We start from the raw sequence: 144,179 nt of genomic DNA, 5'->3' as shown, positions 1-144,179 counted from the left end.
CCTGCAAAAATTACCTCTGCAAAGAACACACAAAAAGTGTAACTTTTTGCCACACATGCATCTAAATACTAATGCATCTAAAAACTAGTACTTGATTTCTGTTGATATGATTTGCTTGATTGATTGTTGTTTGTTTGTTTGTTTGTTTGTTTGACCTAGAAAAGCTACTTTTTATTATTATTGCTATTAATGTTGATATAATTTTCATCTTTTATTTGTATTAAAGTTCTATAAAAAAAATCTGTTTTTTGCATTTTTCATAAAGTAGTTAGATATGGGTCAAAATTGACCCGTAACACCATAGATGTTGCTAGAGTTAATAATATAATATATATATATATATATATATATATATATATATATATATATATATATATATATATGTATGTATATTTTTTTTACATTTAAGAAATGTGTTCTAAAACCCTTCAGTAATAGTCAGGTAATATAATATTTTTATATTGAAAATGAAGGGTATGCTCTCAAATGAAAGGCCCAGGGGGCCACAACAAAAATATTAAAATCAATCCTTCCATGGATGAGAAACCCTAACAAGATAAAAAAAAGTGCACTGTTAATGTATGGGTAATGAAGGGGCATCATTAAAGTTTAGGGGAACTGAAAAGATCTCTTTTGCTGGTGAAGTGCAAAAGGTAGCACTACTTCTTGGTGAATTAAAGGAAAACATATTCATTGGATGGTTCACTATTTTCATTTGAGTAACAATAAAGGCCCTAACCACTTGGTATTATTTTTTGGAGGGACTCAAACTATTGTCTTAAAGAGTGACATCTGTGTGGGACTGTGGGATTATTCATTTAGAAGTACTATTTGGGAGTACTGTGCAATATAGAAGTACAGTAATTGGGGAAGTTGTGGAAATGGAGGGCAACTGGCAAAACACTAGAGGTAACAACAGATGGAGAGATTGGGTAAGTTGGGAAATGGTAGGTAAGGTGTTTTAATAGCGAGGGAACAAAGATGTCTGGGCAGAAAACTTTGCAAATGCAAGTCTTGGCTGTCAGCAGATCACCCTGTTGTAAGGATGGACTTTGTCATAGGGATGTTAGAATACATATATATATATATATATATATATATATATATATATATATATACATATATATATATATATATATATATATATATATATATATATATATATATATATATATATATATATATATATATATATATACACAGTAAAGACCAAAAGTTTGGACATACCTTCTCATTTAAATATTTTTCTAAATTTTCATGGCTATGAAAATTGTACATTCACACTGATGGCATCAAAACTAGGAATTAACACATGTGGAATTATATACTTAACAAAAAGTATGAAACAACTGAAATTATGTCTTATATTCTAGGTTCTTCAAAGTAGCCACCTTTTGCTTTGATGACTGCTTTGCACACACTTGGCATTCTCTTGATGAACTTCAAGAGGTAGTCACCGGGAATGGTTTTCACTTCACAGGTGTGCCCTGTCAGGTTTAATAAGTGGGATTTCTTGCCTTATAAATGGGGTTGGGACCATCAGTTGTGTTGTGCAGAAGTGGATACACAGCTGATAGTCCTACTGCATAGACTGTTTGAATTTGTATTATGGCAAGAAAAAAGCAGCTAAGTAAAGAAAAACGAGTGGCCATCAATACTTTAAGAAATGAAGGTCAGTCAGTCCGAAAAATTGGGAAAACTTTGAAAGTGTCCCCAAGTGCAGTGGCAAAAACCATCAAGCGCTACATAGAAACTGGCTCACATGAGGACCGCCCCAGAAAAGGAAGACCAAGAGTCACCTCTGTTTCTGAGGATAAGTTTATCCAAGTCACCAGCCTCAGAAATCGCAGGTTAACAGCAACTCAGATTAGAGACCAGGTCAATGGCACACAGAGTTCTAGCAGCAAACACATCTCTACAACAACTGTTAAGAGGAGACTTTGTGCAGCAGGCCTTCATGGTAAAATAGCTGCTAGGAAACCACTGCTAAGGCCAGGCAACAAGCAGAAGAGACTTGTTTGGGCTAAAGAGCACAAAGAATGGACATTAGACCAGTGGAAATCTGTCCTTTGGTCTAATGAGTCCAAATTTGAGATCTTTGGTTCCAACCACCGTGTCTTTGTGCGACGCAGAAAAGGTGAACGGATGGACTCTACATGCCTGGTTCCCACCATGAAGCATGGAAGAGGAGGAGGAGGTGTGATGGTGTAGGGGTGCTTTGCTGGTGACACTGTTGGGGATTTATTCAAAATTGAAGGCATACTGAACCAGCATTACTACCACAGCATCTTGCAGCGGCAAGCTATTCCATCCAGTTTGCGTTTAGTTGGACCATCATTTATTTTTCAACAGGACAATGACCCCAAACACACCTCCAGGCTGTGTAAGGGCTATTTGACCAAGAAGGAGAGTGATGGGGTGCTACGCCAGAAGACCTGGCCTCCACAGTCACCAGACCTGAACCCAATCGAGATGTTTTGGGGTGAGCTGGACCGCAGAGTGAAGGCAAAAGGGCCAACAAGTGCTAAGCATCTCTGGGAACTCCTTCAAGATTGTTGGAAGACCATTCCCGGTGACTACCTCTTTAAGCTCATCAAAAGAATGCCAAGAGTGTGCAAAGCAGTGATCAAAGCAAAAGGTGGCTACTTTGAAGAACCTAGAATATAAGACATAATTTCAGTTGTTTCACACTTTTTTGTTAAGTATATAATTCCACATGTTTAAATTCATAGTTTTGATGCCTTCAGTGTGAATGTACAATTTTCATAGTCATGAAATTACAGAAAAATCTTTAAATGAGACGGTGTGTCCAAACTTTTGGTCTGTACTGTATATACATACATCTCTGGCAAAAATGAAGAGACCACTGAAAAATTTTCAGTTTCCTGATTTTTCTCTTTATAAGTATATTTTGGAGTAAAATTTAATTGTTCTTTTATTCTATAAACTACTGACAACATGTCTTCAAATTTCCAAGCAATACATTTTGTATTTATTTTCAGAAAATGAGAAATGTTCAAAATCACAAAAAAATGCATTGCTTGCAGACCTCAAATAATGCAAAAATGAAAACAAGTTAATAATCATTTAGAAACAACAATGCTAATGTTTTAACTCAGGAATAATTCAGAAGTCAATATTTTGTGGAATAACCATGATTTTTAATCACAGCTTTCATGCGTCTTGGCATGCTTTCCACCAGTCTTTCACACTGCTTTTAGGTGACTTTATGCCACTCCTGGAACAAATATTTAAGCAGTTCTTTGTTTGATGGCTTGTGACTATCCATCCTCCTCTTGATTACATTCCAGAGCTTTTCAATGGGGTTCAGGTCTGGAGATTGGGCTGGCTATGACAAGGATTTGATATGGTGGACGTTCAACCACACCTTGATTGACCTAGCTGTGTTGCATCTCGCATTATCCTGCTGGAAAAACAGTCCTCACAGTTGGGGAACAGAGTTGTGGTGGTGTACCATCTTGGGTGTCAGGTCCAAGCATTCCTACATGAACAGTTTCCTGGAAAGTGGATTGGTCATCATGGGCCAGTTGAATGGCCACCAAGGTCTCCTGATCTGACCCCCTTAGACTTTTACCTTTGGGGTCATCTGAAGGCAATTGTCTGTGCTGTGAAAATACCAGATGTACAGCATCTGAAACAATGGATACTTTAAAGGCTGAGTCACACATAACGATATCGTTAACGATATCATTGCAACGTCACGCTTTTGGTGACATAGCAACGATCCCGCTAACGATCTCGTTATGTGTGACAGCGACCAACGATCAGGCCCCTGCCGGGAGATCGTTGGTCGTTGGGGAATGATCAGGACCATTTTTGGTCGCTGATCACCCGCTGTCATCGCTGGATCGGCGTGTGTGACGCCGATCCAGCAATGTGTTCACTTGTAACCAGTGTAAATATCGGGTTACTAAGCGCAGGACTGAGCTTAGTAACCCGATATTTACCCTGGTTACCATTGTAAAAGTAAAAAAAAAACCAGTACATACTCACATTCTGATGTCTGTCACGTCCCCCGGCGTCCACAGGGTTAAAACTGCTTTCGGCTGGAGTGCTGCTAATGCACGCGCTGCTGCCGAGAGCTTCCCTGCACTGACTGTGTCAGCACCGGCCGTAAAGCAGAGCACAGCGGTGACATCACCGCTGTTACTGCTGGCGCTGACACATTCAGTGCACGGAAGCTCTCGGCAGCAGCGCTCTTGCCGAAAGCAGTTTTAACCCTGTGGACACCGGCGGGGGACGTGACAGACATCAGAATGTGAGTATGTAGTGTTTTTTTTTTTTACTTTTACAATGGTAACCAGGGTAAATATCGGGTTACTAAGCGCGGCCCTGCACTTAGTAACCCGATGTTTACCCTGGTTACCCGGGTGCTGCAGGGGGACTTCGGCATCGCTGAAGACAGTTTCAATGATGCTGAAGTCATTCCCCTGATCGCTGGTCGCTGGAGAGAGCTGTCTGTGTGACAGCTCCCTAGCGACCACACAATGACTTACCAACGATCACGGCCAGGTCGTATTGCTGGACGTGATCGTTGGTAAGTCGTTTAGTGTGACTCCAGCTTAAGCCTGTGCTAGCATTTCTTCTGCAGTGTTGCTATTAATGTGTAAAGAGTGGGAGAAAAGGTTTGCATTGACAATGCAACACAATGGGCAGTACTTTTAACACATTTTATAAGTGGTCATAAACTTGTAAATAACCCATGAAAGAATAAAGTTACCTTAAAACCAAGAACACCATTGTTTTTCCTGTGAAATTCTCAATAGGTTTGATGTGTCACATGACCCTTATCCCATTGAAAAAATAAAGTTGGATCCAAAATGCCGCTATGGCCTCCACCCTTCTTGAAAAGTTTTCCCCTTCCCATATACTAATGCGCCACAAACTGGAAGTTGATATCACCAACCATTCCCATTTTATTTAGGTGTACCCACATAAATGGCCCACCCTGTACACAAGTGGTCAAAATTGTTGGTATCCCTCGTTTAATGACAGAAAAATCCACAATGGTCACAGAAATAACTTGAATCTGACAAAAGCAATAATACATAAGAGATCTATGAAAATGAACAAATGAAAATCAGACATTGCTCTACAACCATGCTTCCAAAGAATTAAAAAAAAATAAAACTCATGAAATAGGCCTGGACAGAAATTATTGTACCCTTAACATAATATTTTGCTGCACAACCTTTTGAGGCAATCACTGCAATCAAATGATTCCTGTAGCTGTCAATGAGACTTCTGCACCTCTCATCGGGTATTTTGGCCCATTCCTCAAGAGCAAACTGCTCCAGTTGTCTTGTGTTTGAAGGTTGCCTTTTCCAGATGGCATGTTTCAGCTCCTTCCAAAGATGCTCAATAGGATTTAGGTCAGGGCTCATAGAAGGCCACTTCAGAAAAGTCCAGTGTTTTACTCTTAGCTATTCTTGGGTGTTTTTAGATGTGTGTTTTGGGTCATTATCCTGTTGCAAGACCCATGACCTGTGACTGAGACCAAGCTTTCTGACACTTGGCCACACTTTTCTTTCTAGAATCCCTTGATATTCTTAAGATTTCATTGCACCCTGCACAGATTCAAAACACCCTGTGACAGATTGTCAGGACTCTGAACATTTTTTACCTTTTGTGCATTACTGCCCTTTTTCAAGATGGCGTCTTTGGTCTCATGTGCACTGTGTCTTCCTACTATAAAACTCCACCCCAGCCTTCAGTCTGTGCTAGAGTATTCTGCCTTGCATCCAGCTCCTGACCTCTGATTACTCCCTGGCTATACACCTGCTCCTGTGAACCTGTGTGGTGATCCTGCTACTCTGCTCTGAGTTCCTGCTGCATACACAAGTTTCCAGTAATCCTCCTTCATCTGCTGTTTGTGTTTACTTCCATCTGCATTTGCTGGACATGTAAGCTGTTTCTGCTTTGCAATAACCTGAGACTATTAACCCCTTCCCGACATGCGCCGTACTAGTACTGCGCTGCCGGCATTGCATTACTGACAGCCGCAGTACTAGTACGGCGCCCCGATCACCGCGGTCTCGCGCTGAGCGCCGCGGTGATCGGGTGCGGGTGTCAGCTGTATATGACAGCTGACACCCCGCAGCAATGCCCACGATCGGCGCTATCGCCGATCGCGGGCATTTAACCCCTCTGATGCCGCTGTCAATAGTGACAGCGGCATAGAGGGGGATCGCGCAGGGACGGGGGCTCCCTGCGCTCTCCCACAGGAGCAACGCGATGAGATCGCGCTGCTACGGTGACCTGGAAGGAGTCCCTGGATCCAAGATGGCCGCAGGACTCCTTCCGGGTCATGAGATGACCCTGCTTGCCGGCGTCTGCTGAGAATCCTCATAGCAGGCGCCGGCAAGCCTCTGCAATGTGCCTCTAAGCTCGGTGATCTGACAGAGTGCTGTGTACACTGTCAGATCACCGATCTGTGATGTCCCCTCCTGGGACAAAGTAAAAAAGTAAAAAAAAAAATTTTCCACATGTGTAAAAAAAAAATAAAAAAAAATTCCTAAATAAAGGAAAAAAAAAAAATTCCCATAAATACATTTCTTTATCTAAATAAAAAAAAAATCACACAATAAAAGTACACATATTTAGTATCGCCGCGTCCGTAACGACCCCACCTATAAAACTATATCACTAGTTAACCCCTTCAGTGAACACCGTAAAAAAAAAAAAAAAAAAACGAGGCAAAAAACAACGCTTTATTCTCATACCGCCAAACAAAAAGTGGAATAACACGCGATCAAAAAGACGGATATAAATAAGCATGGTACCGCTGAAAACGTCATCTTGTCCCGCAAAAAAAAAAGCCGCTATACAGCATCATCAGCAGAAAAATAAAAAAGTTATAGCTCTCAGAATAAAGCGATGCAAAAACAATTATTTTTTTATATAAAATAGTTTTTATTGTGTAAAAGCGCCAAAACATAAAAAAATTACATAAATGAGGTATCGCTCTAATCGTACTGACCCGAAGAATAAAACTGCTTTATCCTTTTTACCAAACGCGGAACGGTATAAACGCCCCCCCTAAAAAAATTTCAGGAATTGCTGATTTTTGTTCATTCCGCCTCCAAAAAATCGGAATAAAAAGCGATCAAAAAATGTCATGTACCCGAAAATGGTACCAATAAAAACGTCAACTCGTCCCGCAAAAAACAAGATCTCACATGACTCTGTGGACCAAAATCTGGAAAAATTATAGCTCTCAAAATATGGTGATGCAAAAACTATTTTTTGCAATAAAAAGCGTCTTTTAGTGTGTGACGGCTGCGGGAAAAATAATACAATTTAAAAAAATATATTTATTTCCATTTTCCCGTTAGGCTACTTTCACACTAGCGTCGGTACGGGGCCGTCGCGCTGCGTCGGCCCGACATACCGACCATACTGTGCAAGCGCCGCACAACGGGGGCAGCGGATGCTGTTTTTCCACGCATCCGCTGCCCCATTGTGAGGCGCGGGGAGGTGGGGGTGGAGTTCCAGCCGCGCATGCGCGGTCAGAAATGGTGGACCGTCGGCACATGTTAGTCTATGGGGAAAAAACGCATCCTGCAGATGACTTTGCAGGATGCGTGTTTTCGCCAAAACGACGCATTGCGACGTATGCAAAAAAACGCTAGTGTGAAAGTAGCGCTAGGGTTAGGACTAGGGTTAGGGTTGGGGTTAGGGCTAGGGTTAGGGCTGGGGTTAGGGTTGGGGTTTCAGTTAGAATTGGGGAGTTTTCACTGTTTAGGCACATCAGGGGCTCTCCAAACGCAACATGGCGTCCGATCTCAACGCGTTTGTTTGCGTTAAAAACGCATGCGTTTTTATAGAAAAAACCCAGAACGCACACTGAAAAGTCACCCACCACCATCAAGGTGATAAAGGGATCCAAACCCTAACCCTAACCCTACCCCTAAACTCACCCCTAACCGTTTAATGAACATTTTCTGACAGTCATAGTGCCACGTATTTCAGTGCCACGTATTTCAGTGCCACGTATTTCAGTGCCACGATATTTCAGTGCCACGTGTTTCAGTGCCATGATATTTCAGTGCCACGTATTTAAGTGCCACGATATTTCAGTGCCACATATTTCAGTGCCACGTCTTTCAGTGCCACGATATTTCAGTGCCACGTATTTCAGTGCCACGATATTTCAGTGCCACGATATTTCAGTGCCACGTCTTTCAGTGCCACGATATTTCAGTGCCACGTATTTCAGTGCCACGATATTTCAGTGCCACGATATTTCAGTGCCACGTCTTTCAGTGCCACGATATTTCAGTGCCACGTTTTTCAGTGCCACGATATTTCAGTGCCACGTCTTTCAGTGCCACGTCTTTCAGTGCCACGATATTTCAGTGCCACGTATTTAAGTGCCATGATATTTCAGTGAAATACGTGGCACTGAAATATCGTGGCATTTACGTGAAATACGTGGCACTTATATACGTGGCACTTATATACGTGGCACTTATATACGTGGCACTTAAATACGTGGCCACTGAAATATCGTGGCACTTATATACGTATATACGTATATAAACGTATTTCAGTGCCACGTATTTCAGTGCCACGTATTTCAGGTTAGGGTTAGGGGTAGGGTTAGGGTTTTTTGGTTTTTTTCTCGTTTTCTTGTGTTTTTCTATAAAAACACATGCGTCTAAAAAACGCATGCGTTTTACCGCGTTTACATGCGTTTTTTCACACATGCATTTTTAAAAAAATGCATGCAGATAAAAACCGCAAGTGTGAAACCAGCCTTACCCTTGGGAAAATAAAAACGTGGGGGCTAAAATATCATTTTCGTGGAAAAAAAAATATTTTTTATTTTCGCGGCTCTGCGTTATAAACTGTAGTGAAACACTTGGGGGTTCAAAGTTCTCACAACACATCTAGATAAGTTCCGTGGGGGGTCTAGTTTCCAATATGGGGTCACTTGTGGGGGGTTTCTACTGTTTAGGTACGTCAGGGGCTCTGCAAATGCAACAAGACACCTGCAGACCAATCCATCTAAGTCTGCATTTCAAACGGCGCTCCTTCCCTTCCGAGCTCTGCCGTGCGCACAGTGGTTCCCCCCCATATATGGGGTATCAGCGTACTCAGGACAAATTGGACAACAACTTTTGTTGTCCAATTTCTCCTGTTACCCTTGGGAAAATAAAAACGTGGGGGCTAAAATATAATTTTCGTGGAAAAAAAAATATTTTTTATTTTCACGGCTCTGCGTGATAAACTGTAGTGAAACACTTGTTGGTTCAAAGTTCTCACAACACATCTAGATAAGCTCCATGGGGGGTCTAGTTTCCAATATGGGGTCACTTGTGGGGGGTTTCTACTGCTTAGGTACATCAGGGGCTCTGCAAATGCAACATGACACCTGCAGACCAATCCATCTAAGTCTGCATTTCAAACGGCGCTCCTTCCCTTCCGAGCTCTGCCGTGTGCCCAAACAGTGGTTCCCCCCAATGTATGGGGTATCAGCGTACTCAGGACAAATTGGACAATAACTTTTGTGGTCCAATTTCTCCTGTTACCCTTGGGGAAAAAAATTGCGGGCTAAAACATCATTTAGTGGAAAGAAAAAATTATTTTTTAATTTTCATAGCGCTACATTCTAAACTTTAGTGAAACAATTGGGGGTTAAAAGTGCTCACCACACATCTAGATAAGTTCCTTAGGGGGTCTTCTTTCCAAAATGGTGTCACTTGTGGGGGTTTCCACTGTTTAGGCACGTCAGGGGCTCTCCAAACACGACATGGGTTCCGATCTCAATTCCAGCCAATTTTGCATTGAAAAGTCAAATGGCGCTCCTTCCCTTCCGAGCTCTGCCATACGCCCAAACAGTGGTTTATCCCCATATATGAAGTATCAGCGTACTCAGGACAAATTGCACAACAACTTTTGGGGTCCAATTTATCCTGCTACCCTTGGGAAAATAAAAAATTTGGGGCAAAAAATCATTTTTTGTGAAAATTAATATTAATTTTTTTTACGGCTCCACATTATAAACTTCTGTGAAGCACTTGGAGGTTCAAAGTGCTCACCACACATCTAGATTAGTTCCTTAGAGGGTCTACTTTCCAAAATGGTGTCACTTGTGGGGGTTTCCACTGTTTAGGCACATCAGGGGCTCTCCAAACACGACATGGGTTCCGATCTCAATTCCAGACAATTTTGCATTGAAAAGTCAAATGGCGCTCCTTCCCTTCCGAGCTCTGCCATGCGCCCAAACAGTGGTTTATCCCCATATATGAAGTATCAGCGTACTCAGGACAAATTGCACAACAACTTTTGGGGTCCAATTTATCCTGCTACCCTTGGGAAAATAAAAAAATTTGGGGCAAAAAGATCATTTTTTGTGAAAATTAATATTAATTTTTTTTTACGGCTCTACATTATAAACTTCTGTGAAGCACTTGGAGGTTCAAAGTGCTCACCACACATCTAGATAAGTTCCTTAGGGGGTCTACTTTCCAAAATGGTGTCACTTGTGGTGGTTTCCACTGTTTAGGCACGTCAGGGGCTCTCCAAACACGACATGGGTTCCGATCTCAATTCCAGACAATTTTGCATTGAAAAGTCAAATGGCGCTCCTTCCCTTCCGAGCTCTGCCATGTGCCCAATCAATGGTTTACCCCAACATGTGGGGTATCAGCGTACTCAGGACAAATTGTACAACGACTTTTTTGGTCCAATTTCTCCTGTTACCCTTGGTAAAATAAAACAAATTGGATCTGAAGTAAAAATTTTGTGAAAAAAAAGTTAAATGTTCAATTTTTTTTAAACATTCCAAAAATTCCTGTGAAGCACCTGAAGGGTTAATAAACATTTTATTGTGGTTTTGAGTACCTTGAGGGGTGCAGTTTTTAGAATGCTGTCACTTTTGGGCATTTTCTGTCATATAGACCCTTCAAAGTCACTTCAAGTGTGAGGTGGTCCGTAAAAAAAATGGTTTTGCAAATTTTGTTGCAAAAATGAGAAATCGCTTTTCAACTTTTAACCCTTATAACTCCCTAACAAAAAAAATTATGTTTCCAAAATTGTGCTGATGTAAAGCAGACATGTGGGAAATGTTGTTTATTAACTATATTATGTGATATAACTCTCTAATTTAAGGGCATAAAAACGAAAAATTTGTAAATTGCGAAATTTTCATAATTTTTGACAAATTTCAGTTTTTTCACAAATAAATGCAAGTCATATCGAAGAAGTTTTACCACTATCATAAAGTACAATATGTCACGAGAAAACAATCTCAGAATCACCAAGATCCGTTGAAGCGTTTCAGAGTTATGACCTCATAAATTGACAGTGGTCAGAATTGTAAAAATTGGCTTTGTCAGTTAGGTGAAAACAGGCTTCTGGGTGAAGGGGTTAACCAGGCCTCCCTGGTTGAGCTAAGATATGATTTGAACTGCCTAATAAGCATATCTATCTGTGCCTGGACTAAGACAAGGATTTATTCGTGTCAAGTATCCTCAAGAATAACTGTGCTTCATAGACTTTCTGCTTGATTGCATTTTCCTCTGAAGTTTCCTATAGACTGCTGAGCTGCGTTTATTATTTGCACCAAGTGTTGTGGACTTGAGTTTCTCTCTGCACCTGTTTGAATCACCGTGTGATATTATAGACTTTACCACTTATAAAACTGTGTCCTGTAGTTGTCTTGTTCCACGCAAAGAGTCTCCTGAGTTATCCCCTATAATTATTACACAGATGCAGCAGAGCAGCCCCAGAACATAACAGAGCCTCCTCCATGTTTCACAGTAGGGGCAGTGTTCTTTTCTTGATATGCTTCATTTTTCCATCTGTGAACACGGAGCTGATGTGCCTTGCCAAAAAGTTACATATTTGTCTCATCTGTCTATAGGACATTCTCCCAGAGCTTTTTGGCTTGTCAACATGGCAAATTCCAGTCTGGCTTTTTAATGATTTTTTTAAGCTATGGGGTCCTCCTTGGTCATCTCCCATGAACTCCACTTTGGCTTATCACTTTGGGGTGATCTGACACTGATGTTCTTTGAGCTTGAAGTTCACCTTTAATCTGTTTAGAAGTTTTTCTGGGCTTTTTTGTTACCATTCATATTATCTATCGCTTTGATTTGTCATCAATTTTCCTCCTGCGGCCACGTCCAGGGCGGTTGGCTACAGTCCCATGCACCTTAAATTTCTGAATAATATGTGAACTGTAGGCACAGGAACATCAAGCTGGTTGGAGATGGTCTTATAACTTTTACATTTAACTTGTTTGTCTATAAATTTTGTTTCTAATCTCCTGAGACAACTCTTTCCTTCGATTCTTCTGGTCCATGTTGACTGTGATACACAGCATGTCATCAAACAGCACAGTGAGTATCTGTAGCCCTATATACTAGCCCACTCACTGATTCCAAGATTGTAGACACCTGCGATGCTACTTAGTGGACACACCTTGATTTAAAATGTCCCTTTTGTCATATTATTTTCAGGGGAACCATCATTTCTGTCCAGGCCTATTTCATGAGTTTTATTTTTTAAATTCTGTGGAAGCATGGTTGAAAAGCAATGTCTGTTTTTTTTTGTTTTTTTTTTCATAGATCTTTTATTTATTATTACTTTTGTCAGACTCAAGTTATTTCTGTGACCATTATGGGTTTTTATTTCAGTAAGCGAGGGGTACCATCAATTTTGACCATGTGTGTATCTATACCATATTGTGTCATCCAACCAATGTATAGCACAGCAAAGCGAATAAGTAGATATACAAAAATCATGGCATTATCTAATTTACAAAATGTAATGTGTGACATATCTATATAAATTTGATTGTGTTAATTTGTAAAATGGCTGTATGGAATATGAGTACATTTTATGCAAGACATCTTCCATTGTATACTATAGATTATAAGAGTTCCTGTAGTCATGCTGTGTGCTTATGCGGGGTTAGCGCTTGTGCTCCATAATACTATTTGTTAAAAAAGGACGGAGCACTACAAATGTATATCAGAAGCACATTTTCATTACAATATGCATATTACAGACAAGCACATAAATAACCCCTGCACAGGGAATAAAAACATTCAAACTATTAACTAGAAAATATAACGTAAAATGTCTGACTGAAGATTTCTACTATCAGGAGAGGAAGTTGGCAGGAATGAAAGTCTACGGAGAGCCATTAAAACATGGATGTAATATTTCTTTAGATTGTGATCCAGACAGGAGCAAAACTCATCTCAGGTTTCTAAATAATGATTCTGGATAGTCATTTTTTGTTTTTAATTGTTTATATGTATTGCATGGTATTTTCTCCAACATACCGAGAAGCTAATTTTAGATTTGCATACTGTACTATCTATCTATCTATCTATCTATCTATCTATCTATCTATCTATCTATCTATCTATCTATCTATCTATCTATCTATCTATCTATGTTACGAGATTTCTAATTATTTTTTCCTCCTTTTTTCATTATTTTTTAGTACTTTTTATATTGATCACAACTTAATATTGAATAAATGTCCTATCCGAATATTTTTCCCTAGTGTATCTTTGTGCTTAATGATCACATCTGTTGAGATAGGATCAAGTTAACTAATATAGTCCGGCGTTTTTTGCCTGCGTAGAGCAATAATTTGCCCTTTGTCATTCTGCTTCGGAAACTGTATGAGCGTGTTAATGATCTTCTATCATCTGGCTATCTGTTTAAATCATTGTATTTTGACAGTTCACCTACCTTCATCCTCCATCAGAGCCAAATAGGAAACCATATGTGAAAGCATCTGTGGAAGCCTTCCCTTTATTTATGACAGCATTAAAGAAAGTGTCCAATGTCAGTTTCTTACAATAATAGACATTCTTGCGTACCTAGAGTGCATGGTTTCTTGGGCATATCCCTTTAGTGGTTTTTTATACCTACTACTGTTTGCTTCATTATGTGCAGATGCACAGCAGTGCAGGCAGTAATAGTCTTCCTTAATTAAATAACGTTAAATGTTAATTAGTTAGAAAATTTGATTTATTTCCAGAGCATGAAACTTTTTTTTTCCTCTTGTAGGCTAGATTACATTCAAAGAACAGGTTGTATAATCATTCAAGAACTTTCCATATTTTAAGTCTTTCGCAGAGACTTGTGGTAGTATCTAATCGCCATAGAGAAATGATAGGTCTACAGATGTTTTCAAGATGTTACTCTGTCAGTAGCAGATTATCCCCTGTAGCAAAATCTCATTAAAGTGCAATTTACAGAGCTCTGCTGATGTTACCATCAACCAAAATTAAACGCATTAATTTTTCAAAGTTCACACAAGTCCTTACATAAATGATGTAGCAGTTTGCTAGAACAATTTACAGAAGTGTTATTTGCAGAATTAACCTACATTAACAGAACAAATGTTTTAAGGGTATAGTGAAGGGATGGGCAGTGGAAATGCAGCTGTTAGTACTTGCCGTTGGGTGTCGGGCACAAAGAGGTGTCAAAAATATGCTATGCCTGCCTGCTGGGAGACGACTCGGAAAGGGAATATTGGAATTTGAACATTCGCTCGAAAGAGTTAAGCTTGTAATAAAGCAATCACCAGTTGGGGGCACCTAGTGAGCCCTTAAATCCTGTTTTGGAACATCTGCAGTAAATGCCTTTTAAAGTATTCTCATTTAGGCAATGTGTTTATGTAGCTCATGGTGTGAATATTCTTCTTCAATAAATTGCTAACGTTTTTAGTTCTTTATTGTTGCAGAAAGTCACCACTTGATCCCTTAAACAAACTACACTCAATAGCACTGATATCTTCATCTGACCCACGGCCATGAACACCCTATAAAACAATTACACTACATACAGTACTTGTGATATATTGGTTCCTGCCTTTTAGAATACGCTGGTAGTGATTACGGCACTGCCATGTTTGTATTTTTATTATTATTACATCGGCATGAGCTGCAGATAGTACAAAGGAGTTATTGTGTAGAGTTAGAAATGTAATTGAGGGATACATTTGTGTTCTGCTCCCAATAGTGGACTTTTAAGCATTTATTAATAAGATTTGAAGCATTTTGCTAAGTTTACTAACAATAATGATGTTTCCCCTTCCCATTAGGCCATAAAATGCGTTATGACATGTTATATTTGGGGTTAGATTTAGTAAAATTGTGTTGCACATTTCAGATTTGCAGATCCCTATTTACTTTTGTGTTTTAAATTCTTTCTTGCAGTGGTGACAAAATATAGAATTCCCCAAAAATGTAACAATTGGCACCATTATTAAAAAAATATATGCAACTATAGTTCTCACATGGCCAAACAATATCCATGATAATAATTTGGCAATGGTGAACACTGTATAATCAGCTAGTGCAATGTTCATTGATGTAAATGGGAAGGCTTCTGCAATTTGCATCGTCTAGTGAGATTATTGTTTGCAGAATTATATCAATTAATTCAGAGACTGGATTTAAATCTGGTGAGTTAATTATCACTGGCATAGTACCAGCCTGGAGGAACATACTACATTTGTGTTTTCTAGATTTACTTCATGCTCGATTGAATTAGAAGTTTCCAAATGAGTTTAAGAAATAACCAATTCTCCTAAATCTGTTATAGTAAGGCCTTGTTTCAAAGGGCAACATTTCTTAAGGTGCTAATACTTTCCAATATACTGCTTTTTGTTCTTGATAGGAAGAAAGTAGAAAGAAGAAAGATAGGCAAACAATATAGGATAGGTCATCAATATAGTAAGCCTGGACAAACCCTTTAAAGTGATATGCACACGTGTTTTCTGTGAAATATTTGTTATACTGGGGTTTTAAGGGATAATTTAGAAAGATAGATGAGAGATACATATGGGTGAATATGAGCATAATTTATCCAATGTTCATATCCACAGGCATAGCTATAATGGGTGCAGGGTCTCACCTGGGCCTTGGTGGGACTAAAAAGGTCACTTTGGCCCATATGATAAAATGACAAAATAATTAATATTAAAGACTCTTGATAGTTGGGTGCTCTCCTGGATATTTTGCATTGAGGCCCATGACCTTTATGTTGTGTCATTATTCATATAAAATGTTTGATTCCCTACAGAGCCAAAGAACAAATATAGGAAGAAACTAATGATGGCTTGTGTGATAAGCTGCCATGAACATCTGTAAAAAATGTATACTGTATGTTAGCTAATCACTTTATTAATAATTTTTTCTTTAATATATTTTTTAAAGACATCATATTTTATGAACATACAACAGCAACAAAAAAATCAATAATGAATAACTAATAGTAATATGTCAATACTGAAGAAAACAAGGACTTGTCTGTAAGGATTTGCAATCTATGAGAAAAACGGAATATAAAAAGTGTTATTGATAAAGAGTTATTTCAAACATTTAGGTTGCCTTTAAAATTTTGGATGGATGAAGAGAGTTATGGAGAAAAGGAAAATATAGGAAAATATATGAAAAATCATTGAGAAAATTTTGGGAAGCGCACTCAAGAAATTAAAAAGGACGGTCTACACAAGAACCACAAAAAGATCCACAATTACTGAATTTTTCTTCTCTCATCATAAAATATATTTTTTTTAATCCTGCCCTAATTTTTTCCTTCACAAAGTATTTGTACAATAATGGAAAACAAAAAACAATGGGAGTGAAAAATTGATAAACCTAAAGCTTGCTGTGACACTGGTATGGGCACGCTTTACACTTAATTAGTATGGAAACACATTCTGACTCACCCGTGGTAAACCACAAGTGAGAATCACCTGTGATTAATTATTGGTGCCCATGTGACATGAATTAGCCAATGAATGACGACTTCAGTATTTTAAAAAGTCATATGGTATGCCCTGTTCCTTTGTCACAATGGTGAAGACAAAGGCGCTGCCTGAGGACAACATAACTGCTATTATTAGCAAACACAAGATTTCCAAAGGGTATAAGGCCATCTCCAAAGACCTTGGTATCTCAGTTTCAACAGTGCGCAATGTTATTAAGAAGTATGCCAAGTATGGAACCATCAAAAACCTCCCTGAACATAAGGAAAGAGGAAAATTGACAAGAGATATATTCAAAGGTTAGTGCGAATGATGGAAAAAACACCACGTCAAACATCTAAAGGCCAGAAGGCCAACCTGAAACAGTCTTGGGTCATGGTTTCCACAAGTACCATACGCCGCACACTAAACCAAACAGAGCTTTATGGGTGAAGGCCAAGGAAGAAACCAAAAGACATAAAAAAGAACGACTGATCTTTGCCAAAGACAAACCAATGTTCTGTGGACAGATGAAACAAAAATAGATCTTTTTGGCATTGCAAAGCAACAGTTTGTTAACAGACGGCGCAATGAAGCTTCTAAGGAAAAGTATAACCTAACAACAGTTTAGCATGGTGAAGGATCCATAATGCTGTTATATTGCTTTGCTGCGTCTGGTACTAGGGACCTGACCGTATCATAGGAATAATAAAATCAGAGAATAAGCAATAGATTTTAGAGCAAAATTTCCTAACCAGTGAAAGAAAACTTGGCTTGAGTTGAAGATCATGGGTCCTCAAGCAAGAAAATTACCCAAAGCACATATCCAAAAGTACACAGAAATGGTTGAAAAGTAAAAAAAAAATACCGTTTTACAATGGCCAGCAATGAGTTCATACATTAATCCCATTGAAAATCTTTCAGGTGAGCTGGAATCTGCCATTGGGAAAAAGAGCCCAGCAAACATTCAAGAGCTTGAACAAACTACAAAGGAAGATTGGTAGAAAATACCAGCTGAGAAGTGCAAGAAGCTTATAGATGGCTAGAAGAAACATTTGAAGATTGTCATCAATGCTAAACGGTGTGCAACCCAGAATTAATTAGGGGTGCCTTTATGGCTGCACATGCTATTTATTCCATTTCTTCTTTGAAATTGCAACATGTACGTTGAAAAACAATGTTTTATTATTGTATTTCTTTGGAACCCTAATTGAAAAATCCATAGGATATAACTTTGGTACATTTCCATTTGTTTCTGAAGATATTGTACAGCCTATGAAGAAAATGAAGTGGTGCCAATAATGGTGAGCAGCCTAACACTGTACTTGTGGCTCAGAAGCCACATGTGGCTCGCTGTTTGCCAGCTTGGTGCATCAGCACCAGGTCTAGCAACCTGTTATTAAGATCATGTCTACCGATGGTGACTTTTGTAAGTATTCCAGTACATAGAAGCAGATCTGGATGTGCATATACTAGTAGGGGGGGTGGAAATGAGAAATAAATATAGTAAGCTGGTGATGTTTTACTGTTAGTCACTGGGATGCTTAGATGCAATAGTGAGGTGACTGTGTCTGATATGGGAATATCAAATAGCGTTAACGCATTAACAACCAGAGGTATTTTTGATTTTGCATTTTCATTTTTTGCTCACCTGCTTCCCAAAGCCATAACTTTTTTTTATTTTTTGGTCAAAATGATTATGTGAGGGCTTGTTTTCTGCAAGACGAGTGTAGATCTGGGGATTTATTCTGACGGAATATAGGCTGAACTGGATGGACAAATGTCTTTTTTTGGCCTTGCTAACTATGTTACTATGTAACTATGTTACTTTTGAACAACACCATTAGTTTTAAGATAGCGTGTACTGGAAAGCTGTGAAACTGCAAAAAAAAGTGCAATCCCACAGTTTTTTTTACCATATTTGCTAAATACTAAAACTGACCTGTCATTAGGATTCTTCAGGTCATTACGAGTTCATAGACACCAAACATGTCTAGCTTGTTTTTTATTTAAGTGGTGAAAAAAATTCCAAATTTTATTAATGAAAAAAAAAAATTGGGCCATTTCCAATACCCGTAGCTTCTCCACTTATTGTGATCTCGGGTTGGGTGAGGGCTTATTTTTTGTATGCCAAGCTGATGTTTTTAATTATACCATTTTGGTGCAGACACGATCTTTGATTGCCATTATTGCATTTTAATGCAATGTTGCGGTGACCAAAAAAATGTAATTCTGGCGTTTTTACTGTTTTTCTCATTATGCTGTTTAACAATCGTGATAATTAGTTTTTTATATTGATAGATTGGGCAATTCTGAAAGTGGAGATATCAAATATGTGTATGTTTGATTTTTTTATTGTTTTATTTTGAATGAGTTGAAAGGGGAGTGATTTGAGCTTTTATATTTGTTAAATTTTTAAAATATTTGTAAAAACATTTTTTTTTTACTTTTTGCATGCTTCAATAGTCTCCATAGGAGACTAGAAGCTGCAGTTGTCTGATCGACTCTGCTACATACAGGCGCTGATCAGATCGCCTGTATGTAACAGAATTGCTCACTTGCTATGAGGGCTGACGACCGAGTGGCGCTCATAGCAATCCGGCAGTGACAACCATAGAGCTCTGCCGGAGACCTCTGATTGTCATGCCAACCAATCAGTGACCTGCAATCACATGACGGGGTCAATGATGGGTGGGATTTCTGGCGTGCTTGCTGGAAGCGTGTGTTTAATGCCACTGTCAGAGATTGACAGTGGCATTTAATGGGTTAACAACCGTGAGTGGATCGTAATTCCACCCGCAGCTGTTAGAGGCGCATGTCAGCTGTTCAAAACAGCTGACATGTGCTGGGAAAGATGTGGGCTCAGTGTCAGAGCCCACATCAAGGGAAGGGATTTGGACATCGGCATACTATTATACCCGATGTTGGAAAGGTGTTAAAGTGGGAACCCTTGGATGTAAGTACACCACTTACATGGGTGGGGGGCAGATGGTCTCAGTGTGCTTTCTACAGTGAAGTTTGGCTTTCAGCACACTGGTAGTGTGGGGTTCTGACTGTAGCTACTGGTGGTAGGGGAGTGGATGGCTCTGGATGTGGCTCGCAACCATGTCTCAAAGTTGAATATGGTTCACAAGGTATGAAACGTTGGGGACAACTGCTGTAGAGCATTAATAAAAATCTTATTATTTACAAAAAATTTTTAAACTTACTGATAAATGTTCACTTTAAGCAAAGGCCAATACAGTAAAGTTTTCATTGTCTTACATTTTCAATCAAATTTTTAATCAATTTGACTTTAATCAAAACTGTCGATAAGATTCCTGTACAAGTCAATTACTCTAAAATTACTCTAAAACTTTGGAGATTATATTTATATGTTACTTGAATTTTCTAATTATGGTAATGAGAAGAAAGAAATGATTAATTTTTACTATACTGTATTTCATAAAGTCATAATATCAATCTTATCTGCTTAAATAACATGTTTCATCTACTGCTTTCAAGTCAATTTGAACCACTTTGTGAGATTACATCTAAATTTTATAGATTGACGCTTGAGGTTCAGAGAAAAGACTTTATTAGATAGAAATTAAGATTGCTCATTGCAAAGACTGTTACATTATAGAAATGATCATTAAAATTATTTGCAAAGTTATTGTCACTTTACCTATGCTCATATTTAATTTCTAGATAATAATAATAATCTAGAAGCCCTTTAAATCAGCTATTGGGTGCAGCGCTGTCCACATGACATCAGCACTGCAGCCAATAATGGAAACCAGGAGCAATAGCCAAGATTCATCTCTGACCCCAAAGAGGTTGAGTAAAATGCAATTTGATCTTTTAAAACAAATTGCAGTTGGGGGACAGAGGAAGCTGGAATTTAATGTTTACACAAAATGATCACATTAAGGACCTGAGACAAGAGTCTTACAGTTGTCACATACATGCTTGATTGCTGCTTTCTGCTTCAAAATGCTTTTTTTACTTCTGTGGTGCTTTTCTCATAAGCACTCCACCACTCTACGCAGAGAAAATTGGGACCCCAATTCTTGCAATTAGACTCAAAATCGTACTACATTTGTTGCATTTTAAGTGGATAGGAGATACATGTATTCTGTGGAAAAAAATACTGTAAGGCACCTTACTGAAATGTTATTTGAGTACTGTATGGCGGTGGTGTCAAATCCCTGTATAAAGGAAGTAATCAGACACTGTATGGTATGTTTATATGTACATGCTGTACCAAAGCTAGGTAGACTAAAGTTAAATTCTAGCACTGTAGGTCTTGATTAGACGCACCTGAGTTGCATTGACTAGCAACCAGGGCCTGTGTTCAAGAGGGGTGTGTCAATCTGCTGGATGTTGAGCAGAGTCGAGTGTGCTTCTGGTGAGTGACCAGCTAAAATGTGAGTTATAGCTAGAAAAGAGACATGCCAGAGTCTCTCTCTGATTGGAGATTGCATGGATCAGCTAAGAAAGCTGAGACAGCCGTGTGTTAGAGCTGCAGAGAACCGTGTGGAAGTTGTAGACTGTTCAGTGTGAACTTTGGATAGATTTGAATGCTCCTGATTGGCACTGGAAGCTGCAGAGCTTAGGATGAATCTGATAATGAGACATGCTAGGAGCATACCTCTTATTTCAGTAAAGTTTGCTCTGGGAGGAAGGACTGTAATGTGTTCAGGTGAGCCTGCTAAATTAACTGTTTATTTGCTATTAGACCTTTGTGCCCAGAGGAGGCTCTTTTTTCTGTTTGGATCCCTTGGAGTTTTATGAAAGCAGTAAAACTGCACCTGTTTGAACTAAACCACATTGCCTGTGTGAATGCTACCTAATGCCTACCTAAGAGTGTAAATCCCTACAATTGGTGGATGAAAAGTGAGTTTAAAGTCCCAGAGAGCACAGGCAATTGCAGTACACAAACTGAACATCCTGGTCAAATGCAGCTACAGCATTGTAAACATAGTCTGAAAGCATGGAAGAGCTGTCTTGCTGGAAAGTGACATTGCTGCTGTGTCATGGTGTCACTGGTGTAGCTCGGCAGATCTGGGTGCCATCTCTTTAGTGGAGTTGTGCAGAGAAGAACTGTGGTACACAATTTTGGGAGTGAGGTTCACATAGCACCTTGGTACACAGAGATGGTGGAGCTGACCAAGTACCAGAACCAATGGACAGCAGCATTAACTGGCACAACTCCTAAATCACCTTGCTTGTGGTGCTGTTTCTCATGCTGGCGAGGGCCCTCAGACATGCCAGGTTTCTGTTAATGGTGTCTGTGATTGAACAGAGCTACGGGTCTCAGGGAGTTTGATCCTGGCCACAGTTCCATGTGTGCTAATCCCTGTGAAAGGGATGGGGTAAAGTGTATGCATGGAGATGCCAAGAACTATCCAATAGTAGTAAGGAAAACAGGAAAAAGGAAGAGTGCACAATAGGGTTTTTTAATGTTAAAACAATACAGAAGCCAACATGAATCTGCTCACCTGGTGGTGTTGCAGCAAAGCAACATGTATCAAATGCATATATCAGCTGCTGCAGGACACGAGTCCAAAGGACTTAGAGAAAAAACATATTCGGGAGAAGTAACAAAAACATAAGTTGAGTGGGCACCATCCCAATTAAATAAGGAAAGGGGGATCACCAGATGCATATCAATATCAACCAACACCACACAAAGAAAAGTACATTGATCCTCTTGGTGTCGTCGTTTAATATATATAGAATTTGGGTGGGTTTATATGGCTTGCGGCAGAGATATACTGCTTCATACGCAATTATATACTATGTTTATTCGCATATAAGCTTTGGTTGCTATGGTGATCGGTTTCGCTGCATCACGCATGCGCAGTGCATTAGAGCCAGTACTCTGGCTGGACAGGGATCCTAGCGCCTGCGCATTGATGATGATAACACGCCAGACAGACACATTTCCTCTGAGTCTCGCCGCCATCATGCCGCACACCTGGTATGTAAAATTGGTTTAAAATTAAGTATTTAAATAGGGAATGCTCCACTAGATCACTGTGGACCTTGAGAAAGATGCTTTAAGCATCGATACACGTGGGTCTTACATTGCTTTAGTCTGCATTGTCATGAATTGACTTTTCTTATGGTGTGGTGGTAAGATATCAGGTCTTGAGGTGCGGCTCCTTTGGGAGATTGCTGTACATATATATTGCCCCCTTTTTGACATTTTCTGTGTGGGATATTGCTATATAAATTTGTATGCTACTTACACAACTACTAGGATATTGGGATATTAAGTTTATCCGAATTGTCATGGTAGACACAGCATGCTTACCGTATACTGTCTGACCCGCACCATTTTGTATGTGGCCACATTCTGAGGGTTGTATTTACAAACCTGATGTAGACTATGCAATGTTTATTTGAACATTTAACTCATGCATTGTATGGACCCTTATTTCCCACTTTTGTGTATGGGAATTTTTAATTGTTTTTAAACTACAGTTTTTTTGTGTGGTGATGTCTTAATAAAAATCTTGTTATTTTTGTACCTAAACTATTGGTGTGGTGATCCCATTAGTATGATGCATGTACTTTTCTTTGTGTGATATTCGGGTGAAGTGTCACTGGATGTGCTGCTGATAATTATATCCAACGAATATTTTCCTTAAAAACTTTATTTTTAGCAGATTTTCAAGGAAAATATTCTTTTGATATAATTATCAGCAGCGCATCCAGTGACACTTCTCCTGGATAAAAACTATCTAAAGGCCCATGTCGGCATACTCACATACTGTGGTTCAGTGTTCCACCAGGTTGGAGCAGTTAATGACTTTTTAAATTCTATTGTTATTGGCCAAGATTTTGTGTCATTCTTGGACTAATGGTATGGGCTAAAGCTGTAGCACCCACTAGTCAGGTATGCCATGTGTATGATGTGCAAGCAGCAGAGCTTGTGTATGTGATCGGTAGTGTTGAGCATTCTGATACCGCAAGTATCGGGTATCGGCCGATACTTGCGGTATCGGAATTCCGATACCGGGATTCCGATACTTGCCGCGTATCGGATACCGGAATCGGAAGTTCCCAGATTCAAACTGCACAAATTCAGCCAATGAGAAAGATTCCAAGTGTGGGCACATCCTGTTCAGCATGGAGGGCATGAAACTACTGGCATGGCTGTGATTGGCTGCTGAAATGATGTCATGATGCAGTTTAAAAGTCGCTGGCGCCATTTTGCGCTCACTCTGCTGTGAATTCAGTTAGTGACAGGACGCTCTTTGCTGACTGAGGGACAGTTTAGAGATAGCGATTTGCTTTTTTGTGCTTTTCAAAGGCTAATTTAGCAACCGCTGTGTTCACCTACTATTCACCTTGCTTTTGCCTTGTAGCGCTGTTTTCACAGCGATCTGCAAGGTCTGTGTGTGTGTGTGTGAGTGCAGCCCACTCTCTAGTCTGAGTGCAGCCACATAGGCCATCCATAGCTGGTTGTATTCAGTTCAGGGAGGGTGGTTCATTGCCTCATACTGTTTTTTTTTTTTTTTTTTTTCCAAGTAGTGTAGTCTGCTGCTACTTTTTTCAAAAAAATCCTATTAGTGTCTTTCCACCCGTCTCCAGCTAATTTGTGGAAAAACACTACATAGGATAACGTAGAGGAGGGTTTTTGGGCCTTGCAGCGCCGTTTACGGCTGTCTGCACGGTCTCCATGTGACTGCAGCTCGCCCTGTAGTCTGTGAGCAGCCATAGCCTGGTTGTCTCCAGCTCAGGGTTCTTCACTGCGTCATACCGTAAAATCAATTTTCCTTTTCTTTTAAGTAGTGCAGGCTGCTGCACATTTTTTCAAAAAAATCCTATTAGTGTCTTTCCACCCGTCTCCAGCTAATTTGTGGAAAAACACTACATAGGATAACGTAGAGGAGGGTTTTTGGGCCTTGCAGCGCCGTTTACGGCTGTCTGCACGGTCTCCGTGTGACTGCAGCTCGCCCTGTAGTCTGTGAGCAGCCATAGCCTGGTTGTCTCCAGCTCAGGGTTCTTCACTGCGTCATACCGTAAAATCAATTTTCCTTTTCTTTTAAGTAGTGCAGGCTGCTGCACATTTTTTCAAAAAAATCCTATTAGTGTCTTTCCACCCGTCTCCAGCTAATTTGTGGAAAAACACTACATAGGATAACGTAGAGGAGGGTTTTTGGGCCTTGCAGCGCCGTTTACGGCTGTCTGCACGGTCTCCGTGTGACTGCAGCTCTCTCTGTTGTCAGTTCAGCCCCCCCCAAAAAAAATAAATAATAAAGTTCACCAAACACACCAGTGACACCACTTTACATTTGTGTAGGCCACATTAGCTCATATTAAAGTCTAGTCCACACTTTAGAAAATTAGTGTTTCTTATACCTGTTAGGAGTTGTTCAGGAATAAGCACACAAAGCCGTTAGTACTTTTCTGCTTATCTTTATCAGTCAACCAAGATGAAGAAGGCAGTGAGTAAGGCACATGGGCGTGGGCGCGGAGCAGGGAGGGGACGTGGGGATTCTGTGCCTGCTGCGGGCACCGGTGACTCATCAGCACCCACTTTCACCAGGGAACAGTCATTCATGCGCAGCTTTGTCGCAGAGCGCCGTACACCGCTGCTGCGTGAAGAACAAATTGAAGCTGTTGTCGGATGGATGGCAGCTTATGCATCAACTTCAATTAGTGCCACATCCTCTCAGACACAGAGCACTGGAGAGCAGCCATCTGTCTCTTCACCACCTGCCAAATTGCCCAGGCAGACAGAGAGCCCAGGACAGGAGCCGTCTCTACTTCTGTTCTCTGAATCTCTTGGCTTGGAAACAGGGGGCCAGCCAAGCAGCATTGGAGAAATGGAAGAAGAGGCAGGGTGCAGTGATGCCCAACAGCTTTTTCTCTCTTCCTCTGAAGAGGCGGGTGGGCCAGTGCCTCCGGTCACCACATCGCAGGCCGCATCCGCTGATGATGACACTCAGGTGCCACTTACTGGTGCGTGCTCTGCTGCTGAGACTACCCAGGAGGAGCAGTTGGGGCAGAGGGTAGTGTAGATGATGAGGTCCTTGACCCATCTTGGCGTGAGGGACAGGAAGGTGGTGGGAGCAGCTCTGAGGAAGAGATTCCCCGTACAGCCCAAAGAGGGAGAGGGAGGGGGAAGACTGCGGATCCTGCAGCCTCCGCTTTGGCACCCGTTAGGAGCATGTCTCTTCCAAAAGCCAAAAAGGGCGCTCCCAAGACTTGCAGTGCCTGGTCCTTTTTTGACACAGTTGCAGATGACATTTGCTATGTCAAATGCAAGGTGTGTCATCACAAAGTAAAAAGAGGTTGAAATGTCAGCAACCTCAATACCTCCAACATGTGGAAACATGTGTGCAACAGGCACGCGGCGGAGTTACAAAAACACACTGAAGAGCTAGGCCAACCAACAGCGGCAGCTACCACCTCTTCAGCTCGTGTTGCCTCTTCCTCCAGCTCACACGCAGCTGGTTCGGCTTCCTCCCAGGATCGCCGTGGAAGAACCTCTGGCCCTGTTGTCCAGAGACCCGCTGTAATTCCACCCGCAGCACCACTTTCCCAGTCATCCACACACTCCCAGCCCAGTCTACAGCCATCGGTAGTACAGGCATGGGAGAAAAGGCGGCCTTTCTCGTCAAACCACCCACAAGCACAGGCTCTGACTGCAGGCATTGCCAAACTTCTGTCACTGGAAATGCTGTCATTCAGGCTGGTGGAGACTGACAGCTTCCGTGACTTGATGTCATTGGCAGTCCCACAGTACAATGTGCCCAGCCACTTTTACTTCAGCAGGCAAGCCGTCCCTGCCCTGCACAAGCATGTGGAGGGACACATAAAACACGCGCTACTGAATGCCATCAGTAGCAAGGTCCACTTCACCACCGATGCGTGGACCAGTCAACATGGACAGGGGCGATACCTTTCCCTCACTGCCCATTGGGTTAATGTCGTTGAGCCGGGTACAGATTGTGCGAGTGGCGCAGGACATGTCCTGCCCACTCCAAGGATTGCAGGAATCCATTCTGTACGCATTGACTCCTCCTCTTACACCAGTTCCTCAGAATCATCGCTGCAGGAGCCGTCACAGTCCACCTCCACATGGACCCGTGATGAACGTTTACCTGTTACGACCGACATGATCACAGCCGTGGCCAAACGTCAACAGGCCGTCTTGAAATTAATTTCTTTGGGGAATCGAAGCCACACAGCGCAGGAGCTCTGGAATTCCATCAAGCAGGAGAGCGATGTGTGGTTTGTGCCAGCGAATCTCCAACCAGGCATGGTAGTGTGTGATAATGGCCGAAATCTGGTGGCAGCTCTGGGCCTCGGCAACCTCACTCACATCCCATGTCTGGCACATGTGCTCAATTTGGTCGTGCAGAGTTTTTTGAGGGACTATCCAGATCTTGATGCGCTGCTGCACAAGGTCTGCCTAGAGTGTGCTCACTTGCGGCGTTCCAGCACGGCAAAAGCGCGCATTGCGGCTCTGCAGCGCCGACACCACCTGCCGGAACATCGCATCATATGTGACCTACCTACCACGTGGAATTCCACGTTACATATGTTGGAGCGGTTGTGTGAGCAGCAGCAAGCTGTAATGGAGTACCAGCTGTATCAGGCGCAAAGAAGTCGCACTCCGCGCCGTACAGACTTCACAACCACAGAGTGGGCCACTATGAATGACGTCTGCCAAGTTTTGCGTCCCTTTGATTATTCCACGCGGATGGCGAGTGCAGATGATGCACTAGTCAGCATGACTGTCCCCCTTATCTGCCTGCTTGAAAAATCACTGCAAGCGCTAAGGGATGATGTTGTGGAAGAGGTGGAGGATGAGGATTCACCACTTCCATCATCTTCTGGACAGTCAGCGCCACGTGGTTCCTCACAAATGCGTAGGCAGGGGACAGTTTGTGAGGAGGATGAGGAGGAGTCAATGGAGGAGGAAGACATCCGTCCAGAGGAGGGAGTTACACAATTGTCCAGTACTCAGTGTGTACAGCGAGGGTGGGGTGATGACGAGCGGGCAGAGATCACGCCTCCAGCAGGGGACAGCGTTTCTTGGGCAGTTGGCAGTCTGCAGCACATGGTGGATTACATGCTGCAGTGCCTGAGAAACGACCGCCGCATCGCCCACATTCTCAACATGTCTGATTATTGGGTGTTCACCCTCCTCGATCCTCGCTACCGGGACAACGTAGAAAGCCTCATCACACCGTTGAACCGGGAGCGAAAAATGCGGGAGCACCAAGACACACTGGTGAATTCCATCATCTTCTCCAATCCAAGTGAGAGAAGTGCTGCTAGTGCATTACAAAGCAGCTCAGTGCGTCCAGGCAGTGGTGGAGGCTCTGCACAAAGAGGGAGCAGAAGCAGTGCCTCTGCCCAAGGCAAGACCAGTATGGCCCAACTGTGGCACAGTTTTCTGTGCCCGCCACAAAAGTCTACACCATCACAGATGGCTCCAGTCAGCAGGAGGCAACGGTTCCGTCAGATGGTGACAGACTTCATGTCTTGCCCTCTTGCTGTACTCCCAGACGGCTCTTCCCCTTTCAAGTTTTGGGTCTCAAAGCTGGATACATGGCCAGAGCTAAGCCAGTATGCATTGGAGGTGCTGGCTTGCCCTGCGGCTAGTGTATTATCGGAACGCGTCTTTAGTGCTGCAGGTGGTGTACTAACTGACCGTCGCATGCAACTATCCTCCGATAACGTTGACCGGCTTACTTTCCTGAAAATGAACAAGGCCTGGATCTCGAAGGAATTTGCCACTCCTATTCCTGATTAAATAATTAGGTGACTGTCTACGTTATCCAGGTCTCCTGTTGTGTTCATCTTTCTACCACCTGAACTTAAATTCCTGGGCTCCAACAAAGCCAGTTGAGGCTCAGAAGTGCCGTCTGCACAGTCAAAACATACGACCCAGTGTTATTGGGTTTCAGTAACGTCAGCTGATCCCCAGCTGTGTAGCCGGCAATGTGTCCTGCGACCGCCACGCTGACACAACAACTGAAATGTAAGGGAACCTGTCCCCCCCCCCAAGGCGTTTGTTACTGAAAGAGCCACCTTGTGCAGCAGTAATGCTGCACAAGGAAAAGGTAGCTATTTTCATTATGCTCCTTGCACACGCAGAACTTAACACTTATAAAATGTGTCCACTGATACCGTACAACCGTCCCAGAGGTGGGACTTTCCTTCGTAATATGACGCAGCACAGCTGTCATTCCTACCCCCTCGGCGCCGTGCCCCGGCTCCTCAGCGTTGTTTGATTCCGTCACGGAGCCTGCGCTGTTATGTTATCCCTTGGCCAGGCACACTTAGCGCTGCCCATCTTCTGACATCATTTGGTGTCAGGCTGGCTGCGCCTGTGCGGCCGCGCTGGCCGAGAGCCCGCCTCGCATTGTCTTCTGATTTAATCCCACTGGGGGCCTGAGATCCATGGACATGCGCAGTGCATATCTGAACCTCCGCCTCTCACTCTCCTCCCTACGCCTTCTTCAGACTGTGCGCCGTCAGCTGATCCCTAATAGCATGCCACGGCCGTGATGCCGCACAGTCTGAAGAAGCCGTAGGGAGGGGAGTGAGAGGCGAGGATATGCACTGCGCATGGCCACGGATCCCAGGCCCACGGTGGGATTACATTAGACGACACTGCGAGGCGGGCTCTCGGCCAGCGCGGCCGCACAGGCGCAGCCAGCCTGACACCAAATGATGTCAGAAGATGGGCAGCGCTAAGTGTGCCTGGCCAAGGGATAACATAACAGCGCAGGCTCCGGGATGGAATCAAACAACGCTGAGGAGCCGGGGCTCGGCGCCGAGGGGGTAGGAATGACAGCTGTGCTGCGTCTTATTACGAAGGAAAGTCCCACCTCCGGGACGGTCTCACGGTTTCAGGGGACACATTTTATAAGTGTTTAGTTCTGTGTTTGCAAGGAGCATAATGAAAAGAGCCACCTTTTCCTTTTGCATCTTTTGTGCTGCACAAGCTGGCTCTTTCAGCTACAAACGCCTTGGGGGGGGGAGTTAAAGGTTCCCTTTCGACTTTCTCCAATCAGGCTTCGGCCTACATTGTGTTCCTCTGCTTCTCCTCCTGTCCCTGGGCTCCAACACCGCTAGTTGCTGTCCAGAAGTGCTGTACACACAGAGCCAAACACCTCGCCAATGTGTTAGTGGGGTTCAGTAACGTCAGCTGCTCCCCTGCTGTGTGTGTGGCAATCCCTCCTATCTCCTCCACCTCCTCCTCCTCCTGTCCCTGGGCTCCAACACCGCTAGTTGCTGTCCAGAAGTGCTGTAGGCACAGTCAACAGTCCCTCCTCTGTTATTGGGGTTCAGTAACGTCAGCTGTTCCCCTGCTGTGTGTGTGGCAATCCCTCCTATCTCCTCCACCTCCTCCTCCTCCTCCTGTCCCTGGGCTCCAACACCGCTAGTTGCTGTCCAGAAGTGCTGTACGCACAGTCAACAGTCCCTCCTCTGTTATTGGGGTTCAGTAACGTCAGCTGTTCCCCTGCTGTGTGTGTGGCAATCCCTCCTATCTCCTCCACCTCCTCCTCCTCCTCCTGTCCCTGGGCTCCAACACCGCTAGTTGTTGCCTGGTAGTGCTGTACTCACAGTCAACAGTCCCTCCTCTGTTATTGGGGTTCAGTAACGTCAGCTGTTCCCCTGCTGTGTGTGTGGCAATCCCTCCTATCTCCTCCACCTCCTCCTCCTCCCCCTGTCCCTGGGCTCCAACACCGCTAGTTGTTGCCTGGTAGTGCTGTACGCACAGTCAACAGTCCCTCCTCTGTTATTGGGGTTCAGTAACGTCAGCTGTTCCCCAGCTGTGTGTGTGGCAATCCCTCCTATCTCCTCCACCTCCTCCTCCTCCTCCTGTCCCTGGGCTCCAACACTGCTAGTTGTTGCCTGGTAGTGCTGTACGCACAGTCAACAGTCCCTCCTCTGTTATTGGGGTTCAGTAACGTCAGCTGTTCCCCTGCTGTGTGTGTGGCAATCCCTCTTATCTCCTCCACCTCCTCCTCCCCCTGTCCCTGGGCTCCAACACCGCTAGTTGTTGCCTGGTAATGCTGTACGCACAGTCCCAACAGTCCCTCCTCTGTTATTGGGGTTCAGTAACGTCAGCTGCTCCCCTGCTGTGTGTGTGGCAATCCCTCCTATCTCCTCTGTTATGGTTCTCAATGGCAAGAGAACATAGCCCAGCAAACATAAGAACTAGCTCTTGGAAGGATGGAAACTAAACTGACCATGAACTAAACCTGCCGCACAACTAACAGTAGCCGGGTAGCGTAGCCTGCGTTTTATCCCTAGACGCCCAGCGCCGGCCGGAGGACTAACTAATCCTGGCAGAGGAAAATATAGTCCTGGCTCACCTCTAGAGAAATTTCCCCGAAAGGCAGACAGAGGCCCCCACAAATATTGGCGGTGATTTTAGATGAAATGACAAACGTAGTATGAAAATAGGTTTAGCAAAATTGAGGTCCGCTTACTAGATAGCAGGAAGACAGAAAGGGCACTTTCATGGTCAGCTGAAAACCCTATCAAAACACCATCCTGAAATTACTTTAAGACTCTAGTATTAACTCATAACATCAGAGTGGCAATTTCAGATCACAAGAGCTTTCCAGACACAGAAACGAAACTACAGCTGTGAACTGGAACAAAATGCAAAAACAAGCAAGGACTAAAGTCCAACTTAGCTGGGAGTTGTCTAGCAGCAGGAACATGCACAGAAAGGCTTCTGATTACAATGTTGACCGGCATGGAAGTGACAGAGGAGCAAGGCTAAATAGCGACTCCCACATCCTGATGGAAACAGGTGAACAGAGAGGATGATGCACACCAGTTCAATTCCACCAGTGGCCACCGGGGGAGCCCAAAATCCAATTTCACAACAGTACCCCCCCCTCAAGGAGGGGGCACCGAACCCTCACCAGAACCACCAGGGCGATCAGGATGAGCCCTATGAAAGGCACGGACCAAATCGGAGGCATGAACATCAGAGGCAGTCACCCAAGAATTATCCTCCTGACCGTATCCCTTCCATTTGACCAGATACTGGAGTTTCCGTCTGGAAACACGGGAGTCCAAGATTTTTTCCACAACGTACTCCAACTCGCCCTCAACCAACACCGGAGCAGGAGGCTCAACGGAAGGCACAACCGGTACCTCATACCTGCGCAATAATGACCGATGAAAAACATTATGAATAGAAAAAGATGCAGGGAGGTCCAAACGGAAGGACACAGGGTTAAGAATCTCCAATATCTTGTACGGGCCGATGAACCGAGGCTTAAACTTGGGAGAAGAAACCCTCATAGGGACAAAACGAGAAGACAACCACACCAAGTCCCCAACAGAAAGCCGAGGACCAACCCGACGCCGGCGGTTGGCAAAAAGCTGAGTCTTTTCCTGGGACAACTTCAAATTGTCCACTACCTGCCCCCAAATCTGATGCAACCTCTCCACCACAGCATCCACTCCAGGACAATCCGAAGATTCCACCTGACCAGAAGAAAATCGAGGATGAAACCCCGAATTACAGAAAAAGGGAGACACCAAGGTGGCAGAGCTGGCCCGATTATTGAGGGCAAACTCCGCTAAAGGCAAAAAAGCAACCCAATCATCCTGATCTGCAGACACAAAACACCTCAAATATGTCTCCAAGGTCTGATTCGTCCGCTCGGTCTGGCCATTAGTCTGAGGATGGAAAGCAGACGAGAAAGACAAATCTATGCCCATCCTAGCACAGAATGCTCGCCAAAATCTAGACACGAATTGGGTACCTCTGTCAGAAACGATATTCTCCGGAATACCATGCAAACGGACCACATTTTGAAAAAACAGAGGAACCAACTCGGAAGAAGAAGGCAACTTAGGCAGGGGAACCAAATGGACCATCTTAGAGAAACGATCACACACCACCCAGATGACAGACATCTTCTGAGAAACAGGAAGATCCGAAATAAAATCCATCGAGATGTGCGTCCAGGGCCTCTTCGGAATAGGCAAGGGCAACAACAATCCACTAGCCCGAGAACAACAAGGCTTGGCCCGAGCACAAACGTCACAAGACTGCACAAAGCCTCGCACATCTCGAGACAAGGAAGGCCACCAGAAGGACCTTGCCACCAAATCCCTGGTACCAAAGATTCCAGGATGACCTGCCAACGCAGAAGAATGAACCTCAGAAATGACTTTACTGGTCCAATCATCAGGAACAAACAGTCTACCAGGTGGGCAACGATCAGGTCTATCCGCCTGAAACTCCTGCAAGGCCCGCCGCAGGTCTGGAGAAACGGCAGACAATATCACTCCATCCTTAAGGATACCTGTAGGTTCAGAGTTACCAGGGGAGTCAGGCTCAAAACTCCTAGAAAGGGCATCCGCCTTAACATTCTTAGAACCCGGCAGGTAGGACACCACAAAATTAAACCGAGAGAAAAACAACGACCAGCGCGCCTGTCTAGGATTCAGGCGTCTGGCGGACTCAAGATAAATTAGATTTTTGTGGTCAGTCAATACCACCACCTGATGTCTAGCCCCCTCAAGCCAATGACGCCACTCCTCAAAAGCCCACTTCATGGCCAAAAGCTCCCGATTCCCAACATCATAATTCCGCTCGGCGGGCGAAAATTTACGCGAGAAAAAAGCACAAGGTCTCATCACGGAGCAATCGGAACTTCTCTGCGACAAAACCGCCCCAGCTCCGATTTCAGAAGCGTCGACCTCAACCTGAAAAGGAAGGGCAACATCAGGCTGACGCAACACAGGGGCGGAAGAAAAGCGGCGCTTAAGCTTCCGAAAGGCCTCCACAGCAGCAGGGGACCAATCAGCAACATCAGCACCCTTCTTAGTCAAATCAGTCAATGGTTTAACAACATCAGAAAAACCAGCAATAAATCGACGATAAAAGTTAGCAAAGCCCAAAAATTTCTGAAGACTCTTAAGAGAAGAGGGTTGCGTCCAATCACAAATAGCCTGAACCTTGACAGGATCCATCTCGATGGAAGAGGGGGAAAAAATATATCCCAAAAAGGAAATCTTTTGAACCCCAAAAACGCACTTAGAACCCTTCACACACAAGGAATTAGACCGCAAAACCTGAAAAACCCTCCTGACCTGCTGGACATGAGAGTCCCAGTCATCCGAAAAAATCAAAATATCATCCAGATACACAATCATAAATTTATCCAAATAATCACGGAAAATGTCATGCATAAAGGACTGAAAGACTGAAGGGGCATTTGAAAGACCAAAAGGCATCACCAAATACTCAAAGTGGCCCTCGGGCGTATTAAATGCGGTTTTCCACTCATCCCCCTGCTTAATTCGCACCAAATTATACGCCCCACGGAGATCAATCTTAGAGAACCACTTGGCCCCCTTTATGCGAGCAAACAAATCAGTTAGCAGTGGCAACGGATATTGATATTTAACCGTGATTTTATTCAAAAGCCGATAATCAATGCACGGCCTCAAAGAGCCATCTTTCTTAGCCACAAAGAAAAAACCGGCTCCTAAGGGAGATGACGAAGGACGAATATGTCCCTTTTCCAAGGACTCCTTTATATATTCTCGCATAGCAGCATGTTCAGGCACAGACAGATTAAATAAACGACCCTTAGGGTATTTACTACCCGGAATCAAATCTATGGCACAATCGCACTCCCGGTGCGGAGGTAATGAACCAAGCTTAGGTTCTTCAAAAACGTCACGATATTCAGTCAAGAATTCAGGAATCTCAGAGGGAATAGATGATGAAATGGAAACCACAGGTACGTCCCCATGCGTCCCCTTACATCCCCAGCTTAACACAGACATAGCTTTCCAGTCAAGGACTGGGTTATGAGATTGCAGCCATGGCAATCCAAGCACCAACACATCATGTAGGTTATACAGCACAAGAAAGCGAATAATCTCCTGGTGATCCGGATTAATCCGCATAGTTACTTGTGTCCAGTATTGTGGTTTATTGCTAGCCAATGGGGTGGAGTCAATCCCCTTCAGGGGTATAGGAGTTTCAAGAGGCTCTAAATCATACCCACAGCGTTTGGCAAAGGACCAATCCATAAGACTCAAAGCGGCGCCAGAGTCGACATAGGCATCCGCGGTAATAGATGATAAGGAACAAATCAGGGTCACAGATAGAATAAACTTAGACTGTAAAGTGCCAATTGAAACAGACTTATCAAGCTTCTTAGTACGCTTAGAGCATGCTGATATAACATGAGTTGAATCACCGCAATAGAAGCACAACCCATTTTTTCGTCTAAAATTCTGCCGTTCACTTCTGGACAGAATTCTATCACATTGCATATTCTCTGGCGTCTTCTCAGTAGACACCGCCAAATGGTGCACAGATTTGCGCTCCCGCAGACGCCTATCGATCTGGATAGCCATTGTCATGGACTCATTCAGACCCGCAGGCACAGGGAACCCCACCATAACATCCTTAATGGCATCAGAGAGACCCTCTCTGAAATTCGCCGCCAGGGCGCACTCATTCCACTAAGTAAGCACAGCCCATTTACAGAATTTCTGGCAATATATTTCAGCTTCGTCTTGCCCCTGAGATAGGGACATCAAGGCCTTTTCCGCCTGAAGTTCTAACTGAGGTTCCTCATAAAGCAACCCCAAGGCCAGAAAAAACGCATCCACATTGAGCAACGCAGGATCCCCTGGAGCCAATGCAAAAGCCCAATCCTGAGGGTCGCCCCGGAGCAAGGAAATCACAATCCTGACCTGCTGAGCAGGATCTCCAGCAGAGCGAGATTTCAGGGACAAAAACAACTTGCAATTATTTTTGAAATTTTGAAAGCAAGATCTATTCCCCGAGAAAAATTCAGGCAAAGGAATTCTAGGTTCAGATATAGGAACATGAACAACAAAATCTTGTAAATTTTGAACTTTCGTGGTGAGATTATTCAAACCTGCAGCTAAACTCTGAATATCCATTTTAAACAGGTGAACACAGAGCCATTCCAGGATTAGAAGGAGAGAGAGAGAGAAAGGCTGCAATATAGGCAGACTTGCAAGAGATTCAATTACAAGCACACTAGAACTGAAAAAAAAAAAAAAAATCTTCAGCAGACTTTTCTTTTCTCTCCTTTCTCTGTCAATTAATTTAACCCTTTTGGGCCGGTCAAACTGTTATGGTTCTCAATGGCAAGAGAACATAGCCCAGCAAACATAAGAACTAGCTCTTGGAAGGATGGAAACTAAACTGACCATGAACTAAACCTGCCGCACAACTAACAGTAGCCGGGTAGCGTAGCCTGCGTTTTATCCCTAGACGCCCAGCGCCGGCCGGAGGACTAACTAATCCTGGCAGAGGAAAATATAGTCCTGGCTCACCTCTAGAGAAATTTCCCCGAAAGGCAGACAGAGGCCCCCACAAATATTGGCGGTGATTTTAGATGAAATGACAAACGTAGTATGAAAATAGGTTTAGCAAAATTGAGGTCCGCTTACTAGATAGCAGGAAGACAGAAAGGGCACTTTCATGGTCAGCTGAAAACCCTATCAAAACACCATCCTGAAATTACTTTAAGACTCTAGTATTAACTCATAACATCAGAGTGGCAATTTCAGATCACAAGAGCTTTCCAGACACAGAAACGAAACTACAGCTGTGAACTGGAACAAAATGCAAAAACAAACAAGGACTAAAGTCCAACTTAGCTGGGAGTTGTCTAGCAGCAGGAACATGCACAGAAAGGCTTCTGATTACAATGTTGACCGGCATGGAAGTGACAGAGGAGCAAGGCTAAATAGCGACTCCCACATCCTGATGGAAACAGGTGAACAGAGAGGATGATGCACACCAGTTCAATTCCACCAGTGGCCACCGGGGGAGCCCAAAATCCAATTTCACAACACTCCTCCACCTCCTCCTCCTCCCCCTGTCCCTGGGCTCCAACACCGCTAGTTGTTGCCTGGTAGTGCTGTACGCACAGTCAACAGTCCCTCCTCTGTTATTGGGGTTCAGTAACGTCAGCTGTTCCCCAGCTGTGTGTGTGGCAATCCCTCCTATCTCCTCCACCTCCTCCTCCCCCTGTCCCTGGGCTCCAACACCGCTAGTTGTTGCCTGGTAGTGCTGTACGCACAGTCCCAACAGTCCCTCCTCTGTTATTGGGGTTCAGTAACGTCAGCTGCTCCCCTGCTGTGTGTGTGGCAATCCCTCCTATCTCCTCCACCTCCCCCTGTCCCTGGGCTCCAACACCGCTAGTTGTTGCCTGGTAGTGCTGTACGCACAGTCAACAGTCCCTCCTCTGTTATTGGGGTTCAGTAACGTCAGCTGTTCCCCAGCTGTGTGTGTGGCAATCCTTCCTATCTCCTCCACCTCCTCCTCCCCCTGTCCCTGGGCTCCAACACCGCTAGTTGTTGCCTGGTAGTGCTGTACGCACAGTCCCAACAGTCCCTCCTCTGTTATTGGGGTTCAGTAACGTCAGCTGCTCCCCTGCTGTGTGTGTGGCAATCCCTCCTATCTCCTCCACCTCCTCCTCCTCCTCCTGTCCCTGGGCTCCAACACCGCTAGTTGTTGCCTGGTAGTGCTGTACGCACAGTCAACAGTCCCTCCTCTGTTATTGGGGTTCAGTAACGTCAGCTGTTCCCCTGCTGTGTGTGTGGCAATCCCTCCTATCTCCTCCACCTCCTCCTCCCCCTGTCCCTGGGCTCCAACACCGCTAGTTGTTGCCTGGTAGTGCTGTACGCACAGTCCCAACAGTCCCTCCTCTGTTATTGGGGTTCAGTAACGTCAGCTGCTCCCCTGCTGTGTGTGTGGCAATCCCTCCTATCTCCTCCACCTCCTCCTCCTCCTCCTGTCCCTGGGCTCCAACACCGCTATTTGTTGCCTGGTAGTGCTGTACGCACAGTCAACAGTCCCTCCTCTGTTATTGGGGTTCAGTAACGTCAGCTGTTCCCCTGCTGTGTGTGTGGCAATCCCTCCTATCTCCTCCACCTCCTCCTCCTCCCCCTGTCTCTGGGCTCCAACACCGCTAGTTGTTGCCTGGTAGTGCTGTACGCACAGTCCCAACAGTCCCTCCTCTGTTATTGGGGTTCAGTAACGTCAGCTGCTCCCCAGCTGTGTGTGTGGCAATCCCTCCTATCTCCTCCACCTCCTCTTCCTCCTGTCCCTGGGCTCCAACACCGCTAGTTGCCGTCCAGAAGTGCTGTCCGCACAGTCCCAACAGTCGCTCCTCTGTTATTGGGGTTCAGTAAAGCCTGCTGCTCCCCTGCTGTGTATACGGCAACGTGTCCTGCGACCGCCACACAGGCACAACAAGTTAAATTTAAGGGAACCTGTCCCCCCCCCCCCAGGCGTTTGTTACTGAAGGAGACACCTTGTGCAGCAGTAATGATGCAAAGGGAAAAAGTGCCTCTTTTCGTGGTGCTCCTTGCACATGCTGAACCTAACACTTATGAAATGTGTCCCCTCACACGGTTAAACCGTCCGGTCGGTGGAACTTTCCTTTGTCATGTGACGCAGTACAGCCGTCATTCTTACCCCCTTGGCGCCGTGCGCCTCCTCCTCAGCGTTGTTTGAATCTGTCCCGGAGTCTGCGCTGTTATGTTATCCCTTGGCCAGGCACACTTAGCGCTGCCCGTCTTCTGACATCATTTGGTGTCAGGATGGCTGCGCCTGTGTGGCCGCGCTGGACGAGATCCCGCCTCGTAGTGTCTTCTGATTTAATCCCACTGCGGACCTGTGATCCATGGACATTAGCAGTGCATATCTTAACCTCCGCCTCTCACTCATCTCCCTATGCCTTCTTCAGACTGTGCGCTGTTAGCTGATCCCTAATAGCATGCCACGGCCGTGACGCCGCATAGTCTGAAGAAGCCGTAGGGAGGGGAGTGAGAGGCGAGGATATGCACTGCTCATGCCCATGGATCACAGGTCCGCAGAGTGATTACATTAGATGACACGGCGAGGCGGGATCCCGTCCAGCACGGCCGCACAGGCGCAGCCATCCTGACACCAAATGATGTCAGAAGACGGGCAGCGCTAAGTGTGCCTGGCCAAGGGATAACATAACAGCGCAGACTCCGGGACAGATTCATACAACGCTGAGGAGGAGGTGCACGGCGCCAAGGGGGTAAGAATGACAGCTGTGCTGCGTCACATGACAAAGGAAAGTTTCACCGACCGGACGGTTTAACCGTGTGAGGGGACACATTTCAAAAGTGTTAGGTTCAGCATGTGCAAGGACCATAATTAAAAGAGCTAAGTTTACCTTTTCCAGCATTAGTGCTGTACAAGATGGCTCTTTCAGCTACAAACGCCTGGGGGGGGGGTTAAAGGTTCCCTTTCAACTTGCTCCAGTGCAGGCTGCGGCCTACACTCTGCTCCACCTGTAGAGCCCGGGCTCAAACACCGCTAGTTGCTGTCCGGAAGTGCTGGCTGCACAGAGAAAAACACCCGCCAATGTGTCAGTGGGGTTCAGCACCGCCTGCTGTTCCCCTGCTGTGTAGCCGGCATCGTGTCCTGCAACAGCCACGCAGACACAAGAACTGAAATTGAAGGGATCCTGTCGCCCCTCCCCCAGGTGTTTCTATGTTTTACAGCCACCTTGTACAGCAGTAATGCTGCATGTGTGCAAGGTGGCTCGGAAACTCATTCTCCTTGCCCATGGGGAACCGAACACGTCTAAAATGTGTCCTCTGTGACCATTTAACCGTCCCGGAGGTGTGACTTTCCATTGTAATGACACGCTGCAACCCCCTTGGTAGCGCAGCCCGTCTTCTGGCATCATTGTTTGGCTGGCTGCGCCTCTGCGGCCGCCCTGACCCACACAACGCCCCTCGGTGTCTTATTTATTTGGACTGCGAGGGTGTGATTGATGGGCATTAGCAGTGCCTATGTTCGCCTGTCCGTCATCTCCTTCCGCCTTCTTCAGACTGTGCAGCTTCATGGCCGCGGCATGCGATAAGGGATCAGCTGACGCCGCACAGTCTGAAGCGGGTGTAAGGACCCGAGTGTGAGAGGCGAACATATGTACTGCGCCAGGCCATGAATCCCAGCCCCGCAGTGTTTTAACAATGTTAAGACACTGCGGGGCTGGGATTCATGGTCATCGCAAAGCGCAACGGCTGACATTAAATGTCAGAAGATGGGCAGCGCTAACAGCGCAAGGCCAAGGGATAACACGACAGCGCAGACTCCTGTACAGCAAATAACGACGCTCAGGAGGCTGCGCCCAGCACCAAGGTGGGATTCTTGACATCTGTGCTGCGTCTCATTACAAAGGGAACTCTCGCCTCCAACACAGTTTGACTGTATAAAGGGCTAAATGTTATACGTGTTTCATTCGGCGTGTGCAAGGAGAAAAATTAAAAGAGCAACCTTTGACTTGTGCACCACTACTGCTGCATAAGCTGTGGCTCTTCTAGTTTGTAACCCCTGAGGGGGGGTTAAAGGTTACCTTTGAAATCGGTTCAATTAGGCTTCGGCCTACACTCTGCTCCACCGGCAGAGCCCGGGCTCCAACACCGCTAGTTGCTGTCCGGAAGTGCTGGCTGCACAGAGCCAAACACCTCGCCAATGTGTCAGTGGGGTCCAGCACCGCCAGCTGTTCCCCTGCTGTGTAGCCGGCAACGTGTCCTGCGACCGCCACGCAGACACAACAGACCCAAAGCTGCCGCCAGTGCAGGCTTCGGCCTACACTCCCCTCCCCCTGCTCCTCCTCCTGCTCCTCCTCCTGCTGACCCTGGGCTCTAACACCGCCAGTTGGGGCCCAGATGTGCTAGCTGCACAGAGAAAAACACCAGCCAATGTGTCAGTGGGGTCCAGCACCGCCAGCTGTTCCCCTGCTGTGTAGCCTGCAACGTGTCCTGCGACAGCCACGCAGACACAAGTACTGAAATTGAAGGGAACCTGTCCCCCTCCCCCAGGTGTTTCTATGGTTTACAGCCACCTTGTACAGCAGTAATGCTGCATGTGTGCAAGGTGGCTAGGAAACTTATTCTCCTTGCCCATGGAGAACTGAACACGTCTAAAATGAGTCCTCTGAGACCATTAAAACGTCCCTCAGGTGTGATTTTCCTTTGTATTGACACGCAACAAGCTCCTTGGTAGCGCTGCCCGTCTTCTGGCCTCATTGTTTGGCTGGCTGCACCTCTGCCGCCGCCTTGCCCCACACAACGCCCCTCGGTGTCTTATTTATTTTGACTGCGAGGGTGTGATTGACGGGCATGAACGGTGCATTTCTTCGCCTATCCCTCATCTCCTTCCGCCTTCTTCGGACTGTGCGGCTTCATGGCCGTGGCATGCGATAAGGGATCAGCTGACGCCGCATAGTCTGAAGCGGGTGTAAGAACCCAAGCGAGAGGCGAACATATGTACTGCGCCAGGCCATGAATCCCAGCCCCGCAGTGTTTTAACAATGTTAAGACACTGCGGGGCTGGGATTCATGGTCATCGCGAACCGCACCGGCCGACATCAAATGTTGTCAGAGGACGGGCAGCGCTAACAGCGCAAGGCCAAGGGATAACACGACAGCGCAGACTCCTGTGCAGCAAATAACGATGCTCAGGAGGCCGCGCAAAGCACCAAGGTGGCATTTTTGTCAGCTGTGCTGCGTCTCATTACGAAGGGAACTCACGCCTCCAACACAGTTTGACTGTATAAAGGGCTAAATGTTATACGTGTTTCATTCGGCGTGTGCAAGGAGAAAAATTAAAAGAGCAACCTTTGACTTGTGCGGCACTACTGCTGCATAAGCTGTGGCTCTTCTAGTTTGTAACCCCTGAGGGGGGGTTAAAGGTTACCTTTGAAATCGGTTCAATTAGGCTTCGGCCTACACTCTGCTCCACCGGCAGAGCCCGGGCTCCAACACCACTAGTTGCTGTCCGGAAGTGCTGGCTGCACAGAGCCAAACACCTCGCCAATGTGTCAGTGGGGTTCAGCACTGCCAGCTGTTCCCCTGCTGTGTAGCCGGCAATGTGTCCTGCGACCGCCACGCAGGCACAACAGACCCAAAGCTGCCGCCAGTGCAGGCTTCGGCCTACACTCCCCTCCCCCTGCTCCTCCTTCTGCTGACCCTGGGCTCTAACACCGCCAGTTGGGGCTCTAGGAAGACAAGCTTGAATAGGTCCCCATCCTGGTTCCAGTACCGTCAGCTGGTTCCGGGCAGAGCCTTTGGCTTAGGTGCCTCCCTCTGGGTATCCGAGTTCCACCAACGTCAGGTGGTCCTTGGTAGTGCTTTCAGGCACGGGTACCTCCTGCTTAGTAACCGGGTTCCAGTAACGTCAGCTGGTCCTCGGTAGTTCCATTGGCTCTTGGACCTTCGGCTACCCTTCCGGGTTCCAGTACCGTCAGCTGGTTCTCGGCAGTGTCTTTTGCTCTTGTACCTTCTGCTCCCCATCCTGGTTCCAGTACCGTCAGCTGGTTCCGGGCAGAGCCTTTGGCTTAGGTGCCTCCCTCTGGGTATCCGAGTTCCACCAACGTCAGGTGGTCCTTGGTAGTGCTTTCAGGCACGGGTACCTCCTGCTTAGTAACCGGGTTCCAGTAACGTCAGCTGGTCCTCGGTAGTTCCATTGGCTCTTGGACCTTCGGCTACCCATCCGGGTTCCAGTACCGTCAGCTGGTTCTCGGCAGTGTCTTTTTCTCTTGTACCTTCTGCTCCCCATCCTGGTTCCAGTACCGTCAGCTGGTTCCGGGCAGAGCCTTTGGCTTAGGTGCCTCCCTATGGGTATCCGAGTTCCACCAACGTCAGGTGGTCCTTGGTAGTGCTTTCAGGCACGGGTACCTCCTGCTTAGTAACCGGGTTCCAGTAACGTCAGCTGGTCCACGGTAGTTCCATTGGCTCTTGGACCTTTGGGTAGCCATCCGAGTTCCAGTTCCATCAGCTGTTTCTCGGCATTTTCTCAGCCTTCTTGTACCTTCTGCTACATTTCCAAGTTCAAGACCCTAAAGACGATGACCCTGAAGACCACCCCTAAGATGATGACGACACCAGAGACGACAACCACCGAGATGATGACGACCCTGGAGATGATGACCCTGAAGACGATCCCGATGACGACGACCCCGATGACGACGACCCCGGAGACGACGACCCTGGAGACGACGACGACATGGGAGACCGAAAAGCAGAAGAACAAGAGGCTGCAGAACAAAGAGCAGAAGAACATTAAGCATAAGACTAAATATCAGAGCAAAAGATATTATCTAAATTATAAGCAGAAGAAGACTAAGCAGTGTATGGGGGTGAGTCCGTTCCTCCTTGTGGTGCCCCTGGATAAAGCCTGATGCTGCAGGCCAAACTGAACGCGGACAAATGTAACTCTTTTGTGACAGGCAGAACGGAAGGTGTAATCTTCAAACTTTTATAGATAACAACTACGGGAATGCCTGTCACAAATAAGAATATGATGAAGAAGTTGAATATGAAAAAGATAATAGTTAAAGGGAAGGTGCCATCAAAAAAATTTTTTTTACAGAAATTGTAAAAATGTAAAGAATTAATGTTTACATTTTCTTAAAAATTATTATCATTTGTTTATAATTTAGTAAAATATGAAAAATAATTTGAAAAGTTTTGGAATTTCCACTTTTAAACACTAGGGGGAGCAGCTGCTGAAATTTCAGAAAAACCTCGTGTACAACAAGCTCACATTACAGCACTGCAGTAATTATGGGCGGAGTCTGCTGACGTGTGTGATGTCACTCCTCTCCTTCCCTTCTGGGTGTCTGCTAAGGGATAAGAGGATGATATTCAGGAACCCAGTGAGCAGCCATTTTGTTGGTGACTGCAGAGTAAGGCTGCCGTCACACTATCAGTATTTGGTCAGTATTTTACCTCAGTATTTGTAGCCAAAACCAGGAGTGGAACAATTAGAGGAGAAGTATAACAGACACATCTGCACCACTTCTGCATTTATCAGCCACTCCTGGTCTTGGCTTACAAATACTGAGGTAAAATACTGACCAAATACTGAATGTGTGACGGCAGCCTTAGGCTACTTGCACACTAGCGTTGTTGGCTGTACGTCGCAATGCGTCGTTCAGGAGTAGTGTTGAGCATTCCGATACTGCAAGTATCGGGTATCGGCCGATACTTGCTGTATCGGAATTCCGATACCGAGATCCGATATTTTTGTGATATCGGGTATCGGTATCGAAACAACATTAATGTAAAAATGTGTAAAAGAGAGAATTAAAATAAAAAATATTGCTATACTCACCTCTCCGACGCAGCCTGCACCTTACCGAGGGAAGCGGCAGCGTTCTTTGTTTAAAATTCGCGCTTTTCTTTCCTTTACGTGAGTCCCGGCTTGTGATTGGTTGCGTGCCGCCCATGTGACCGGGACGCAACCAATCACAGCAAGCCGTGACGTAATTTCAGGTCCTTCAGGATTTTAAAATTACGTTCCGGCGTTGTGATTGGTTGCGTCGCAGTCACATGGGCGACGCAACCAATCACAGCAAGCCATGACGTAATTTCAGGTCCTTAAGGATTTTAAAATTACGTCCCGGCTTTGTGATTGGTTGCGTCGCAGTCACATGGGAGACGCAACCAATCACAAGCCGTGACGTCACGGGAGGCTGGACACGCGCGCATTTTAAAATGGGCGCGTGTCCAGCCTCCCGTGACGTCCCGGCTTGTGATTGGTTGCGCCGCGATCAACCAATCACAAGCCGGGAGGCTGGACACGCGCCCATTTTAAAATTTTAAAATGCGCGCGTGTCCAGCCTCCCGGCTTGTGATTGGTTGACCGCGGCGCTACCAATCACAAGCCGGGACGTCACGGGAGGCTGGACACACGCCCATTTTAAAAAGTGCGCGTGTCCAGCCTCCCGTGACGTCACGGCTTGTGATTGGTTAATGGCGGCCATGTTGCCGGGACGCGGACCAATCACAGCAAGCCGTGACGTAATTTCGTCACGGCTTGCTGTGATTAGTCCGCGTCCCGGCAACATGGCGCCGTGACCAATCATAAGCCGGGACGTCACTGGAGGCTGGACACGCGCGCTTTTTAAAATGGGCACGTGTCCAGCCTCCCGTGACGTCCCGGCTTGTGATTGGTTAATGGCGGCCATGTTGCCGGGACGCGGACCAATCACAGCAAGCCGTGACGTAATTTCGTCACGGCTTGCTGTGATTGGTCCGCGTCCCGGCAACATGGCCGCCCTGACCAATCACAAGCCGGGACTTCACGTAACCAAGTAAAAGCGCGAATTTTAAACAAACAACGCTGCCGGTTCCCTCGCTGAGGTCCAGGCTGCGTCGGAGAGGTGAGTATAGCGATATTTTTTATTTTAATTCTTTCTTTTACACATTTATATGGATCCCAGGGCCTGAAGGAGAGTTTCCTCTCCTTCAGACCCTGGGAACCATCAGGAATACCGTCCGATACTTGAGTCCCATTGACTTGTATTGGTATCGGGTATCGGTATCGGATTGGATCCGATACTTTGCCGGTATCGGCCGATACTTTCCGATACCGATACTTTCAAGTATCGGACGGTATCGCTCAACACTATTCAGGAGATAAAACACATCCTGCAAAACACATCCTGCAAAGTTGTCTGCAGGATGTTTTTTCCCCATAGACTAACATTACCGACGCATTGCGACGTATTGCCACACGTCGCAACCACCGTGCGACGGTTGAGTCGTGTTTTGGCGGACCACCGCCACAAAAAAAATTACATGTAACGGTTTTTTTGTGCGTCGAGTCTGCCATTTTCGACCGTGCATGCGCAGCCGAAACTCTGCCCCCTCCTCCCCGGACCTTACAATGGGGCAGCGGAAGCATTGTAAGACTACATCCGCTACCACGTCGGGCATTTCTTTCACAGCATGCGTCGGTACGTCGGCCCGACGCACTGCGACGGGCCCGTACTGACACTAGTGTGAAAGCAGCCTTACACTGACAAGTAGACAGTCACCGAGGATGGCAGCCAGCAAGGATTCTGGGAGATATGTGGTGGAGGGAGCAGGGTGACAGCAGCACAGAGTATTTCAGGAGAGCAGTGTGCTGGTCTATGGGGGCCCCCTGTTTGGTGCGCGGAGCAGCCAGGGATTGTACATAGAGCACTGTCTTTTATACACATGGATGGACCGTCTGCTCCACAGAAATCCAGGAAACATTTCTGCGGATTGATGGCCTGTTCTGATCCAGACTTTGCATGCTAAGACCCCATTCCCCTCCTCAGATCCTGTCTTCTCCATCCTGTCCTGGTGATGTGTGAAAGTGAGACGACAGGCGAAGTACGGGGTGACGCTGGGAAGGAAATTTAGCCATATAGTAACAATAAAAATGAGACCCCTCTCTTCAGCAGCCTGACCAGCCCTGACTGCACCTAACTGGAGGTCATGCTGCCCCCTCTATTACCCCAGACCCGCGAGCAGGTGCTCAGCCAGAACCACCATAGAATGGGTCCGCTTTCTGAAGATAATACTGCCATAGTGTTCTCACATAATACTGCCATATAGCTCACACATAATACCGCCATATAGATCACACACAATACCATCAAATAGATCACACACAATACTGTCATACAGTTCTCACATACAACCATATAGAGCACACATAATACAGCCATATGGATCACACACAATACCATCATACAGTTCTCACATACCACCATATAGATCACACATAATACTGCCAGTGTTCTCACATAATACCACCATATAGATCACACATAATACCGCCAGTGTTCTCACATACCGCCATATAGATCACACATAATACTGCCAGTGTTCTCACATAATACCACCATATAGATCACACACAATACCACCGTATAATTCTCACAATACTGATCAAGCATAATCACCACCATACAGATCACATAATACCGTCATATAGATCTCACATAATGCCATAATACAGCATGACCCCTGCAGCTCCTGTTATCGCATGCATTGAGTTGTGTGTGTAATGGGGAAAGATATGCAGGGGGGAGAGGAGTGCCTGAGAGGATTAGATACACGGTTCACCAGACAGTATCACACAGGATAGGATTAGATACACAGCTCAGCAGACAGTATCACAGGATAGGATTAGATACACGGCTCAGTAGTCAGTATCACACAGGATAAGATTAGATACACAGCTCAGAAGACAGTATCACACAGGAGAGGATTAGATACACGGCTCAGCAGTCAGTATCACACAGGAGAGGATTAGATACACGGCTCAGCAGTCAGTATCACACAGGATAGGATTAGATACACGGCTCAGCAGACAGTATCACAGGATAGGATTAGATACACGGCTCAGCAGTCAGTATCACACAGGATAAGATTAGATACACAGCTCAGCAGACAGTATCACAGGATAGGATTAGATACACGGCTCAGTAGTCAGTATCACACAAGATAAGATTAGATACACAGCTCAGAAGACAGTATCACACAGGAGAGGATTAGATACACAGCTCAGCAGTCAGTATCACACAGGAGAGGATTAGATACACGGCTCAGCAGTCAGTATCACACAGGATAGAATTAGATGCATGGCTCAGCATAGTATCACAGTATAGGATTAGATGCATGGCTCAGCAGACAGTATCACACAGTATAGGATTAGATACACGGCTCAGCATAGTATCACACAGGAGAGGATTAGATACACGGCTCAGCAGTCAGTATCACACAGGATAGAATTAGATGCATGGCTCAGCATAGTATCACAGTATAAAATTAGATGCATGGCTCAGCAGACAGTATCACACAGTATAGGATTAGATACATGGCTCAGCATAGTATCACAGTATAGGATTAGATGCATGGCTCAGCAGACAGTATCACACAGTATAGGATTAGATACACGGCTCAGCATAGTATCACACAGGAGAGGATTAGGTACAGGGCACAGCAGACAGTATCATACAGGAGAGGATTAGGTACATGGCACAGCAGACTATCATACAGGAGAGGATTAGATACATGGCTCAGCACAGTGTAGTGATAGATACACGGTCTGATGTCCTTGATCAGTGGCTGCAGTGAGAGGCAGGGTCGGGTCGGAGCAGCACAGAGATTCTCCCCCTCCCCCCCTGTTACCTCTCTGCAGCTCCTGATAGAGGACATCAGACCCCAGCACTTCACCCTCTCTAGCGATTCTAGAGATTGAGCCAGGGCACCAGGCAGCAGAGGACAGGGAACGGCCGACTGCTGACAGTGTGAAAGGAGAGGCAGCTGGAGCTGCCCCTCCAACAGCACAGCTCTCAGTCACAGTGGAGCTCACACACTGTGGGCTGAAGAAACATGGCGCCGACCTCCTGCCTCTGCTGTGATGTGGAGACAGCCCAGGGGGCGTGGCCAGATCAGAGCAGGAGATAACGCGGTCGGCTCCCGACTGCTGAGTCCTATGCACAGGGCTGCCGTAAATGCAGAGTGTAAATGTCGTGCTGGGACTCTTACACTCCTGCAAAGCAAAATGGCGGCGCCCAGTGGCTGCAAAAATTATTAATAATAAAAAAGATATTAAGGTTAAAAAAAATAATTTTGTATTAAAGATAATTGTTTATATAAACAATCATTTTTAATACAAAAACAAAATTGCGGCACCTTTCCTTTAAATAAAAAGAATATGAACAATGTAAAAAAAAAAAATTATAGGTAGAAGAAGAAGATGAATAAGGTGAAGATAGTTGATGTCAAAGAAGCTGATGATGAGGATAATGAAGAAGAAAGTGTGGGAGAAGTAAAAAAGAAGGTGAAGGACGTGGAAGTAGTGAAACATCAATATCTGACAAAATAATAATAAAAAAAAAAATAGTCAAAATCTTTCTAACGCCGAACGTCATAAAAAAAACCAAAAAAACCTGCTATTCTATTTGTTTGGGCTAAACCTCTGTGCCTTTAATGTCTCCGCCACCTCCCCCAATACATCCTACATTATTCTTAGTTGTTTTCCTTCATGTAGAATTAACCTACAAGGAAAGAAAGGGTTTATTTTAATTCCGATATTTTCGTCCCATTGACTTGCATTGGGATCGGGTATCGGTATCGGATTAGATCCGATACTTTGACGGTATCGGCCGATACTTTCCGATACCGATACTTTCCGATATCGGAAGGTATCGCTCAACACTAGTGATCGGTAGGCAGCAGAGCCTGTGTGCATGATCTGCAGGCAGGAGAACACTGCATGTAATCTGTAGGTAGCAGAGCCCTGTAGGCTCTGTACATTGATAGATGGTAACCAGCCGCTGGCTTTCAGAAGAGGGGGTAAGTAGCAAAGACAGGTAAGCTAGGGTTAAATCTAGCACTGCAGATCATTTATTGATTCACCTGACTTGCTTTGACTAAGAACCAGGGCCTATGTTCACTAGGGGTGTGTCAGTCTGCTGGATATTGAGCAGAGTCAAGTGTGCTGCTGATGAGTGACGATCCAAAATAAGAGCTACAGCTGAGAGATAAATGTGCCGTGGTCTCTCTTTGAATGTAGACTGCATGGGTCAGCTGGGAAAGTTGAGCAGTCAGTGTGTTGGAGCTATAGAGAACTGTGTGGAAGCTGCAGCCTGATCACTGTGACTTGTTCAGGAGTTGAATCCTTCTGTTTAGCACTGGAAGTTACTGGAGCTCGTGCTGAATGGTTTGTTCCTGGAGAAAGGAATATTATCTGGTTTGGTGAGCCCACAATGACATACAGTCATAAGAAAAAGTTTGGGCACCCCTATTAATCTTAAGCTTAATGTTTTATAAAAATGTTTTTTTTTGCAACAGCTATTTCAGTTTCATATATCTAATAACTATTGGACACAGTAATGTTTCTGCCTTGAAATGAGGTTTATTGTACTAACAGAAAATGTGCAATCTGCATTCAAACAAAATTTGACAGGTGCATAAGTATGGGCACCCTTATCATTTTCTTGTTTTAAATACTCCTACCTACTTTTTAGTGACTTACTAAAGCACTTTTTTTTGGTTTTGTAACCTCATTGAGCTTTTAACTTCATAGCTAGGTGTATGCAATCATGAGAAAAGCTACTTAAAGTGGCCACTTGCAAGTTGTTCTCCTGTTTGAATCTCCTCCGAAGAGTGGAATCATGGGCTCCTCAAATCAACTGTCAAATGATCTGAAAACAAAGATTATTCAACATAGTTGTTCAGGGGAAGGATACAAAAAGCTGTCTCAGAGGTTTAACCTGTCAATTTCCACTGTGAGGAACATAGTAAGGAAATGGAAGAACACAGGTACAGTTCTTATTAAGGCCAGAAGTGGCAGGCCAAGAAAAACATCAGAAAGGCGGAGAAGAAGAATGGTGAGATCAGTCAAGGACAATCCTCAGACCACCTCTAGAGAGCTGCAGCATCAACTTGCTGCAGATGGTGTCACTGTGATATCTGAAACTGAAATAGCTGTTGCAAAATAAACCATTTTTATAAAACATTAAGCTTAAGATTAATAGGGGTGCCCAAACTTTTTCATATGACTGTATATGTACCACAATAAATTAACTGTTTTCTACTGTTATACCTTTGTGCCTAGAAGTGGTTGTTTTTAGTTTTGAATCCCTTAGGGTATGTGTCCACGTTCAGGATTGCATCAGGATTTGGTCAGGATTTTTCATCAGTATTTGTAAGCCAAAACCAGGAGTGGAACAATTAGAGGAAAAGTATAATAGAAACATATGCTCCACTTTTGCATTTATCACCCACTCCTGGTTTTGGCTTACAAATACTGATGAAAAATCCTGACCAAATCCTGATGCAATCCTGAACGTGGACACATACCCTAAGAGTTTTATGAAAGCAATAAAACTGCACCTGGTTGGACCAAACTGCATTAGTTGTGTGAACACCATCGAATGCCCACCCAGGAGCATAAATCCCTACAATGCAAATTCAAGGAATGTATAATATGTTATATACTGTATGTTATAGTACAAGGCCTGTGGTTCATCAGGTGAAAGGAATAGACATAGTGCCGTCCATCCTTAGCCCAAGCCTTGGAGTCAGGCTGTGATTTATTCTCGTCATCCTATTGAAAACTCAAGCACGCTCAGCTGTATGTGGGATCTGGAAGAATACATATTGACCGTGTATGGGCACTTTAAAGCTGTGTGCACACGTAGCAGATTTTTCCCATTTTTTTCGTGGTTCTTCGTTATACAAATGCTATAAAACCGTGAAAAAAACACTCACATTAAGCATCCTATTTAATAGACTGCAATCCGCATTTTTTGTGCACATGCTGCGTTGTTTTCCCAAGCAGAATCGCATTCCAGAGAAAAACGCAGCATGTTCATTAAATTTGCGGAATCGCGGGGATTCCGCCCACCTAGGAATTCATTCATCTGCTTACTTTCCGCATGAGGCTATGCCCATAAGCAGATCATGTGCGGTTGGTACCCAGGGTGGAGGAGAGGAGACTCTCCTCCACGGACTGGACACCATATAATTGTTAAAACAAAGAATTAAAATAAAAAATAGTGATATAATCACCTTCTGATAACCCTGGAGTCCTCCTGCCTCTCAGCGGTGCACGCGGCTGCTTCCGTTCCCATGGATGCTTTGCGTGAAGGACCTGCGATGACGTCGAGCTCATGTGACTGCGATGACGTCGCGGTCACGTGACCGTGACGTCATCGCAGGTCCTGCACACAAAGCATCTATAGGAACGGAAGCCGCTGAGGAGATCGGCTGCCTTCGGAAGGTGAGAATAACCATTTTTTAAATTATTTTTAACATTATATCTTTTACTATTGATGCTGCATAGGCAGCATCAATAGTAAAAAGTTGGTCACACTTGTCAAACACTATGTTTGACAAGTGTGACCAACCTGTCAATCAGTTTTCCAAGCGATGCTACAGATCACTTGGAAAACATTAGCATTCTGCAAGCTAATTATGCTTGCAAAACGCTAGTTTTTAGCAGGAATATGCATGCCAATTCCGCATGCGATATACTCATGGCAGGAGTTGCAGAATTGCCACGGAAATTTCCGCGGCAATTCTGCAACGTGTGCACTTAGCCTAAGGCTCACTTTACTCTTACTCTAAATTATTTAGAATTGGGCAGTCTGCAGAGTTATTCTTGCTTGCAAAACATCAGAACCCATACGATTATGTTAAGGTCAATGAGGACCATTAGACTTTGCCTGTCTTGGAAGCTATGAAGCTAATGTAAAAAAAACTTAGAGGCTCACCACTTCATTTTCTGGCAGAGCACAGAAATAAAAAAAATGTTTTTTTCAGTCCTATAGATGATGAATGACCAGCACTCCATTCAAATAGTAGACTTAGTGCCATTATTCTCTTGATCTGTGGGGTTCCTATGAATAGGTGATATGTTACATTAATTGGGCAACCCTTTGCAATTCAATTCCATTATTATTACTGTTTAGTACACTACAATATAATTAATATGACATATGGCTTGATTCCAGTATAAAATATAATGTATTTCAAATTTCTCTCTAAAGAATATAAAATGAAGTATTTCTGTAAAATCCTCTTTGCAAGCAAATCACACTTTAATTAAATGAATCTCATATCAATGTGTATCAATGTGCTCATATCACTTAGTGAATTCTTAGGCAAATCAAATTTGCAGTCCCTCTACTTCGCAGATCCACTTGTCTTATCCCACCTGCTGACTTATGTTATATTTTTAAAGTGCTATCTATTTATTAAAAAAAAGAAAGAAATTGGTATCATCTTGCGTTGCTTCATCCTTAAAGTGAAACCATTTGCAAGAAAATTATAGGTCCCAAGTGTTAAACTTCTTTGCATATTAATTTTGTTAGCCTTACCTCCCGCAGTCCATAGCTGTACAAGGCCTGTTGGATAATGCAGAAGCCAAATTCCCTCCCTGCACATTAATGTTAACTGGCACATATCTGTAGTGTGTATATTATTTAAAAATGAAAGCTGCTTTGATCTTCATGACTTAATGTCATTGTCATATAAAGCATTTGCTAGTCTTTTCGTTTTGTATGAGCAGCACATAATTTTGTAGATTTTACTTCATTTCATTAACATATATTTTATGAATACACTTGAGAACACTCAAGATTTTTCAACCTAGGAGATGTTCTTCACTTAGTAACTGCTGGATATAAAATAAATACAAATTTCTATTGTAGTGTGTATATGAAATAATAAATAATTCAATAGATAGGTATGGATAAATAGATAGATATAGATTAGGTAGATAGAAGTTGGATAATATAAACAATTAGAAAACCGTTGTATAAACTGAGTATTGAGTGTAATAAAACCTTCTTGGTGTAAAAAAAACGCCATTAAGTCATCTCTTAAGGCCCTGTCTCACATAGCGAGATCGCTAGCGAGATCGCTGCTGAGTCACTAGTTTTGTGACGCAACAGCGACCTCCATAGCGATCTCGCTATGTGTGACACGTACCAGCGATCAGGCCCCTGCTGCGAGATCGCTGGTCGTGTCGGAATGGCCTGGACCTTTTTTTGGTCGTTGAGGCCCCGCTGACATCGCTGAATCGGTGTGTGTGACACCGATCCAGCGATGTCTTCACTGGTAACCAGGGTAAACATCGGGTTACTAAGCGCAGGGCCGCGCTTAGTAACCCGATGTTTACCCTGGTTACCAGCGTAAATGTAAAAAAAAACAAACACTACATACTCGCCTTTCGGTGTCCAGGTCCCTTGCCGTCTGCTTCCTGCTCTGACTGCCGGCCGTACAGTGAGAAGTGAGAGCACAGCAGTGACGTCACCGCTGCGCTCTGCTCTCACAGTACGGCGGCTCAGTCAGAGCAGGAAGCAGACGGCAAGGGACCTGGACACCGAAAGGCGAGTATGTACTGTTTGTTTTTTTTGGTAACCAGGGTAAACATCGGGTTACTAAGCGCGGCCCTGCGCTTAGTAACCCGATGTTTACCCTGGTTACCCGGGTGCTGCAGGGGGACTTCGGCATCGTTGAAGACAGTTTCAACGATGCCGAAGTCGTTCCCCTGATCGTTGGTCGCTGGAGAGAGCTGTCTGTGTGACAGCTCCCCAGCGACCACACAACGACTTACCAACGATCACGGCCAGGTCGTATCGCTGGTCGTGATCGTTGGTAAATCGCTTAGTGAGACGGGGCCTTTACTGTACTTTGCTCTATTCATTAGAAATCGTGCTGTATCTCAAACTATGTGTTTGGATCAATAACTGAATTTTTCGAGTTGATGATAATGTATTCTACAGCAGAGATTTACCTATACCACCTCATGATAACACATAAAAGGTTTATCTGATTTTTTTTTTTTAACTTTAACACATTTTTTAACATTTTCATAAAGAGTATATGTTGTCCCAACAAACATCATCAAAACTAAAATTACGGTACTGTTATCAGCTATTGTACAAAATTTCCCAGACAAAGCTTCAACCTGCTTAAATTTGTGTTGCTTTTTAGGTTTTATTTTTTGTATTTATTACGTTTCTGTCCTTGAACATCTTTAAAATAGTTTCAGATTGTTAAAGGGCAGGGTTTCCGCCACAAAATATCCAACCTTATGGTTATCAAGCAGGAACTCTACCTACACCTCTATTGAGGTCCGATATCAACTATTAAAGCCAAAATTGACTACCGGTACTAATAATTAATATCTACTTAATAATACCTCAACGTTATCTGTTCCTTATACTATATACTAGCTGAGACAAAACAGTGTAACAATAAAGGATATTTATTACACACACACAAGTCTGCAGTCTATAACATACATATACCCAAGCTGGAGACTATAAATATATACAGTTATATGAAAAAGTTTTGGCACCCCTATTAATCTTAAGCTTAATGTTTGATAAAAATTGTTTTTTTTTTGCAACAGCTATTTCAGTTTCATATATCTAATAACTGTTGGACACAGTAATGTTTCTGCCTTGAAATGAGGTTTATTGTACTAACAGAAAATGTGCAATCTGCATTCAAACAAAATTTGACAGGTGCATAAGTATGGGCACCCTTATCATTTTCTTGTTTTAAATACTCCTACCTACTTTTTACTGACTTACTAAAGCACTTTTTTTGGTTTTGTAACCTCATTGAGCTTTGAACTTCATAGCCAGGTGTATGCAATCATGAGAAAAGCTACATAAAGTGGCCACTTGCAAGTTGTTCTCCTGTTTGAATCTCCTCTGAAGAGTGGCATCATGGGCTCCTCAAAACAACTGTCAAATGATCTGAAAACAAAGATTATTCAACATAGTTGTTCAGGGGAAGGATACAAAAAGCTGTCTTAGAGATTTAACCTGTCAATTTCCACTGTGAGGAACATAGTAAGGAAATGGAAGAACACAGGTACAGTTCTTATTAAGGCCAGAAGTGGCAGGCCAAGAAAAACATCAGAAAGGCAGAGAAGAAGAATGGTGAGATCAGTCAAGGACAATCCTCAGACCATCTCCAGAGAGCTGCAGTATCAACTTGCTGCAGATGGTGTCACTGTGCATCGGTCAACTATACAACGCACTTTGCACAAGGAGAAGCTGTATGGGAGAGTGATGCGAAAGAAGCCATTTCTGCAAGCACGCCACAAACAGAGTCGGCTGAGGTATGCAAAAGCACATTTGGAGAAGCCAATTTATTTTTGGAAGAAGGTCCTTTGGACTGATGAAACTAAGATTGAGTTGTTTGGTCATACAAAAAGGCGTTATGCATGGCAGCAAAAAAACACAGCATTCCAAGAAAAACACTTTCTACCCACAGTAAAATTTGGTGGAGGTTCCATCATGCTTTGGGGCTGTGTGGCTAATGCCGGCACCGGGAATCTTGTTAAAGTTGAGGGACGCATGGACTCCTCTCAGTATCAGCAGATTCTTGACAATAATGTTCATGAATCAGTGACAAAGTTGAAGTTATGCAGGGGATGGATCTTTCAGCAAGACAATGATCCAAAACACCGCTCCAAATCTACTCAGGCATTCATGCAGAGGAACAATTACACTGTTTTGGAATGGCCATCCCAGTCCCCCGACCTGAATATCATTGAACATCTGTGGGATCATTTGAAGAGGGCTGTCCATGCTCAGCGACCATCAAACTTAACTGAACTGGAATTGTTTTGTAAAGAGGAATGGTCAAAAATACCTTCATCCAGGATCCAGGAACTCATTAAAAGCTACAGGAAGCGACTAGAGGCTGTTATTTTTGCAAAAGGAGGATCTACTAAATATTAATGTCACTTTTCTGGTGAGGTGCCCATACTTATGCACCTGTCAAATTTTGTTTGAATGCAGATTGCACATTTTCTGTTAGTACAATAAACCTCATTTCAAGGCAGAAACATTACTGTGTCCAACAGTTATTAGATATATGAAACTGAAATAGCTGTTGCAAAAAAAACAATTTTTATCAAACATTAAGCTTAAGATTAATAGGGGTGCCCAAACTTTTTCATATAACTGTATATATATATATATATATATATATATATATATATATATATATATATACACACATATACGGATACTACAACTCTAATACAGTAATCTCACTACTGTATACAATAATATAACAATATCACACAGTAAAAACCCACCCTGAATTACCTGTCTAAATTACCCAAATCACACATACAATATCAGCCCTCCCACCTATATCTCAGCTATCCCTGAGGCCTAGTATACTCAGCCATGTGTGTAAGTCCATCCTTGTCCCAGGAATCCAGCAAGGCAAGAGAGAGAGAACCACCTGATCTTGTCCCATATATGTGACCAACTAAAAGAGGTGTGTCCAGCCCCAGGTGTGGGGGATGAGGTCACGGTCTATTGTCCACTAAGATACATCCCTTCAGTCCAAAATAAAACTTGTCTTTCTAGCTCATGGCAGTTTTGCTTTACAGCAGGCTGGAAGGGGGGCTTTGTTCCATGTGGCATACATGTATACCTTATATACTCGAGTATAAGCCGAGATTTTCAGCCCATTTTTTTGGGCTGAAAGTCCCCCTCTCGGCTTATACTCGAGTCATACCCAGGGGTTGGCAGGGGAGCGGGAGCTGGGTAATAATACTACTCACTTGCTCCTGGCACGGTCCCTGCAGGTCCCTGGCTCCCCTGCACCCCAGCTTCTTCCTATACTGAGCGGTCACATGGTACCGCTCATTACAGTAATGAATATGCTGCTCCACCTCCCATAGGGGTGGAGCCACATATTCATTACTGTAATGAGCGGTAACGGTAACCACTCAGTACTGGAAGAAGCAGCAGCGCCGGGGAAGCAGGGACCTGCAGGGACCGCGCCAGGAGCAGGTGAGTATAGTGGAGAGGGGGAGCACAGCACTGCACGATATTCACCTGCTCCTCGTTCCAGCCGCCACTCCATCTTCAGCGTCTTCTGCAGTGACGCTCAGGTCAGAGGGTGCAGTGGTGTGGTTAGTGCGCGCCCTCTGCCTGAACTTCAGTGCAGAAGATGCTGAAGATGGAGCGGCGCCAGAACGAAGTCAGGTGATTATTTTTTTTTTTTAATTCTTTATTTAAGTTTTCAATAAACAGAAAAGAAAACAGGTTATAATAAACAATAGCTCGCATGTCAAAACTCAGATATTTTTTGGACAACAAGTCTTAAAATAATCAGGAGCTCTATATTATCAATATATACTTATTAGGAAAATAGGACAATTGAGCATAAAACATAAAACAATATTTCAGGTCCAGAGTGGATAGCCTTAGATACCATTATGAACTATAAAGAAAATTATAAGGCTAGAAGATGTGACAGGAAGGACTATGATACAGCAAGTTAAATTATTGACGACTGAGGAGGAATGAATGGCATAGAATGTGACTGGAATAGACTAGTATTGGGTATATGTGTGGAGGTGGGGTCGGTCGTCATATCTTACTTGGATAGTTTGAGTTAAGGGGGATGGAATGAACACATGGTAGGGTGCAAGCAGAGATAATCTTCAGGAGGGGTTTCCTCGTCCAGAACTAGAGGGAGGAGATAAAAATTCAACCCAAGGAAGCCAAGAAGCACAGAATTTCTCGTGGGTGCGTGTTTCCAAGCTAGACAGTTCCTCCAAGCGATATAGGTCTTGGACCTTAAGGGTCCATTCTTTTAGCGTTGGGGGGGTTACTTTCATCCAGTGCGTTGAAATCAAATGCTTTGCAGCTGCTAGTAAAATGGGTAGTAAGTCGTGTTTCCTTGGGTTAAAGGAGGAAGAAGGGAGGGAGAGCAAAACATCCTGGGGAGCAAGGTCTCGATCCATTAGGTCCATACTGTGAAGAGATTTGTTTATATTTGACAAAAAATTGCATTAATTCCGGACAAAACCAGAAAATATGTGCTAAGGAACCCACGGAACGAGAACATCTCCAACATAGCGGGGAGTCTGCTAATCCCAAATGAAACAACTTTTCTGGGGTCCGATACCACCTAGAGAGAATTTTAAACGCGTTTTCTTGTAATAAGATACATCTGGAGAATCCGTGAGAGTTTGCAAGTATCTGTTGGGTTTCTTGGGGCGATAGTGGTATCTTTAACTCTGTTTCCAGGAGGAGAGATATAAGGGTTTAAATTGAGTTGGGTTTTTGAGGAGGTTTGCATATAATTTAGAAACCAGTCTGGTGATTGGTGTTTTTAGCCTCAAAGTCAGGTGAATATTAAAAGTGCCGGGGGCCTTAGCGACGGAGAGGTTAGTATGTGATTTTTTTTATCGCAGCAACAGCAAATGGGGCAAGTGTCTGTATGGATCATCTTATGGGGCCATAACATTTGTGCAGCACTATATGGGGCAAGTCTCTGTATGGGGCCATGATCAACATTTGTGCAGCACTATATGGGGCAAGTGTCTGTATGGGGCCATAATCAACATTTGTGCAGCACTATATGGGGCAAGTGTCTGTATGGGGCCATAATCAACGTTTGTGCAGCACTATATTGGGCAAGTGTCTGCATGGGGCCATAATCAACATTTGTGCAGCACTATATGGGGCAAGTGTCTGTATGGGGCCATAATCAACATTTGTGCAGCACTATATGGGGCAGGTGTCTGTATGGAGCATCTTATGGGACCATAATCAACGTTTGTGCAGCACTGTATGGGGTAAATATCTCTGGAGCATCTTATGGGGCCATAATCAACATTTGTGCAGCATTATATTGGGCAAATGTGTCTATGGAGCATCTTATGGGGCCATTATTAACCTATATGCAGGATTATCTGGGGCATATTTTAATATGGAGCATCTTATGGGGCCATCATAAACTTTATGGAGCATTACATGGGGCTCCTGATTCAATATGGATATTCAAAAACACTACCTACTGATGTCTCAATTAATTTTACTTTTATTGGTATCTATTTTTACTTTTGACATTTACCGGTAGCTGCTGCATTTCCCACCCTAGGCTTATACTCGAGTCATTCAGTTTTCCCAGTTTTTTGTGGCAAAATAAGGGGGGTCGACTTATACTCGGGTTGGCTTATACTCGAGTATATATGGTATATAAATGTGTATATACATAAAACATGCACTAAACACATCTCTATATAGAGATATACATTTTAGGGCATTTCCCTTCTTCTACACAGATTTCTGTGTTTATTCATTTCTTTATGTACTCAATATATATTTGGTTCTGAGCTTTGTAGTTTTTCAATTATGTCTACTCTCTAGCATATCTGGCATACAGTGTTACAGTGCGTTGTGAATCAAAACCCTTTTTATCATCATCATTGTTGGAAAATCGATCTATTCCAGCAGTGTAGCCCACCTCACGTGTTTCATCTAACCAGATACAATATCTCCAGTTGGATTTTTCCCCAGCCACAGGGCAGCAGAGGCTTTTTTTCTTCATGCCTACATAGGAGTTGTGCCTGTCGCAACTCCACCAGCTGAGCATAACCAGAACATTCCTACTCTCCCTCCATAGGGAATAGCCCTTTGGTGGTCTCTGTTCCCCACATTTAGATTAAGTCAACTCTCTCTAGCATAGGCATGTACTGTATCTTTACAATTTTTGGGCTACGTACAGCCACCACTAAAGGTGGTTAAATACTTACTGTAGTATGTAATAAGCTCCTAAATGTCTGTTACTGGTGACAGCAAGTAACCCATATGTTATTTTTATCTCCTTTTTTATTTCTTCTAGAAATTGTAAGGAATTGTATGGGGCCGTCTCAGAAGCTAAGTGCTCCACACTCAAGATGTGTCAGCTGTATTATACAGCTGACACCTACCTGCAACTGCCTCAGTCAGAGTTAACATATCAAATGTCCATGTCAATAATGAAAATGACATCTAAATGGTGAGATATGATTTATTTACCAACTTGTAATAAGAGAATGGACTTCCGACGTCATTCTGATTGACAGTCGGATTCCAGCTGCCTAACCAAGGGAGCCGACAGTCAATCATAATGACATCGTAAGTCACACCCCATCGACAGAACAAGACAGCAAAGAAACCACCCTTCTGACAATGTGACATCAGCATAGCCAGCATAGTCACTGGCAGGAGCAGTCTGTGACCACTCTGTGGTGGCAAGGAATGGCACCAGGCACAACATTCAGGTAGGTTGCAATTGCCTGCCTGTAAGTGCATAGGCACATTTTTGTATTCCACAAAATCTTATATATCCCCTTTAATTCCTAAGCCCCGGCTAAAGTTCTATCTGCTGGAAAATAAATTGAGTAGTGACCAACTTTTTTCTGTTTTTGACTAAATACAATTAAAAAAAGTTTGAAAAAAATCATACCTGTTATGATCACATCCATAAAAGCTTGAACTGTAAAATTAATGGTAAAAACAGCAAGAAAATGTAAATCCCTAATTGTAGCATAATTTAAGCTTGTACTTTAAGACCTCAGAAAAGAAAATTTAAAAGGAAGCTATTATCAGAAAATGATCTTCTGTGTAATTCAGGGCATTTTTTTTTATTCTAGGCAATTTTTTTGTTTTACCTATCTATGTTAAGAAATAGAAATCCTGCAATCCTGCAATTTTATCACTGTCCACTGGTCCTTTCTAGACTCTAACTTTCTGTTGTTTAAGGAAATAATACATGGACATAGCTAAAATGGTCAGACCACTGTCCCTATCTTTTGCACTGAAGTGTCCAATGAGCATGTGCAAAGGTTATTGTGAAGGGAAGGAGAGCAGGGTCTTCTGTGATATCATCTAATGTGAATGGTGGATCTGGTATTACTTGTCACTATTATTCTGCCTCTGCTGATAAGCAGCCTTGGTTAAAGAACAGCAAATATTGACTAGTATTAAGCAAAGTACCAGCTGCATACCACTATCCAATTTGTTCAGACAACTCTTAATAATAATTTATATAAATAGGAGGACATAGAGTTTTTTGCTGAATATATAATTTATTAAATTCAAAGATAAATGCAAGAAAACAAGTCAAATTTACATAATCAAAAATGGATAATATATCAAATGTAACAAGTGAATTACCCAGGTGAGTATAAATGACCTATGGGCCACACAAAAAGCCACAAAGAAACCTGCTAATAACAAAAGCTGCCGACATCCCAACATTTGAATATAGTTAGTGTGTTTAGACCTAACACCTATGTTACAGCATGTTGCTGGTGGGCCATTAATCACAACACTACCATATCATTAGTTACCTTAGTTAGTGTCCATGCATGAACAGGTTAAATTTATCTCAATATTTACCCATGTGGTCTCTGTAAGCTTCCCGTGTGGGCCTCAGTCACCCCAACGCGCGTTTCGCGTGCTAAAGATAGCCTCGCTTCCTCAGGGGACGCCCCCTGAGGAAGCGAGGCTATCTTTAGCACGCGAAACGCGCGTTGGGGTGACTGAGGCCCACACGGGAAGCTTACAGAGACCACATGGGTAAATATTGAGATAAATTCAACCTGTTCATGCATGGACACTAACTAAGGTAACTAATGATATGGTAGTGTTGTGATTAATGGCCCACCAGTAGTGTTGAGCATTCCGATACTGCAAGTATCGGGTATCGGCCGATACTTGCTGTATCGGAATTTCCGATACCGAGATCCGATATTTTTGTGATATCGGGTATCGGGTATCGCAACAACATTAATGTAATAATGTGTAAAAAAGAGAATTAAAATAAAAAATATCGCTATATGTTATGGTTACCCCAATGACCATGGGAAAAAAATACAAAACGGACTAGCTCTCGGGTGATGGAAACTAAGGTCGACCGTGACCTGAACCTGACCCAACACTTACAGTAGCCGGGGGATGTACCTACGATGCCCTAGACACCACGCGCCAGCCGGAGATCTAACTACCCCTATAAGAGGAATATACAGGCCTGCCTTACCTCCAGTGAGGAACCCCAAAAGATGATAGTAGGCCCCCACAGATATTGACGGTGAGTTCAGAGGAAATGACATACGTAGGATGAACAGCAGATTTAGCACAGTGAGGTCCGCTTACTAGATAGCAGAAGGACAGGAAAGAGTTACTTCACGGTCGACCTAAAAATCACTATTCAAAAACACCATCCAGAAATTACTTTAAACTCCAGTGACAACTCATGCCACTGGAGTAGTAATTTTCTGTCCACAAGAGCTTCCAGCACTGAAGAGTCACATTGCAGATAGCTGGACAAAAATAGCAAAACAAGAAACAAAATTCAACTTAGCTGAACTGGGACTTGAGGCAGGTGAATGCAACAGAATGCTACTAGCACATTGTTGGCCGGCATGTGACTAACAGCCAAGCAGCCTTAAATAGGAAACTCCCCTAGAGGGTGGCGACAGGTAATCAGAGATGGAGGAAGGCACATAAGAGACACTACCATAACAGACCACCGGGGGAGCCCACAAACCGAATTCACAACAGTACCCCCCCCTTAAGGAGGGGGCACCGAACCCTCACCAGAACCACCAGGGCGACCTGGATGAGCACTATGAAATGCACGAACCAAATCGGGAGCATGAACATCGGATGCTGTCACCCAAGAATTATCCTCCTGGCCATAACCTTTCCACTTAACCAGATACTGAAGTTTCCGTCTGGAAACACGGGAGTCCAAGATCTTTTCCACCACATACTCCAATTCACCCTCAACCAACACAGGAGCAGGTGGATCAGCAGAAGGAACAACCGGTACCTCATACCTCCGCAATAATGACCGATGGAAAACATTATGGATATTAAAAGATGCTGGGAGGTCCAAACGAAAGGACACAGGATTAAGAACCTCCAGAATCCTATAAGGGCCGATAAACCGAGGCTTAAACTTAGGAGACGAGACCTTCATAGGAACAAATCGAGAAGACAGCCACACCAGGTCCCCAACACAAAGACGAGGACCAATACGCCGATGACGATTAGTGAACTGTTGAGTCTTCTCCTGGGACAACTTCAGATTGTCCACAACCTGTCCCCAAATCCGATGCATCCTATCAACCACAGCATCCACTCCAGGACAATCCGAAGACTCCAATTGACCGGACGAAAACCGAGGGTGAAACCCTGAATTACAAAAAAATGGAGAAACCAAAGTGGCAGAACTAGCCCGATTGTTAAGGGCAAACTCTGCCAATGGCAAAAAGTCAAGCCAATCATCCTGATCAGCGGACACAAAACACCTCAAGTAAGTCTCCAAGGTCTGATTAGTACGCTCAGTCTGGCCATTAGTCTGAGGATGGAATGCAGACGAAAAAGACAAATCGATACCCATCCTGGCACAGAACGTCCGCCAAAATCTAGACACAAACTGAGTACCCCTGTCAGACACTATATTCTCAGGAATACCATGCAAACGCACCACATTCTGAAAAAATAGAGGAACCAACTCAGAGGAGGAGGGCAATTTGGGTAAAGGTACCAAATGAACCATCTTGGAAAAACGGTCACAAATCACCCAGATGACAGACATCCTACGAGAAACCGGAAGGTCAGAAATAAAGTCCATAGAGATGTGCGTCCAAGGCCTCTTAGGAATAGGCAAGGGCAACAACAACCCACTGGCCCTAGAACAGCAGGGCTTGGCCCGAGCACAAACATCACAAGACTGCACAAACATGCGCACATCTCGAGACAAAGAAGGCCACCAGAAGGACCTAGACACCAAATCCCTGGTGCCAAAAATTCCAGGATGACCTGTCAACGCGGAAGAATGAACCTCCGAGATAACTCTACTGGTCCAATCATCAGGGACAAACAGTCTACCAGGCGGACAGCGATCAGGCCTATCCACCTGAAACTCCTGCAAAGAACGCCGCAGGTCTGGGGAGACAGCTGACAATATCACCCCATCCTTCAGGATGCCGGTAGGTTCGGAATCACCAGGCGAGTCAGGCTCAAAACTCCTAGAGAGGGCATCCGCCTTCACATTCTTGGACCCAGGCAGATATGACACCACAAAGTTAAATCGGGAGAAAAACAACGACCAGCGCGCCTGTCTAGGATTCAGACGCCTGGCCGACTCAAGATAAATTAGATTCTTGTGGTCAGTGAGGACCACCACCTGGTGTCTAGCACCCTCAAGCCAATGACGCCACTCCTCAAACGCCCACTTCATGGCCAGAAGTTCCCGATTTCCCACATCATAATTTCGCTCAGCGGGCGAAAACTTTCGGGAGAAAAACGCACATGGTCTCATTACTGAGCAGTCAGGATCTTTCTGCGACAAAACTGCACCTGCTCCGATCTCCGAAGCATCCACCTCAACCTGGAACGGAAGTAACACATCAGGTTGGCGCAACACAGGAGCGGAAGAAAAGCGGCGCTTAAGCTCTTGAAAGGCCTCCACAGCCGCAGAGGACCAATTAGCAACATCAGCACCCTTTTTGGTCAAATCAGTCAAAGGTTTAGCAATGGCAGAAAAACCCGCTATAAATCGGCGATAGAAATTAGCAAAACCCAAGAACTTTTGCAGACTCTTCAAAGAAGTAGGTTGCATCCAATCACAAATAGCCTGGACCTTGACAGGGTCCATCTCCATAGATGAAGGGGAAAAAATATATCCCAAAAAGGAAATTCTCTGAACTCCAAAACTACACTTTGAGCCCTTTACAAAAAGAGAATTAGCTCGCAAAACCTGAAAAACTCTCCTGACCTGTTGAACGTGAGATTCCCAGTCCTCCGAAAAAACAAGAATATCATCCAAATACACAATCATAAACTTATCCAGATATTCACGGAAAATATCGTGCATAAAGGACTGAAAAACGGAAGGAGCATTTGCGAGACCGAAAGGCATTACCAAATACTCAAAATGGCCTTCAGGCGTATTAAATGCGGTCTTCCACTCATCCCCCTGCTTAATCCGCACCAAATTATACGCACCACGTAGATCGATCTTAGTGAACCACTTAGCCCCCTTTATACGAGCAAACAGATCAGTCAGTAAAGGTAACGGGTACTGGTATTTAACTGTAATCTTATTCAAAAGTCGATAGTCGATACAAGGTCTCAATGAACCATCCTTTTTACCTACAAAGAAAAATCCTGCCCCTAGTGGAGACAACGAGGGGCGAATATGACCCTTTTCCAAGGATTCTCTGATATACTCCCGCATAGCAGTATGTTCAGGTACAGACAAATTAAACAAGCGACCCTTAGGAAACTTACTACCGGGGATCAATTCAATAGCGCAGTCACACTCTCTGTGAGGAGGGAGAGAATCAACTTTAGGCTCTTGAAAGACATCATAAAAATCTGACAGAAATGCTGGGATCTCAGAGGGAGTAGATGAAGAAATAGGAACCAAAGGTGCATCCCCATGAATGCCCCGACATCCCCAGCTCAACACAGACATAGATTTCCAGTCCAAGACGGGATTATGAATCTGTAACCATGGCAATCCAAGCACTAAGACATCATGTAGGTTATATAATACAAGGAAACGAATAATCTCCTGATGGTCTGGGGTAAGACGCATAGTCACTTGTGTCCAATATTGTGGTTTATTGCTAGCCAAAGGTGTAGAATCAATCCCCTTCAGGGGAATAGAAACTTCCAACGGCTCCAAATCAAACCCACAACGCTTGGCAAAAGACCAATCCATGAGACTCAGAGCGGCGCCAGAATCCACATAAGCATTCACAGTCAGAGATGATAAGGTACAAATCAATGTCACGGACAAAAGAAATTTTGACTGCAAGGTACCTGTAGAAAAAGATTTATCAACCTTTTTATCAACCTTATTTATACGTTTAGAGCATGCTGATATAACATGAGCTGGATCTCCACAGTAGAAGCACAATCCATTTTTGCGCCTGTAATTTTGACGTTCGCCTCTAGACAAAACACGATCGCATTGCATATGCTCTAATGCCTTTTCAGAGGTCACCGCCATATGGTGCACAGGTTTTTGCTCAGAAGATACCGCCATATGGTGCACAGATTTTTCCTCAGAAGACCCCGCCATATGGTGCACAGATTTGCGCTCCCGCAAACGCCGATCAATCTGGATAGCCAATTTCATGGCATCATTCAGACCTGTAGGCACAGGGAACCCCACCATGACATCCTTCACGGCATCAGAGAGACCTTCTCTGAAATTAGCTGCTAAAGCGCACTCATTCCATTTAGTAAGCACCGACCATTTACGGAATTTCTGGCAGTATATCTCAGCTTCATCTTGCCCTTGGGAAAGAGCTATCAAGGCTTTCTCAGCCAAAATCTCCAAATTAGGTTCTTCATAAAGCAACCCCAAAGCCTGAAAAAACGCATCTACATTTAACAACGCAGGATCTCCTGGCGATAATGCAAATGCCCAACTTTGTGGGTCGCCGCGCAGTAGAGAGATAACAATTTTAACTTGTTGAGTCTGATCACCAGCAGAGTGAGATCTCAGAGACAAAAACAATTTGCAATTTTCTCTGAAACTCAAAAACCGGGATCTGTCTCCGGTAAAGTATTCAGGCAGAGGAATCTTAGGTTCAGACATTGGAGCACGTATAACAAAATCTTGTAGGTTCTGTACTTTTGTCGCAAGGTTATTCAAACCTGCAACTAAACTCTGTGGATCCATGTTTCAAATGGGTGTAACCCAAGCATTCAGAGGTTAAGAGGAGAGGAGAAAAAAAAAAAAAAAAGGCTGAAGACTGCAGTTTAAGCAAGGAATACAAATGATCAAACTAAGGTGCACTTTCAAACACAGAAAAAAAAACCTTTTCTTCTCCTTCCTACTTTAGTGCATATTTTAACACATAGATTTTTTATGGGCCGGCCAAACTGTTATGGTTACCCCAATGACCATGGGAAAAAAATACAAAACGGACTAGCTCTCGGGTGATGGAAACTAAGGTCGACCGTGACCTGAACCTGACCCAACACTTACAGTAGCCGGGGGATGTACCTACGATGCCCTAGACACCACGCGCCAGCCGGAGATCTAACTACCCCTATAAGAGGAATATACAGGCCTGCCTTACCTCCAGTGAGGAACCCCAAAAGATGATAGTAGGCCCCCACAGATATTGACGGTGAGTTCAGAGGAAATGACATACGTAGGATGAACAGCAGATTTAGCACAGTGAGGTCCGCTTACTAGATAGCAGAAGGACAGGAAAGAGTTACTTCACGGTCGACCTAAAAATCACTATTCAAAAACACCATCCAGAAATTACTTTAAACTCCAGTGACAACTCATGCCACTGGAGTAGTAATTTTCTGTCCACAAGAGCTTCCAGCACTGAAGAGTCACATTGCAGATAGCTGGACAAAAATAGCAAAACAAGAAACAAAATTCAACTTAGCTGAACTGGGACTTGAGGCAGGTGAATGCAACAGAATGCTACTAGCACATTGTTGGCCGGCATGTGACTAACAGCCAAGCAGCCTTAAATAGGAAACTCCCCTAGAGGGTGGCGACAGGTAATCAGAGATGGAGGAAGGCACATAAGAGACACTACCATAACAGACCACCGGGGGAGCCCACAAACCGAATTCACAACAGCTATACTCACCTGTCCGACGCAGCCGGGACCTCAGCGAGGGAACCGGCAGCGTTGTTTGTTTAAATTTCGCGCTTTTACTTGGTTATGTGAAGTCCCGGCTTGTGATTGGTCAGGGCGGCCATGTTGCCGGGACGCGGACCAATCACAGCAAGCCGTGACGAAATTACGTCACGGCTTGCTGTGATTGGTCCGCGTCCCGGCAACATGGCCGCCATTAACCAATCACAAGCCGTGACGTCACGGGAGGCTGGACATGCGCGTATTTTGAAAAGCGCGCGTGTCCAGCCTCCAGTGACGTCCCGGCAACATGGCCGCCATTAACCAATCACAAGCCGGGACGTCACGGGAGGCTGGACATGCGCGTATTTTGAAAAGTGCGCGTGTCCAGCCTCCAGTGACGTCCCGGCAACATGGCCGCCATTAACCAATCACAAGCCGGGACGTCACGGGAGGCTGGACATGCGCGTATTTTGAAAAGCGCGCGTGTCCAGCCTCCCGTGACGTCACGGCTTGTGATTGGTTAATGGCGGCCATGTTGCCGGGACGCGGACCAATCACAGCAAGCCGTGACGTAATTTCGTCACGGCTTGCTGTGATTGGTCCGCGTCCCGGCAACATGGCGCCGTGACCAATCATAAGCCGGGACGTCACTGGAGGCTGGACACGCGCGCTTTTCAAAATACGCGCATGTCCAGCCTCCCGTGACGTCACGGCTTGTGATTGGTTAATGGCGGCCATGTTACCGGGACTCGGACCAATCACAGCAAGCCGTGACGTAATTTCGTCACGGCTTGCTGTGATTGGTCCGCGTCCCGGCAACATGGCCGCCCTGACCAATCACAAGCCGGGACCTCACGTAACCAAGTAAAAGCGCGAATTTTAAACAAACAACGCTGCCGGTTCCCTCGCTGAGGTCCCGGCTGCGTCGGACAGGTGAGTATAGCGATATTTTTTATTTTAATTCTTTCTTTTACACATTAATATAGTTCCCAGGGCCTGAAGGAGAGTTTCCTCTCCTTCAGACCCTGGGAACCATCAGGAATACCGTCCGATACCTGAGTCCCATTGACTTGTATTGGTATCAGGTATCGGTATCGGATTGGATCCGATACTTTGCCGGTATCGGCCGATACTTTCCGATACCGATACTTTCAAGTATCGGACGGTATCGCTCAACACTACCCACCAGCAACATGCTGTAACATAGGTGTTAGGTCTAAACACACTAACTATATTCAAATGTTGGGATGTCGGCAGCTTTTGTTATTAGCAGGTTTCTTTGTGGCTTTTTGTGTGGCCCATAGGTCATTTATACTCACCTGGGTAATTCACTTGTTACATTTGATATATTATCCATTTTTGATTATGTAAATTTGACTTGTTTTCTTGCATTTATCTTTGAATTTAATAAATTATATATTCAGCAAAAAACTCTATGTCCTCCTATTTATATAAAATATTGACTAGTGTGGACACTGCAAGATTACTAATTTTGTTAATTTTATCATATGAAAAAAGCATTGAATATATTTAAAATAATACATATAACAAAAATAGTTGATTTAAATAATAAATCATTTTCTGATCATAGACTCCCTATAAGGGCATACATTCATACATTTACCACCTTTTTGGGGAAAAGCAATTTTCACAACTTAAAAATATAGCCTGAGTTCAGATTGGCTGCAACAAGATCAGTCTCAGTTTTTGCTATATTGAGACACATTATGAGCTTAGAAAACTGCTACAAAGGGACAGTAGAGCAGCTACCAATGAGATTGTAGCTTTTATTAAAAAAGGGCCCCTAAGAAAAGAGAGCAGGAACCTGATTATTTGTTATGGCCTACTGCTCTACATTTTTTACTACTTTTAATAAATACTTTTTTGGGTGGCTACGAGTTTCTGGGTACTTTTAAGCCTAACTGATAAAGTATAGGAGGTTTTACCCTATTTTTCGCTTTATAAGATGCACCTGTTTATAAGACGCACCTAGATTAGAGGAGGAAAATAAGAAAAAAAATATTTTGAGCCAAATAGTGTGCAAAAAACTTGCGGATGACACACTGTTATGGGGGATCTGCAGGGTACACACTTATGGGAGGATCTGCGGATGACACACTGTTATGGGGAATCTGCAGGGTACACACTTATGTGAGGATCTGCAGATGGCACAGTTATAGGGGATCTGTGGTGACGCACTGTTATGGGGATCTGTGGATGTCACACTGTTATGGGGGATCTGTGGTGATGCACTGTTATGGGGGATCTGCAGGGTACCACACTTATGGGAAGATTTGCGGATGACACTGTTATGGGGATCTGTGGTGACGCACTGTTATGGGGTTCTGCAGATGACACTTATAGGGGATCTGTTGTGACGCATTGTTATGGGGATCTGCGGATGACACACTTATGGGGGGGATCTGTGGTGATGCACTGTTATGGGGGATCTGCAGATGACACAGTTATAGGGGATCTGTGGTGACGCACTGTTATGGGGATCTGGGAATGACACACTGTTATGAAGGATCTGCGGATGACACACTATACATTGTGCAGGGACAGATATCTGATTGGTGGAGGAAGCTCAGCAACAGTTCCCTCCACCAATCAATATCTATCCCTGCAGAGGAGGAGGAGAATCATGCTTCTTTCCCTCCACTGCTTTAGGGCTCCATGTGCAGTGGAGCCCAGAATTCACCCTGCTACCAGCTAGTATTTGCCGAGAACTACTGCAGCGCAGATCGAGAGCTCAGTGACGGAGAGCTCCATCTGCGCATGCGCTGGTTCGGCGGCCATTTTCTTGAAATCCTGTGCAGTAGGCACAAGCGCTTATTCCGGAAACCGGAAACTCCGGATACCGGGATTCACAATGGCACTGCCCTGCACTGTGCCACCCGAACACCGGAGAAACTGCGCCGCCACCCCCAGCTCCAGGCCCGCTGCACTGCCTCACCGGTGACCCTGCCTCCTGCCAGCCCGCCCGCTCCACAGCCGCTGCCAGCACCACAGCCGCCAGCACTACAGTAAGAGATTCCATCACTTTTTCCCTATTTTTTTTCACTATTCAAATTGTAAGACGCACCCCCATTTCCCCCCCAATTTCGGGGAAATAAAAGTGCATCTTACAAAGTGGAAAATACGGTAAACTGATTTCTTCATTATTAATTGCTAATTACTTTGCACAAATGCCACCATTACATAATAAACTCTGATTTACTTTGGACGTTTCGTGTTTATACGAAGAACAGTCCCATGTGAATTTAGCGCTTAGTTCAAACTGAGTTATGGGTCAGTACCAGCAGCACGACATGAAAAGTACATTTCCTTCCAAACCAAAAACTTGAGATCTAATCACGTCAGTGCTGCTTAAAATGATTGACCATCTAACATTCTGCAAATTCTAATTATACCTGCAAGAATCTACCCATCTGGTTCCGAAATAATAAAATTAAGACTAAATAAAATTGAAAAATTGATCAAAACAGCAGGAAACCTTGAAATGTGATAAGCAATGGACAGCATCTTATTTCTTTTATTGAGGACCCCCTGTGTAGTGTAACTGCATTTTTTATCTTGACACTATATAAAATTGCTATAATACCCATTAGCACTAACGTAATCAATATAACACTAAGATGCATTTAATCAACCCCCACATTTTCAATCAAGCCTATATTAATGTGAAGTACTAAAATATTATAATAGTAATACAAAACACACTTTTTAAAACTAGCATACTAAATGAATCCATATACATTTATGTGTGGTATTGACTCTGGGGCCCACTATCTGGCTACATGCAAATATCACATTATCCTCATATATAAATGTGCTTATCCTTCTTTGTAAAAATAAATTGAGCAGTTTCTTAAATCAATTATTGGATGCTTCCTTTGTCTGTATATATATATAGTGCCAAACTACTGTATTGTGTCAACTAATGCTCATATTTTTGGCTGAAAGGCCCTCTCCTGAAGAGCGTCCCACCTGGGCATGCACCAGTTATCCTGTGGTCCAGTCCAATATATATGAATATGTGTGCATTTCTTGATACATACAATTACATTTTCACATACAAATACAGTGGAATCTCTATGTAATGACCATGCAAAATTGTATTTTAAAAGTGGTCCTTTAGAGAGGTGGAATTTTTGAATATTATAAGGCGTGTATGCAGAGCTTCCATCTGACAGTTCTCATTTCTATACGTTGACAGACTACTCGGGGACCCCTTGTGTTGTGAATTCGGTTTGTGGGCTCCCCCGGTGGTCTGTTATGGTAGTGTCTCTTATGTGCCTTCCTCCATCTCTGATTACCTGTCGCCACCCTCTAGGGGAGTTTCCTATTTAAGGCTGCTTGGCTGTTAGTCACATGCCGGCCAACAATGTGCTAGTAGCATTCTGTTGCATTCACCTGCCTCAAGTTCCAGTTCAGCTAAGTTGAATTTTGTTTCTTGTTTTTGCTATTTTTGTCCAGCTATCTGCAATGTGACTCTTCAGTGCTGGAAGCTCTTGTGGACAGAAAATTACTACTCCAGTGGCATGAGTTGTCACTGGAGTTTAAAGTAATTTCTGGATGGTGTTTTTGAATAGTGATTTTTAGGTCGACCGTGAAGTAACACTTTCCTGTCCTTCTGCTATCTAGTAAGCGGACCTCACTGTGCTAAATCTGCTGTTCATCCTACGTATGTCATTTCCTCTGAACTCACCGTCAATTTCTGTGGGGGCCTACTATCATCTTTTGGGGTTCCTCACTGGAGGTAAGGCAGGCCTGTATATTCCTCTTATAGGGGTAGTTAGATCTCCGGCTGGCGCGTGGTGTCTAGGGCATCGTAGGTACATCCCCCGGCTACTGTAAGTGTTGGGTCAGGTTCAGGTCACGGTCGACCTTAGTTTCCATCACCCGAGAGCTAGTCTGTTTTGTATTTTTATTCCCCTGGTCATTGGGGTAACCATAACAGTTTGGCCGGCCTGTAAAAAATCTATGTGTTAAAATATGCACTAAAGCAGGAAGGAGGAGAAAAGGTTTTTTTTTTTTTCTGTGTTTGAAAGTGCACCTTAGTTTGATCATTTGTATTCCTTGCTTAAACTGCAGTCTTCAGCCTTTTTTTTTTCTCCTCTCCTCTTAACCTCTGAATGCTTGGGTTACACCCATTTGAAACATGGATCCACAGAGTTTAGTTGCAGGTTTGAATAACCTTGCGACAAAAGTACAGAACCTACAAGATTTTGTTATACGTGCTCCAATGTCTGAACCTAAGATTCCTCTGCCTGAATACTTTACCGGAGACAGATCCCGGTTTTTGAGTTTCAGAGAAAATTGCAAATTGTTTTTGTCTCTGAGATCTCACTCTGCTGGTGATCAGACTCAACAAGTTAAAATTGTTATCTCTCTACTGCGCGGCGACCCACAAAGTTGGGCATTTGCATTATCGCCAGGGGATCCTGCGTTGTTGAATGTAGATGCGTTTTTTCAGGCTTTGGGGTTGCTTTATGAGGAACCTAATTTGGAGATTTTGGCTGAGAAAGCCTTGATAGCTCTTTCCCAAGGGCAAGATGAAGCTGAGATATACTGCCAGAAATTCCGTAAATGGTCGGTGCTTACTAAATGGAATGAGTGCGCTTTAGCAGCTAATTTCAGAGAAGGTCTCTCTGATGCCGTGAAGGATGTCATGGTGGGGTTCCCTGTGCCTACAGGTCTGAATGATGCCATGAAATTGGCTATCCAGATTGATCGGCGTTTGCGGGAGCGCAAATCTGTGCACCATATGGCGGGGTCTTCTGAGGAAAAATCTGTGCACCATATGGCGGTATCTTCTGAGCAAAAACCTGTGCACCATATGGCGGTGTCTTCTGAGCAAAGACCTGTGCACCATTTGGCGGTGACCTCTGAAAAGGCATTAGAGCATATGCAATGCGATCGTGTTTTGTCTAGAGGCGAACGTCAAAATTACAGGCGCAAAAATGGATTGTGCTTCTACTGTGGAGATCCAGCTCATGTTATATCAGCATGCTCTAAACGTATAAATAAGGTTGATAAAAAGGTTGATAAATCTTTTTCTACAGGTACCTTGCAGTCAAAATTTCTTTTGTCCGTGACATTGATTTGTACCTTATCATCTGTGACTGTGAATGCTTATGTGGATTCTGGCGCCGCTCTGAGTCTCATGGATTGGTCCTTTGCCAAGCGTTGTGGGTTTGATTTGGAGCCGTTGGAAGTTTCTATTCCCCTGAAGGGTATTGATTCTACACCTTTGGCTAGCAATAAACCACAATATTGGACACAAGTGACTATGCGTCTTACCCCAGACCATCAGGAGATTATTCGTTTCCTTGTATTATATAACCTACATGATGTCTTAGTGCTTGGATTACCATGGTTACAGATTCATAATCCCGTCTTGGACTGGAAATCTATGTCTGTGTTGAGCTGGGGATGTCGGGGTATTCATGGGGATGCACCTTTGGTTCCTATTTCTTCATCTACTCCCTCTGAGATCCCAGCATTTCTGTCAGATTTTTATGATGTCTTTCAAGAGCCTAAAGTTGATTCTCTCCCTCCCCACAGAGAGTGTGACTGCGCTATTGAATTGATCCCCGGTAGTAAGTTTCCTAAGGGTCGCTTGTTTAATTTGTCTGTACCTGAACATACTGCTATGCGGGAGTATATCAGAGAATCCTTGGAAAAGGGTCATATTCGCCCCTCGTTGTCTCCACTAGGGGCAGGATTTTTCTTTGTAGGTAAAAAGGATGGTTCATTGAGACCTTGTATCGACTATCGACTTTTGAATAAGATTACAGTTAAATACCAGTACCCGTTACCTTTACTGACTGATCTGTTTGCTCGTATAAAGGGGGCTAAGTGGTTCACTAAGATCGATCTACGTGGTGCGTATAATTTGGTGCGGATTAAGCAGGGGGATGAGTGGAAGACCGCATTTAATACGCCTGAAGGCCATTTTGAGTATTTGGTAATGCCTTTCGGTCTCGCAAATGCCCCTTCCGTTTTTCAGTCCTTTATGCACGATATTTTCCGTGAATATCTGGATAAGTTTATGATTGTGTATTTGGATGATATTCTTGTTTTTTCGGAGGACTGGGAATCTCACGTTCAACAGGTCAGGAGAGTTTTTCAGGTTTTGCGAGCTAATTCTCTTTTTGTAAAGGGCTCAAAGTGTAGTTTTGGAGTTCAGAGAATTTCCTTTTTGGGATATATTTTTTCCCCTTCATCTATGGAGATGGACCCTGTCAAGGTCCAGGCTATTTGTGATTGGATGCAACCTACTTCTTTGAAGAGTCTGCAAAAGTTCTTGGGTTTTGCTAATTTCTATCGCCGATTTATAGCGGGTTTTTCTGCCATTGCTAAACCTTTGACTGATTTGACCAAAAAGGGTGCTGATGTTGCTAATTGGTCCTCTGCGGCTGTGGAGGCCTTTCAAGAGCTTAAGCGCCGCTTTTCTTCCGCTCCTGTGTTGCGCCAACCTGATGTGTTACTTCCGTTCCAGGTTGAGGTGGATGCTTCGGAGATCGGAGCAGGTGCAGTTTTGTCGCAGAAAGATCCTGACTGCTCAGTAATGAGACCATGTGCGTTTTTCTCCCGAAAGTTTTCGCCCGCTGAGCGAAATTATGATGTGGGAAATCGGGAACTTCTGGCCATGAAGTGGGCGTTTGAGGAGTGGCGTCATTGGCTTGAGGGTGCTAGACACCAGGTGGTGGTCCTCACTGACCACAAGAATCTAATTTATCTTGAGTCGGCCAGGCGTCTGAATCCTAGACAGGCGCGCTGGTCGTTGTTTTTCTCCCGATTTAACTTTGTGGTGTCATATCTGCCTGGGTCCAAGAATGTGAAGGCGGATGCCCTCTCTAGGAGTTTTGAGCCTGACTCGCCTGGTGATTCCGAACCTACCGGCATCCTGAAGGATGGGGTGATATTGTCAGCTGTCTCCCCAGACCTGCGGCGTTCTTTGCAGGAGTTTCAGGTGGATAGGCCTGATCGCTGTCCGCCTGGTAGACTGTTTGTCCCTGATGATTGGACCAGTAGAGTTATCTCGGAGGTTCATTCTTCCGCGTTGACAGGTCATCCTGGAATTTTTGGCACCAGGGATTTGGTGTCTAGGTCCTTCTGGTGGCCTTCTTTGTCTCGAGATGTGCGCATGTTTGTGCAGTCTTGTGATGTTTGTGCTCGGGCCAAGCCCTGCTGTTCTAGGGCCAGTGGGTTGTTGTTGCCCTTGCCTATTCCTAAGAGGCCTTGGACGCACATCTCTATGGACTTTATTTCTGACCTTCCGGTTTCTCGTAGGATGTCTGTCATCTGGGTGATTTGTGACCGTTTTTCCAAGATGGTTCATTTGGTACCTTTGCCCAAATTGCCCTCCTCCTCTGAGTTGGTTCCTCTATTTTTTCAGAATGTGGTGCGTTTGCATGGTATTCCTGAGAATATAGTGTCTGACAGGGGTACTCAGTTTGTGTCTAGATTTTGGCGGACGTTCTGTGCCAGGATGGGTATCGATTTGTCTTTTTCGTCTGCATTCCATCCTCAGACTAATGGCCAGACTGAGCGTACTAATCAGACCTTGGAGACTTACTTGAGGTGTTTTGTGTCCGCTGATCAGGATGATTGGCTTGACTTTTTGCCATTGGCAGAGTTTGCCCTTAACAATCGGGCTAGTTCTGCCACTTTGGTTTCTCCATTTTTTTGTAATTCAGGGTTTCACCCTCGGTTTTCGTCCGGTCAATTGGAGTCTTCGGATTGCCCTGGAGTGGATGCTGTGGTTGATAGGATGCATCAGATTTGGGGACAGGTTGTGGACAATCTGAAGTTGTCCCAGGAGAAGACTCAACAGTTCACTAATCGTCATCGGCGTATTGGTCCTCGTCTTTGTGTTGGGGACCTGGTGTGGCTGTCTTCTCGATTTGTTCCTATGAAGGTCTCGTCTCCTAAGTTTAAGCCTCGGTTTATCGGCCCTTATAGGATTCTGGAGGTTCTTAATCCTGTGTCCTTTCGTTTGGACCTCCCAGCATCTTTTAATATCCATAATGTTTTCCATCGGTCATTATTGCGGAGGTATGAGGTACCGGTTGTTCCTTCTGCTGATCCACCTGCTCCTGTGTTGGTTGAGGGTGAATTGGAGTATGTGGTGGAAAAGATCTTGGACTCCCGTGTTTCCAGACGGAAACTTCAGTATCTGGTTAAGTGGAAAGGTTATGGCCAGGAGGATAATTCTTGGGTGACAGCATCCGATGTTCATGCTCCCGATTTGGTTCGTGCATTTCATAGTGCTCATCCAGGTCGCCCTGGTGGTTCTGGTGAGGGTTCGGTGCCCCCTCCTTAAGGGGGGGGTACTGTTGTGAATTCGGTTTGTGGGCTCCCCCGGTGGTCTGTTATGGTAGTGTCTCTTATGTGCCTTCCTCCATCTCTGATTACCTGTCGCCACCCTCTAGGGGAGTTTCCTATTTAAGGCTGCTTGGCTGTTAGTCACATGCCGGCCAACAATGTGCTAGTAGCATTCTGTTGCATTCACCTGCCTCAAGTTCCAGTTCAGCTAAGTTGAATTTTGTTTCTTGTTTTTGCTATTTTTGTCCAGCTATCTGCAATGTGACTCTTCAGTGCTGGAAGCTCTTGTGGACAGAAAATTACTACTCCAGTGGCATGAGTTGTCACTGGAGTTTAAAGTAATTTCTGGATGGTGTTTTTGAATAGTGATTTTTAGGTCGACCGTGAAGTAACACTTTCCTGTCCTTCTGCTATCTAGTAAGCGGACCTCACTGTGCTAAATCTGCTGTTCATCCTACGTATGTCATTTCCTCTGAACTCACCGTCAATATCTGTGGGGGCCTACTATCATCTTTTGGGGTTCCTCACTGGAGGTAAGGCAGGCCTGTATATTCCTCTTATAGGGGTAGTTAGATCTCCGGCTGGCGCGTGGTGTCTAGGGCATCGTAGGTACATCCCCCGGCTACTGTAAGTGTTGGGTCAGGTTCAGGTCACGGTCGACCTTAGTTTCCATCACCCGAGAGCTAGTCTGTTTTGTATTTTTATTCCCCTGGTCATTGGGGTAACCATAACACCCTTGGTTCAAAGAGCAATAGTGTAACATGCAACATTTTAAAGCTTATTGAAGTGGTTGTAATTAAATAAAACATTTTCACATTTGTCCCAAATTTATTAAGGATTGTGTGCAATTTTGGAGAATTTTGTTGAAAATCTACCAGTACAAAAAAATATCAAGCAGATATATTACTTAAAATGCATATGATGAATCACATTGAAAGTCTTATCTAAATTTCTACTTTGGAATCATACATCCGTGACACTCAGAACACAAACTGTGATTGCTGATCTTGGTTTAGTTCAGTCTAGGTGTTGCGGTTGTTGGGCCACTCTCACATGACATTCTTATTCGTGAGTATTTTACATCAGTATTTGTGAATAAGGGCTCTTTTCCATTTGCGAGAAACACGTCCGTCTCTCACATGTGAGAACCAAGCTCTGGCGCCGGCACTCCAGAGCGGAGCGTGCGGCCGCATAGCAACACGTGGAGCTGCACGCTCCGCTACAAAGTGCCGGCGCCAGAGCTTGGTTTTCACATGCGAGACACGGACGTGTTTCTTGCAAATGGAAAAGAGCCCTAAAAACATAAAACAATCACAAAGAAAAGAGATAATGGAAACATTCATACCACTTCCCCTATTTTTAACCCGCTCTTCGTTTTGGTTCATAAATATGGATTTAAAAAAGCAATCGAAATACTGTACATCAATGTAAAAGAAGGCTAAGAGTATATTCAGTTATAGCGGATTAGTTGCAGAAATGATGTGGTATTTTCATTAATGAGAATCAGGATGCTTTTGTGGCAGGCACATAGATTTTCATACATCCTACTTAGAGGAATAAGACAGTTGTAGACATGTACACAATAACTGTTCCAATATTCACTGTAAAAATAGCCTAATAACTCTAAAATCTAAATGTATTGGACCATATGAAAGAGGTTTGACTGTTGAGATTTGAGAAAACTCAGATGGCTCTAAAAATAATGGACTGTGCTACATTAAAAACAAAACATACAAAGCCATCATTTTTATCAGATTGCCATAAAATCCACTATTGATAAAAAAAATCAGAGATACAAACTACATCCATTTTTTTATTTTAAATAAATTTTATTTTAATTAAATATTTCTGTTTGGGCTTTTCCCCTTTCGTTATTCCCAGAGAGTTCCAATTTCTTCAACTGTTATTAATAACGATCCTTACAGTATGCAGTTCAGCCTTTGCTCGATAAAGTAACATCTGGGAGGCAGTGACGGATGGCACATCTGGAGGGGCATCATGCAAAGAGATGCATAATATTAGCTTTAATACAGGATTTGACAGCTTAGCTGCTTCCAGCACCTTGTGATGCATGTCAATATTTATCACAACTCAGAATTTTACGACATATTCAGCTGCTCTGTTTAAAAAAAGGAAAAACCTATGTGGCCCAGACACCCCACAAAACAGCAAAGCAATCATTCTAATTCAACAAATCATGGTATTTTTAAGAATTACTCTGTTATAGAACATCTCATATGTCTATAACACAGTGAAACCCATCCAATAAACAAGTACACAACCTAATTAACGTTTACAGTAGAACAATGAGTAATTAGGTGATAAGAGTAAAAAAGATATACATTATATTAGAGAAACATTAAAAGGATTGAAATCACAAGGTAAAGTTACATTATGTTTGAAATATGTGAAACGCGCGCTGGGGTATTGTCATGCTGCCCAGGGTACTAACTCTGTTAAGCACCATCCTTTTGTGTGACTCTCGAAGAATATTCAGTTCACTTTTTCTAATGCTGCTATTTGGGATGGTATTTACCAGGACATATTCTTTGATATACTTGTACTCTGCATGCCTTATTGTTAAGTGCACAGGCAATGTTAAATCACTGTTGTATTTTTGAGTTGTGACCCTGGTGTATCTGTTTACTCTTATATAGCGTCACTTTACCTTATGATTTCAATCCTTTTAATGCTTCTTTAGAAAAAATGTACAGTACAGACCAAAAGTTTGGACACACCTTCTCATTTAAAGATTTTTCTGTATTTCAATGTCTATGAAAATTGTAAATTCACACTGAAGGTATCAAAGCTATGAATTAACACATGTGGAATTATATACTTAACAAAAAAGTGTGAAACAACTGAAATTATGTCTTATATTCTAGGTTCTTCAAAGTAGCCACCTTTTGCTTTGATGACTGCTTTGCACACTCTTGGCATTCTCTTGATGAGCTTCAAGAGGTAGTCACTGGAAATGGTCTTCCAACAATCTTGAAGGAGTTCCCAGAGATGCTTAGCACTTGTTGGCCCTTTTGCCTTCACTCTGCCATCCAGCTCACCCCAAACTATGTCGATTGGGTTCAGGTCTGGTGACTGGAGGCCAGGTCATCTGGCGTAGCAACCCATCACTCTCCTTCTTGGTCAAATAGCCCTTACACTGCCTGGAGGTGTGTTTGGGGTCATTGTCCTGTTGAAAAATAAATGATTGTCCAACTAAACACAAACCGGATGGAACAGCATGTCGCTGCAAGATGCTGTGGTAGCCATGCTGGTTCAGTAAGCCTTCAATTTTGAATAAATCCCCAACAGTGTCAACAGCAAAGCACCCCCACACCATCACACCTCCTCCTCCATGTTTCACGGTGAGAACCAGGCATGTAGAGTCCATCTGTTCACCTTTTCTGTGCCGCACAAAGACACGGTGGTTGGAACCAAAGATCTCAAATTTGGACTCTTCAGACCAAAGCACAGATTTCCACTGGCCTCATGTCCATTCCTTGTGTTCTTTAGCCCAAACAAGTCTCTTCTGCTTGTTGCCTGTCCTTAGCAGTGGTTTCCTAGCAGCTATTTTACCATGAAGGCCTGCTGCACAAAGTCTCTTCTTATCAGTTGTTGTAGAGATGTGTCTGCTGCTAGAACTCTGTGTGGCATTGACCCAGTCTCTAATCTGAGCTGCTGTTAACCTGCGATTTCTGAGGCTGGTGACTTGGATAAACTTATCCTCAGAAGCAGAGGTGACTCTTGGTCTTCCTTTCCTCGGGCGGTCCTCATGTGAGCTAGTTTCTTTGTAGCGCTTGATGGTTTTTGTCACTGCACTTGGGGACACTTTCAAAGTTTTCCCAATTTTTCGGACTGACTGACCTTCATTTCTTAAAGTAGTGATGGCCACTCATTTTTCTTTACTTAGAATTTGTATTATGGCAAGAAAAAAGCAGCTAGCAGTCTATTCAGTAGGACTATCAGCTGTTTATCCACGAGACTTCTGCTTAACTTAGCTGATGGTCCCAACCCCATTTATAAGGCAAGAAATCCCACTTATTAAACCTGACAGGGCACACCTGTGAAGTGAAAACCATTCCCAGTGACTACCTCTTGAAGCTCATTAAGAGAATGCCAAGAGTGTGCAAAGCAGTCACCAAAGCAAAAGGTGACTACTTTGAAGAACCTAGAATATCAGACATATTTTCAGTTGTTTTACACTTTTTTGTTAAGTATATAATTCCACATGTGTTAATTCATAGTTTTGATGCCACCAGTGTGAATTTACAATTTTATAGTCATGAAAATACAGAAAAATCTTTAAATGAGAAGGTGTGTCCAAACTTTTGGTCTGTACTGTATATCTTTTTACTGTATTCACCTGTTTACTCCTTGTTCTCCTACAGTACATGAATTTCTGGAGTTGGTGTGTCACTATTAGTGTCACCACTCTGCATCTAGAATGCAGCTGGGGTATTTTGTAGGCCAACTTACGAAAATCTGAAAACTATAATGCATACAGAGATAATATACCATAAAGTGATAAATAATTCAGTAAACAGAATTTCGCAGACATCTGAACTTCAGAAAATTTACTAAGCAAACATTTATTTATGAAATGTGCAATTACTCTAGATACAGGACGACATTTGCCACTAGTCACTAGACCTTGGGTAATGGTTTGCAAGGGACAACTTCCAGGACTGAGAGTGCAAAAAAACCCCAATTTATTTTTATTCTCCCCTCCCCTGCATAGGGATTCAGTATGGAGACAGCATAGCGTAGGAGACTCAGTATGGAGGAGGGACAGTGAGGGACGCTAAATATGGAGAAGCGGCATTGCTGGGTCTCCTTTAGACAGAGCAGAATGTTGGTTTCACTATGGAGAAGAGGCAGCATGGGGGGCTCAGTATAGAGATAAACAGTGTAGGGGCTAAGTAAAGAAAAGGGACAGCATGGGGACTCCAGTATGGAGAAGGTTCTGGATATTTGCTCATTATGCAAAAGGGGCAGCATATTCGGCTCAGTATGGAGAAGGGGAAGCATAGGGGCTCAGCACAGAGAAGGGACAGCATGGGTGGCTCAGTATAGATAGGGGGGGCAACATGTGGTGCTCAGTATTGAAGACATCATAGGGTGAACAGTATGGAGAATGGTCACTATGGGGAGCTCTGCATGGAAAGAGGGCGTCATGGGGGCTCAGTATATGGAAGCAAGGGAGGTTGAGCATGTTAAAAGGTCAGAATAGGGGACTTAGTATGAAGAAGGGGCAGCATTGGGAGCTCAGTGTGGACAAGTGGCAGCATGGGGGACTCATTATGGAATAAAGGCAGCATGGGGGCTCAGTATGGAAAAAGGACACAGTGGGATAGTTATAGTTTATAACAGCAGTCATAGTTCACAAGTACAGACAGTGTAGCTGTCATAGAATATTAAGGGATTGGTGTGGTGGTCATAATATATAAAGAGGGAGGTGTGGTGGGCATATTTTAAAGTAGAGGATAATGGAGGCATTGTACCATAAGAGGGATGGTGTTGGTTTAATTTTTTATGCAGGGGTATTGTGAGCAGCAATTATTGATTCAGAAGCACAGCATAAAGTTTATTTAGTTCCACGCAAGAGTTGATATTTCTATTCCGGTGGCATTATAATGACACTGTTATTTTGAAGGGCATCATTTCAGTATGTGCAACAGAAGACCTTAGAAGAGAGAAGTCTATAGAAACGTGTTCTGGCTGCGAAAATGCATCAAGGCGTTTAGTCCAGATGAAAAAGAAAGGGATATGGTGAACAATTCCAAGCAGGTCTGGGTCCTGCTCTGCCCCATCTATTGAGGCCTGCTGGCACGTACAGAGATTCTACATTAGAGATAGGACCATCCTGATTGAGTACGCATTCTCACGGTGGGACAGCTTTTACATTTTTTTTTATCAAAACAGTGTCAACTAAGTAAGTACCCTGTGTTATTTACATGTACTATTACTATTTTCTTATTTAGTTACTACTGGATATTTACTCATTTTGTTTTTATCTTAGGTCATGTTTGTTAATGGTCACAGTATGAATGTGCAGCTACACCTTGCACTTATACCAACATGTGCTCCAGCTGTTTCTTTGGTTTTGCTTTTTTTAACATAATTTTTATTGATTTCTTGGAACATAACATCGGATAGGATAACATAATATAGCATCAGCAATGACACTGTAAATTACCAAAAGTACATATACAAATCTGACTTGTCAGACAATAGGTCCTCATAACTTTTTAAAAATAGTATATAGAAACATAGTTGGATCTCCGTCAATGCCTAGTAACACAAATTTTGGGGAAACAGTAAGAGAAATAAAGGACAGACTAACTACATAGAAGGGTAATAGGGGAAGGAAGAGAATCTCTTTTTCTGTATTTTGCATTGTCAAGAGTGTCGTTCTATGGTAATATATGTTGTACCTTTAATAGTCATTATACATCTGGAATAGTTCCCAAGACCCCTAACATCCTGCTTAGATCCTCCAGACAGTACCATTCCGTGTGGCAGAAGGGACTAATCATTCTCGATAATTCATGGGGGCTATAGTGGAAACCAATGAACGTTTTCCACAGTGGAAATACTTTCCCTGCAGGTTTACTCCTTTCTGCCTCTATTAATTCAATTCCCAGTAAGTGTTTCATCTGGGCTATTATCATCACCATCGATGGGGTGTTTGGTTTAAGACATTCGCCAAATAAACCACGTAAGGCTACAACTAAGAATGTCTGGATGTTTTTAGGGATCTTGTGGGTTGTGTCTCCGGGGGTCTTAACTGGTGGAATAACATAGTTTGTGGCATTTGTGGGAGAAGGATTCCCCAGCACGATTGAACCTGCTCCCCTATCTGTTTCCAGGACTCTTTAACTGCCCTGTATTCCCACACCCCGTGCCAAAGATTTGTTGAAGGCATTCCACACTTAGGGCACGCAGTAATCCTGTCGAGGAATCTAGGAGAGGATGGGATATTGAAACCGTATAATGCTGTATGCTTAAAATAGAGGTTTCCCTCCATCTTTCACATAAAATGGATATTTTTACCTGTTCCCACCCCTGTAGAATTGTCTCTGCGATATCCTTATCCATTTCTCCCAAGTCTTAAACAGCTTGTTTTGCTTTAGCTTCAGGAATTTATGTCTTAGAGTGTTATATATTGAGGATATGCTCGCATTCTGAGTGTTCATACCCACTATATAAATCTAGAATATGTAGTTCCATTTCATTAAACAGCCTACGAAGTCTAGATAAGCAAAAAGAATGGATTTGCATGACCTGTAGGAAGTGTCTGCTTTCTCTAAGGAATTTGTCCATGACTTCTTGTGGGCTCAGCCATTGCTTAACCTCTGTATGCATAATATCCCCTGCTTTCTTCATGTTATTGCCTGCTTGTCCTATCGCTCTTTTGATTTCTGTTCTCTGGGGAAATTCCGGGTGACCAAATAGTGGCATATGTTTAGAGATCTGTAAAGGAAGGCCAAATGCCATCCTTACTATCTTCCAGAATACGATCGTATCCGAAGCAATAGGGAGGATCTTACATTTTGCGGGAGTTTGGCCGGTTTTGTATGTAGGAGGGCATTTAATTCACATGGCGCCGCCAGCTGTCTTTCCAATAGGGTATTAGAGTAGCAGTTAGTCTCCTGCAGCCAATCTATCACATGTCTAAAAAGACTTGCTATGCTGTAGACTCTGACTTCAGGAAAATTGATCCCACCTTCACTCCTAGTTAGCATCAGTTTTCCAAATGCGATTCTGGGCCTTTTACCGGCCCATATAAAATGGGTAAAAGCTCTATTAATTTTGTTTATATCTAGATGTTTGAGTATCAGGGGTAATGTCTGTAGTGGGTATAGTAGTCTGGCAAAGCTGATCATTTTAATTAAATGGCATCCTCCCAGAAGACATAGCGGTAGATTCTGCCATCTCCGAAGTTCTCCTACCATTTTTTCGATGAGAGGTGTATAATTTAGTGAATATAGTTGTGCCGGAGGCCTGCCTATCTTAATTCCCAGGTAGGTGATATGTGTCATTGCAATATGTAGTTCTAAACCTAGTTTCTTCCATTGTTCTGCTGGCGTTTTGTCCCCCAATTCCAAGAGTTCTCTGTTGGTGATATTGACCTTATAGCCCAAGTATTCACCGAATTTCTGTATAAACTGAAAGATATTTCCTAATTGTTCCAGTGTCTGGGACAAAACCAAGATGACATCATCTGCAAATAATGCTATTTTAGTGCTGTTAGAGCCCACCCCGATTCCCTCAAATAAATCTGACTCTTCCATATACCGAGCAAAGGGTTCCAGTGCCAAGTTGAACAGTAGTGGTGATATCGGGCACCCCTGCCTGGTCCCTTTATATAAATGAAATGGCTCAGAGAGGAAGCTTGGCGTGTGTATTCTAGCTGTCGGGGCCCTATACACCCCCTCCATGTATATTCTAAAATTGCCCTTTATGTTGAACGAGTCCAGAGTTGCCCCCAGCCAGTCCCAGCTAACATTATCAAAAGCTTTTTCTGCATCCAGAGCCAGCAAAGCCGGTTTCTCTTCCCACTGGCTGCGGCAACCCACCCTGTCCAACACAGTTACTACCTTTCGTATGTTTTTCACCGCCGCCCTACCCTTAACGAATCCCACTTGTGCAGGGTTCACCAGTTGGGGTAATACTACTGCCAATCTGTCCGCCATTATTTTTTACATAATCTTCTGGTCTACATCAGTAAGGGAAATGGGTCAGTAAGAGCAGGCCTCAAGGGGGTCCTTGCCTGGTTTGGGTATGACTATAATATGTGTTTCTTTAAATCTTTCTGGTATGAGCCCCATTAAGAGAATGTCGTTTTTCTTTTTTTTTGTACGTTGTACATACAGAGGGGCGTGCTCACCCTTTTTGGGCTGTGCTTTTAGTTTATATAGTTTTCCACGGATATGTGTTTAAACAGTCAGGTGTGGGTCCTTCTCTGCCCCATCTATTGAGGTCTGCTGGCACATAGGACAATCCTGATTGGGTATACCTTGTCGCTGTGGGATGTCTTTTATGCATTTTTTTTTATCAAAACAGTGACATCTAAGTTTTAGCTTATTCACTTACTGCAGAGTATTTGCTAATATTGTTTCTATCCTAGGTTATGTTTTTTTAATGGCCACAGTATGACTGTGCACCAAAACAGTGATCGTATACCAACATGTGTTCCAGCTAATTTCTTTGGTTTTACTTTCCAGAGAAGTCTGATCGGAAGTAGTCTTCATGGAAAAAAAGCCATACCTTTAACAAGAAAACAAGACTTTGTGAAGCAACTATGCATGAAGTCATGAACTGGATGCAGAAAAATGGCAGCAAGTGCTCTGGATTGATGAGTCAAAATGTACAATATGTGCAAGTAGCAGAAGGCAGTTAGTTCAACAAAGGGATTGAGAGATAATATCTATAAGTATCAGTGAAGCAAAGGTGGAGTCTCCTCGCAAGTTTTGTATTGTACTTCGGCAAAAGGGTTTGGAGAGTTGGTCAGAATTAAGGGTGTCCTCAATGCTTTGAAATACAGGTAGATACTTATGTGCAGTGCCCCAGAGTCCTGGTCGTTGCAGTAATGTCGCTCTTCCACCAGGGGGAGCGATATTACGTCTGATGGTACTAAAGGAGTTCACCTTGCCAGGTATCACAGTCACACACTACACTTCACACTCCAGTCCACTAGGGGGAGCAAAGGTACTATCTACTAGGCCACTCCTCACACACGGGTAAAACTGGTGGGTTGGATAGGAAGTTAGGGAGAAGCTACCTGGGTTTGACCCAGAGAGGACCTGTCAGGCAGACAGGGGGAAAGGAGGAACATCTGAGCTGCAGACAGAGGGTCCCTGTCAGGGGTGGGATCCTCACAGAGACCAAGCATGAGATAGAACATTATGGAGCTGCGCCTGCACCCATTGCAGCAGCATCCTAAGAAAGGACATGAAGCAAATTGTTTTGTGGAGAGTGAGAAACGAAGTCACAGCACAAGGAGATAATACCGGGAGGAGTTCTGCCCCAAGATCGGCAGCCTCCTTCTGAGGCGCATAGCCGGTGGCCGGAACACCGAGGGAGTAATAGGCTCTACGCATTACTTCAGAGACCAGCAGGACAGTTGATTCTAAGTTGGCTGCCCGACCTTACTACCTATGAAGACACGGAGGCAAATTGTGGGAGAGGGGCGACTCTAAGGTCCCTATAAATAAGCTCCAGGCCTACCCCATCATACGGGTTGTCCTATCCATATCATCTGGGGGACAGAGAGAGAGAGAACATCAGAAACATCCAGGAAAGTTGTGAGGACTATCTTGTGGTGCTCAGCAGGGAGGTACTACAACACACTAGTAGGAAGGCTACTGATTTCCACCTGGATAAGGGAACTCTGGATGTGCCTTCAGACCGGCTGGACTCTGCGTGCCCTGTGAACGGTACTCTGGACTGTGGACTCTGAAGTCTTCAGTAAAAAGTAAAGAGACTGCAACCTTTGTGTCCTCATTATTTATTGCGCGTTACGACGTCCACCATCACCACCTACACATCTGGGAAGCCCTGGGGACATACTTCACCTGTGGGAAGGTATACCGTCTAGCTGCCATTCCATCACCCCAGCGGACCCCGAGCAGCATCGGTCACCCTGACCGAATACCACAGGTGGCGTCACGAACATCAGACAAACTTACCCTTAAATTGGACACCCCTCAGAAGGGCCACGGACCGGGTCTGGCCACCATGACATCCCCAGAACCAAGAGAGATAGACCCGGTGCCGAGTATCCCATTGCCCTGACGTGGGGGCGCTCCATATACATTATGCATTTGTATCCGTGAGGTATCTGATTGGCTGCAAAGTTGCAGTAGGGCAACAATTTGAAACATACAGCCAATGTGATTAATTATTATCTGGAGTGTAAAGAAGAACAAGGAGTTCTGGAAGTGATGATATGGCAATCACAGAGCACTGACCTCAACATCACTGAGTCAATGCCAAATTGCATGAGACTTATGAGGGAACATAATGATTTCCGCAAGCCTACATGCACAGACGATCTGTGGTTAGTTCTCCAAGATATTTGGAACAAACTCCTACCGGGTGCCTTCAAAACTATGCACAAGTGTTCCTAGAAGAATGTTTTCCTGTTTTGAAGGCCAAGAGAAGTTATTACATCAAATATTGATTTTATTTAGATTTCTCTTTTGCCTATTCACTTTTCATTTTGTTAATTGATAAAAAATAAACTATGAACTCTTTTGTTTATACAAGCATTTTTACTTAGCAGCAATTTTCCACCTAACAGACTAGAATATGCATAGTACTATGCAAAAATAACAGCATGCCTTTAAAAAAACAACAAACAACGAGGTCTACATAGACATCATTTACATTTGTTACCCTCTTGGAGCATTTTGGAGGTCATGAACATTTTATCAAAATGCAGCATGGTCTAGGCATGATGTTTTTGTTCTAGTTTCTCATTAGGAAATAAAAATCATACAGAGAAATGAATATACAAAATAAAAAAATATTATTTGAAGGTGGTGTTTTTTTCTGCCATTGATGTCATTCTTGAACAGTAATAAGACAGAAAAATGTTTACTTGTTATATAGACAACACAGAAAAATTTAAGTGGAAAAACAGATGTGAAGACCAAGAAATAGTTATGTTAAACTTAAAGTATTTATTACAACTTGTGCACACCTGAAGATCATTAGCAGCATTCCTGCAATCTCCTGAAAAATATAAACTACGCAAAAACTATTTTTGTCTTTACTCCACAAAATTATTCACAAATATTGTAGAGTTCCCAGTGTGAACTAAATACTTATGATATATTGAAGAACATCTGTCAAAATACCACAACCTCTGCATAAAAAATTTAGCAAAAATTTAAAGGGGATTTCTGAGAACACAATATTGATAGCCTATGAGATTAGTGGAAGTCCAACTATCGGCACTCATTGATCAGTTGTCTGCTTGCTCTATGGGTAACGATTTTCCAGGTCTTTGATATTGATGGCCTGCCTTTGAGGTTATCCCTAGTGCTGATGGGGGTTATGACTCCCATCACCCCAACTAATCAGCTGGTTTAAAGGAACATGGAGCTCAAGAGAGCAAGTTTAAGAGAAGGTCCAGCTTCTAATTCATTAGGAGAAAAATCGTGATTTTTTTTGTTAATCCATTAAAAGGATGTACACTTTGCAAAAATAAAAAATGAAGGGGGAGGCATCAATGAAACCTCCACGTTTCGAAAGCCAAACCTTCTTAGTTCTGTATACTTTGGAAAGCATCACTTCTTCTTGTTTAACAGGCATAGCAGACAAGCAAGACTTCATAGAATAACTTGGGGATGAAGATAGATGAGGTATGTGCCCTAGGCACAATTAGCAGGTAGGGAAGAGGAAGTGCTGAGGAGACAGTTCACAATAAAAGATTGCTGCTGCAGCCGTCCAACACTCAGAGTGCTCCATCAGCAGTAATCAGCTGTTTTGTTTATCTGCTGAAGGCACTGTGTTTGTATGTCAAGATGGCTACAGCAGTAATCAGAGTTGGAGCAACTAGTAGTCCTTTCCTACTCCTCAAATTCTTATCTACAATTGAGCTACTCCTGTGAAAGAGGATGTTATGGGAAGGGGCAAAGATTTCCATGCAGAGAAAATATCAGTTAGCATCAGCAGTGCAAGTGTATGCATCTAAATTAGGGAAGGGATGCTCTACAAGGTAGGGCTTTATATAGATGGGACTGTATGTAGATATTAGGAATGATGTTCTGCAGGGTGACTATGCATAGAGAGTCTGAGAACTGTGTACTACAGAATGAGTTTGGGTATAGAGGGGCTGAAAGCAGTGATGTTCTGCAGGATGGGGCTGCATATACAGTGGCTGAAAGAAGTGATGTACTGCAGGAGGGGGCAGTATATAAACAGGCTTAGAGGTTTGAAATACTGCAGGATATGGCTGTATATAGAGGCTGAAAGGAGTGATGTTCTGTAAAATGCGTGTCACGCTCACGCCCTGACTGGTAGGCGTGAGCTCGGGGGGTTTGTGGCCCCACTGTGCCACAAACCAGACTACCCTGGAAGGGGCGTGACTATGACAGCTGCCTGGGTTTTCACTGGAGCCCCTGATGGTGAGGTCAGGCTTGTGCAGCAGGCAGCTGCCAGGTGCTACTCCAGGGCGGTGTCTGGCTGTGGCTGCTGATCCCACTTGGGAGACAGGAATACCTGGATTGGTGCAGGCATCAGGCAGGACTGGCAGAAGAGCACGGCTGAAACTCAGACGAGTAGGCTGGCACGGCTGAGACAGGGCTGGCAGAGACACAGCAGAGATCACAGGGCTGGCAGAGACATGGCAGAGAACACAGGGCTGGCAGAGACACAGCAGAGAACACAGGGCTGGCAGGAACACAGGACTGGCAGGGACGGCAGGAAACACAGGACTGGCTAGGACGGCAGGAAACACAGGACTGGAAGGCACGGCAGGAACGGTAGGACTGGCAGGAACACGGGATTGGCAGGAACACTGGATTGGCAGGCACGGCAGAGAACACAGGACTGGTTGATGTGGTGTAAGAAGGAACAGGTAGGGACCTGTTCACACTAGAGATGCAGGTACGGATATGTAGTTAGGAGGAACAGGTCGGACCTGTTCACACAGGAGATGTAGGTATGGAAATAAACCAGAAGGAAGGGAGAATGAAGGAACAGGTTGAGACCTGTTCACACAGGAAGAGAACCGCAAGGCTGCGGATAGGAAAGGTAGAGCAGCAAGAGATAGCGCAGCAATAAAAGCAAAGCAGAGCAGAACCACAAGGAATGTGGAGAAGAGCTGCAGCAAGAGATTCTTACAGCAGCGGGAGCGGAGCAGAGATGAACGGAGCAGAACCGCAAGGAATGCGGAGAGGAGCTGCAGAAAGAGATTCTTACAGCAACGGGAGCGGAGCAGAGATGAACGGAGCAGAACCGCAAGGAATGCGGAGAGGAGCTGCAGAAAGAGATTCTTACAGCAACGGGAGCGGAGCAGAGATGAACGGAGCAGAACCGCAAGGAATGCGGAGGGGAGCTGCAGAAAGATTCTTACAGCAACGGGAGCGAAACAGAGAAGAACGGAGCAGAACCGCAGGAGTGTGGATCAGAGGTAAAAGCCACAAAGGTACAGAGCAGGCAGAGCTGCAAGAGTGCAGAGTGTAAGCAGACTGAGAACACAAGGAAAGACACAGCAGGGAAGGAAGCCACAGACAAGGAGACAGAGATAAGACTAAGTACAGACAAGGCAATGGAACAAGACACAAGGACAAAGACACAGGGACCAGGATATTCTGCCTCCTGGAGGGCGGACAACAAGACCAAGGCAAAAATACAGAGAAAAGCCTCCAGAGAGGGAGTAACTCACAGCAAGGCCTGGCAAACTCAGAAGCTAAACACTAACTGAGCTAACACATTGCACAGGCCCAGAACACTGGGTGGAGCTGCACTATATACTGGAGGCCTCTTGGTAATTGGTCAGGAACAGATTAGACAGATGCACCTGATTGCTATAAGAACCAGAGAGTTCAGGCGCCGCCCCCCTATACACAAAGCCATAAAGCATGCAGAGAGCAGAGACACAGAACATGGAGCTGGCATAAAACAGAAACCACATCATGGCCTGGAGCAGTGGGTAAGATAGTGTGAGAGATGTGAGGCCATGCCGTGATGCCAGCAGAGTTGTTACAATGCGGTTGTACATAGACGGGCTGAACAGAGGAAGTGATATCTTTTTACATTAGTCTGCATGTTGCATTTGGCTGAAAGGGCAGAATAAGGTTTTTTACAATATATGGCACTGTATGATGAAGAAAGCTAGCTGGAGAAGACTGATGTATTTTCACATGGGATTGTATGCAGAAGGTTAGGTGTGATATCTCCTTACAAGGGGCTATATTTAGGCAGAAACTGAAGACACTATATTAAGTTCTTACCATAGGGCTAAAAGCTTAAAAGAGACTTTTTCTTTATGTGATATCGGCGACGTTAAGATTCTCTTCTTCACCATGTGACTGCTATTCAGATAAGCTGTCTCATATGGTGTCTTTTGTGTGGAACAGAATTTGTTTTCTCAGTGGAATTTTATGATATTCTCAATGTCGGTCTCAAAGGACTGCGTTAAGGAAATCAACTTCAAATTCATAAAAAAGACACTACGTGATTTGGTTAGTCTGAAATGTAGTCAGTAGACAAATAAGAAGGCCAGAACCGTGATAATATGAGAAAAAGAGTATAGGTAAGTATATAAACCTATACACACTGCACAGCATGCATATTGCTAAGGGACTAAGGAATCTAAATTTTCCTGGGTGTCCATCTTTAAAGGGACCCTGTGACCACAAAATGACTCGTCAAACCAAGCACGACACCTTCCCTCATAGTTTCCATTAGGCTCTAAAGGCCCCGTCTCACACAGCGACGCTGCAGCGATACAGACAACGATGCTGATCGCTGCAGCGTCGCTGTGTGGTCGCTGTGTGGTCGCTGGGGAGCCGTCACACAGACAGCTCTCTCCAGCGACCAACGATCAGGGGAACGACTTCGGCATCGTTGAAACTGTCTTCAACGATGCCGAAGTCCCCCTGCAGCACCCGGGTAACCAGGGTAAACATCGGGTTACTAAGCGCAGGGCCGCGCTTAGTAACCCGATGTTTACCCTGGTTACCAGCGTAAATGTAAAAAAAACAAACACTACATACTCACCATCTGTTGCCCGTCAGGTCCCTTGGCGTCTGCTTCCTGCTCTGACTGAGCCGCCGTACACTAAGAGCAGAGCGCAGCGGTGACGTCACTGCTGTGCTCTCACTTTACGGCGGCTCAGTCAGAGCAGGAAGCAGACGCCAAGGGACCTGACGGACATCAGATGGTGAGTATGTAGTGTTTGGTTTTTTTTACATTTACGCTGGTAACCAGGGTAAACATCGGGTTACTAAGCGTTGCCCTGCGCTTAGTAACCCGATGTTTACCCTGGTTACCAGTGAAGACATCGCTGGATCGGTGTCACATACACCGATTCAGCGATGTCAGCGGGACCTCAACGACCAAAAAAAGGTCCAGGCCATTCTGACACGACCAGCGATCTCGCAGCAGGGGCCTGATCGCTGGTACGTGTCACACATAGCGAGATCGCTACTGAGGTCGCTGTTGCGTCACAAAACTTGTGACTCAGCAGCGATCTCGCTAGCGATCTCGCTATGTGAGACGGGGCCTTAAGCTCCTCTGACTCTTATTAAACCATTGATGTCAATCAAGGAAGATGGGTCAAAGAAAGATGGAAGACAATGCATGGCCATTTCACTAATTACCTGTGCATGGTCTGAAGAATCATTTTGTGCTGACCAAACTCCCTTTAGTTGTGTCTGTCTATGGCTGCATAGTACTGACCCGCAATGTATAACCACACTTTAAAATCTCTTGTAAGTACAAGGGTATATATTCTAGCACAGTATTGAAGAAAAAAATGCAAAATAAAAATGCAAATAGAATGTAAGACTTCAAAATCATTCTTACATGTAGGAACACTAAACTTGGACACATATTAGTTTATGCCTAACAATAGGTGGTCAATAGTCATCTTTTACTGTGTAAAGGATGGTCTTAAACACACCTGTGTATACAGAAATTAGACTGCATAGAGCAACTCCGCTATAGTTAACCCTGTAGTGAAACGTGAAATTGCGCTCCTGTATGGAGGTTCATGGTGTCTGAGCCGACAATCACACAATCTTACGGCCCGAATCATCAAAACACAACATGTGTGTGTGAATATATATACAGTATATATATATATATATATATATATATATATATATATATATATATATATACTAGACTGTGGCCCGATTCTAATGCATCGGGTATTCTAGAATATGCATGTCCCCGTAATATATGGACAATGATGATTCCGACTGTGCCCGTCGCTGATTGGTCGAGGCAACCTTTTTGACATCATCGTCGCCATGGCAACCATTATGACATCTACGTCGATACTGTGCCCGTCGCTGATTGGTCGAGGCCGCGCGGCCTCGACCAATCAGAGACACGGGATTTCTACGTCGAAACTGTGCCCGTCGCTGATTGGTCGAGGCCCAGGCGGCAATCAGCAAATGAATAAACGGGACAGACAGACAGACAGACGGAAAAACCCTTAGACAATTATATATATAGATAGTTGTGACCGAAGGTGTTGGAAACCTTGAAATTGGTACAGAAAATAAAGCATTTTCCCCCAAAATTATTGCAATTACACTTGTTTTGTTACACACGTTTACGTCTTTTGTATGCATTGGAGCAACACAAAAACAGGTTTTGTCCTGCCCATTTTGGGGTTTTGTGTGAAATTAGGTCAAACGTGCTGTTTTTTCTCTGTTTTTTGTGTTGTTTCAGTAAATACAAAGGAAATACACATATGTATAACAAAACATGTGTAGTTGCAATAATTTTCTGGGAGAGATACTTCATTTTCTGGAACAATTTCAAGAGTGCCAAAACTTTCGGCCATGACTGTATATTTGTAAGGGAGTCCCTATGCAAGAGCCTTAACAAGTGTATACATGGGGCCAAATACATTCTGCCCTCATTTAGGAATTCTGTGAGATCAAAAGACTCATGAAATATCTGCGCATAGAAGAAAAAGAGCAAATGCAAAGAAGTCAGTTAATGCATTCATTCAGACAAAGGAAAGGTAAATCCACAGAATTTCTGTGGACTTACCCTGCAGATTTGCACAAGTGAAATCCATAGCGAATTACAGAACTGTGCATGTGGATGAGATATTTTAAAGGGAACCTGTCACCCCCAAAATCAAAGGTGAGCTAAGCTCACCATCATCAGGGGCTTATCTACATCATTCTGGAATGCTGTAGATAAGTCCTGATGTATCCTAAAAGATGAGGAAAAGAGGTTAGATTATACTCACCCAGGGGCGGTCCCGGTATGATGGGCGTCGCGGTCCGGTCTGGGGCCTCCTTCCCATCTTCTTACGATGACGTCCTCTTCTTGTCTTCACGCTGCGGCTCCGGCGCAGGCATACTTTGCCCTGTTGAGGGCAGAGCAAAGTACTGCAGTGCGCAGGTGCTGGGAAAGGTCAGGGAGGCCCGGCGCCTACGAACTGCAGTACTTTGCTCTGCCCTCAACAGGGCAGACAAAGTATGCCTGCGCCAGAGTCACAGCGTGAAGACAAGACGAGGATGTCATCTGATGAAGATAGGAGGTGCCGGACTGGACTGCGACGCCCATCGTACCGGACCGCAGCAGGACCGCCCCTGGGTGAGTATAATCTAACATCTTTTTCTCATCTTTTAAGATACATCGGGGCTTATCTTTAGCATTCCAGAATGCTGTAGATAAGCCCCTGATGCTGGTGGGCTTAGCTCACTTTCGATTTTGGGGGTGACAGATTCCCTTTAAATCTTACCCAGATGTTGCATTATATTTCTTCTCCAAAATGGACGTGCAAAGCGAATTTTTAAAAACCACAGCAATTTCTCTTCCATTGCTTCTTTCAAACCTTTAAGTGTAGCAGAGACAAATTGTGCAGTGAATCCAAAGCAACATACTCATGTTACACATGCAAATTTTATTGCAAATTTTCCAACCGTAAGGTTAAGTTCCCATGTTAACATTTGTTGACGTTTTGACGCTGCGTCTTACAGTTCCAGAAAAGTGGATGGGATTTATAGGAATCTCATGGTTTTTTTTTACATAGTGTAAACTGACCAGCGGTGCATTTTTGAAACCCGTAGCTTGTCAATTTCTCTTGTGGGAGTTTAATGTGTGGATTTTCCCCATAGACTTGCATTAGATGCAGAAAGAAACACTGTGGAAACGCACCAGAAATACATTTAACACACATGTGTCACGGGGATTCAAGGAGGGCGAGAGCTAATTACCCGGGCCCCTGCAATTTCCCTCAGACTAGGGTAACCCTGTCTGACCCTCTACCTGAAGTTTACACTGAAGGTGTGCATGTTCAGGCCTCCACCCTCACCCTGATTCCTGATTCAGCCCTAGACTGAACACCACCGCCCACCACCCAGTGAATGCAATAGACCAATACCCACAATTATAACAAACAAGGATAAAGGAAAATATACACCACGCCGCAGTCAATCAGGAATACACTATAAAGGTGCAGGGCAAAATAACTACAAATATAGGAAGGAGTAAATAAGACAAAGGAAAATACACCACCAGCAACGATTCTCCAACAACCAGCTCTCCACTCCGGACCGAGATAACTAAGGATAAGACAGAAGCTATAATCGGCGACGCCCAAAGATCAGGAGAACCATTTAAAGGAAATGGGCATGGCCCAGCTTCCAATCCGAGGATCAGATAAATTAACCCCGGAGCAGCCAGACGAAAACTAGCCGACGCCAATGAGCAAACAGTGGTCAAACGCGGAATTACCGCTGTCTGTCAGACGACCTGGTCTGAACAGTGTCCGACATGACAACATGATTGCGTCAATAAAGTTTTGTCAAAGCAAAATACCAGGACTAGGAATGAGCGAATAACTTCAGATAACTCTTCATCCAATTAGCTATTGTGCTTACCGAATAGCTGCATCGGGAACCCGGATACCTGGAGCGCTCCCGATAATCAGCTGTTTGGCGCCGCAGCTGCATGTGTCGCGGCAGTGTAACAGTCATAACACATGCATAGAGAGTTTCTTTGTTGGGTTCTCAATGCATGTGTTGTTACTGTCACACAGCTGCGACACATGCAGCTGTGGCGCCAAACAGCTGATTATCGGAGCGCTCCCAGTATCGGGATTCCCAATGCAGCTATTCGGTAAGCACAGTAGCTATTTAAATCAGGAGTTATCCGAAGTTATTCCATCATCCCTAACCAGGATGTATCAATAATAAAGCAGATTTGTTTAAAAGATGACATACCAGAAAAAGATACAAAAATACAAAGAAAATACATTTAAAAAACACACTAAAAATTCAATGAAAACAACTGCAAGTAATTTAACTGAGCTAAAATGTGCAAAAATGCCACACCACAAGTTACCAAATACACTAGCCACTGGGTAAGTGCACATGATAATTATTTGCAGCTGGCATTTCTGCACCAAAAATGAATTTCACTTAGCAGGAAAAATCCTGCGTAAAGTAAGCATGTTTTTGCCACACTTTTTATGCGTTTTTTTTATCCCACTATTCATTTCAAGGGTGAAAATGAATGAAAAAATGTTGAAAGAATTGACATACTGCAGATTCTAAACTGCATCAAATCTGCAAGACAAAAATAAGAAACATGTGCCCCGAGATTTCAGAAATTTAAGTCACTTTGCAGGTACAGTATAACAGCATTTTTTTATGACAAGAAAGCATGAAAAAGAAATGGCAAAAACGCTGCAATCGTGCAATGTGTAAACAAGCCCTAGGTCTTCATGGTTATAATAATTTGTTCTGGGGAATTGCCTGTTTTAGCCTTTGCCTGCAGGTGCCACAGTTCACCTTTTTATGACGGCAGCAATCCGCTGAAACAGGTAGCGCTAGAGCTGAACCAATGGGGTGAATTAAAAGAGCTCTGTCTGGCGGAGGGCATATAGTTTGCGGGTAAGCTCAGAAAATGGAGTAAGGACAAAGCCAGGAGGACTGAACTAAAATCACAAGGGCAAGAAGGCGCTGTGTTTTTTTAAATGATTAAATGCTAGATTTTGCAGAACAGTTATGTTACACATAAAATAAAATGTAATTGACATGCAATTTTTGTAGTGAAACAGTTACTCTAGTACAAAAATCAAGTGATTGTTTAAAAGGTGATGAACGTAATTCATGTCACTGCCACACTAAGGCTACAACATTCAATATTAGCAGATGTGTAGTACACGGTGATGACCACTATACAGTTGACAGAATTGCTGGGAGCTATGACATCTGCTTAATATCCCAAAATCACCCTAAAATGTCTGCTTCCTTCCCTGCTTATGCTTTTATATAGGCTATGATATTTCTTCCAGATTGTCTGTGCTGTGATGTGTCACATCAGACTTCTGTGAATGATACCATTTTTTGCAATGTGTAAAAAGGCAGCAGCCTTTTTTTGGTGATTTGCGCCTATCAAATCACAAATTGTATGAATTTGTCAGAACCTGTGAATTTCATAAAATTCAACTCAAATTCAGTTTGCATGTATTTGATTATCTCAAGTAGGCACTTTGTGTATTGTTTATTTCAATCTCAGATTGAGCTCCTGCATAACAATATTGATAAAGACCCAACCTTGGTTGAAGTGTAGCAGTGATGTACTTGGCGGAGAAAAAATATTTTTATCTTTTTCACAACCCATACTAGGCTGCAAGGACTGACATCATTAGGTGCCAGTCACTTTCACAACAGGACTCTACAGTACAGACAGTGCAGCAGAGCTAAGGCCAGATCCCGCAGGGTCCTGGCAATACTGACAAAATAGAGGAAATGGAGATAGGCAACGGGTATAGACATAAGCAGAAATCTCAGATGTTGACCAAAATGAATGAGGTGGATGACATTAGCATTAAAGAAAATGTATAAAGTCATCTTCAAATAATTGATCATTTGGGGGAGCAGGATTGTACCTTATACTTTGGATAAGCCATTATTACCAATTGCTGGAAAACCTTCAAGGTTTTGGTCATGTGATGTCACACGGGTGCTACGCTCATTGGAAGGTACTATACTATATGTATAGATGTTCCCCTGTGTATCCATCACATGATTAGGTCTGGTTTTCAGCTACTCCATGAAAGCAATGCAGGTTCTTTTAACCCTTCCCACTGTGTCCATTTTTATTCTGTTTGTTCTCTTTGTCTTTCAAGAGCCATAACTTTTGTTGTATGTGGGCTTATTTTGTTAGATAGGTTGCAGTTTACTTTGCTGTACAATGTACTGAGAAATGAGAAAAACTTTTTTGATGTAATGATGGCCAAAAGTCATAGTGGGATTATTTTTTTCTTATTTTGTTTCCTGTTCACTGATCAACCTGTTCACTTTATTTTATTAATTAGTATGATTATAGCCAAAGCAAATTTATACAATTTTTCTTTTTTTTTTTTTTAAACATGATAAAAAGGTTTCTCTTTTTGGATTTAAACAATGGGAGAAAAATAAGTGATTGCAGGTTCAATGGGGACTAAAACTGCACTCTGAAATACTTCTGTATTCTCTATGGAGCCATGTTATGTTACCTCGCTTTTGTCTAATTACTTAGATTGCTCCAGTCACTATTGAACAAGTTATCTAATAAGTTGAATTTCAGGAATTGGAGCTAGTTCCAATATCTGGAATTACAGGTGGGTGAGCCAACTCTACACTGGCATCCTACAGGTACTGCACATCTACCGTATGTCACATTTTGGGAAGCAGTTCATTGACAAAAAACTTGAAGACAGCGAAGGGCTGAAAGTATTTTAGAAAATGTTACAATTTCAATATATACCGTAATAAAACAGAAAAAACCCTGAAAAAACTATTTAAAGAGAATGAGTTCAGAATATGATCTACTGTTAAATCAGATTTTTGTAAAGTGTATTTTTTATTTTTGCTGTTTCTTTTTTAATTTTTCATTTCATGATTTATATTAAAAAATTAAATCTTGCCATTTCTACACTTAGCACTGTGGCTTATATTCAACTAATTTACCGGTGCTTTGTTTAAATAAAAGGTATACAGTCCCAGAAAGTTGATTCCTTGATTAGATAATAATCTTTATATTTATTTTTGTCTTTATTTTTATATAGCGCTAACATATTCCGCAGCGCTTTACAGTTTGCACACTTTATCATCGCTGTCGCCGATGGGGCTCACAATCTAAATTCCCTATCAGTATGTCTTTGTAAAAATACACTTGCTTTACACAAGCCATAAATTAAACTGTTAGCAGTAAGCAGAATATTTATTCCAGCAAACAGCAGCGTATACATCAATACAATGCAAACAATGTGTTTCATCTCAAGACTCTTTAAGGTTGAGGAAGTCAATGCCCTTTAGCCGTTGCAGCACCTAGGGTGCCTGGTTTACAACATGTGACGTGTTTATGAGCTGCTAGACAAGTCAGCAGATTACCATACCAATGCAATATTTAGAATTACTCTAGTCATCACCTCCTTAATGTCAATATCTTCATGCTATATTTATTGCATATGTGTTAGCAACAAAAAAAGACAGTCATTTATGTTATCAGCTTATCTCATCCTGAAAAGTGAAATAGATTTTATGCTCCTATTTAGGGATGAGCGAAACCGATAGGGAAAGTTCAGGATTCATACCTTGCGTCTGTTACTGAACCACGAACACTGACTTTTTACTGTTTGGGCTTTTAGACTGTGGGCACTTCCGGAGCCATCACAGCCATGACAAGTATTGGCATGGCTATGCTTGGCCTGTGCAGCACCTGATGCGGCCTGTGTAATGGCCAATTCAGTAGTGCAATCGCCATTATGCTCTCATTAGTGTACGGATAGGATGCAGCTGGAGTGAGGGACAGATTGTGACTGCGCCCCCTGCAAAAAAAAAACACTGTGTGTACTCTGCAAACCATATCTGTGGGAGCACTGTCCATTAAGCCGCTATATGTATTCTGCATCCCCCGCCTGTGGGAGTACTGTCCTTTAAGCTGCTGTGTGTACTCTGCACCCCCTGCCTGTGAGTGTACTGTACTTTAAGTGTTATGACCCCAATGGCAGAGGGTCTCAAAAGTACATACCAAGTCTGCAAACACAAAAAACCAGCTCATAGGGCAGTGGTAACTGGGCTGACCATATATCTAATCCTAGCACCACAAATAGCAGCAGCCGGGGAACGTGCCTACGTTGGTTCTAGACGTCTCGCGCCAGCCGGAGAACTAACTAACCCTAGAAGGGAAAATATAGACCTTTCTCGCCTCCAGAGAAAAGACCCCAAAAGTTGGATACAAGCCCCCAACAAATAATGACGGTGAGGTAAGGAGAAAAGACAAACGTAAGAATGAACTAGATATTTAGCAAAGAGAGGCCCACTGACTAATAGCAGAATATAGTAAGATGACTTATACGGTCAGCAAAAACCCTATCAAAATTTCCACGCTGGATATTCAAGAACCCCCGAACCGTCTAACGGCCCGGGGGGAGAACACCAGCCCCCTAGAGCTTCCAGCAAAATCAGGAATCACATTTAGTACAAGCTGGACAAAAAATGAGAGCAAAGCAAATAACCAAAAAACAAGGAAGCAGGACTTAGCTTAATTTTGCAAGATCCAAGACCAGCAGACAGGAGCAAACAGAAAGGAACTGATTACAACGATGCCAGGCACTGGACTGAGAAACCAGGAAGTTTATATAGCAACACCCCTGGACTAACGACCCAGGTGGGTGCCAAACTGAGGAAAGACAATCCCAGAGTCATATCACTAGTGACCACAAGAGGGAGCCAAAAAAGTCTAATTCACAACAGTACCCCCCCTTTAAGGAGGGGTCACCGAACCCTCACCAAGACCACCAGGGCGATCAGGATGAGCAGCGTGAAAGGCACGAACTAAATCGGCCGCATGCACATCAGAGGCAACCACCCAGGAATTATCCTCCTGACCATAGCCCTTCCACTTGACCAGATACTGAAGCCTCCGCCTGGAGAGACGAGAATCCAAGATCTTCTCCACCACGTACTCCAATTCGCCCTCAACCAACACCGGAGCAGGAGGCTCAACAGAAGGAACCACAGGTACAACGTACCGCCGCAACAAAGACCTATGGAACACGTTGTGAATGGCAAACGACACCGGAAGATCCAAGCGAAAGGACACAGGATTAAGTATTTCCAATATCTTGTAAGGACCGATGAAGCGAGGCTTAAATTTAGGAGAGGAGACCTTCATAGGAACAAATCGAGAAAACAGCCATACCAAATCCCCAACACGAAGTCGGGGACCCACACCGCGGCGGCGGTTGGCAAAACGCTGAGCCTTCTCCTGTGACAACTTCAAGTTGTCCACCACATGATTCCAGATCCGCTGCAACCTATCCACCACGGAATCTACCCCAGGACAGTCAGAAGGCTCCACATGTCCCGAGGAAAAACGAGGATGGAAACCAGAGTTGCAAAAAAATGGCGAAACCAAAGTAGCGGAACTAGCCCGATTATTAAGGGCAAACTCAGCCAACGGCAAGAAGGTCACCCAATCATCCTGATCTGCAGAAACAAAACACCTCAAATAAGCCTCCAGAGTCTGATTAGTTCGCTCCGTTTGTCCATTAGTCTGAGGATGAAAGGCAGACGAAAACGACAAATCAATGCCCATCTTAGCACAAAAGGATCGCCAGAACCTGGAAACAAACTGGGATCCTCTGTCAGACACAATATTCTCAGGAATGCCGTGTAAATGAACCACATTCTGAAAGAACAAAGGAACCAGATCGGAAGAGGAAGGCAGCTTAGGCAAAGATACCAAATGGACCATCTTGGAAAAGCGATCACATACCACCCAGATGACAGACATGCCCTGAGACACCGGAAGATCTGAAATGAAATCCATGGAAATGTGTGTCCAAGGCCTCTTCGGGACAGGCAAGGGCAAGAGCAACCCGCTGGCACGAGAACAGCAAGGCTTAGCTCGAGCACAAGTCCCACAGGACTGCACAAATGACCGCACATCCCGTGACAAGGAAGGCCACCAAAAGGACCTAGCCACCAGATCTCTGGTGCCAAAAATTCACGGATGCCCTGCCAACACCGAGGAATGAACCTCGGAAATGACTCTGCTGGTCCACTTATCAGGAACAAACAGTCTGTCAGGTGGACAAGAGTCAGGTCTACCAGCCTGAAATCTCTGCAACACACGTCGCAAATCCGGAGAAATGGCTGACAGGATAACTCCCTCTTTGAGAATACCAACTGGTTCTGCGACTCCAGGAGAGTCAGGCTCAAAGCTCCTTGAAAGAGCATCAGCCTTCACATTCTTTGAACCTGGTAAATACGAGACCACAAAGTCAAAACGGGAGAAAAACAATGACCAGCGGGCCTGTCTAGGATTCAGGCGTTTAGCAGACTCGAGATACATCAGATTTTTGTGATCAGTCAAGACCACCACACGATGCTTAGCACCCTTGAGCCAATGACGCCACTCCTCAAATGCCCATTTCATAGCCAACAACTCCCGATTGCCCACATCATAATTTCGCTCCGCAGGCGAAAACTTCCTAGAGAAAAAAGCACATGGTCTCATTACAGAGCAACCAGGGCCTCTCTGCGACAAAACGGCCCCTGCCCCAATCTCAGAAGCATCCACTTCAACCTGAAAGGGAAGTGAGACATCAGGCTGGCACAAAACAGGCGCCGAAGTAAACCGGCGCTTCAACTCTTGAAAGGCTTCCACGGCTGCAGGAGCCCAGTTAGCAACATCAGAACCTTTCTTTGTCATATCCGTCAAAGGTTTAACAACGCTAGAAAAATTAGCGATAAAACGAAGGTAGAAGTTAGCAAAACCCAAGAACTTCTGAAGACTCTTAACTGACGTGGGTTGAGTCCAATCATGAATAGCTCGGACCTTGACTGGGTCCATCTCCACCGCAGAAGGGGAAAAAATAAAACCCAAAAAGGGAACCTTCTGTACTCCAAAGAGACACTTTGAGCCCTTAACAAACAAAGCATTCTCACGCAAAACCTGAAACACCATCCTGACCTGCTTTACATGCGAGCCCCAATCATCAGAAAAAAACAGAATATCATCCAGATAAACAATCATAAATTTATCCAGATACTTCCGGAAAATATCATGCATAAAGGACTGAAACACTGAAGGAGCATTAGAGAGCCCGAAAGGCATCACCAAGTACTCAAAATGACCTTCGGGCGTATTAAATGCAGTTTTCCATTCATCTCCTTGCTTAATGCGCACAAGGTTGTACGCACCACGAAGATCTATCTTGGTGAACCACTTGGCACCTTTAATCCGGGCAAACAAGTCCGACAACAGAGGCAAAGGATACTGAAATTTAACAGTGATTTTATTCAGAAGCCGATAGTCAATACAAGGTCTCAAAGATCCGTCCTTCTTGGCCACAAAAAAGAATCCCGCACCAAGAGGGGAAGAGGATGGACGGATATGCCCCTTCTCCAGAGATTCCTTGATATACGAACGCATTGCGGTATGCTCAGGTACAGACAGATTAAATAATCTTCCCTTAGGAAATTTACTACCTGGAATCAAATCTATAGCGCAGTCACAGTCCCTATGAGGAGGAAGAGCACTGGACCTGGACTCGCTGAATACATCCTGGTAATCAGACAATTACTCAGGAACTTCCGAAGGAGTAGAGGAAGCAATAGACACCAGCGGGGAATCACCATGAATTCCCTGACAGCCCCAACTTGACACAGACATTGCCTTCCAATCCAAGACTGGATTATGGGTCTGTAACCATGGCAGACCCAAAACGACCAAATCATGCATTTTATGCAGAACAAGAAAACGAATCACCTCCCGATGTTCAGGAGTCATGCACATGGTTACCTGTGTCCAAAACTGCGGTTTATTTTCCGCCAATGGCGTAGCATCAATACCTCTAAGAGGGATAGGATTTACCAACGGCTCAAGAGCAAAACCACAGCGCTTGGCAAACGACAGATCCATAAGACTCAGGGCAGCACCTGAATCCACAAACGCCATAACAGGGTAGGAGGACAATGAGCAAATTAAAGTCACAGACAAAATAAATTTAGGTTGCAAATTACCAATGGCGACAGGACTAACAACCCTAGTTAGGCGTTTAGAGCATGCTGATATAACATGTGTAGAATCACCACAGTAAAAACACAACCCATTCTGACGTCTATGATTTTTCCGTTCATTTCTAGTCTGAATTCTACCACATTGCATTTTAATCAGGTGTTTGTTCAGACAACACCACCAGAGGATTCGCGGCTTTGCGCTCCCGCAAACGCCGGTCAATTTGAATAGCCAGCGCCATGGAATCATTCAGACCTGTAGGAATGGAGAAACCCACCATCACATTCTTAATGGCTTCAGAAAGGCCATTTCTGAAATTTGCGGCCAGAGCACACTCATTCCACTGAGTAAGCAATCCGAGCGCCAGAAAAAAGGCATCAATATTTGCCAATGCCGGATCTCCTGGCGCTAGCGAGAAGGCCCAATCCTGAGGGTCGCCCCGTAAGAAAGAGATAACAATTTTTACTTGCTGAGCTGAGTCTCCAGATGAACGGGGTCTCAGAGATAGAAACAATTTACAATTATTCCTGAAATTCCTAAACTTAAATCGGTCTCCAGAGAACAGTTCAGGAATAGGTATTTTAGGTTCAGACATTGGACTACTGGTAACAAAATCTTGTATGCCCTGCACACGAGCAGCAAGCTGATCCACACTTGTAATCAAAGTCTGGACATTCATGTCTGCAGCAAGCACAAGCCACTCAGAGGTAAAGGGGAGGAAAAAAGAGAGGAAAGAAAAAAAAAAACAAAAAAAAAAACTCAGACTTTCCTTTCTTGTAATCCCACTTCTGCAATGCATTAAACATTCAACCTTGGCCTGGCATACTGTTATGACCCCAATGGCAGAGGGTCTCAAAAGTACATACCAAGTCTGCAAACACAAAAAAACAGCTCATAGGGCAGTGGTAACTGGGCTGACCATATATCTAATCTTAGCACCACAAATAGCAGCAGCCGGGGAACGTGCCTACGTTGGTTCTAGACGTCTCGCGCCAGCCGGAGAACTAACTAACCCTAGAAGGGAAAAGCTAGACCTTTCTTGCCTCCAGAGAAAAGACCCCAAAAGTTGGATACAAGCCCCCAACAAATAATAACGGTGAGGTAAGGAGAAAAGACAAACGTAAGAATGAACTAGATATTTAGCAAAGAGAGGCCCACTGACTAATAGCAGAATATAGTAAGATGACTTATACGGTCAGCAAAAACCCTATCAAAATTTCCACGCTGGATATTCAAGAACCCCCGAACCGTCCAACGGCCCGGGGGGAGAACACCAGCCCCCTAGAGCTTCCAGCAAAATCAGGAATCACATTTAGTACAAGCTGGACAAAAAATAAGAGCAAAGCAAATAACCAAAAAACAAGGAAGCAGGACTTAGCTTAATTTTGCAAGATCCAAGACCAGCAGACAGGAGCAAACAGAAAGGAACTGATTACAATGATGCCAGGCACTGGACTGAGAAACCAGGAAGTTTATATAGCAACACCCCTGGACTAACGACCCAGGTGGGTGCCAAACTGAGGAAAGACAATCCCAGAGTCATATCACTAGTGACCACAAGAGGGAGCCAAAAAAGTCTAATTCACAACATTTAAGCCACTGGGTGTACTCCTCACCCCCCACCTCTGGGAGTGCAGTCCTTTATATTGCAGTGTGTACTCTGTACCCCCTGCCTGTGGAAGCATTGTCCTTTATGCCGCTGTGTGTACTCTGCACCCATATCTGTGGGAGAACTGTCCTTTAAGCCACTCTGTATACTCTGCATCCCCCGCCTGTGAGAGTACTGTTCTTTACGCCGCTGTGTGTTTTCTAGTACTCTGAGAAATAAATAATTGGCATCAACCATTTTGTCACCATTTCTAGGCCCCAAAAATAATTCTTCTGTACTAGTGTGTGTTTTTTAGTAGTCTGGGAAAAAAATATTGGAATCAGTTGTCTAGATGCTACTTCTAGGCCCCCAAAATAATTTTGTCTGAACTAGTGTGTGTTTTTGTAGTAGTCTAGGAAATAAATAATTGCCATCAACTGTCTTGTTGCCATTTCTATGTACAAAAAATTAATTTTCAGAAGTGCTCTGTGTTTTCTAGTACTGTAGCAAATAAATAAATCTACTCTTCAGCCATCTATTTGCAAGTAGTGTTTGGAAAAACCACTTCCATAAATGAGGAGAGCATCTAATAGGGGAAATGGATGTGGTCGTGGTGGTGATGGTGTAGCTGCTGTTGGTGGTGGTGGTGTAGCTGATGCAGGGAAAGGACGTGGTCATTATGTAACTGCCATGTACCCAAATACAACACCTTCCTCTGGTGGACACAGGCAACAGGATGTTATGCGTCCTTTCGTAGGCCCAAATACCGCTGCACGAATGATGAGGCCACAAGATGCTGAAAAGGTGTTATATGCGATGGCTGAGAGTTCCTCCAGTTCCTTTGCATAATCTTTCACTTAGTCCACTGCAGAAAATGCACAGTTGGCAACTTAAGACCTCGGTCATCTGACTTCCACATCTTTCCCTCGCAAATCAGCCAAGCATTCTGAGCCCCATGTCTTGCAGCAGTCTCTTCTACTTTTTGATGACTCCACTGGCTGTGGTTCCATGGCCCATCCACCTAGCCCTGACCCAGAAAAGTAAGGGACTGAGTGCACTGATTCCCAACCACTTAATATGCTGCAGTCTCGGCCTCTTCCTCTTTCCCTCAATCAACAAGTTCACCTGCCTCCCTGCAAAGAGAGGATTTGACAGCATCACCACCATCACTACCACCATTGTCACCGAGCATCTCTACACCATCCGATGGAAATGTTCAGCTTTCTATCCTCCAAATCCTTAAGTGAAGGAGGAGATAACCCCCTACCCACCCACAAGTCATGGTCCTGAATGACAGCATTTCTAAATTACTGCCCTTTGAAATGTTGCCATTCAGACTGATGGAGATGACCAGTTTAAAAAAAAACTGATGGCGGTGGCTGTCCCCCAGTACAATGTTTGCAGCCACCACTACTTTTCCAGGTGGGCCATGCATAATCTGCAAAAACATGTTGCTGACCAATCAGTTGTGCACTGCGCAAAGCCATCATGCACAATGCCATCAGTGGCAAGGTCCACATAACCAGCAATACTTTGACCAGTAAGCATGCCCAATGACGTTATGTCTCCCTATCTGTGCACTGGGTAAATATAGTGGTAGCTGTAACAGAGGCAGAAGGCATTCTAGCAAACCAGCCGATATGGGTGGGGCAGTTGTAGTAATAGATAGTTCCAAATAAAGGGCTGAAATATTGCGACAACTGGTTGATGGATTGGTGTATGAAAAACTGTCATGTAATCCAACCCTTTGGTTTCAGAGGGAGTTACACTTTGTTTTCAGTGACTCCTTGGCCATGGGACTCATTAACCACAAGCTGTCAGAATACTTGATTTTTGATGCTCCTGTCACACCTGTACTGTATGTACTACCTAAAATTCATAAGGATTTGATTAATCCCCCAGGGCGACCGATCGTCTCGGGGAGGGGCTCCCTATTTAACAAGACAGCCATCTTCTTGGATTGAGTGTTTCGACCGTATGCCATTTCAGCACGGTCATATATTAGAGACACAAATTACTTTCTTGAGAAAATTAATGATTTGACAGTCTCTGAGACAACCATTTTGGCCTCCTTTGACGTTGTGTCTTTGTACACGTCAATTGAGCATGATAAGGGCCTGGAGGCTGTCTCCTATGTGCTATCAGGCTCTGACATGGCCCCGGAGTGTGCACGGCTTGTCCTCACATTGCTTGAGTTCATCCTCAGACGGAATTTTTTTCTTTTTGGGGATGATTATTTCTTGCAATTGAGAGGTACCACCATGGGGTCCAATGTGGCCCCTACGTATGCTAACATCTATATGGCGGTACTTGAGGTCAGGTTTGTGTACAGTTCCATCCTCTGGTGCCACCTCAGAGCCTGGCGGCGCTATATAGATGATATTTTTCAGGTATGGGAAGGTAACTCTGAGGAGTTAAATAATTTTCAGATGGATTTGAATCAGATATATCCAGAACTGCAATTTAATTTGACATACTCAACAACACAAATACAATTCCTAGATACTTTGGTCTATAAAGATAGGGACAAGTTAAAAACTGATATTTTTTCAAGGAAACTGATAGGAATGGTTTGTTGTTGTTTGATAGCAATTATCCAAGGAGGATGGTGAGTTCCTTGCCATGGAGTCAGTTACTAAGAGTTTGGAGGATAGTGTCTAATGAAGATAGGGTTGATCAATGGTTAGATGAGATGTGCTCTAAGTTTATAGCGAGAGGTTATCCTGGTAGGGATGTGGTTAGATATAAAGAGAAAGTTCTAGTGCTCCCGTGAGAGCATCCGCAATAAGACACGTGGCAGACAGACAGGTGATCACATTCCATTCATGTCTACATATAACTCAGTGAGTAACAAGATTAGTAGTATTTTAAGGAGACATCGGGTTCTTCTACAATGTGGTTTGCCATTCGTTCCTGGCTTTGGAACGTACCCTATGATGTCCTTCAGAAGGGGACACAATTTGAGAGATAGATTGGTCAAATCTGACATTGGGACATCGAAGACCTCAGTTCAGAGGACTTTGAGCACAGCTAAATATGGGAATTTTCCATGTTTGGGCTGTGCTTGTTGTAACAATATGTTGAAAGGGGAATTTTTTTATCATCCCCATACTGGTAAAAAAAAAAATTTGAAAGAGAGATACACTTGTGATTCAAGTTATGTGATATATATGATTATGTGCCCTTGTGGGCTTACCTATGTGGGTGAGACAACCATGGAGGTCAGGGCTCGCATTAGTAATAACAACAGTACTGTTAGGACGGGTCTTACGGAGGTAACGGTCCCGAAAAATTTAGTTGAAAATAGACATTCAGTAAATCAATTAAGATTCCGGGTCATTGATAGTGTTGCATTGCTTAAGGAGGGGAGGTGATAGACTACAGATACTAAAAAAGAAGGAATTAAGGTGGATCTATATGTTGGGGTCTTTACAACCTAAGGGTCTAAACATTGATTTTAACCTACAGACTTGCATTTTTTAAAACGGTTTTTCATTATCTGGGTAGTGTCCGTTAGTGGTTGTTTTTAACTTCACATATTCTCTCCGCTGTTTTATATGTATATATTCGCTTATTTGTTTTTTCTTTTTCCTTTTTTCTTTTTTGTTTAGGTAATTATTGTCACAGTCGGCTGTCAAAAGGATTGGGATACCTTGGAATTATATATATATATATATATATATATATATATATATATATATTGATCATAAGTGAATAAAGAAGGATTTGTATAATCTGGTTCCCCTCTTTGTGCTCCCCCAACTGTTTTTTGATGTGTTTGTGTAATAAAGATTGTATATGTTAAATGTGCGATAGGTAATGGTTACTTTTAGCCCCATTTTCTTTAAATCCCATGTAATGTGCTTTGTCTATGTGGGATCAGCCGCAATTGCGGCTCTGCTCTTTATCTTTGTCGCCTAGGTGATCCGTCCCGGCCGAGGTCACATGGTGCTGCTGATGAGTGTTGTTGGCGGGCACCGCTGCGGGTTGGTTCACACTGCGTTCACACGACGAGGACTCTTCCAGGTTGCAGTGCGCCTGCGTGCTCATGATGCTGCCTCAATGGGACTTGGGGTTTGATGATGGACCTCTAGAGATGACATCGGGGCATGAAGCAGGTATATGGAGGTGCGATAGGGGCATGGTAGGATGTGCCTTATTGGTGGGAGCATATACGCTCCGCTGTGTGGAGACCGTGGATAGGTACTCTGACATATGGCGCTTCTTTTTGATGAAGCCTATTGGCCCGGATATTTTTGAATAATCTGCATGAGCCTCTATGGATTGGTGGGCGATTCCTATGGCAACCTAGACGCAATGAGCTGATTGATCAATAGAACTGCACACAAGACTATATTACCAGTATATGTAGATTATTTATAATGTACATATAGCGAATATATCGGCGGTTGATGATTTTTATTTTATATGTGTTTGATGTCTCTTTTTTGTATTAATATGTGATATTTATATTGTGGGAGGTGGCTAGATGGTGATTGGTGGCATCCACACTATTTAAGTTGGCCCCATGCACTGTATTGTACGCTTGAAAAAGACCTATATGGTCGAAACGTTGCTTCACTATGGCAGAATAAATCTTCTTCTTCTCTTGAACTACTACACCCGGATGGAGCACTGTTCTTTTACTATTTGATTGCTTGGACTGTCCAGGAAGGTTCCCCGGACTTGGGACGGGCTCCGCAATAAGTGAGTGCTGTCAGCCTTTCTTTTCTTGGCATTCTAGCTTATGTCCTACCACCACCTAGGATTGCTAGTCATTTATCTGTCTAGATTTCCTCCTCTTCCTGCTCTGCTTCCTCCACCGCATCCTCTTTCATTCACAGAAAGACCTGCACCACCAATTTGAGCACAGCCAGAGAAAGTAACAATGTACAGGAGCTGGAGACTGGGTTCAAAGAGTTATCAAATGAGTGGTTAGTGCCAGTGAACTTCAATCCCGGCCTGGTGGTGTGCCATAACTGGCAAAATCTCATAGCAGCTCTGGGCCTAACTGGTTTGATGCACATCACTTGTCTGGTGCATGTGCTGAATTTGGTGGTTCAGAGCTACCAGAATAATTATGCACAAATGTTGGAGCTACTGCTTAAAGTGCGGATAGTATGTGTGCACTTTTGGCATTCTTACCCTGCTGCTTGACTGTCTGTGCTACTGCTTCACTTCTGGCTTTTTGGTCACTGGCTGTTATGCAACCTACCAATACCAACAAGGTGGAACTCCACCTTGCATAAGCTGGAGAGACTGTGCGAGCAGCAGTAGGCAGCAGTAGAGTTTAAGCTGTAGCACGCACGTGTGCCGTGTTTCACTGTTTCGAATATTCTACCAATATGGTCAGTGCCATCAACAGTGTTATTATACCACTTATATGCCTGCTGAAAAAAGTTCAGGCCATGATGGATGAGTTGTGGCACAGGAGGAAGAGGAGAAGGAGTAGGAGCAGTTATCAGGCCTGCTAGACAAACATGGCTCAGAGAAGGACCGGCATCAGCACCCGGTGCACCTGGGCAAGTGCTGGAACCCTGAGCAGGTGGGGGGCCCACTCACCATTGAGGAAACCAGCACGCTATGGGGCCCAGTGTCTGTGCCAGTGCCGGCGCCCGCGAATGGCCCCCTGCTTGCTCAAGGTCCCGGCACTTGCAATACTTACCTCGCTCCACCACTCCAGCATCTTCTCACTGTGATGTTGAGGTTAGAGGGCACGATGATGTCACGTCTGTGCACCCGCTGTCTGAGCAGTCACAGTGCAGAGAGCCAGAAGATCGTGAAGCTGAGTAGTCCAGAGCAGAGATGCAGCCAGTGACAAGAGGTGAGTATTTCAATTTTTAAAATATTTGGAGCAATATATGGGGACCATCATACACTGGAGCATCATATATGGGTCCATCATATATGGAGCATCATATATGGGGCCCATCATACAATGGATCATTATTTATAGAGCATTATATATGGAGCCTTTTATACACTGGAATATCATATATGGGGCCCATTATACACTGGAGCATCATATATGGGCCCATGATACACTGGAGCATCATGAATGGGGCCCATTATATATGGAACATTATATGGGCCCACCATACACTGGAGAATCATATAAGAGGCCCATTACATATGAAGCATTATATGAGGCTCATCATGGAGCATCATATGGGGCCCATTATATATGGAGCATCATATGGGACCCATTATCTATGGAGCATCATATGGGACCCATTATCTATGGAGCATCATATGGGACCAATTATATATTGAGCATTATATGGACCCATCATACACTGGAGCATCATATATGGGGCCCATTATATTTGAAGCATTATATGAGGCTCATCAAGGAGCATCATATGGGACCCATTAGATATGGGGCATCATATGGGGCCCATTATATATGGAGCATCATATGGGGCCCATAATATATGGAGCATTATATATGGTGCATTTTATGGGGACTATTCTGTATGGAGCATTATATGGGGCCCACTCTGTATGGAGGAATATATAGGGCCCAGTATATAGTGTATGGAGAATTATACTCTATGGAGCAATATGTGGGGCTCTGTTGTGAATTCCGTTCTCGGGCTCCCTCCTGTGGTCATGAGCGGTACTGTGTAAGTTTGTTCTAGGGCTCCCTCTGGTGGCCTTTAGCGATATGGCTGGTCTTGGCTGGGCTCTGCTGATTCATTTCCTGCTATGCTGGGCCTATTTAATTCACCTGGCCCTTCATTTGTTGCTTGCTGTCGGTGTATTCAGTCCTGTTTCTGAGTTCTCCTGAATATTCCTTGTGACCAGTCTCCTGCTGGAGAAGCTAAGTTTGTTTGCTCATTATTTCCTTGAAAACGTTTCTCAGTATATAATGAGTTCAGTCCAGCTTGCTTTTATGTGATTTTTTGCTGGCTGGTTAGTTCTGGGGTGCAGAGTGCGCCCCTCACATCGTGAGTCGGTGTGGGGGTTCTTGCATTCTCTGCGTGGTTTATTTTTGATAGTTTTTGTACTGACCGCACAGACTCCTATCTATTTTCTGTCTTTCTAGTATTAGCGGGCCTCATTTGCTTAACCTGTTTCATTTCTATGTTTGTCTTTTCCCCTTAACTCACCGTTATTATTTGTGGGGGCTATCTATAACTTTGGGGTTATTTCTCTGAGGCAAGTGAGGTATTTGCTTTCTCTCTAGGGGTAGTCAGTTTCTCAGGCTGTGAACGTGGCGTCTAGGATTTTAGGAATGCTCCACGGCTGCCTTTAGTGTGTTTGGATAGGATCAGGATTGCGGTCAGTATAGCTGCCACATCCCCAGAACTTGTCCTATATTCTGGTCATATGTGTCAGGTCAGTTTTGAGGTCCTACCACCGGACCATAACAGTACAGCAGGCCAAAAAGTGTTAATGCAGCAGAAGAGGGAGAAGAGAAATCCTGAAGTCATTTTTTATTTTTTTTTCTGCACTGTGTTTAGCCTCTCCCCTCCCCTTAATCTTTGGGTGGTTCTGAATTTACAGGTCCTTCTCAAAAAATTAGCATATAGTGTTAAATTTCATTATTTACCATAATGTAATGATTACAATTAAACTTTCATATATTATAGATTCATTATCCACCAACTGAAATTTGTCAGGTCTTTTATTGTTTTAATACTGATGATTTTGGCCTACAACTCCTGATAACCCAAAAAACCTGTCTCAATAAATTAGCATATTTCACCCGTCCAATCAAATAAAAGTGTTTTTTAATAACAAACAAAAAAACCATCAAATAATAATGTTCAGTTATGCACTCAATACTTTGTCGGGAATCCTTTGGCAGAAATGACTGCTTCAATGCGGCGTGGCATGGAGGCAATCAGCCTGTGACACTGCTGAGATGTTATGGAGGCCCCGGATGCTTCAATAGCGGCCTTAAGCTCATCCAGAGTGTTGGGTCTTGCGTCTCTCAACTTTCTCTTCACAATATCCCACAGATTCTCTATGGGGTTCAGGTCAGGAGAGTTGGCTGGCCAATTAAGCACAGTAATACCATGGTCAGTAAACCATTTACCAGTGGTTTTGGCACTGTGAGCAGGTGCCAGGTCGTGCTGAAAAATGAAATCTTCATCTCCATAAAGCATTTCAGCCGATGGAAGCATGAAGTGCTCCAAAATCTCCTGATAGCTAGCTGCATTGACCCTGCCCTTGATGAAACACAGTGGACCAACACCAGCAGCTGACATGGCACCCCACACCATCACTGACTGTGGGTACTTGACACTGGACTTCAGGCATTTTGGCATTTCCTTCTCCCCAGTCTTCCTCCAGACTCTGGCACCTTGATTTCCGAATGACATGCAAAATTTGCTTTCATCAGAAAAAAGTACTTGGGACCACTTAGCAACAGTCCAGTGCTGCTTCTCTGTAGCCCAGGTCAGGCGCTTCTGCCGCTGTTTATGGTTCAAAAGTGGCTTTACCTTGGGAATGCGGCACCTGTAGCCCATTTCCTGCACACGCCTTTCCACACCAGACTCAGTCCACTGCTTCCTCAGGTTCCCCAAGGTCTGGAATCGGTCCTTCTCCACAATCTTCCTCAGGGTCCGGTCACCTCTTCTCGTTGTACAGCGTTTTCTGCCACATTGTTTCCTTCCAACAGACTTACCATTGAGGTGCCTTGATACAGCACTCTGGGAACAGCCTATTTGTTGAGAAATTTCTTTCTGGGTCTTACCCTCTTGCTTGAGGGTGTCAATCATGGCCTTCTTGACATCTGTCAGGTCGCTAGTCTTACCCATGATGGGGGTTTTGAGTAATGAACCAGGCAGGGAGTTTTTAAAAGCCTCAGGTATCTTTTGCATGTGTTTAGAGTTAATTAGTTGATTCAGAAGATTAGGGTAATAGGTCATTTAGAGAACCTTTTCTTGATATGCTAATTTATTGAGACAGGTTTTTTGGGTTATCAGGAGTTGTAGGCCAAAATCATCAGTATTAAAACAATAAAAGACCTGACAAATTTCAGTTGGTGGATAATGAATCTATAATATATGAAAGTTTAATTGTAATCATTACATTATGGTAAATAATGAAATTTAACACTATATGCTAATTTTTTGAGAAGGACCTGTAGTTGCAGATATGGACATTCAGAGTCTGTCTTCTAGTGTGGATCATCTCACTGCAAGGGTGCAGGGCATTCAGGATTATGTAGTCCGCAGTCCTATGTCAGAGCCTAAAATACCAATTCCTGAACTGTTCTCCGGAGACAGATCTAGGTTTTTGAACTTTAAGAATAATTGTAAGTTATTCCTTTCTCTGAGACCTCGCTCCTCTGGTGATTCTGTTCAGCAAGTTAAAATTATTATCTCTTTGTTACGTGGCGACCCTCAAGATTGGGCATTCTCTCTGGCGCCAGGAGATCCTGCATTGCTAAATGTGGATACGTTTTTTCTGGCGCTTGGAGTACTTTATGAGGAACCAAATCTGGTAGACCAAGCAGAGAAGGTTTTGCTGGCTCTCTCTCAGGGTCAAGATGAAGCAGAGGTTTACTGTCAGAAGTTTAGGAAGTGGTCTGTGCTCACTCAATGGAATGAGTGCGCCCTGGCGGCGATTTTCAGAAAGGGTCTGTCTGAAGCCCTTAAAGATATTATGGTGGGGTTCCCCACGCCTGCGGGTCTGAATGAGTCAATGTCTTTGGCCATTCAGATTGATCGGCGTTTGCGGGAACGCAAACCTGTGCACCATCTGGCGGAATTTTCTGAGCAGAAACCTGAACCCATGCAATGCGACAGGATTCTGACCAGAGTTGAACAGCAAAACCACAGACGTCAGAATGGGTTGTGCTTTTACTGTGGTGATTCTGCTCATGTTATCTCAGAGTGTTCTAAGCGCACAAAAAAGTTCACCAAGTCTGTCACCATTGGTACTGTACAACCTAAATTCATTTTGTCTGTTACTTTGATTTGCTCTCTGTCATCCTACTCAGTTATGGCTTTTGTGGATTCAGGTGCCGCCCTGAATTTGATGGATTTGTCATTTGCCAGGCGCTGTGATTTTATCTTGGAGCCTTTACAATTTCCTATTCCACTAAAGGGAATTGATGCTACGCCATTGGCCAAGAATAAACCTCAGTACTGGACTCAAGTGACCATGTGCATGGCTCCTGCACATCAGGAGGTGATTCGCTTTCTGGTGTTACATAATTTGCATGATGTTGTCGTGTTGGGTCTTCCATGGTTGCAGGCTCATAATCCAGTCCTGGATTGGAAAGCAATGTCTGTGTCAAGTTGGGGTTGCCAGGGAATTCATGGCGATGCCTCTTTGGTGTCAATTGCTTCTTCTACTCCTTCTGAAGTCCCTGAATTTTTGTCGGACTACCAGGATGTATTTGATGAGCCCAAATCCAGTGCCCTACCTCCTCATAGGGATTGTGATTGTGCCATAAATCTGATTCCTGGTAGTAAGTTCCCTAAGGGACGACTTTTTAATTTATCTGGGTGCGGGGTTCTTTTTTGTGGCCAAGAAGGATGGTTCTCTGAGACCCTGTATAGATTATCGCCTTCTAAATAACATCACGGTCAAGTTTCAATACCCCTTGCCACTGTTGTCCGATCTGTTTGCCCGGATTAGGGGGGCCAGTTGGTTCACCAAGATAGATCTTCGTGGAGCGTATAATCTTGTGCGCATAAAGCAGGGCGATGAATGGAAAACCGCATTTAATACGCCCGAAGGCCATTTTGAGTACCTGGTGATGCCTTTTGGGCTTTCTAATGCCCCCTCTGTGTTTCAGTCCTTCATGCACGACATCTTCCGAAAGTATCTGGATAGATTTATGATTGTGTACCTGGATGATATTTTGGTCTTTTCTGATGATTGGGAGTCTCATGTGAAGCAGGTCAGGATGGTATTTCAGGTCCTGCATGCCAATGCCTTGTTTGTGAAGGGCTCTAAATGTCTCTTCGGAGTCCAGAAGATTTCCTTTTTGGGCTTTATTTTTTCTCCTTCTACTATTGAGATGGATCCAGTCAAGGTCCAGGCTATTCATGACTGGACTGAACCTACATCTGTGAAGAGTCTTCAGAAGTTCTTGGGTTTTGCTAATTTTTACCGTCGCTTCATCACTAATTTTTCTAGCGTGGTTAAGCCTTTGACGGATTTGACCAAGAAGGGTTCTGATGTGACGAATTGGTCTCCTGCGGCCGTGGAGGCCTTTCAGGAGCTGAAACATCGGTTTTCTTTGGCTCCTGTCTTGCGCCAGCCCGATGTCTCTCTTCCCTTTCAGGTCGAGGTTGATGCTTCAGAGATTGGAGCAGGGGCTGTCTTGTCGCAGAGAAGTTCTGATGGCTCTGTGATGAGACCATGTGCTTTCTTTTCAAGAAAGTTTTCGCCTGCCGAGCGGAATTATGATGTTGGTAATCGTGAGTTGTTGGCAATGAAGTGGGCATTTGAGGAGTGGCGACATTGGCTTGAAGGAGCCAAGCATCGTGTGGTGGTCTTGACAGATCACAAGAGTTTGACTTATCTCGAGTCTGCCAAGCGGTTGAATCCGAGACAGGCTCGATGGTCGCTGTTTTTCTCTCGTTTCGATTTCGTGGTTTCTTATCTTTCGGGTTCGAAAAACGTGAAGGCTGATGCCCTTTCTAGGAGTTTTGTGCCTGACTCCCCGGAAGTTTCTGAACCTACGGGTGTCCTCAAAGAGGGGGTGATTTTGTCTTCCATCTCTCCTGATCTGCGACGGGTGTTGCAGGAGTTTCAGGCCAATAGACCTGACCGTTGTCCACCGGAGAGATTGTTTGTCCCAGACAGATGGACCAGTAGAGTTAATTCCGAGGTTCATTCTTCGGTGTTGGCAGGTCATCCTGGGATTTTTGGTACCAGGGATTAGGTGGCGAGGTCCTTTTGGTGGCCTTCCTTGTCACGGGATGTGCGTTCCTTTGTGCAATCCTGTGGGATTTGTGCTCGGGCCAAGCCTTGCTGTTCTCGGGCCAGTGGATTGCTTTTGCCCTTGCCTGTCCCAAAGAGGCCTTGGACGCATATTTCCATGGATTTTATTTCAGATCTCCCTGTCTCTCAGAGGATGTCTGTCATCTGGGTGGTTTGTGATCGTTTTTCTAAAATGGTCCATTTGGTACCCTTGCCTAAGCTGCCTTCCTCTTCCGATTTGGTGCCACTGTTTTTTCAGAATGTGGTTCGTTTACATGGTATTCCGGAGAACATTGTGTCTGACAGAGGATCCCAGTTTGTGTCCAGATTTTGGCGGTCCTTTTGTGCTAAGATGGGCATTGAGTTGTCTTTTTCGTCGGCCTTCCATCCTCAGACGAATGGCCAAACCGAACGAACTAATCAGACCTTGGAAACTTATTTGAGATGTTTTGTTTCTGCTGATCAGGATGATTGGGTGACTTTTTTACCATTGGCTGAGTTCGCCCTCAATAATCGGGCTAGTTCTGCTACTTTGGTTTCTCCGTTCTTTTGCAATTCTGGTTTTCATCCTCGTTTTTCCTCGGGTAAGGTTGAGCCCTCTGACTGTCCTGGGGTGGATTCTGTGGTGGATAGGTTGCAGCAGATTTGGAACCATGTAGTGGACAATTTGACGTTATCACAGGAGAAGGCTCAGCGCTTTGCTAACCGCCGTCGCTGTGTGGGTCCCCGACTTCGCGTGGGGGATTTGGTATGGTTGTCTTCTCGTTTTGTTCCGATGAAGGTTTCCTCTCCTAAGTTCAAGCCTCGTTTCATCGGTCCTTATAAGATTTTGGAAATCCTCAACCCTGTGTCATTTCGTTTGGACCTCCGAACATCGTTTGCCATTCATAATGTGTTCCATAGGTCATTGTTGCGGAGATACGTGGTGCCTGTGGTCCCTTCTGTTGATCCTCCTGCTCCGGTCTTGGTTGAGGGGGAGTTGGAGTACATGGTGGAGAAGATCTTGGATTCTCGTGTTTCGAGACGGAAGCTTCAGTACTTGGTTAAATGGAAGGGCTATGGTCAGGAGGATAATTCCTGGGTTGTCGCCTCCGATGTCCATGCGGCCGATTTGGTTTGTGCCTTTCATTCGGCTCGTCCTGATCAGCCTGGGAGCTCTTGTGAGGGTTCGGTGACCCCTTCTCAAGGGGGGGTACTGTTGTGAATTCCGTTCTCGGGCTCCCTCCTGTGGTCATGAGCGGTACTGTGTGAGTTTGTTCTAGGGCTCCCTCTGGTGGCCTTTAGCGATATGGCTGGTCTTGGCTGGGCTCTGCTGATTCATTTCCTGCTATGCTGGGCCTATTTAATTCACCTGGCCCTTCATTTGTTGCCTGCTGTCGGTGTATTCAGTCCTGTTTCTGAGTTCTCCTGAATATTCCTTGTGACCAGTCTCCTGCTGGAGAAGCTAAGTTTGTTTGCTCATTATTTCCTTGAAAACGTTTCTCAGTATATAATGAGTTCAGTCCAGCTTGCTTTTATGTGATTTTTTGCTGGCTGGTTAGTTCTGGGGTGCAGAGTGTGCCCCTCACATCGTGAGTCGGTGTGGGGGTTCTTGCATTCTCTGCGTGGTTTATTTTTGATAGTTTTTGTACTGACCGCACAGACTCCTATCTATTTTCTGTCTTTCTAGTATTAGCGGGCCTCATTTGCTTAACCTGTTTCATTTCTACGTTTGTCTTTTCCCCTTAACTCACCGTTATTATTTGTGGGGGCTATCTCTAACTTTGGGGTTATTTCTCTGAGGCAAGTGAGGTCTTTGCTTTCTCTCTAGGGGTAGTCAGTTTCTCAGGCTGTGAACGTGGCGTCTAGGATTTTAGGAACGCTCCACGGCTGCCTTTAGTGTGTTTGGATAGGATCAGGATTGCGGTCAGTATAGCTGCCGCATCCCCAGAACTTGTCCTATATTCTGGTCATATGTGTCAGGTCAGTTTTGAGGTCCTACCACCGGACCATAACAGGGCTCATTATACTCTATGGGGCCCATCCTATACTGTATGGTGCATTATATGGGGCCCATTATATATGGAGCAATATGTGGGGCACATCATATACTGGAGCATAATATGGAGCCCATCATATACTGTATGGAACATTAAATTTGACCCATTATGTATGGAGCAATATATGGGGCTCATTATTCTTTATGGAGCATTATATGTGGCCCATTATACAGTATGAAGCAATATATGGTGTTCTTTATACTGTATGGAGCAATATATGGGGCCTATTGTAAACTGTATGGAGCATTATATGGGGTCCATTATGCTGTATTGAGCAATATATGGGGCTTATTATTCTGTATGGATCATTATATGGGGCCCACTATTCTGTATTGAGCAATATATGGTGCCCATAATACTGCATAGAGAAATATATGAAGATAATTGTACTGTATAGAGCATTATATGTGGCTCATTATCCTGTATGGAGCATTATATGGGGTCCATTATTCTGTACGGAGTAATATATGAGGCTCATTACTCGGTATAGAACACTATGTGATGCCCATAGTACTGTAAGGAGCAATATATGGGGCTTATTATCTTGTATGGAGCACTATGTGGTACCCATAATAATGTATGGAGGACTATACTGTCCGGCTTCTTAGCTATTGTAGAACTTACCATAGATATCACAGATAATGTAAGAAGTGAAATTCTTGACATTGTACTATACAGTATCTATATTTCTCTGCCGTATCTGTGCATCATGAATTGTGGTATGGGTGGTAAAGGGGCCCCTAAGATTCTTTTGCCCCGGGCCGATGAAAACCTGGAGCTAGCCATAGTTTGGAATGTGAGTTCCTATCCCAAAATTGACCAGGTACCCAACTGTACTGCCAGTGGTCAGTTTGGGAGGAGGATGACAATGAAAAGAAGGAGGCAGAGGAGTAAGAACAACTGTGTTCACATCAGGGTGGCACTCCAGCTCACTGGCATCACTGGAGCGTGGCTGGCGGGGATATAGAGTATCCAGACGATGTACCTCCCACGTAGGACAACTTGTCATAACATCTGAGCAGCCTGGCACACATGAGCCAATACATACTGCAGTGCCTGGCAATAACTCCAGAGTTATTATAGTGCTTTGGAACAAAGCACTATATTGTTATTCCATTGTGGTAAACTTCTTTATAGTGCTTTGGAACAAAGCACTATACTGTTATTCCACCGTGGTAAACTTCTTATTATAGTGCTTTGGAACAAAGCACTATACTGTTATTCCACCGTGGTAAACTTCTTCTTATTCTTATTATTCAGTCCGCACGTAATGCGGCCCGAACCGCTAAACTCACAGACTCCAGTGAGGTGTCATTTCGAAGCCAGCGTCCCCAAGAGGTGTGCTAAGTATTTTTCGTGCCGATCGGATTTGTAGTTTTTGCGCAATTTGTGTTTGAAAAAAGTCTTTCAATGCGTTTCAATAGGGAAATTGTCCCATACGTTTATAATGGGCTGGTTTCTGAGGCAATTTCTAAAAATAACTGCCACCTGGCTGATTAGCTCATTGATATGCGCAGTCAGACACAGTTACTATGCCAACGCCTATGAAGTCTACATCAGCTCACCAGGTCACAAGTTTTGTCAGATAATATCAGCTCTTAAAGTGACAGTACAGCACAATTCCAAACCACTATCCTTAGTCTTATGATTATTAGACTGTGACCCGATTTTAACTCATCGGGTATTCTAGAATATGCATGTCCACGTAGTATATTGCACAGCCACGCAGTATACAGTGCAGAGCCGCGCAGTACACAGCGCAGAGCCACGCAGTACACAGCGCAGAGCCGCGCAGTACACAGCGCAGAGCCGCGCAGTACACAGCGCAGAGCCGCGCAGTACAAAGCGCAGAGTCGCGCAGTATAAAGCGCAGAGCCGCGCAGTACACAGCGCAGAGCCGCGCAGTACACAGCGCAGAGCCACGCAGTACACAGCGCAGAGCCACGCAGTATAAAGCGCAGAGCCGCGCAGTACAAAGCGCAGAGTCGCGCAGTATAAAGCGCAGAGCCGCGCAGTACACAGCGCAGAGCCGCGCAGTACACAGCGCAGAGCCGCGCAGTACACAGCGCAGAGCCGCGCAGTACAAAGCGCAGAGTCGCGCAGTATAAAGCGCAGAGCCACGCAGTACACAGCGCAGAGCCGCGCAGTGCACAGCGCAGAGCCACGCAGTATACAGTGCAGAGCCGCGCAGTACACAGCGCAGAGCCGCGCAGTACAAAGCGCAGAGTCGCGCAGTATAAAGCGCAGAGCCGCGCAGTACACAGCGCAGAGCCGCGCAGTACACAGCGCAGAGCCACGCAGTATACAGTGCAGAGCCGCGCAGTACACAGCACAGAGCCGCGCAGTACAAAGCGCAGAGTCGCGCAGTATAAAGCGCAGAGCCACGCAGTACACAGCGCAGAGCCGCGCAGTACACAGCGCAGAGCCACGCAGTATACAGTGCAGAGCCGCGCAGTACAAAGCGCAGAGTCGCGCAGTATAAAGCGCAGAGCCGCGCAGTACACAGCACAGAGCCGCGCAGTACACAGCGCAGAGCCGCGCAGTACACAGCGCAGAGCCGCGCAGTACAAAGCGCAGAGTCGCGCAGTATAAAGCGCAGAGCCCCGCAGTACACAGCGCAGAGCCGCGCAGTACACAGCGCAGAGCCGCGCAGTACACAGCGCAGAGCCGCGCAGTACAAAGCGCAGAGTCGCGCAGTATAAAGCGCAGAGCCGCGCAGTACACAGCGCAGAGCCGCTCAGTACACAGCGCAGAGCCGCGCAGTACACAGCGCAGAGCCGCGCAGTACAAAGCGCAGAGTCGCGCAGTATAAAGCGCAGAGCCGCGCAGTACACAGCGCAGAGCCGTGCAGTACACAGCGCAGAGGCACGCAGTATACAGCGCAGAGCCGCGCAGTACACAGCGCAGAGCCGCGCAGTACACAGCGCAGAGCCGCGCAGTACACAGCGCAGAGCCGCGCAGTACACAGCGCAGAGCCGCGCAGTACACAGCGCAGAGCCGCGCAGTACACAGCGCAGAGCCGCGCAGTACACAGCGCAGAGCCGCGCAGTACACAGCGCAGAGCCGCGCAGTACAAAGCGCAGAGTCGCGCAGTACAAAGCGCAGAGCCGCGCAGTACACAGCGCAGAGCCGCGCAGTACACAGCGCAGAGCCGCGCAGTACACAGCGCAGAGCCGCGCAGTATACAGCGCAGAGCCGCGCAGTACACAGCGCAGAGCCGCGCAGTACACAGCGCAGAGCCGCGCAGTACACAGCGCAGAGCCGCGCAGTACACAGCGCAGAGCCGCGCAGTATAAAGCGCAGAGCCGCGCAGTACACAGCGCAGAGCCGCGCAGTACACAGCGCAGAGCCGCGCAGTATAAAGCGGAGAGCCGCGCAGTACACAGCGCAGAGCCGCGCAGTACACAGCGCAGAGCCGCGCAGTACACAGCGCAGAGCCACGCAGTACACAGCGCAGAGCCGCGCAGTACACAGCGCAGAGCCGCGCAGTATACAGCGCAGAGCCGCGCAGTACACAGCGCAGAGCCGCGCAGTATAAAGCGCAGAGCCGCGCAGTATACCGCGCAGAGCCGCGCAGTGCACAGCGCAGAGCCGCGCAGTACACAGCGCAGAGCCGCGCAGTATAAAGCGCAGAGCCGCGCAGTACACAGCGCAGAGCCGCGCAGTACACAGCGCAGAGCCGCGCAGTACACAGCGCAGAGCCGCGCAGTACACAGCGCAGAGCCACGCAGTACACAGCGCAGAGCCGCGCAGTACACAGCGCAGAGCCGCGCAGTACACAGCGCAGAGCCGCGCAGTATACAGCGCAGAGCCGCGCAGTACACAGCGCAGAGCCGCGCAGTATACAGCGCAGAGCCGCGCAGTATACAGCGCAGAGCCGCGCAGTACACAGCGTAGAGCCACGCAGTATACAGCGCAGAGCCGCGCAGTATACAGCGCAGAGCCGCGTAGTATACAGCGCAGAGCCCCGCAGTATACAGTGCAGAGCCCCGCAGTATACAGCGCAGAGCCGTGCAGTACACAGTGCAGAGCCGCGCAGTACACAGCGCAGAGCCGCGCAGTATACAGCGCAGACACACGCAGTACACAGCACAGACACGCGCAGTACACAGCGCAGAGCCGCGCAGTACACAGCGCAGAGCCGCGTAGTATACAGCGAAGAGCCACGCAGTATATAGCGCAGAGCCGCGCAGTACAAAGCGCAGAGCCGTGCAGTATACAGCGCAGAGCCGCGTAGTATACAGCGCAGAGCCGCGTAGTATACAGCGCAGAGCCACGCAGTATACAGCGCAGAGCCACGCAGTATACAGCGCAGAGCCACGTAGTTATACTGCCCAGTCACGTAGTATATTGTCCAGTCACATAGTATACTGCATATCCCTGTTAAAAAAAAAAAAAAGAATTAAAATAAAAAAGTTACATACTCACCTCCTGGAGCGGCCGGTATCTGATGGTTGTTGCACCTCCTAGAGCGGCCGGTACACGATGCTTGTTGCACCTGGAGTGGCCGGTACCCGATGCTTGTTGCGCGCTCCGGTCCCAAGAGTGCATTGCGGTCTCATGAGATGATGACGTAGCGGTGTTGTGAGACAGAAAGACGGAAGTGCCCTTAGACAATTATATAGTAGATTACCCCGCTCACCAAATCGGACCCCGAGGGGCCCGGCTCACCAAATCGGACCCAAAGTGACCCCGCCCACCAAATCGGACCCAGAGTGACCCCGCCCACCAAATCGGACCCAGAGTGGCTCCGCCCACCAAATCGAACCCAGAGTGACCCCTTCCACCAAATCAAACCCAGAGTGACCCCTTCCACCAAATCGGACCCAGAGTGACCCCACCCACCAAATCGGACCCTGAGGTGCCCAGCCCACCAAATGAGACCCTGAGGTGCCCAGCCCACCAAATCGGACCGAGTGACCCCACCCACCAAATTGGTCCGTAAGGTGCCCCGCCCACCAAATCGGACCCAGAGTGGCTCCGCCCACCGAATCGGACCCAGAGTGGCCGCGCCCACAGAATCGGACCAAAAGTGACCCCGCCCACCGAATCGGACCTAGATTTACCCCGCCCACAAAATCAGACCCAGATTGACCCAACCCACCAAATCGGACCGCCTGAGGGGCACCCAAGTGTGAAAGTCTTGCAGGGGCAGCCCGGGCACCATTCCAAAGCACTATCTGTAGTTCCTTCAGGAAATACCCATCTAGTTCTTCTTATTATTATTCAGTCTGCACGTAATGCGGCCCGAACCGCTAAACTCACAGACTCCAGTGAGGTGTCATTTCGAAGCCAGCGTTCCTGAGAGGTGTGCTAAGTATTTTTCGTGTCGATCGGATTTGTAGTTTTGGCGCAATTTGCGTTTGAAAAAAGTGTCTCAATGCATTTCAATAGGGAAATTTTCCAATACGTTTATAATGGGCCTGATTTCTGAGGCAATTTCTAAAAATAACTGCCACCTGGCTGATTACCTCATTGATATGCGCAGTGAGACCCAGTTACTATGCCAACGCCTATAAACTCTACCAGCCCACCAGGTCACAAGTTTTGTCAGATAATATCAGCTCTTAAAGTGACAGTACAGCACAATTACAAAGCACTATCTGTAGTCTTATCATTATTGCCCCGCTCACCAAATCGGACCCAGCCCACCAAATCGGACCCAGAGTGCCCCCGCTTGCCAAATCGGACCCAGAGTGCCCCCGCCCGCCAAATTGGACCCAGAGTGGCGCCGCCCGTCAAGTCGGACCCAGAGTGGCGCCGCCCGCCAAATCGGACCCAGAGTGGCGCCGCCCGCCAAATCGGACCCAGAGTGGCGCCGCCCGCCAAATCGGACCCAGAGTGGCGCCGCCCGCCAAATCGGACCCAGAGTGGCGCCGCCCGCCAAATCGGACCCAGAGTGGCGCCGCCCGCCAAATCGGACACAGAGTTGCGCCGCCCGCCAAATCGGACACAGAGAGGCGCCGCCCGCCAAATCGGACCCAGAGTGGCGCCGCCCGCAAAATCGGACCCAGAGTGGCGCCGCCCGCAAAATCGGACCCAGAGTGACCCGGGCCGCCAAATCGGACCCAGAGTGACCCGGGCCGCCAAATCGGACCCAGAGTGACCCGGGCCGCCAAATCGGACCCAGAGTGGCGCCGCCCGCCAAATCGGACCCAGAGTGGCGCCGCCCCCCAAATCGGACCCAGAGTGGCGCCGCCCGCCAAATCGGACCCAGAGTGGCGCCGCCAGCCAAATCGGACCCAGAGTGGCGCCGCCCGCCAAATCGGACCCAGAGTGGCGCCGCCCACCAAATCGGACCCAGAGTGACCCGGGCCGCCAAATCGGACCCAGAGTGGCGCCGCCCACCAAATCGGACCCAGAGTGGCGCCGCCCGCCAAATCGGACCCAGAGTGGCGCCGCCCGCCAAATCGGACCCAGAGTGACCCGGCCCGCCAAATCGGACCCAGAGTGACCCGGCCCGCCAAATCGGACCCAGAGTGACCCGGCCCGCCAAATCGGACCCAGAGTGACCCGGCCCGCCAAATCGGACCCAGAGTGACCCGGCCCGCCAAATCGGACCCAGAGTGACCCGGCCCGCCAAATCGGACCCAGAGTGGCGCCGCCCGCCAAGTCGGACCCAGAGTGGCGCCGCCCGCCAAGTCGGACCCAGAGTGGCGCCGCGCGCCAAGTCGGACCCAGAGTGGCGCCGCCCGCCAAGTCGGACCCAGAGTGGCGCCGCCCGTCAAATCGGACCCAGAGTGGCGCCGCCCGTCAAATCGGACCCAGAGTGACCCGGGCCACCAAATCGGACCCAGAGTGACCCGGGCCACCAAATCGGACCCAGAGTGACCCGGGCCATCAAATCGGACCCAGAGTGACCCGGGCCACCAAATCGGACCCAGAGTGACCCGGGCCACCAAATCGGACCCAGAGTGACCCGGGCCACCAAATCGGACCCAGAGTGACCCGGGCCACCAAATCGGCCCCAGAGTGACCCGGGCCACCAAATCGGCCCCAGAGTGACCCGGGCCACCAAATCGGCCCCAGAGTGACCCGGGCCACCAAATCGGCCCCAGAGTGACCCGGGCCACCAAATCGGCCCCAGAGTGACCCGGGCCACCAAATCGGCCCCAGAGTGACCCGGGCCACCAAATCGGCCCCAGAGTGACCCGGGCCACCAAATCGGGCCCAGAGTGACCCGGGTTGACCAAATCGGGCCCAGAGTGACCCGGGCCACCAAATCGGGCCCAGAGTGATCCGGGCCACCAAATCGGACCAAGAGTGACCCGGGCCACCAAATGGGACCCAGAGTGACCCGGGCCACCAAATGGGACCCAGAGTGACCCGGGCCACCAAATGGGACCCAGAGTGACCCGGGCCACCAAATGGGACCCAGAGTGACCCGGCCCACCAAATGGGACCCAGAGTGACCCGGCCCACCAAATCAGACCCAGAGTGACCCGGCCCACCAAATCGGACCCAGAGTGACCCGGCCCACCAAGCCTCAACCCTGAGGGGCTACAACTACCAAACCAGCGCCTGAGGGGCACCCAAGTGTGAAAGTCTTGCAGGGGCAGCCCGGGCACCATTCCAAAGCACTATCTGTAGTTCCTTCAGGAAATACCCATCTAGTCTTATTATTATTATTCAGTCCGCAGTTAATGCGGCCCGAACCGCTTCACTCACAGACTCCAGTGAGGTGTCATTTCGAAGCCAGCGTCCCCAAGAGGTGTGCTAAGTATTTTTCGTGTTGATCGGATTTGTAGTTTTGGCGCAACTTGCGATTGAAAAAAGTGTCTCAATGCATTTCAATAGGGAAATTTCCCCATACCTTTATAATGGGGCTGATTTCTGAGGCAATTTCTAAAAATAACTGCCAAATGCCACCTGGCTGATTAGCTCATTGATATGCGCAGTCAGACACAGTTACTATGCCAACGCCTATGAACTCTACATCAGCCCACCAGGTCACAAGTTTTGTCAGATAATATCAGCTCTTAAAGTGACAGTACAGCACAATTCCAAAGCACTATCTGTAGTCTTATTATTATTATTACTAGATGGTGGCCCGATTCTAACGCATCGGGCATTCTAGAATATGTATGTCCACGTAGTATATTGCACAGCTGCGCAGTATGCAGCGCGGAGCCGCGCAGTATGCAGCGCGGAGCCGCGCGGAGCTGCGCAGTATACAGCGCAGAGCCGCGCAGTATGCAGCGCGGAGCCGCGCAGTATGGAGCGCGGAGCCGCGCAGTATGCAGCGCGGAGCCGCGCAGTATGCAGCGCGGAGCCGCGCAGTATGCAGCACGGAGCCGCGCAGTATACAGCGCGGAGCCGCGCAGTATACAGCGCGGAGCCACGCAGTATACAGCGCAGAGCCGCGCAGTATAAAGCGCAGAGCCACACAGTATACAGCGCAGAGCCACACAGTATACAGCGCAGAGCCACACAGTATACAGCGCAGAGCAACGTAGTTATACTGCCCAGTCACGTAGTATATTGTCCAGTCACCAGGGCCGGGGTTAGGGGCAGGCAGACTAGGCAGCTGCCTAGGGGCCCCCAGCCAGGGTTGGACATACTGCTGATGGCACTGCTCCGGGGCCCAGGGGTGGAGGGGGGGCCCTGGAGGAGGCAGGCCCGGTATCATGCAGGATCAGGCCCCTCTCACTCCCTCCTGTAATCATGGAACGCCGGGAGAGAGCGGGGCGCGAAGTGCAGGAGATCAAAAAGTGGGCGTGTTATGCAGGGAGAGACGCTGGCCAATGAACGCTTTCCTTACCTCACAGTGACCAGACTGAGGAGAGCGCTCACTGGCTGCCGTCTGTCCTCCTGCATGGCGTGTCCTAATGGTGAGTGCTCACCTACAGTCAGGGGCCCCACAGCACAGCACATAGAGCCATCATGGAGGAAGAGCAGGACTTGTGTGTCTTCTGCTCCCTCCACTGTTCTAATCAGAGCAGGCAGCACCTCACAGAGAAGAGATGGGGGAGGAGGCTCACTGCACGGGACAACACACAACACGGCAGCACCAGGGGGCTGATATCAGTCCTGCCTGCTCTGTGCCCCATCCCCCACAGCAGTGGGTTCTGCAGCCCTCTCCTGCTGAACTATGTGACCTCATCCAGGGCTCCTCTGATCACCTGTGAGCTGATATCACAGATTGGTATGTGTGTATGTATATGCTTGTATGTGTGTGTGTCTATGTGTATGTTTCTATCTGTGTGTATCTGTGTATATATGTACGGTATATGTGTGTATGTATGGTATATTTGTATGGCTGTGTATGCATGTACAGTATGTGTATGTATGCACAGTATATGTATGTGTATCTGTGTATGTGCAATAAATTTGTATGTATATATGGTATATGTATGTTTATGTGCATGTACATACAGTATGTATATGCGTGCGGTATGTTTATACTATATGTGTATATACTGTGTGTATGTACGGTACATGTATGTGTAGCTGTGTGTACGGTATATGTGTGCATCTGTGTATGCACGGTGTATCTCTGTACGGTATGTGTATGTATGTACGGTATACTGTATTTATGTGTATATGTGTGTATGTATGGTATATGTCTGTACGGTATGTGTATACAATATGTGTACATAACTGTATGTGTGTATGTACAGTACGTGTATATGTATGTACGGTATATGCATGTATATGTATGTACGGTATATGTATGTACGGTATGTGTGTGAATGTACGGTATATGCATGTGTATGTACGCTATGTGTATTTATGACAGTATATGTGTGTGTATCTGTGTGTATGTATGGTATATGTATGCGTTTGCATATACTGTATTTATATGTGTATCTGTATGTATGTATGGTATATGTAGAGCAGATACCAGACATATCGTGGTTATGTAATCTACTAGATGGTGGCCCGATTCGAACGCATCGGGTATTCTAGAATATGTATGTATGTGTGTATATAGCAGCCACATAGTATATACTGTAGCAGACACGCAGTATATAACACAGTCCACGCAGTATATGACACAGCCCACGCAGTATATAATACAGGCCACGCAGTATATAACAGTGGCCACGCAGTGTATAACACAGCCCACATAGTATATAACACTGCCCTCGTAGTATATAGCAGCCACGCAGTATATAACAGCCCACGTAATATATAGCACAGCCCACGTAGTATATAACAGCCCACGCAGTATATAACACTGGCCACGTAGTATATAGCAGCGACGCAGTATATAACATAGCCCACGTAGTATATAGCAGTGTGGGCACCATATCCATGTTAAAAAAAATAATTAAAATAAAAAATAGTTATATACTCACCTCCGGTGTCCAGCGAAGCTGTCCCAATGCACGCGCTGCTGCCGCCAGCTTCCGTTCCCAGAGATGCATTGCGAAATTACCCAGATGACTTAGCGGGCTTGCGAGACCACTAAGTCTTCTGGGTACTTTCGCAATGCATCTCTGGGAACGGAAGCTGGCGGCAGCCGCGCGCACTGGCGGATGACGGAAGGTGAGAATAGCAGGTTTTTTTTTTTTTTTTAAATTATTTTTAACATTAGATCTTTTTACTATTTCTGTGTGATGTGCAATATGTTAGTATTTGGGGCCCCATTTTAAACTTTTGCCTAGGGCCCCACTTTGCCTAAAACCGGCCCTGCCAGTCACATAGTATACTGCATATCCCTGTTAAAAAAAAAAGAATTAAAATAAAAAATAGTTACATACTCACCTACTGGAGCGGCCGGTACACGATGCTTGTTGCACCTCCTGGAGCGGCCGGTACCTGATGCTTGTTGCACCTCCTAGAGCGGCCGGTACACGATGCTTGTTGCACCTCCTGGAGCGGCCTGTACCCGATGCTTGTTGCTCGCTCCGGTCCCAGGAGTGCATTGCGGTCTCACGAGATGATGACGTAGCGGTATCGTGAGACCGCACGTCATCATCTCGCGAGACCGCAATGCATGCAGCGGTGACCGGGGCGTCGCGCGGAGAGGGAAAGGCCGGTTCCTGATCCGGAGGGGCCACCGGAGGGTGAGTATGTAACTATTTTTTATTTTTTTTATTATTTTTAACATTAGATATTTTTACTATTCGTGCTGCATAAGCAGCATCAATAGTAAAAAGGTGGTCACACAGGGTTAAAAGCAGCGTTAACCGAGTGCGTTACACCGCGGTCAATGCTGCAATTAACCCTGTGTGAGCGCTGACCGGAGGGGAGTATGCGGGCGCCGGGCAGTGAGTGTGGGGAGTAAGGAGCGGCCATTTTCTTCCGTACTGTGCGCGTCACTGATTGGTCGCGGCAGCTATGACAGGCAGCTGCCGAGACCAATCAGCGAACGAATAACGGTGACAGAAAGACGGAAGCGCCCTTAGACAATTATATAGTAGATTACCCCGCTCACCAATTCGGACCGCGAGTTGCCCCACCCACCAAATCGGACCCAGAGTAACCCCGCCCACCAAATCAGACCCAGAGTGACCCCGCCCACCAAATTGGACCCAGAGTGACCCCGCCCACCAAATTGGACCCAGAGTGACCCCGCCCACCAAATTGGACCCAGAGTGACCCCGCCCACCAAATTGGACCCAGAGTGACCCCACCCACCAAATTGGACCCAGAGTGACCCCGCCCACCAAATTGGACCCAGAGTGACCCCGCCCACCAAATTGGACCCAGAGTGACCCCGCCCACCAAATTGGTCCCAGAGTGACCCCGCCCACCAAATTGGTCCCAGAGTGACCCCGCCCACCAAATCGGTCCCAGAGTGACCCCGCCCACCAAATCGTACCTAGAGTGACCCGGCCCACCAAATCGAACCCAGAGTGACCCCACCCACCAAATCGGACCCTGAGTGACCCCATCCACCAAATCGGTCCCTGAGGTGCCCTGCCCACCAAATCGGTCCCTGAGGTGCCCCGCCCACCAAATCGGACCCAGAGTGGCTCCGCCCAACAAATTGGTCCCAGAGTGACCCCGCCCACCAAATCGGACCCAGAGTGACCCGGCCCACCAAATCGGTCCCTGAGGTGCCCCGCCCACCAAATCGGTCCCTGAGGTGCCCCGCCCACCAAATCCGACCCAGAGTGACCCCGCCCACCAAATCGGACCCAGAGTGGCCTCAACCCTGAGGGGCTACAACTACCAAACCAGCGCCTGAGGGGCACCCAAGTGTGAAAGTCTTGCAGGGGCAGCAGGGGCACCATTCCAAAGCACTATCTGTAGTTCCTTCAGGAAATACCCATCTAGTTCATATTGTTACCAGTGAGGATTACTAGGTGGCCACCCTGCTGGATCCCTGCTAAAAGTTTAAGGAGTTACAGGGGTCAGCTTATACCCTGCACCTGCTTCTATGCCCCTGGAGTGATGGTACATCTTATATGTTTGGTATATTCAGATATATACATATATTGTACTGATGCCTTGTATTATAATGCTGCTAATTATAGTGCTTTGGAACAAAGCACTATACTGTTATTCCATCGTGGATAACTTCTTCTTATTCTTATTATTATAGTGCTTTGGAACATAGCACTATATTGTAATCCGATCGTGGATAACTTCTTATTCTTATTCTTATTATAGTGCTTTGGAACAAAGCACTATACTGTTATTCCATCGTGGTAAACTTCTTCTTATTATTATTCAGTCCGCAGTTAATGCGGCCCGAACCGCTTCACTCACAGACTCCAGTGAGGTGTCATTTCGAAGCCAGCGTCCCCAAGAGGTGTGCTAAGTATTTTTCGTGTTGATCGGATTTGTAGTTTTGGCGCAACTTGCGTTTGAAAAAAGGGTCTCAATGCATTTCAATAGGGAAATTTCCCCATACGTTTATAATGGGCCTGATTTCTGAGGCAATTTCTAAAAATAACTGCCAAATGCCACCTGGCCAATTAGCTCATTGATATGCGCAGTCAGACACAGTTACTATGCCAACGCCTATGAACTCTACATCAGCCCACCAGGTCACAGCTTTTGTCAGATAATATCAGCTCTTAAAGTGACAGTACAGCACAATTCCAAAGCACTATCTGTAGTCTTATTATTATTATTACTAGATGGTGGCCCGATTCTATCGCATCGGGTATTCTAGAATATGCATGTCCACGTAGTATATTGCACAGCCGCGCAGTATACAGCGCAGAGCCGCGCAGTATGCAGCGCAGAGCCGCGCAGTATACCAGCGCAGAGCCGCGCAGTCTCCAGTGCAGAGCCGCGCAGTATACAGTGCAGAGCCGCGCAGTATACAGCGCAGAGCCGCGCAGTATACAGCGCAGAGCCGTGCAGTATGGAGCGCAGAGCCGCGCAGAGCCGCGCAGTATACAGCGCAGAGCCACGTAGTTATACTGCCCAGTCACGTAGTATATTGTCCAGTCACCAGGGCAGGCAGACTAGGCAGCTGCCTAGGGGCCCCCAGCCAGGGTTGGACATACTGCTGATGGCACTGCTCCGGGGCCCAGAGGTGGAGGGGGGGCCCTGGAGGCAGGCTCGGTATCATGCAGGATCGGGCCCCTCTCACTCCCTCCTGTAATCATGGAACGCCGGGGAGAGAGCGGGGCGCGAAGTGCAGGAGATCAAAAAGGGGGCGTGTCATGCAGGGAGACACGCTGGCCAATGAACGCTTTCCTTACCTCACAGTGACCAGACTGAGGAGAGCGCTCACTGGCTGCCATCTGTCCTCCTGCATGGCGTGTCCTAATGGTGAGTGCTCACCTACAGTCAGGGGCCCCACAGCACAGCACATAGAGCCATCATGGAGGAAGAGCAGGACTTAGTGTGTGTCTTCTGCTCCCTCCACTGTTCTAATCAGAGCAGGCTGCACCTCACAGAGAAGAGATGGGGGAGGAGGCTCACTGCACTGGACAACATACAACACGGCAGCACCAGGGGGCTGATATCAGTCCTGCCTGCTCTGTGCCCCATCCCCCACAGTAGTGGGTTCTGCATCCCTCTCCTGCTGAACTATGTGACCTCATCCAGGGCTCCTCTGATCACCTGTGAGCTGATATCACACATCGGTATGTGTGTATGTATATGCTTGTACGTGTGTGTGTCTATGTGTATGTTTCTATCTGTGTGTATCTGTGTATATATGTACGGTATATGTGTGTATGTATGGTATATTTGTATGGCTGTGTATGCATGTACAGTATGTGTATGTATGCACAGTATATGTATGTGTATCTGTGTATGTGCAATAAATTTGTATGTATATATGGTATATGTATGTTTATGTGCATGTACATACAGTATGTATATGTGTGCGGTATGTTTATACTATATGTGTATATACTGTGTGTATGTACAGTACATGTATGTGTATCTGTATGTACGATATATGTGTGCATCTGTGTATGCACGGTGTATCTCTGTACGGTATGTGTATGTATGTACGGTATACTGTATTTATGTGTATATGTGTGTATGTATGGCATATGTATGTACGGTATGTGTATACAATATGTGTACATAACTGTATGTGTGTATGTACAGTACGTGTATATATATATGTACGGTATGTGTGTAGGTATGTACGGTATATGCCTGTATATGTATGTACGGTATATGTATGTACGGTATGTGTGTGAATGTACGGTATATGCATGTGTATGTACGCTATGTGTATGTATGACAGTATATGTATGTGTATCTGTGTGTATGTATGGTATATGTATGTGTTTGCATATACTGTATTTATATGTGTATCTGTATGTATGTATGGTATATGTAGAGCAGATACCAGACATATCGTGGTTATGTAATCTACTAGATGGTGGCCCGATTCGAACGCATCGGGTATTCTAGAATATGTATGTATGTGTGTATATAGCAGCCACATAGTATATACTGTAGCAGACACGCAGTATATAACACAGTCCACGCAGTATATGACACAGCCCACGCAGTATATAATACAGGCCACGCAGTATATAACAGTGGCCATGCAGTGTATAACACAGCCCACATAGTATATAACACTGCCCTCGTAGTATATAGCAGCCACGCAGTATATAACAGCCCACGTAATATATAGCACAGCCCACGTAGTATATAACAGCCCATGCAGTATATAACACTGGCCACGTAGTATATAGCAGCGACGCAGTATATAACATAGCCCACGTAGTATATAGCAGTGTGGGCACCATATCCATGTTAAAAAAAATAATTAAAATAAAAAATAGTTATATACTCACCTCCGGCGTCCAGCGAAGCTGTCCCGATGCACGCGCTGCTGCCGCCAGCTTCCGTTCCCAGAGATGCATTGCGAAATTACCCAGATGACTTAGCGGTCTTGCGAGACCGCTAAGTCTTCTGGGTACTTTTGCAATGCATCTCTGGGAACAGAAGCTGGCGGCAGCCGCGCGCACTGGCGGATGACGGAAGGTGAGAATAGCAGGTTTTTTGTTTTTTTTATTATTTTTAACATTAGATCTTTTTACAATTTCTGTGTGATGTGCAATATGTTAGTATTTGGGGCCCCATTTTAAACTTTTGCCTAGGGCCCCACTTTGCCTAAAACCGGCCCTGCCAGTCACATAGTATACTGCATATCCCTGTTAAAAAAAAAAAGAATTAAAATAAAAAATAGTTACATACTCACCTACTGGAGCAGCCGGTACACGATGCTTGTTGCACCTCCTAGAGCGGCCGGTACACGATGCTTGTTGCACCTCCTGGAGCGGCCGGTACACGATGCTTGTTGCACCTCCTGGAGCGGCCGGTAAACGATGCTTGTTGCACCTCCTGGAGCGGCCGGTACCCGATGCTTGTTGCGCGCTCCGGTCCCAAGAGTGCATTGCGGTCTCCCGAGATGATGATGTAGCGGTGTTGTGAGACCGCACGTCATCGTCTCGCGAGACCGCAATGCATGCAGCGGTGACCGGGGCGTTGCGCGGAGAGGGAAAGGCCGGTTCCTGATCCGGAGGGGCCACCGGAGGGTGAGTATGTAACTATTTTTTATTTTTTTTATTATTTTTAACATTAGATATTTTTACTATTCGTGCTGCATAAGCAGCATCAATAGTAAAAAGGTGGTCACATAGGGTTAATAGCAGCGTTAACCGAGTGCGTTACACCGCGGTCAACGTTGCCATTAACCCTGTGTGAGCGCTGACCGGAGGGGAGTATGCGGGCGCCGGGCAGTGAGTGCGGGGAGTAAGGAGCGGCCATTTTCTTCCGTACTGTGCGCGTCACTGATTGGTCGCGGCAGCTATGACAGGCAGCTGCCGAGACCAATCAGCGAACGAATAACGGTGACAGAAAGACGGAAGCGCCCTTAGACAATTATATAGTAGATTACCCCGCTCACCAATTCGGACCGCGAGTGGCCCCACCCACCAAATTGGACCCAGAGTGACCCCGCCCACCAAATCAGACCCAGAGTCACCCCGCCCACCAAATCGGACTCAGAGTGACCCCGCCCACCAAATCGGACCCAGAGTGACCCCGTCCACCAAATCGGACCCTGAGTGGCTCCGCCCACTAAATCGGACATAGAGTGACCCCGCCCACCTAATCGGTCCCTGAGGTGCCCCGCCCACCAAATCGGACCCAGAGTGGCTCCGCCCACCAAATCAGACCCAGAGTGACCCCGCCCACCAAATCGGACCCAGAGTGACCCCGCCCACCAAATCGGACCCTGAGGTGCCCCGCCCACCAAATCGGACCCAGAGGTGACCCGCCCACCAAATCGGACTCTGAGGGGCCCCGCCCACCAAATTGGACCCAGAGTGACCCCGCCCACCAAATTGGACCCAGAGTGACCCCGCCCACCAAATTGGACCCAGAGTGACCCCGCCCACCAAATTGGACCCAGAGTGACCCCGCCCACCAAATCGGTCCCAGAGTGACCCCGCCCACTAAATCGGTCCCAGAGTGACCCAGCCCACCAAATTGGTCCCAGAGTGACCCCGCCCACCAAATCGGACCCAGAGTGACCCGGCCCACCAAATCGAACCCAGAGTGACCCCACCCACCAAATCGGACCCTGAGTGACACCATCCACCAAATCGGTCCCTGAGGTGCCCCGCCCACCAAATCGGTCCCTGAGGTGCCCCGCCCACCAAATCGGACCCAGAGTGGCTCCGCCCACCAAATTGGTCCCAGAGTGACCCCGCCCACCAAATCGGACCCAGAGTGACCCGGCCCACCAAATCGAACCCAGAGTGACCCCACCCACCAAATCGGACCCTGAGTGACCCCATCCACCAAATCGGTCCCTGAGGTGCCCAGCCCACCAAATCGGACCCAGAGTGGCTCCGCCCACCGAATCGGACCCAGAGTGGCCGCGCCCACAGAATCGGACCAAAAGTGACCCCGCCCACCGAATCGGACCTAGATTTACCCCGCCCACAAAATCAGACCCAGATTGACCCAACCCACCAAATCGGACCGCCTGAGGGGCACCCAAGTGTCAAAGTCTTGCAGGGGCAGCCCGGGCACCATTCCAAAGCACTATCTGTAGTTCCTTCAGGAAATACCCATCTAGTTATAGTGCTTTGGAACAAAGCACTATACTGTTATTCCACCGTGGTAAACTTCTTCTTATTCTTATTATTCAGTCCGCACGTAATGCGGCCCGAACCGCTAAACTCACAGACTCCAGTGAGGTGTCATTTCGAAGCCAGCGTCCCCAAGAGGTGTGCTAAGTATTTTTCGTGCCGATCGGATTTGTAGTTTTTGCGCAATTTGTGTTTGAAAAAAGTCTTTCAATGCGTTTCAATAGAGAAATTTTCCTATACGTTTATAATGGGCTGGTTTCTGAGGCAATTTCTAAAAATAACTGCCACCTGGCCGATTAGCTCATTGATATGCGCAGTCAGACACAGTTACTATGCCAACGCCTATGAAGTCTACATCAGCTCACCAGGTCACAAGTTTTGTCAGATAATATCAGCTCTTAAAGTGACAGTACAGCACAATTCCAAACCACTATCTGTAGTCTTATAATTATTAGACTGTGGCCCGATTCTAACTCATCGGGTATTCTAGAATATGTATGTCCACGTAGTATATTGCACAGCCACACAGTACAAAGCGCAGAGCCACGCAGTACACAGCGCAGAGCCACGCAGTACACAGCGCAGAGCCGCGCAGTACACAGCGCAGAGCCGCGCAGTATAAAGCGCAGAGCCGCGCAGTACACAGCGCAGAGCCGCGCAGTATAAAGCGCAGAGCCGCGCAGTATAAAGCGCAGAGCCGTGCAGTATAAAGCGCAGAGCCGTGCAGTACACAGCGCAGAGCCGCGCAGTACACAGCGCAGAGCCGTGCAGTACACAGCGCAGAGCCGTGCAGTATAAAGCGCAGAGCCGTGCAGTACACAGCGCAGAGCCGCGCAGTACACAGCGCAGAGCCGCGCAGTACACAGCGCAGAGCCATGCAGTACACAGCGCAAATCCGCGCAGTATAAAGCGCAGAGCCGCGCAGTACACAGCGCAGAGCCGCGCAGTACACAGCGCAGAGCCACGCAGTACACAGCGCAGAGCCGCGCAGTATAAAGCGGAGAGCCGCGTAGTACACAGCGCAGAGCCGCGCAGTACACAGCACAGAGCCGCGCAGTACACAGCGCAGAGCCACGCAGTACACAGCGCAGAGCCGAGCAGTACACAGCGCAGAGCCGCGCAGTACACAGCGCAGAGCCGCGCAGTACACAGCACAGAGCCGCGTAGTACACAGCGCAGAGCCGAGCAGTACACAGCGCAGAGCCGCGCAGTACACAGCGCAGAGCCGCGCAGTACACAGCACAGAGCCGCGTAGTACACAGCGCAGAGCCGAGCAGTACACAGCGCAGAACCGCGCAGTACACAGCACAGAGCCACGCAGTACACAGCGCAGAGCCGCGCAGTACACAGCGCAGAGCCGCGCAGTATAAAGCGGAGAGCCGCGCAGTACACAGTGCAGAGCCGAGCAGTACACAGCGCAGAGCTGCGCAATACACAGCGCAGAGCCGCGCAGTACACAGCGCAGAGCCGCGCAGTACACAGCGCAGAGCCGCGCAGTACACAGCGCAGAGCCGCGCAGTACACAGCACAGAGCCGCGCAGTATAAAGCGGAGAGCCACGCAGTACACAGCGCAGAGCCGAGCAGTACACAGCGCAGAGCCGCGCAGTACACAGCACAGAGCCGCGCAGTACACAGCGCAGAGCCGCGCAGTACACAGCGGAGAGCCGCGCAGTACACAGCGCAGAGCCGAGCAATACACAGCGCAGAGCCGCGCAGTACACAGCGCAGAGCCGCGCAGTACACAGCGCAGAGCCGCGCAGTACACAGCGGAGAGCCGCGCAGTACACAGCGCAGAGCCGCGCAGTACAGAGCGCAGAGCCGCGCAGTATAAAGCGCAGAGCCGCGCAGTACACAGCGCAGAGCCGCGCAGTACACAGCGCAGAGCCGCGCAGTACACAGTGCAGAGCCGCGCAGTACACAGCACAGAGCCGCGCAGTACACAGCGCAGAGCCACCCAGTATACAGCGCAGAGCCGCGCAGTATACAGCGCAGAGCCGCGCAGTACACAGCGTAGAGCCACGCAGTATGCAGCGCAGAGCCGCGCAGTATACAGCGCAGAGCCACGTAGTATACTGTGCAGAGCCCCACAGTAAACAGCGCAGAGCCGCGCAGTACACAGCGTAGAGCCACGCAGTATGCAGCGCAGAGCCGCGCAGTATACAGTGCAGAGCCCCGCAGTATACAGCGCAGAGCCGCGCAGTACAAAGCGCAGAGCCGCGCAGTATACAGCGCAGAGCCGCGCAGTATACAGCGCAGAGCCACGTAGTTATACTGCCCAGTCACGTAGTATATTGTCCAGTCACATAGTATACTGCATATCCCTGTTAAAAAAAAAAAAGAATTAAAATAAAAAAGTTACATACTCACCTCCTGGAGCGGCCGGTATCTGATGGTTGTTGCACCTCCTAGAGCAGCCGGTACACGATGCTTGTTGCACCTGGAGTGGCCGGTACCCGATGCTTGTTGCGCGCTCCGGTCCCAAGAGTGCATTGCGGTCTCACGAGATGATGACGTAGCGGTGTTGTGAGACAGAAAGACGGAAGTGCCCTTAGACAATTATATAGTAGATTACCCCGCTCACCAAATCGGACCCCGAGGGGCCCGGCTCACCAAATCAGACCCAGAGTGACCCCGCCCCCTAAATCAGTCCCAGAGTGACCCCGCCCACCAAATCGGACCCAGAGTGGCTCCGCCCACCAAATCGGACCCAGAGTGACCCCTTCCACCAAATCAGACCCAGAGTGACCCCTTCCACCAAATCGGACCCAGAGTGACCCCTTCCACCAAATCAGGCCCAGAGTGACCCCGCCCACCAAATCGGACCCAGAGTGACCCCACCCACCAAATCGGACCCTGAGGTGCCCAGCCCACCAAATCAGACCCTGAGGTGCCCAGCCCACCAAATCGGACCGAGTGACCCCACCCACCAAATTGGTCCATAAGGTGCCCCGCCCACCAAATCGGACCCAGAGTGGCTCCGCCCACCGAATCGGACCCAGAGTGGCCGCGCCCACAGAATCGGACCAAAAGTGACCCCGCCCACCGAATCGGACCTAGATTTACCCCGCCCACAAAATCAGACCCAGATTGACCCAACCCACCAAATCGGACCGCCTGAGGGGCACCCAAGTGTCAAAGTCTTGCAGGGGCAGCCCGGGCACCATTCCAAAGCACTATCTGTAGTTCCTTCAGGAAATACCCATCTAGTTATAGTGCTTTGGAACAAAGCACTATACTGTTATTCCACCGTGGTAAACTTCTTCTTATTCTTATTATTCAGTCCGCACGTAATGCGGCCCGAACCGCTAAACTCACAGACTCCAGTGAGGTGTCATTTCGAAGCCAGCGTCCCCAAGAGGTGTGCTAAGTATTTTTCGTGCCGATCGGATTTGTAGTTTTTGCGCAATTTGTGTTTGAAAAAAGTCTTTCAATGCGTTTCAATAGGGAAATTGTCCCATACGTTTATAATGGGCTGGTTTCTGAGGCAATTTCTAAAAATAACTGCCACCTGGCTGATTAGCTCATTGATATGCGCAGTCAGACACAGTTACTATGCCAACGCCTATGAAGTCTACATCAGCTCACCAGGTCACAAGTTTTGTCAGATAATATCAGCTCTTAAAGTGACAGTACAGCCCAATTCCAAACCACTATCCTTAGTCTTATGATTATTAGACTGTGGCCCGATTTTAACTCATCGGGTATTCTAGAATATGCATGTCCACGTAGTATATTGCACAGCCACGCAGTATACAGTGCAGAGCCGCGCAGTACACAGCGCAGAGCCGCGCAGTACACAGCGCAGAGCCGCGCAGTACACAGCGCAGAGCCACGCAGTATAAAGCGCAGAGCCGCGCAGTACACAGCTCAGAGCCACGCAGTACACAGCGCAGAGCCACGCAGTACACAGCGCAGAGCCACGCAGTATAAAGCGCAGAGCCGCGCAGTACAAAGCGCAGAGTCGCGCAGTATAAAGCGCAGAGCCGCGCAGTACACAGCGCAGAGCCGCGCAGTACACAGCGCAGAGCCGCGCAGTACACAGCGCAGAGCCGCGCAGTACAAAGCGCAGAGTCGCGCAGTATAAAGCGCAGAGCCACGCAGTACACAGCGCAGAGCCGCGCAGTACACAGCGCAGAGCCGCGCAGTACAAAGCGCAGAGTCGCGCAGTATAAAGCGCAGAGCCGCGCAGTACACAGCGCAGAGCCGCGCAGTACACAGCGCAGAGCCACGCAGTATACACTGCAGAGCCGCGCAGTACACAGCGCAGAGCCGCGCAGTACAAAGCGCAGAGTCGCGCAGTATAAAGCGCAGAGCCACGCAGTACACAGCGCAGAGCCGCGCAGTACACAGCGCAGAGCCACGCAGTATACAGTGCAGAGCCGCGCAGTACAAAGCGCAGAGTCGCGCAGTATAAAGCGCAGAGCCGCGCAGTACACAGCGCAGAGCCGCGCAGTACACAGCGCAGAGCCGCACAGTACACAGCGCAGAGCCGCGCAGTACACAGCGCAGAGCCGCGCAGTACACAGCGCAGAGTCACGCAGTATAAAGCGCAGAGCCCCGCAGTACACAGCGCAGAGCCACGCAGTATACAGTGCAGAGCCGCGCAGTACACAGCGCAGAGCCGCGCAGTACACAGCGCAGAGCCGCGCAGTACACAGCGCAGAGCCGCGCAGTACAAAGCGCAGAGTCACGCAGTATAAAGCGCAAAGCCGCGCAGTACACAGCGCAGAGCCGCGCAGTACACAGCGCAGAGCCGCGCAGTACACAGCGCAGAGCCGCGCAGTACAAAGCGCAGAGTCGCGCAGTATAAAGCGCAGAGCCACGCAGTACACAGCGCAGAGCCGCGCAGTACACAGCGCAGAGCCACGCAGTATACAGTGCAGAGCCGCGCAGTACACAGCGCAGAGCCGCGCAGTACACAGCGCAGAGCCACGCAGTACACAGCGCAGAGCCGCGCAGTACACAGCGCAGAGCCGCGCAGTACACAGCGCAGAGCCATGCTGTATACAGTGCAGAGCCGCGCAGTACACAGCGCAGAGCCGCGCAGTACACAGCGCAGAGCCGCGCAGTACACAGCGCAGAGCCGCGCAGTACAAAGCGCAGAGTCGCGCAGTATAAAGCGCAGAGCCGCGCAGTACACAGCACAGAGCCGCGCAGTACACAGCGCAGAGCCGCGCAGTACACAGCGCAGAGCCGCGCAGTACACAGCGCAGAGTCGCGCAGTATAAAGCGCAGAGCCACGCAGTACACAGCGCAGAGCCGCGCAGTACACAGCGCAGAGCCACGCAGTATACAGCGCAGAGCCGCGCAGTACACAGCGCAGAGACGCGCAGTACACAGCGCAGAGCCGCGCAGTACACAGCGCAGAGCCGCGCAGTACACAGCGCAGAGCCGCGCAGTACACAGCGCAGAGCCGCGCAGTACACAGCGCAGAGCCGCGCAGTACACAGCGCAGAGTCGCGCAGTATAAAGCGCAGAGCCGCGCAGTACACAGCACAGAGCCGCGCAGTACACAGCGCAGAGCCGCGCAGTACACAGCGCAGAGCCGCGCAGTACACAGTGCAGAGCCGCGCAGTATACAGCGCAGAGCCGCGCAGTACACAGCGCAGAGCCGCGCAGTACACAGCGCAGAGCCGCGCAGTACACAGCGCAGAGCCGCGCAGTACACAGCGCAGAGCCGCGCAGTACAAAGCGCAGAGCCGCGCAGTATAAAGTGCAGAGCCGCGCAGTACACAGCGCAGAGCCGCGCAGTACACAGCGCAGAGCCGCGCAGTATAAAGCGGAGAGCCGCGCAGTACACAGCGCAGAGCCGCGCAGTACACAGCGCAGAGCCGCGCAGTACACAGCGCAGAGCCGCGCAGTACACAGCGCAGAGCCGCGCAGTACACAGCGCAGAGCCGCGCAGTACACAGCGCAGAGCCGCGCAGTATAAAGCGCAGAGCCGCGCAGTATACCGCGCAGAGCCGCGCAGTGCACAGCGCAGAGCCGCGCAGTACACAGCGCAGAGCCGCGCAGTACACAGCGCAGAGCCGCGCAGTACACAGCGCAGAGCCGCGCAGTACACAGCGCAGAGCCGCGCAGTACACAGCGCAGAGCCGCGCAGTACACAGCACAGAGCCGCGCAGTACACAGCGCAGAGCCGCGCAGTATACAGCGCAGAGCCGCGCAGTACACAGCGCAGAGCCGCCCAGTATACAGCGCAGAGCCGCGCAGTATACAGCGCAGAGCCGCGCAGTACACAGCGTAGAGCCACGCAGTATACAGCGCAGAGCCGCGCAGTATACAGCGCAGAGCCGCGTAGTATACAGCGCAGAGCCCCGCAGTATACAGTGCAGAGCCCCGCAGTATACAGCGCAGAGCCATGCAGTACACAGTGCAGAGCCGCGCAGTACACAGCGCAGAGCCGCGCAGTATACAGCGCAGACACACGCAGTACACAGCACGGACACGCGCAGTACACAGCGCAGAGCCGCGCAGTACACAGCGCAGAGCCGCGTAGTATACAGCGAAGAGCCACGCAGTATATAGCGCAGAGCCGCGCAGTACAAAGCGCAGAGCCGCGCAGTATACAGCGCAGAGCCGCGTAGTATACAGCGC

Source organism: Ranitomeya variabilis, chromosome 2 (genome assembly GCF_051348905.1).
Source record: "Ranitomeya variabilis isolate aRanVar5 chromosome 2, aRanVar5.hap1, whole genome shotgun sequence".
Lineage (NCBI taxonomy): Eukaryota > Metazoa > Chordata > Amphibia > Anura > Dendrobatidae > Ranitomeya > Ranitomeya variabilis.
This window is presented reverse-complemented; position numbering follows the sequence as displayed.